The sequence below is a fragment of the Myxocyprinus asiaticus genome, chromosome 41 (genome assembly GCF_019703515.2).
Source record: "Myxocyprinus asiaticus isolate MX2 ecotype Aquarium Trade chromosome 41, UBuf_Myxa_2, whole genome shotgun sequence".
Taxonomy (NCBI): Eukaryota; Metazoa; Chordata; class Actinopteri; order Cypriniformes; family Catostomidae; genus Myxocyprinus; species Myxocyprinus asiaticus.
The window spans coordinates 32240408-32384586 of record NC_059384.1 but is presented as its reverse complement, the minus strand read 5'-3'; the positions used below and the strand labels follow the sequence as shown (position 1 = coordinate 32384586).

At 38.4% G+C, this 144179-nt stretch overlaps 2 protein-coding genes across 4 annotated transcripts; both read left to right on the top strand.

Moving 5' to 3' along the window:
• Nucleotides 1-3842: 3842 nt before the first annotated feature.
• LOC127431652 (phospholipid scramblase 1-like) lies at nucleotides 3843-10683 on the top strand. Of its 2 annotated transcripts, XM_051682183.1 has the most exons (8): nucleotides 3843-3903; nucleotides 4634-4731; nucleotides 5742-5784; nucleotides 5948-6168; nucleotides 8170-8331; nucleotides 8649-8675; nucleotides 9030-9188; nucleotides 9506-10683. In XM_051682183.1, exons 2-8 carry the CDS (start codon nucleotides 4645-4647, stop codon nucleotides 9533-9535), a joined length of 729 nt encoding a protein of 242 aa, XP_051538143.1. In that variant the 5' UTR covers nucleotides 3843-3903; nucleotides 4634-4644; the 3' UTR covers nucleotides 9536-10683. The 2 variants fall into 2 exon arrangements, with proteins under 2 accessions (XP_051538143.1, XP_051538144.1); XM_051682184.1 differs by lacking the exon at nucleotides 8649-8675.
• A 26692-nt stretch (nucleotides 10684-37375) lies between these two features.
• Nucleotides 37376-130426, top strand: LOC127431646 (procollagen-lysine,2-oxoglutarate 5-dioxygenase 2-like). 2 transcript variants are annotated; one of them, XM_051682175.1, is made up of 20 exons: nucleotides 37376-37799; nucleotides 74297-74388; nucleotides 74599-74735; nucleotides 77338-77501; nucleotides 87252-87364; nucleotides 87606-87669; nucleotides 89500-89597; nucleotides 92489-92590; nucleotides 102807-102932; nucleotides 103028-103149; nucleotides 110255-110359; nucleotides 112022-112147; nucleotides 112730-112871; nucleotides 116700-116762; nucleotides 119443-119556; nucleotides 119808-119873; nucleotides 124968-125072; nucleotides 125381-125527; nucleotides 128299-128424; nucleotides 128731-130426. In XM_051682175.1, exons 1-20 carry the CDS (start codon nucleotides 37703-37705, stop codon nucleotides 128884-128886), a joined length of 2265 nt encoding a protein of 754 aa, XP_051538135.1. In that variant the 5' UTR covers nucleotides 37376-37702; the 3' UTR covers nucleotides 128887-130426. The 2 variants fall into 2 exon arrangements, with proteins under 2 accessions (XP_051538135.1, XP_051538136.1); XM_051682176.1 differs by lacking the exon at nucleotides 116700-116762.
• The last annotated feature ends 13753 nt before the right edge of the window (nucleotides 130427-144179 follow it).

The following is a 144179-nucleotide window of genomic DNA, read 5'->3' as shown; positions in this document are numbered from 1 at the left end:
TGAACTAAGCGAAGCCTGTTCGACCAGTAAGCATAAATTAGCCTTTATTCAGCCCCGCCCCTTTTCTGCGCTCCACTCTTCTGAATTTTGTCATCTAACTTCCTGTTTGTATTTAAGCTACTGAAAAGAGTCGATCAAAATGGATTACGTGTGGAGCACAGAAAGTGCTAGTCAGGGGCTGGTTGCACCAGCTATACGTACGTTCGAACTTAGCCTAGTTGTGGTGTGAATGGGGACTAAGTCACAATTTACGCTCTACTAAATATTTGAGAGTTGCACCATTAAACTTAGGTAGGGCGTAACCCTACATATAAACTAAATATTTACGGCAGACTCTGACAAGGAGTAACAGTTGGAATAAAAAAGCAGAATGATATTTAATGACATCAGTGAGCTCATGTTTTGCGTGACAGGCTTCAGTCCTTTCAACATATATGATGGTGTTGGCATTTACACTCATTTACATTTACGAGAGAGAAAAAAAAACATACTTTTAAGTGGCTCTTCAGCATGAAACCGTTCTACCGATGCAGTTTTCAGGGTGTGTCATCCGGCGTCAAGTTTCAACACATTCAAAATATATATAGGATATTAAAATGAATAAATGTCTATTTTTCCAGCCTGTTGTATTAGTATTTATCACCCCTTATTTTAGATACAGTTCCTATATATTGTTATTTACACAGGGCAAATATACTATTTATTAAATCTACTTTTATTACATATCGTATTTTAATGGGGATATAATTTATTACAGCTGACAGTTACGTGAGCAAACAAGGTTTGAACATCAACCGTAAGATAAACTGAAATTCACGGCTTTTTAATACTTCTTTGTACAAATTTGAAGGCTGTTTATTGGATAAATACGGGTAAACGTCATATTATGCGACTACGCATTACTTTACGGAGAGCTTATGTCCTACTAGTTAAGTCTTGCCTTAAGAACAGGTGGTGCAACCGAATTAAGCACTGACTTAATTACAAAATATCTAGTAGTTACTAAGCCCTTAGTGTGAGCTTTATGTCCCAACTTATGTGAGAACTTACGCACAGCTGGTGCAACCCTACCCAGGTGTGTTTTTTCTGTCACTCTAAATTTTTGTTTCTTCGACACCCACGGAGGCAAATTGGAACTGGCAGATCACATTCAGACAGCTATGACACACTGCACTTTTTCATAATACAAGCATTTAATTGTTATACTTTTAATTGTTATAATCGTTTTTCTTGATATCGTTTTACGGGTGTTTTTCTATTCACCGCCATTGTTTCCTTCCGCTGTTAGTCACAAATATATGGAGTTATATGTGTGCTACAATTATACTTTGAGCGTGCAAGATTTTATTTTGAGCGCACAGAAATTTCCTGTGCTCTCAAAATGATATTTTGAGTGCACAAAAAGCTATTTTGCACGTGTGTGAAGTCAGTTTTGTAAAGCAATGTATCTTCTCGCTCAATAAGGTCACAGCATTATAATGTGCCAGAATTTCAGCCAATCAGAGATGAGGTGGTACATTTTGATTGGCTGGCTAGACCACAGATCATACTGCTAATAAAAACAAGAAGAAGAGGAGAAGGGGATAGTTTGTTTTCAAGAAAGGAAATGTGTAACACACTATGACTACATGAAAGCAGCTCTTTTGTTGAATTAACTGTTTTTTATTTAACCTTTATGAAATATATGTTTTAGTCTGAACACTGCCAATAGGCTTACTAGCTAGCTAAATATCTGGCTAGCTCTCTTAATTTGGTCTTTATCAGGGGCGTTTCTAGGACTTGAGGAGTTTCGGGGCTTAACGGGGATCACGTCACATGAACTTCAAACAAAATGTAGCAATATTATTGCGTAGCCTACATTTAAAATTACATTCGGGGCTACAGTCAAAACATTCGGGGCTGAAGCCCCAGAAAAATGACCTGGCGACACCGATGGTCTATATTAGTATTTGGTTATCTAAGTTACCAAGTTTCACTTACGTAGCTACTCACTTGGCCTTGTTAGCTACCACGTTCATCTGAAATTATATTCATTTAATCTCTCTCATGTGTAAAACTCTTTAAGGCTAACGTAATAGTGTAGTTTTGGGGGAACTTCATTTGACTTCTATCTATCCCACATGATATTCTGAGAGAGCAGTTTATTAAAATAAATGTGACCAGATTACAGTCTATGGATCAGCAACCACTGAAAATCTTCATTTTGTTATTATTATATGAAATATTATTTTCTATAATAAACATGTTATTTTGTCCACCTACTTTAGTGTGTCCTCTCGACAGCCTTGTGTATTATAAATATTATGAACATTATAAATATTGCCTAGATTAACATTCTATTCTTGATAATAAATTAGAAAATCTGTTTATGTTTACATTTCAAAGCTGTGGGTGATCAGTATGCTGTTTTTATGAAGTTTATGCATTCTAGCACAACCCTTCTGGTAAAACTGATTAATGAGAAGAAATGGAAGAAAAGGAAAATAGGCTAATTATGTCTCCTGTAATAGCTTGGGATAAATTAAATGTACAGTATATCAAACCTCAATTGTTTTAGACTGCAAAAAGTTGTAAAAAATTAGAAAGAAATTCTTAGCATTGCATGATCTCAGGCTACTATATTTTGAAAACCTTACATTACAGTAAATTAAGCCTTACATTCCTGGTATGTCTATAATCCACAGGGTAAATATATTTTGTAATGGTAACTGCATACAGTATATAAAGTGTGTACTGAACTTGGAGCATTGTGCCTGTTGGCTCTTCTGCTAGTAGGAGGCGGGACTTGTCGGAATACAGTAGGAAAAGCAAACGAGCAGTCTAAAGTTCCGAGCGCACGCAGAGGGCAATAGAGGAGAGAGAACGAGTGAGATCTTGCACACGAAAAAAAAAAAAGAAGATTAATCTTTGCAAGAAGACATGAGCGCTGCACTTTATTAATCTTATTATCTCACACTGGACTGTTATAAAATATATTCTCTTATATTCACACTGAAACTGACTATCAACCGACAGCCTGAATGTCAATACAGCACAATACAACCTACTGTATATTTTATATATACTATTTTTATTGTATACTGTGTATTCTATATTGTGCATATTGTATATTATTTGTATATTGTGTTGTGTGTAATTATGTGTATATTAGATATGTACATTGTGTTGTGTAAATCTGATGTTTATTGTAAATTGGTATATGTCTCATCACTGTCATGACTGCTATGTTGCTCGGAACTGCACCCACCTTGAGTGCACAGAACATTTTAGTGCGCTCAAAATATAATTTTGCACGCTCTTATACAATTTTGCAAGCACATAATTTTGGCACATATATAACTCCATATTCCTGAAGGCCTCACAACACTGCACATTTTGTTTAAACTTCTTTTCTGACACACCCAATTCAGGTCTTGGAGTCTCCACTAACGAGCTGATGAGTTGAATCAGGTGAGTCTGATTGGGGAGATATCCAAAATGTGTAGTGTTGGGGGGCCTCCAGGAACAGGGTTGGGAACCACTGCGTCTGGCGTATAAGGTGAATACGGTGGAGGCGAATTTACCAATCCTACTATGATGAAGGTATCGCTTATGAATATTCCATAGGCCAGGCTGACATATTTTGTATCCGCTGCCTTATAAATATTAATTAGCTACGCCTTCGCCAGCGTCTTCTTAGGATTACAGGGCGAACGCAACGCTACGGTATTAATATTCATTAGTGTAGCCTTTCTCATAGTAGGATTTGTTAATTCGCTTCCGGGAAATCTTGATAAAAGCGTAATGACGTAAAAGCAGTCTTGGACCATGTGAGTAGCGTTTTAGCCAATGAGATGTGTCGTTTAATATGGGGCTAAGACTCTGTAGTCAGCCTGTTATACTCCTTATCATAACAAGACGCAGGTGAGTTTTTATCTTGTAAACAGATTTAGTGAGCACGCGCCTGTTAAGCGTCACGATGTTTTTACACATGTGTTGGTCTTTATCTGTTTGGTGTTAAATCGATTGTTATTATGGACCGATCAGCTTTGAGCCCACTTACTAGAAGAACTAAGCTGTTGTGTCTCTTCTGGTTCTGTTCAAATTATCCTCTTAAAACGAGAACAGATTTCTATCCAGATTTTTATTTCCAGGAGATTTATAAGATTAATACCATGAACTGCATATTTAGTGTTTACAGTTTTATTTGTATCCATAGTTCAGATATAGGACTTATATCATTCTCTGTGTATGAAGAACTGTAATAGCTCAGCACACATAAATACACAACTTTTTAATTCAGAAAGACCAGTCTTGGTTTGATATTTTTGGACCTGGGTGGTTAGACTGACTTGTCAAGCAGTGACAGCAGTCATAATAATAATAATACATGAAGGTTTTAATAAGCTCATATTAGCTAAGAGAGTGCATGTATTATTTATTTGTTACACAACAAAACTGTTTAAGTGAACTGCAAAAATAAACTTAAATGAAACAAGGATCACTTACAGCATCTAAAATACATATACAGCTTAAAATCGTACACCTATAACCTAAAAAAAGGTCAATATCCATGTTATTTGTTAAAACCCCACCTGTAGTTGATGATAAAATCTCATTGACTCACACATATCTTTCCTCTTACCCTTCACAGATAAGGTGACCATGCAACCATATGACCATATGAATATGTATATGGTTCCCAATCAAGGTATACCAGGCTGTCCGCCTGGATTAGAGTACCTGACACAGGTGAGATGACCGCATCAATTTCATGTTAAAGAAGTGAATTGTATGTACTGTATGGGTGTTTCTTCAACTTCGGGCAATTTCTTGTTCCAGGAGTTGATTTTTATTAACCCTCCTGTTGTTTTAAGAAACTGCAACCTTCTTTTGTCATTTGGGTCATTTTTGACCCATTTTAAAAACCATTCAAAATGCATAAATTCTTGATTACTGTACAATGCCACTAAAGACCCACTTTAAATAAAACTATTGTTGTGGTCCCAAAGTGTATAATGATTGGGGGAAAAAGGGTTACAAGTTGTGGCGTTATTTCCACCACACCAAACAATTTTGTCCCAAATACAGATGGTTCAAAAGTTAGTGTACTTGTTAACCAAATCAGCAAAAGTGTCAGTGAAGAGCATGCTTAAGATGAAACATGAGACAAGTAATGTTTGAAGAAAACAAAGAATAATCAAGGTAAATATCAGTTGTGAGCATAAAATTTTTATTGGGCATAATTTCTAATCAAGCTGTAATTTTGCCAAATTATGCTAAATAAAAAATAAAAGTGTGAAAAAAGTGTATTGTTTTGTGTGTATTTAGGATACATCAAATGTTAGCTATGAAATTAGCCTTGGCAAGAAAAAGGATTGGGCCATTTTACTTCAAAAACGTAAACAATATAAATTCCATCAGTGTCATTTCCACCATGGAATTCTATTAAACACAATACAGAATTTGAGATGTGATGGAGATGACACTGTGGTGGGAATTTACATGACTTAAATCTCCTGCGATGCATGTACATACACTGTTGGACATTGTTAGTAAATTAAATAAACTAGTGAGAGTGTAAACAGTTTTTAACAAGACTTTACTTTCAAGTTCACAATGCTAAAAATGCCTGAAGTTGAAGAAACACCCACATACAGTTTATCAATATACAATACCTTTGAATACTTCCATCCAAACAAATACCTTCTGATAGTTTATATATGTAAATCAGTAAAACACTTGTATTTCTACTCTCGCAGATAGATCAGCTTCTCATAAAACAGAAAGTTGAGATCATAGAAGGTATGTTACTTAGACATGGACATATATTTGTCATAATATTATGAATTAGGTCATTTAATAATAAATAAAATAATTAATAATTAAATATAAGTAATGAATAATTAAACAGTCCTGTGCCTGACCTTTTTTTTTTTTTTTTTTTTTTTTGTATGATTTTGTAAAGCCCTGGCAGGCTTTGAGAGCAACAACAAATATGAGATCCGTAACACGATGGGTCAGAATGTGTACTACGCAGTGGAGGAGAACGACTGTCTGACACGCCAGTGCTGTGGCCCACTGCGATCTTTCACCATCCGCGTCCTCGATAACTTTGGACAGGAAATCATCACAGTCAACCGTCCACTCAAATGCATGTCCTGTTTCTTCCCATGTTGTCTGCAAGAGGTGATCTGCTTGGAGTTTGTTTCTTGTTTCCTTTTTGTTGTAAAAGAGAACATTTACTTTCACTATTGTGTATCAAAGAGCCACACTTTAACAAAAAACTTTAGCCAAAAATGTACTTTTTTCCCTTATTTTTTTTTCTGATTTAACATTATATATCTCTGGGTGTAAATAAGGTGGCTTTGAAAAAACTGCTTTTGTTTTGTTCCCAGTCATGTCACCTGTAACTGAGAAATTTTTTGTGTTGATACGACAAAGCAATCAAAAGATATAGCATTACAAATATAATTTATCCAAGTGTCCAAAAGCCTCTCCAAACAAATAAAACATAATAATTGTACTTATTACACATGCAAACACAACAATGACTAAAGGTTTGCATAGCATGCAGATATGATTTTAGTAATGAGATTTCACAGAATGAGTTTCAGTCTGTGCCATTTGAGGCATCATTGAGTCTGTGTCATGTACTTGGTGCCATCTCCTGGTGGCCATATGTAACAGTCACCAATCACATGTCTCTCTGACCAAATATGGATGATTTTTGCACCGATCTGAACCCAATCCGATTGGTTTAGCGTTCCATGATGCTACGTTTCCGATGATGTCATTTAATCCAGGAAAGCTAACGTATTTTCAGCCAGATTGCAAGATACCAGATGATGTGTGCACATTGTGCTTCGTGTGGATTATCTAATGATATATGCATCCGATTACCTTGTGTGTGGCTCATTTGAAAGATAATCACCACCTCTAAGTAATGGTATGTGATTTTATTTTAGGTATGTGAATGGTATTTTATGTTCCGTTTGTTTTTCTTGAAGTTATAAGTGAAAACATGGTATATAAGCAACACCTGTTCACATGAAACAAATGTCAAAGACGTATCCTTGGCTATTACTCGCTATACTTCAATCTGTGAGTAAAACAAGGCTGCTTGTTTTCTACTTCTAGAGCTTTCCAACATTAATATGCACAGTGCAAAACTTTTGATAAATTATCAAAACCGAACACTTCTGATTTTCAAAGCACTTGTTAAGTTTTGGTCATAATGCCTGCATGCATTGGAAAATAGAGCTTCTAAGCTTTCAAATGATACCCATTTTGTACTATTACCTATTTCTGTAGTTTTTTTTTTTTTGTTTTTATTTTTTTTTTATTATTTATTTTTCCCCTTTTTCTCCCAATTTGGAATGCCCAATTCCCAATGTGCTTTTAAGTTCTCGTGGTCGTGTAGTGATTCGCCTCAGTCCGGGTGGCGGAGGATGAATCCCAGTTGCCTCCGCGTTTGAGACAGTCAACCCGCGCATCTTATCACATGACTTGTTGAGCGCGTTGCCACGGAGACATAGCGCGTTTGGAGGCTTCACGCCATCCACCACGGCAACCACGCTCAACTCACCACACGCCCCACCGAGAACGGACCACGAGGAGTTTACCCCATGTGACTCTACCCTCCCTAATTTGGTTGCTTAGGAGACCTGGCTGGAGTCACTCAGCACGCCCTGGGATTCGAGCTAGCAAACTCCAGGGGTGGTAGCCAGCGTATTTTACCACTGAGCTATCCAGGCCCCCAAGTCTGTAGTTATTAATACTTTTACAATGTATTTTTCTTGCAGGCCCATTTGAGCTTAAAGGGTTAAAGACCCCACGAAATGACTGGACGAGTGCAGTTTTATTTCTTGTGATGATGTATTTATTGAATCAGGATGTTGTGGCTACTCTTTTCAAATAGCCTTGGTCCTTTCTGCAGAAACAGAAAGACTGTACATTGGATACATTATGCATATATGTTCTTAAAGTTAATTTTGTTAACTTTTATGAATTCACTAGCAAATACTGTAAATGGCTTCAAAGCTTACAGGATTTTGATTTCATGAGGTCTTTAAACCAAAAGTAACCGCATTTGTTTTCTCTTGATGTTTAATGTTCAAACAAAACCTCATGTTTATTAGGATGTTTCTGAACCACATTTTTCCTTCTCATCCTCTCCTCCTGCTTCAGTTGGAGGTCCAAGCTCCTCCAGGGAACACAGTGGGATATATTCTACAGCAGTGGCACCCTTTCTTCCCCAAGTTTACCATTCAGAATGAACACAGACAGCCAGTTCTCAAGCTCCATGGCCCTTTCTGTGGCTGGAGCTGCCTGCCAGATGTGGATTTTGAGGTATCTTTTCCAAACACCCTGTGATCAAACTTTTATAAAAGTATTATGACATTAAAGGAATGGTTCATCCAAAAATAAAAAATTCTGTCATCAGTTACTCACCTCATATTGTTCCAAGCCTGAATAACTTGCTAATTAAATGGAACACAAAAGGAGATGTTGAACATAATGTTCACACAGCTCTTTCCCATGGATTAATTTTATGCTGCCTTTTATGAGTTTTTGGGGGCTTCAATGTTTTAGTCACCATTCACTTGCATTATATAGAACTACAGAGGTGAGATATTCTTTTAAAAATCTTAATTTGTGTTCTGCAGAAGAAAGACATCTCGAATGGCAGGAGGGTGAGTAAATCATGAGAGAATTTCATTTTTGGGTGAACTATCCCTTTAAATTAGAAAAATACAATACAAGAGCATTTTCACTAGTGCTGTTAGACTTTTGGACTCCACAGTAAATGTTCAAAAATATTTATATTACAGTATGTTACATTGCCGCTGCTCTCTGTTTAGGCTTTGTCTATGAATGTCCTCTAGAGGGAAGTGTTATTCAGAGTATGCAATATGCCAAGTACATGTGCATACATATGGGTTATTATTTTAGTATTGGGAGATTTCAGTGATATAGCAATGATTTTAAACATGACATTTTTAAACATGTTTCAAATGTCTTTTATTGGTTTGTATGTCTGTTGAAAGATTTTAACAATGGATGAAGTCCGTATCGGGAAGATCAGCAAGCAGTGGACCGGACTTCTCCGGGAGGCATTCACTGATGCAGACAACTTTGGAATTGAGTTCCCAATGGATCTTGATGTGAGAATGAAGGCTGTGATGATCGGAGCCTGCTTTCTTATTGTGAGTATAAGAATACAACTAATTAAAACATCATTCTTAAAGGGATAGTTTACCCAAAAAGGAACATTTGGTCATCATTTTCTCACCATCTTGCTGTTCCAAGCCCATATAACTTTCTTTTCATATTAAGCAATTAAGCGGAAAGTTAGCTTTAGTCACAATTCACTTTTAATGCATGGAAAAAAGCAATGAAAGTGAATGGTGACTGAGACTAAACATCTGCCTAACGTCCCCTTTTGTGTTCCACAGAAGAAAGAAAGTCATATAGGTTTGGAGCAACCCTTTAAGTCTTAGTAATTATTTATTTCCCCCAACAGGATTTCATGTTTTTTGAAACAAATAACTAACTGCTATGCAGAAGCATGTGAGGGTGGTAGACGTCCAGCTCTGTGAAAACGGTTGAAAAAAGAAGACTCGACATTTACCTTTGCACAACATACATCTGTGAATGCAAAATGAATGCTTGTGAATATAAGAAGAAGAAGAATGAGCTTTTATAGACTTTGTGAAGTCGCTTCAGGTGTGTGATATAACTGGTTGTACTAACTAAAGTGTATTGTTTTATTTTTTATATACACAACAGATTATTGTGAATATTTCCTGCCATAGATAGCTTTTTAAAGAAATAGTTCACCCACAAAGGAAAATTCTGGCATCATGTACTCACCCACATGTAATTTCAAAACCGTATACCTTTTTTTTATTTCATGAAACACAAAAGGACATGTTTAAAATATGTCCTGGCTGCTCTTTTCCATACTTTGAAAGTGAATTGGGGACTGGGGGCTGTGGAGTTCCAAAAAATGAGCAAAAATGGTTAATTGAAATAATTTACTATTATTAAACAAAATTGAACTAAACATATAGTTCAAATTTTGTGTCCTGAACCAACAAAATCTATACTGGTATTAACATAAAATTAGTTTTACTGTGTACAAACTCTTAGTTTTACTCTACACTTTTCGTTTATTGACTAATAACCCCAAAATATATGTTTGCATGCAAACATGTATGGCAGACTGTTGCAAGTGGACAAAAACATCATTTTGTCATGGAAATGAGTAGCAATTTCTTATTTATTGTATGATTTACTTTTTTTTTTTTTTTTGTCAACATAAGCTATAATATAATTTGTGGAATTTTTAAGGTCATTTTTAGTAGTACTCAGTGTTTCCACTAGATGGCAATGCTGATCTTTAAGCATACATAAATACTTTGTTTTATGTTTGTTTTCTCGTCATTCAGTTATTGTGTATTTTCAAATGAAATTAATTATTATTAATGTTTGATATGTCTCAGGTATGCTAACCATCAATGCTTTGTGAACACCCATTACTGTATAGTTCACGTCGTACTGTAATACAGAATGTATTCTAAGAGAGGTACTGTTCTAGTGTGTGTAAACAAATGTAAAACTACTTATTTTGGCACATTACTAATGTCGGAGTTACAATGGTTCATCCAGTGGTAAACACACATTTATAAATTACACTGTCTTATCTAAGAATTTTGTGGTCAGTGAACTTATTTCTGTCACTTTTAGTTATACTTCAACACATTTCATTATATTTGTCTTGAAGGAAACATTGTCTTTGAATGTTTAGTCAGACAAACACTCTTTGTGTCGAAATGAAGATTTTAGGCATCAGCGTAATGAAAACACACGAGGCAGTAAACTCTGATCTGAATTGCAGTAAATGGAGAATTGTTTCGTAGAAGACGCAACTCTCATGGGCAATGATATTCTGTCTGATCATTCAGTTTCATCTGTCCGGCAGATGTGCTATTATTAATACTTTGACTATCTTTAGTATTAAATTAGCCTTAAGCCAGATACACACACACTCAGTGAGCGAAGTGTGAGCAACGCGTTGCATTTGGGCTTTCACATTGGCCAAGTCTCTTTTCTAGGTATCTACTGCAATGGCGAGCATTCACTTGCACTTGTTTATCAGTGTACTTGGTCATAATTAGTTAATATATCAAAACCTCTTTCAAGACAAGTCAGTCCACGCTGCGGTCATCTTTGGAACACTCTTGGGCAGGCTGGGCAGCTATTTTCTTTGTAAACAAGCAACATAAACATAAACAAGCACACAGCTCCTATCTACTTGATTGGGAAAAGACTGAAATTTCCAAAAAGGTTGGTCCATATGCAGACCTATATATTGTATAATAGGTTCGGTTTAAATACTGTTTATTTGCTTTTGCGTCTTTTCTATAATCTCCTGATTATTTTAGTTTTCTGCTACACCCAGAGCCACTGAGTTCAGCATAAGCTGCATGGCAAAAATAGGCTCAATGCTGAAACTATCTGCTCACTGCTACATCTGGGACACTTCACCTTGTGACTCACACTTGCAATGTGAAGGGTGTAATCTGTTAATATGGGCGCTGAAACGAAAACGCGCTGCTCATGTGCCACTCACAGAGGATATGTGAAACCAGCGTTACTGTCTCTTAGTTGTTGGAAACTAAAAGGAATGAGGACTCTAAAGAGGCAAGCAAGTCAAGCGTCATAATAGAGCACAACACTCTGGTTCCGGAACTAACAAAAAAACATATTTTTTTTTTCCCCCTTAGAGGAAGTAATTATTAACGATCATTTATAAACCTTCAAAGAAAGACCTACCTAATTAACGGAATATGCTTCTGTTGAAGCCATCAGTCTATGTTATTTCAACTTCATTAAATAAAAAAATAAATTCAATAAAAAAATGGTGAATAACTAAACTACCCATGATCCAGCAGAGAACTTTCCATCAATCAGCAAACAAAGGGTGGCAAAAGAGCTCTGCAGCGACTGCCTGCTCACATCTTGCACTGTGAATGATGCAATCAAGTCTCCCTGCACTCTTAACACTACTTATACATGTTTATACAATATATCAAAGTATTTTGCAATATGCTTTAAATATAATGATTCTACACTTATAATCAACAACTTTAAATCAATAGTTTAAAATAGTTCAATAGTAAAAAAAAAAAAAAAAAAAAGTTTTCCCGTTGTTTTTAATTCAATTGCATTATTCGCAATGCTTCGTAGGATTGTAGTTTGTTCCCTCATTAAAGACAGTACAGTAAGTACACAATCTTGTAATGTAACGGATAAAGTCTCTGCTTAAGGGAAAGGAGGAGGCGGGAACCGTCTGAGCAGTCAACGTAAACTTTTAATGGTATAAAGAAACTGAATCATAACATAAAACAAACAGACACGCGCGCACACACAGCAGCCGCGTGCGTCTCTCTCTCTCTCTACCTCTGGCATCAACGGCTCTTCCTTTATCCCTCTCCCGCTGATTCGGTGACTCTGCGCCGGCCTTGCACCCTCACGGCCCGGCCATGCCCTCCTCCTCGTCACATCACACTCCTCAACCACCTGATTCATGCTGGGGAAACCTCTGGCTTGACATACTCCCTTCCTGGAGGGGAGGTGTTGCCCTTCCGGCCGTCCTTCTACCAGCAGGTCTTCCCCGACTCCTTGGACCCTGAGAGAGACGAGGGGAGGGAGAGGGGAGAGGGAAAGAGCGAGGGGGAGAGACAGAGAGGGGAGAGAGAGAGAAAGCTGGCTTGCCGGTTGCGAACACGCCGTCCAATGGTCCTCAGCCGCTCTGCCCCCTGGTAGATGGCAGCGGCTCCTCCGCCCCCTGGCGGACTGCAGCGGTTCCTCTGCGTCCCAGCAGATGCAGCGGTTCCTCTGCATCCCAGCAGATGCAGCAGGTCCTCTGTCCCCTGGCGGCCGGCAAGGGTTCCTCCACTTCATGGCAGACGGCAGCAACGCCTCCACCCTCTGGCGGATGGCAGCGGCTCCTCCGTCTCCTGGCGGATGGCAGCAGCGAGTTCTTCCAGACAATGTGCTCTTCCTCCTTCCCGGGTTTCGGCACTAATGTAATGGGCAAAGTCTCTGTTTAAGGGAAAGTAGGGGGCGGGAATCGGCTGAGCAGTCTCCTCCTCTTCACATGTCCTTTTGTCTTTTTGTCTGATTTTCAAATATTAATTTAAATAAAAGTATATAATGTTGTGATCAATATCAGAGCTGGTTGGTTTGGTTCATGGCTTTTACATCCCTTTATGAAAGATTTTATGAAATCCCTATATAAGAAAGAAATGGGAGACTATTTTTTTTTCAGAATCAAGATTCAAGAAGCTCTGTTGTGCTCTATTGGGCTTAGTATTGTTCATACTTAATGTTAAGCATCTGAATAAGCCCCTTACATTCGAAACTACTTTACTAAGCAATCAGACATTTTATCTGGAAGATGATAAAATAGTTTTATTAAAGGGTTAGTTCACCCAAAAATGAAAATTCTCTTATCATTTACTCACCCTCATGCCATCCCATATGTGTATGACTTTCTTCTGCTAAACACAAACAAAGAATCTTGCCATTGCAGTCTCTAAGTACGATCATGATTTTAAGCTTGATTACACTTCCTAGTGCTTGACGTATGTGCAGAGCGCTAGATGGTGCTAGGAAGTGTAATCAAGCTTGAAATCATGATCACCAAGTAGACTGCTGATGTCAAGATTTATTGTGGAAAAGGAGTTATATTTTGGTGTATTTTCACCTAAAACCAATTGTATCACTTCAGAAGACATGGATTAAACCACTGGAGTCTTATTGATTAATTTTTGTGCTTTTTCGAGCTTTTAAATTTTGGTCACCATTCATGAAAGCCATACATTTAATTTGATGCACAGGACATTGCGAGTTTATAGTATCAGGATGCTGATACTGATTTGCTCTTGGATGCCCTGTGAATTATTCAGTCTATTTGGTTGCAAGGTTTGCAAAGAACAAATAATTCTTGAGGCTTCTAAATTGTATTTTAATAATTCAGGTGACATTACAGAACAGTTTGCATTACTTTACAAAAAACCACTATGACTAACAGAAAATCTGAGGAGAGATTGATGCACACTGTGTACTGTTTTAAGAGCCAGCCTTTCTTTCCGTAAAGGGGCATTTAATTACTGGCTAAAGCATATGCAAAAAAAAAACGTCATGACCGGTATGTAATCATGTGCAATGACCCAGATTTCATGGTTTGAACTTTTCTCTTTTTGTAATTATGAGTGTAATCACTATGCTTCTGAAATTACAAAAATTGTCCCTTTTAGACCTGCATTGAACCTAAATGGTATATTCATTTGAAAGTACAATTGAAAACATTAGATTTTTCTGAAGAACATCTCACCACAATGATAGGGTGTTCTGGATGGTTACCAGAGCACTGCTATGATTACTAGTAGGGTTGGGTGATGTGGCTACAAAAATGAAAGCTCAAAATTTTTCAGCTTATTGATGATATTCTATATATGTCTCGATAATTATGTATTTGTTCTGAAATGCCATTAAAAGTGTTTAAAGTCAGAGGAATCATAATTTCAACCAATCAGCCATTGTAACCAAGTATACTCAAAATGTTTAATGCATGAAATAAAAATCTAAAAATAATGAAGGCATGTTTTCCACAGTTGTTCTCACTAAATTAACACAAGGAAGAACAATTTTTAATAATTTTAATTAGATGCACCAATAAAAATAAAAAAAATACGGTAATAAAAAACAATATTTTTTTTTTACTAAAATATGTTTTTGTGAATGAACAGGATGTGCAAAAACTACAAGTTCACTCACTTTTTGTAGCCAAGAAGAATTGTATTATGATACAATATAATACTGAATTATTATTATTATTATTATAAGGATTACATTTGTTTTGTACAACAGTAATATATTTTTGTCGTATTTATTTCACCTGGAGCTTTTATTTTGGCGGAAATCTGAAAGTACTTATTTATTTCACCAAGAGCTTTTAGTTTGGCAAAACACGGAAAGTGCATTGTGTATTTGACAGTTTGCAGTGTTGCTCACTACGAATTTGGTGAAACGATGTCACCTTTTCTGTGAAACCGTGTTCCATTTTTAGATTTGTACAATAACTTGTAGCGGTTAAAAATATTTGGAATTGTGTAAATGTGTGAACTTGCAGCGCTTTGCTTTCACAATATGCAAACTGCTCTAAGACCGCTTAAAAGAGCATATCATGATCCTCATACTCGCATAAACAGCCCGTTACCTGTTCACACAGACCATGTATTCAATAATTCAAATCACAGCCTTTTGTGGCTTAATAATCACAAATGAAATACTGAGATTTTGATGTTATTTAATAACTGTGCAACCCTGAAGAAATTAGTCAAATGATGCGCTCTCTAGGAAACATTGTGGTCAAATAATAAGCACACTACAGTCATCACGATATATTTAACATTTTGCTTAATTTTATATCGTCAACAAATAAACGTGATAGTAGTGTGCATATTCAATAGGGGAAGTGACCCAATTAAGCCCACGTACCATATAAGCCCACTGTTTTATTTTGAAATATAAAAAAGACAAAGCAAGAGAAAAAAAAAATATTGCAGGGGAAATGCACACATTTGTTGGTATCATTTTACTTTTTATTTGTAGCCAGTCAAATGTTTAGTTCTTGAGTTATTTGGTAACATGTGCTAGCACTGTTTGGCAGCCATTTTGGAAGTTGTCACTGCAAACCAGGTAGAATAATAAACAATTTAAAATTAAGAGATTAATAAATCAAACGATACTTGATATTATTGATTTTCTTTGTATTTAACAGCAATACTTTGTATTTGAAAAGATGGATTTCAGTAAAATGAAATGCAGTAAAAGAAAACAAATCACTAAAAACTGCTGATAAACACATTAAATGAAAATGTTGAAGAAGCTTCTTGAGTTCAAACAAGATTTAGTGCTCTGTCTGTAAATATAATCCAGAAATATAACTTTGTTTTCATGTGGGCTTATAAGGAACAGTGCCTTTGAAAAACCTGTTTCCTCAAAGCTTAAAAGCAGAATAATGGGGGCCTGGGTAGCTCAACAGTATTGACACTGACTACCACCCCTGGAGTCATGAGTTCAAATCCAGAGCATGCTGAGTGACTCCAGCCAGGTCTCCTAAGCAACCAAATTGGCCCAGTTGCTAGGGAGGGTAGAGTCACATGGGGTAACCTCCTCGTGGTCGCTATAATGTTGTTCACTCTCAGTGGGGAACGTGGTGAGTTGTGCATGGATGCTATGTCTCTGCAGTAACACACTTAACATACATGCTGTATGTTGTAAAATATAGTGTTTTTTATTCATTAAAAAAAAAAAAAATGTGTTTACCTTGACTCTACTTTCAATGATTTAAGTTTATTTTCCACTGACCCCTATTGTTCCTAATAAGTCCACTGAACAAATAACCCATTTAACCTCATATTAAACTGAATTAACTGTCATTTTTAAAAGCATAGTGGGCTTATTAAGAACACATGTTGGCTTAAATGGTACACATGTTCCTTATAAGCCCACTCCGGACTTTTCACGTTTGCAATGAAATAAAGTAACATAATTTTGTCAGTTTATCACAAAACATAACATGAGTGTTTAGATGAGAGATACTCTTTGATTTAATACTCATTTTATTGGAAGGCTGTTAACATTTATATAAGAAAACATGTAAACTTAGATTTGGGTGGGAATAATTGGGTCATTTCCCATATATCGCCCAGCCCTAGTTGCTAGGGTGTTCTGGGTGGTTGGTAGGGTGTTGCTATGTGGTTGCTAGGTGAAAGTTACTGGCCCAAGTCAAAAGAGCCCACCTCCAATTCCCTATGATATTCTGGTCCCTATATAGTTTCTATAGCTCAAATGGTAGAGCATGGTGCTAGCTACACCAAGGTCAGGGTTTGAACAGGAAGTCAACCTGTTGATACCGAATGTTCCTATACCCTGACATCAACCCCATTTGCCTACTGACAAGTGCTATCTCCCCTCAGAAATTCTTGCATCAACTCAAACATGTTTACCTTCTCCTGTGGTGCTAATAGTGCATTGTGCTGGCATGGTCACATTTACTTTTGAATGATGAAATTCAGTAAGCGAACTACAGTCATCTGAGTGGGAATCTGTGTGATCATGAATTTTGCGCAATGGACATCCGGTAGTTTCCTGATAAGAGAATGGTGTAAACAAACTATTAACAGAACTGGTCAAACTGAGAGCAGGGATGGGTTGAAGCTGCTAAATGTTTATTAAAGCTGTGATCAGTGTGAGTAGAAGGCTGGGACCGAACATCTGGCTTGTGTCTCCATTTTTGTTTAATGACAGGGAATGATTTTCTTTTTTTTTTTTTAAGTGTCAGAGCTTACATATACATTTACTCTCACCTAAGACAATTCAGTTCAAGTAATAGTTCAACCAAAAATTAAAATTCTTTCATAATTTACTTACTCTCATGTCATTCCAAACCTGTATGATTTTCATTCTTCCATGGAACACAATAAAGAGATGTTTAGCAGAATCTTCAAGAGAGTAATGAAATTATCTTAAAACTAGCACATCCATGGGGGTCAGCGAGTATTGATGCTGACTACCACCCCTGGAGTCACGAGTTCGAATCCAGGTTGTGCTGAGTGACTCCAGCCAGGTCTCCTAAGCAATTAAGCAAATTGGCCCAGTTGCTAGGGAGGGTAGAGTCACATGGGGTAACCTCCTTATGGTCGCTATAATGTGTGGTTCTCGCTCTTGGTGGGGCGCGTGGTAATAAAGTGAAAAACAAAATATGATCAACTGGAATGAGTGGAACATCCATATGTTTTATGTTGGTTTGTAATCATAAACTTTTTTATATTAAATTTGAATTAAATTAAAATAAAAATACATTTGTATTTATTTAATCCAAAAATCCAGTTCATATGTCACCATTAATATTTCAGAGACGATAACAGTGTAACATTCTGCCAATTTTTGACATCAGTTGTACATTCGGGGCAATCTCCTAGTTACAGTAAGTATGTGCTTTATAGTATTAATAATTAATACTATTTAATAAGAGGCATGCTGTCTTTGTATTTCTTAACAAATCTGTTGATAATCCTTTGTCCCCAGTAAAGCAGAAGTAAATGTCCTCCCTTGCCTTGAATAGAGACAACAGAAAGCCTGGAGAAGAAATTAACTACTATCTTGACTGAAGTGAAAAGAAAAGTGAAAAGTTAGTGAAAAAGTGTGAAAAGCTTATTACCTTATTATATAAGTGATGCGAATTGATCCAGGACTCGCCAGTGGTTTCAGAATTTTAAAACAGGTGGCTTGCCCTGTTCACAGTAAGTAAAGTAAATGCCGAAACATACTTCACGCAAGTTGCCGCTTGGCCAACGCATGGTCCCGTTGTACATACATTACGCTCTTGCGTTGCTCTGGCGGTTACAATCCTCAGACCACAAGAGGGCAATAGATTTTTTAGCCATGACCATGAAACCAGTACTGTGTCAGAAACCAGGAAAATGTTGCCTTCGGAGGCTGTATATACAGAGGCAGGATGAAAATATGGTGCTTTTCAAATTGTTCGGAGACCAGTTTCCTTTAGAGTTCCATTCATTCAAAACAGCTGTCAGTTAAGCTATTAACTGGTTAGGCAGCAAGCCAGCTGCCTACGTTTTTGGATGCAGCTCGGATGTGGTAGATGAGTCGATAGTTGAGGAGTGGGGAGAGACACGGAGGAAAAATCAAGTTCTGGGACAATAAGTCGGATATATTTTTCAGAAAGATTCAACTCAAATTGCTGCCAGAGTCCGCCATTACAGTTGTTGATTAAAAGAAGAAAATCCGCTCTAGCGCCCCTTGCGGCAAAGCTGAGAATACAGCGTGTACTTGCGTTGTGTTATGAATTGAGCGCTGACACATTTCACAACGCAACGACGCATGAAATTGAGTTTTTTATTCTGCAGAACATAAAGGGATGTTCAAAGAATGTTGCGATCACTGATTTCTAAGCAAGAGCAGTTAATAGCAACTTGCGTTAAAGCTTAAATTAAATAAGCACCCAAAAGTGTCAAATGTAGTCCATAGGACTCATGCCTATGTCTTCTGCCAGGATACGTTCACTTTGTGTGATGAACAAAACAAAATTAAAGTTATCCACAAAATTCACTGATCAACTCATGGACACAGAGCTCAATTAAAATAATGCAACATGTCAACATCAAACCTCATTGGTTCTCAGGCATCTCATGACCAAACGTCTTGACTTCCAATGAGGTTTGATGTTATTAACTGATTGCTGTACTTTTAAGTTTTAAAGTGAGTCACTGTCATCTGCTATTTTATGTAAATCAGTGATCGTGACATTCTTCAAAACATCTCCTTTTAGTGTTTTGTAGAAAAAGTGTCAAATGGGTTCGGAAAGACATGAGGTGGAGTAAATAATGGCGTGAGTTTTGGGCGAGACTGTATGATTGTTTAATGGCAGACTGGGGGAGTATTTGGGCAAGCCGTTTCAAAACAATGTTTATTTTTTCAATTTCATTTGGTAGCACAGAAATTACACATACAAACATTTCAGTTTTAAGAATGCCTGACAGAACAGTGTTGCATCTCTAACTCTGACGCTTCCTTTTCTTGTTCTTTTCTTCTCAGATGCATCCAAAATTCAAGTGGATAACGACTTTGCCCCTACAGTCTAAATTCTTGGCACAGCTGGACAGACAAACTGATAATCTAATAAATGTTTCAATAACAAAGGAGGTGCTGCTGGACAGAATATATCATGCATAATGGCGCGTGTTGCCAAGGTGTGTGCTAATTTCTTTAGTATTGATTCTAATCTTTAACTAAAATCTAAGAGCTATAATCTAATATTGACTCATAAATTGCAAACATCAAGCAGGCCGAGGAGTATCAGGTAGTATCATTTTAGGAGTATCATTTTAGTACTGACCTTTATGTTGCACATATTTCAGTAAAACTTGGTAAAGGGTCATTTTTTATTGTTGTTTCTTGGCCTTAGAACTGCAACCCTGGACAAGCTGAGAGGGAGATGGCACAGACTACCTTGGGGCAATCCACAAGGAGCCGGAGGACATTAAAGTGATGACTGATAGTGTGGACTATTTAGCAAACTGTCGACCATTTCCTTTGGATGTGTACTGACTGATTTATACCCAACTCAAACTACCCTTGGAGTTTCAATTTCAGATTTTTCCAGAAGGTACTGATGAACTCAAATGAGTAGGACGTTCATTGTTCACTTATTTGTTGACTGCTACTCATTAAATCTGTGTTGAAGATGTGGATCTCCTCTGTAAAAATGTATTTTACCTGAGTGATGATACACTACCTGGCCAAAAAAAAAAAAAAAAAAGAATTCACCGTTTGGATTTAAATAACACTTAAGAGCCTGTGATTGGATCATTATTGCAGTGATCAATATGTTTCAGTTGGCAACAATTCTTTAAACCATAACTGATGCAGTGTGTAGCATCTCATTTCTTCAAACAAAACATGTCGGAAGGCATATCTTGTGGTCATGAAAAGATCTTACTGTGTTTCAGAAGGGGCAAATTATTGGCCTGCATCAAGCAAAGAAAACAACTAAGGAGATTGCTGAAATCACTGGAATTGGGTTAAGAACTGTCCAACGCATTATTAAAACCTGGGAGGATAGTGGTGAACCATCAGCTTTGTGGAAGAAATGTGGTCGAAAAAAAATCTTGAATGATCGTGATTGGAGATCACTCAAACACTTGAAGTCACATCATAAAAAATCGACAGTAGAACTTACGGCTATGTTTAATAGTGAAAGTAAGAGCATTTCCACATGCACAATGTGACGAGAACTTACAGGATTGGGACAAAACAGCTGCGTGGCCACAAGAAACCCACTTGTTAGTGAGGCAGTTAGTGAACTGAAAAAACAACTTCAGTTTGCCGGGGAGCATAAAGATTGGACTGTGAAGCAATGGAAAAATGTGGTCTGATGAGTCCAGATTTACCCTATTCAGAAGCGATGGGCGCATCAGGGTAAGAAGGGAAGCGCAAGAAGCGATGCACCCATCATGCATAGTGCCCAATGTACAAGCAACTGGAGGCAGTGTTATGATCTGGGTTTGCTTCAGTTGGTCAGGTCTAGGCTCAGCAACGTTACGCGGCAATAGAATGAAGTCAGCTGACTACTTGAATGTACTGAATGACCAGGTTATCCTATCAATGGATTTTTTCCTCCCTGACGGCACGGGCATATTCCAGGATGACAATGCCAAGATTCATTGGGCTCAAATTGTGAAAGAGTGGTTCAGGGAGCATGAGGAATCATTTTCACACATGAATTGGTCACCACAGAGTCCTGACCTTAACCCCTTTGAAAGTCTTTGGGATGTGCTGGAGAAGACTTTAAGGAGTGGTTCAACTCTCCCGTCATCAGTACAAGATCTCAGCCAAAAATTAATGCAACTTTGGATGGAAATAAATGTTATGACATTGCATAAGGTTGTTGAAACAATGCCACGACGAATGCACGCTGTAATCAACGCTAAAGGCAGTCCAACTAAATATTAGAGTATGCGTCTTTTTTTTTTTTTTTTTTGTCCAGGCAGTGTATTTCCATGTTGCTTTTAGTTCTTTGATACCGCACATGGGAATTGTTGTTTTGTACTATTATTTGTACTGTACTTAAAGTGTTGTTTTTGAGTTGGTACAAAATTGAAAATGTGCAGCGATTAAGTGCAATGCTAGAGATGTTGAACAGATTGATAGCAACTGTCCCTTTAGTCAACATTCACTTTCATTGGATCTTTTTTTTATTTTATTTTATTTTTGTACAATGAAAATGAATAGGAACTCAGTCTGTCAGTCCCTAACAATCTGCTCAACATCATCTATTATGTTCCACATAAAAAAAGTTGTATGGGTTTGGAACGACATGAGGGTGAGTAAATGACAACAGAATTTCCAATATCGGGTGAACTCACTGTATAACATCGAGTTATTAATATGTTATTACAATATTTTTTCTTTTACTTTTCTCAAACTAGTTTTAGGGATATTCCAGTGTTTGTTGAATGTTAATGCGAGTGATGGCTGATTAGTCCATGATGTGAAAAATAATCTTTCTGTTTGAATCCTTGTTAACTGTGATTGTGAAAAATCTCTCTGTGTATCAACATTTTAAGCATCTGGGTTTTTTTTTTTTTTTTATTATTTCTTTAAAACTACCTTAGGTGTATTGGAGTTACATTACAACGTATTGGATTGGATGTTACAGTTTGAGGAGGCACAAAATTGTGAATATTCAGTTAATAGTTGGCCTGCCTTTATTTCTAAAGTATTGCATTTGTGCAAAACAGCAATTTTGAGTGCAAGTCAGGAAAGACAATATTGTATTTTAGCTCTGGACAGTGCAGAAAATTAAGAAATAATAAAGGTTAGGTGCAATTTCCTTCCAATAACCAGGCTAAATGATGGCTTTGTGTGAAAGATGATTTACATTGTGCTGGTTTGCTTACAAACCAAACAATGATGTCATTGGCTACATATACAAGCTGTGAGGACTCCTGGAAACAACAAATGGAATTTCCTGTATGTGTGAAGACCACACATGTAAACAGAGGTCCTGCAAACATCTGTGCAAACAACGCTGGGAGATACAGTCTACAGTGGGATGGGACATTGAGAAATGGCTCAGGAGACAGTGCAGCTGACAGTGCAGCTAACCATGCAACACATGACTTGACCTTCCATTTCCTGTGTAACGAATTAACCCAGAATTTGCCACAATTTCAGACTCATCTCTCACTGTGAATTCAGCTACAGGCCAGTGAAATGTGAAATTGAAAGTGAAATGTCCACAGTCGTGCCAAAAGTGAGTTGTATTTTTAGTTGTAAATGCATAGATTCAAAAGGAATGCATATTTTATTAAATAAACCAAACCCTAAACCTAACCATCAGTGGAGTAAATATGTAATTTTAGAGCAAATATGCAACCTCCGAATCGTCCTCTCCATCATTTATGCGAATGCGGCTACTTCCTGGTTTCCATGGGATGAGAACGCGCGTCCCAGAAGCTGCTCACGCAACATGCAGCTTTAGTAGCTCTAGAGAGAAATGTGTTCACTTTTTAATTGATGCAAAAATGTCTAAAGATAGATGCTGCTTATCAAAAATTTGTTTGAGTGGGGTTGATTTCAGGGTATATAAACTTTGGAAGTAACATGTCTGTCATGTGTAGTTTGTTCATTCATGTTTTTCATGTCTTTTATTTTGAAAAGTTTAGTTCCTGTTTCATGTCATGTGTTCCCTAGTCATGTGATGTCCTGTTTTCCCTCCATGTTCATGTGTCTTGTTTTTATTGGTTTATTGTTTAATTATCTTGTTTAGAGTTCTGTTTGTTCATTGGTCATCCTTGTCATGTGTTCTCCCATGTCTAGTATTTAAGCCCTCGTGTTTTCCATTGTCCCTTGTCAGGTATTGTGATTGTAACTTTGTGTATGTTTGGTACGTTGTCATGCCATGTCAAGTTTATGTCAAGTCGTTTATGTTTATTATGTTCCAGATTCACGTTTTGGATTTTACGTATGTAAATAAATTGCAATTAGGTTCATCTTTATCACGTCTTCATCATCTTCGTCATTGCCAGTGCCAGCCATCGTTACAATGTCGATTTCCCAAGTGATCATTTTTATGAATTTCTTTATTGATTTCTTGACTCATTTTTTGACTAGTTTACCAAGGAATTTTTACAAAACAAACAAACAAAAATTCAAAATAAACTTTTTTATTTCTGGAATGATAACTAGACCTCACTACATTAAACCCTCTGATGCATGAATACATAAATGTTTTCGTTTTAAGGTCTTCAGCGTATGAAATAAAAGAAAACACTCCATAGTGCCAATTCTTTACAGAGTCGCGATGAACGCAGTTGTAAGCCTTACTTTGTGTTAATGTTTGCTTTAAGATGGCCCTTCTCTGGCTTTGCAGCATGAACATATGCATATACTATATTATTTATCCATGGTAGACCTATGTGTATTGTCTATGGTAGTCATGTATTTAAAGGGATAGTTCACCCAAAAATGAATTTACTCACCCTCATGCCACCCAGATGTGTATGACTTTCTTTCTTCTGCTGAACACAAACAAACATTTTTTTGAAAAATATCTCAGCAATGCAAGGGAATGGTGACTAAAATTTTGAAGCTCCAAAAATCACATAAAGTCTTCATAAAAGTAATCCTCAAGACTCCAGTGGTTTAAACCATGTCTTAGAATAGATTATTAGATTAGATTAGTTAAGATTAGATTCAACTTTATTGTCATTGTGCAAAGTACAGGTTAGCATCTAACCAAAAGTGCAAAGTAGTAAAAATATTTAATAGTAGAGTGCAAGTGCAATAGAACAAAAACATTTTACAAAATTTTCACTATAAATATTGACATCTGTAATCTCCTTGGCGATTATGATTTCAAGCTCGATTACACTTCCTAGCACCATCTAGCGCTCTGCGCATGCATCAAGCACTAGGTAGTGCAATCAAGCTTGAAATCATGATCGCGCCTAGAGACTGCAATGGTGGTATGTACGGTAATAATATATTTTTATATTATTATATTGCAAGGCTATAGATTAAGTCTTAAATCTATCCAAAATTTAATGCAAGGATGCAGGCAGTGATCAGTGACGTGTCTTTTGCTGTTAGGCAATATAGAAATAGGGCAATTCAAATAGCAATTGGGTGAACAAGAGAACACAAATAAACCACACAGGCATACATTTATGCAACCTTGTTCTCAGGAAATATTTTATATTATGAGGTTGGAGACATGTTTTAAGTATCAATTGCAATATTAGATAGGCAAAAAAAATGGTTCAATATTTTGTTGTTTCACGATTTGTAATTCATAATTATATTCATAATTGATTCATAATTATTTTTACTTTAATTTTCCTGGATTGTGTTGAATAGCTTTTTTGTAATATTTGTTTAACTTACCACCTACCCTCAGAAATAGTCACAGGAGTAAAAAGTGTAACAACTAGCCCCGGTGTCACCAATAAAATGCAGGGTCACTTATTGTGGGCAACACCAATGACTGGCAACACCAATGACTGGCAACACCAATGACTGTCTTTTGACAGTGCCTCACCCATCAAAGTTTAAGGAGAGGGTAGATGACAAGAAGTGATGGCCCATGATTAGTTATGTTGATATCATTAAAGGAATAGTTCATCTAAAAATGAAAATTATCTCATCATTTACTCACCCTCATGCCATCCCACATGTGTATGACTTTCTTTCTTCTGCTGAACACAAATGAAGATTTTTAGAAGAATATTTCGGCTCTGTAGGTCCATACAACATAAAGGCAGCATAAAAGTAATCCATTAAACTCCAGTGGTTAAATCTATATCTTCAGAAGTGATATGATAGGTGTGGGTGAGAAACAGGTCAATATTTAAGTCATTTTTTACTATAAATTCTCCTCCCTGCTCAGGAGATGGCGATATGCACAAAGAATGTGAATCACCAAAAACAAAAGAAGAAGAATGTGAAAGTGAAGATATTGGCTGCATCTGAAACCAAAGGTTCCTTGTTGCCTCGCTGACCTATCAGTCAATGACTTAACAGACAGCGTTTGCGTACGAAGGTACCTCTGGAAACTGGTTTCTAACAGGCTTCCTAGGCAGTGCTACGTCACAGTTCAACTGAACCACAAAGGTCTAATAATCTAGAACAAAATCAGGAGAGTTTTGGCGATAAACAGGCGTATATTTAATAACTACAGGTACAATAATACTTTCTCGCTAGAAATGGAATCAGAAGTTTGAAAAAGTAAAAAAACAAACAACAACAAAAAACATACATTTACACACAAACTGGCTATCAACTGCCTCTTTGGTCGCGATTTTCTTTCTTCAGCTCAACCATTGTGGATCCGCACGCACAGGATTGTGGGATTTGATAGGCAGCGAAGGATACATCTATGCTGTCTTCAAAAATCGATTAGATAAAGGTATCTTAGTAGACAAGATGTGACACGAACATTTGATTTCGACATGCCTTGGTCTCTTCCTACCTCCATATATAGCCTCTGGTTTTGGATGCAGTCCTTATCATATTGCTTCTGAAGACATGGATTAAAACACTGGAGTATTATGGGTTACTTTTACTCTGCCTTTATGTGCTTTTTGGATCTTCAAAATTTAGGTACCCATTCACTTGCATTGTATGGACCTACAGAGTTGAGATATTCTTCTAAAAATCTTTGTTTGTGTTCAGCAGAAGAGAGTCATACACATCTATGTAAATGATGAGAGAATTTTTTTGGGTGAACTATCCCTTTAAGTACTTCGTTATGTCGTTATGACAGCCAAAAACTGCAGAAGTTGAGCCTGAACAAATTTTGACTCCAACTTATACTTAAAATGCTTGTTGTTTTCGGTTTGGAATGCTCGTATTGGTAGTTTTAACATTCCTTTTTTTGGAGACCGGAAATAGAGAACAGTTGGTTAGGAAAGCTGTGGATAGAATACCATGATGAAACTTTCCTCTTGGGTTTCATCCACAATCTCCCATGCTCCCATGAGATTTTCCCAAATGTCCAGAGAGCTGACCATTAAAATCTTGCCTATAATGCACATTCCATGTGAGGTTGGCTCTTACTCGTCTTCTTTTTTTTCTTGAAATTGGTGATGGTCAGGGTGTATCCGAGAATCTTATTTCAGGCAGGCCTCTCTAATGATCATGTTTGGTATTACTCTAATGAGAGACTGCTCATGAAACTCATCCTGTATAATTAAGCTGAGAATGAAGAAATCTACCAAGAGGACAACTGAAGTGGCCACTGGAGACCCATCTTTGAGCCACCTAAAATCTCATTGCGTTATAGCTATCTCACTGGCTAAGCTTATGTGGCAATGTCTTGTACTGCAAGTCTCTTAAACAAATACCCAAATTCACCCAAAAACTCTGTCAATACTTACTCACCCACAGGTTTTTCCAAATATGTATGACTTTCTTCCATGATGAAACATAAAGAGAAAAGTCTTCTGAAACCATACAATAGCTTTGTGTGAAGAAAATGTAAGTTGTTCTTTCCAGAAAATCTTTTTCCCCAGCCATCAAATCTCATTCACATTTGTGTAGCCTATGTAAAGTACAGATATTCTGCATGAAGATGCGTCACAATTTAATCTAATAGAGATACATTTCAGTCTGTTCTTTGTTTACTGTAATTTTTGTCGATCTGTCTCACTGAAACGTCTGTGATCAACTCTGTTATTCGCCTTTTTTCAGTGTTGCAAATGGCACCTTTGCGGATGCATGGATTGCATGCTTTATTACCCATATGAATATGATCTTGATAGATGTTTAGTGGAATGTGTTAAATGTGTTTCTCCTAGTTGTCAAGTGCTCTTTGTGATTTTGTCTTAAGTGTAGGATTCTGCAATTCCCTGTCCTCCAAACCCATAATCTCACTTAAAACAAGGCACAGATGTGGGAATGAGTTGGTCAAGTCGAAAGCGGATAGTTTATCATAGAGCCACTGGACCTCCTTAGATGCCAGCTTGTGATTAAAGCAAAGTGGCACGATCAAAGACAGGCATTTAAAATGTTTAAAAAGAAAGCTATTATTGGAAGTAATTTACTGAAAAGACATCATCAGGTCTATGAGACCATGGCATCTTTGATGAGTGACTCATTATTGTGAGCGAGAAACCATTTATCAGGCCTGCCTGTACCACAAGATGACAAATATGGTATGTATTCTGGGTTTATTCCCTGTACTTTTGGAAAAAATAGGTGAGCTACCGATTTAGATAGTCTTACTTTGTGATTCAAGACAAAATGTCCCAAGGCCTGTTAAAATGTTTAGTCTGGATTCATTTTTGGTTCTACCACTGCCCTGCTCTTTCCTCAGCATCAAAATTCACTGTATTTAACATTTTAGATGAATGGAAATAAAAGGAGAGTTGGAAATTATAGATGACTGGCTTTATTGCCTGAAGACATCCCAGTCTGTGTCCATACAGCTATGCGATTTCTTACAGAGAAATCATATTTATGCAGGGGCATTGCTATGGGTGGGCAAGGGTGGGCACTGTCCACCTAAAAGGGTCGTCTTCCCACCAACAGAAAATTAGTTAAATTAAAGTTATAGCTTGTTTCAATTTTTATGTTTTTCCCTAATTTAGTATTGGCTATTTAAGTGTCACAAGTAGGACTGTCACGACAATTACATTATTGACTTATCGTACGATATATGGACATAACCTCGATTATTTTTGCTGATCTTGATATTGCCCACTGTGTTTACATGTGTGTTTGTTTACATAATAATTAATGTCACCAGCATTTTAGCCAGTCGCTCTGCTTCTGTCCTCTCGTCTTCTCTCTGTGTCGGAGGCGGGGCTCAGGCAGCTCCTCCACACACACAGAGTGGACAGCGACAGGTGAAGATTATGTGTTACTCGAGGCTAATAGGTGTTTTTCCTGATGACTGAATAATTCCAGACAGAAAGTTTGGAAGAATAAGTCCAAATGGACTTGGTTTCAAAGCCGCATTCCACAGCTCCGGTGTGGGAACTTTTTGGCTTTAAGCCGAATGAGAGAGGAGAGCCCATTAATGTGAACAAGCCAGTATGTCAGCTTTGTTTAAAAACAGTGGCAAAGAAAAGTGGCAATACAACTAACCTAAAAGCTCATCTAAAACATAACCATCCCATCCAGGTTTCTGAGCTGGGAACAAAAAACGCAGTTGGAGATGGAGAGGGGCCTTCCTGACTTTAATTTTTTTGACATTCCAATTCCAATGTCGAGTATTCTTAAGAATTAAAAGTTCATTGCTCTTTGAAAGGGTGTACTTGCATTATTATGCTATTATATTATCATTATATCAGTGGCATAAAATGGTCTTAAAATGACAATAATATCATTTATCAGAATTATTTCTGGGACAATATATCGTCCAACAAATTTAGTTATAGTGATAGACCTAGTCACAAGCGTAAAAGAGGCGTGTCAGGAACCATACGACTCCGCATTGCGTTTCATGCAGGCAGTCTGCTCTGATTGAATAAATAAAAAAAATAAAAATAAAAAAAACTGGTGGCAGTGTGGTATCTATTACAGAGGAATTGGTAAGCATGAGATTTGATTTGGTTACTGTGAAATATAATGAGTGGCGATTTCTGTGCTGGAATTTTAAGTTTGCTTTGTTGCGGCAATCGCCAGAGTCAGATTTTGTTTCAGAGTGGCAATGTTCTCTTTTTCATGACCTCTGACCGTCTCACTGAGCCGCATGATGGACCGCACTCTGAGCAGCTCCTGAAAATGCTTCTGAAGCGCTCGTCCACGTGCCATCTGTGGAGGTTCGCGCCAAACTCGTGCAAAAAGCTAGGATTTTGATAGTGAATGCAAAACGCTCCGGTTTTACTTTAATTTAACGTTGGCGTAACGGCAAATGTTCTTGGTCGTTGCGAGTTCATACACGCAGTGTAAATGGAACACAGTAACAAAGTGGAGGAGACGACCTCTTACTTTATTTCTGTGGAGATGATAGAACGATAAAACATATTTCCAAATAAACACAGAGGTGCGGATTCACTAACAAAGAATTGCGGCCACTAAAAGTGCCAGTTTTTTGCATGCGCTAACTGCGCTCTTTCAGCGCCCGATTCACGATCATGTCTAGAAGGGATCCCTCTTTCGCCAAGTTCTGGCATGTGCGCATTCTGTTATGATGCTTTTGTCTGTGATTTTTACTACTCCTTCAGTGTTACTCTAATGGCTTAGTGTGATAAGATGTTGTAAGTGTGCTTTTTCTATGTGAATGACCTGGGTTCTAATCCTCCTTTTGACCCAGCTTTCCCCATCCTGTTTCCTGTCTCCAGAAATAAGATGAATGTAAATGTTGATTTCCTCACAGTGATAGGTTGGTGTAGGGTGTCTGTGGGACTCTAAATAAACACTGCAGTGATGCCCTGTTAGTATTTAATTAGGGGTGCAAATAGTATCTGTCTAACACTATTTACACATTATTATTAATAAGAAATCCTACTGTCTTCTTGAAATCTCATGTAGCATCCCATTTTTCTAGGATACAGTAATATTTTGACAGAAGTTAATGTTATTAAGGCACATATTACTTTAAGTCATAGATTCTGTTATTATGACTTAATTATTTGACATAATAGTAATAGTTATTTATGAACTAAAAGGTGTTTGTGTTAAAAAAAATAATAATAATAAAAATAAAAATAGCTAAAGTCGAATCGAGAAAAAAAAAAAAAAATGTGTCCCCACTTTAGATACTGTATACTTTCATTGAGGTGCGGATGCAATATTTGTTTATTAAAATATAAAGTTGCATTAGAACCTGGGACTTCTTATACAAGGGGCAAATTATTTACCACTAAACCACCCAGTCAGACTCTTAATAATTGAGCTGACTGTTGTACTTCTCCATTGACCAAATAATCTCATGACTGAAAGTAGCAGATGTAGAGGTAAAGTTATCAAATTTACTATGTGAAATATTTATTTTAGAGCTTGAATTGATCATCAAAACTGAATGTTCATCACAAAAATTATATTTTACGCATGCCCCTCGTTGCTGTGTGACTTCAAATTAACGCTGTGTAAGAATCTTGCGAGATTTACGAGAGATGGATCCCTTCTAGACACGACACCGCTTCACTAAAGGATTATGCAGATCAGGCAACGGCGCAAAGGTGCCCACAAAATCGCTACTGAATGCAATTTGCACCCGCAATTCTGATCTTGCGGTCTGATTCCGAGGATGCCGCAAACCACCGTATTTGACCCACCCTGCTCGGACAACAGCATCACTTTGATCCAGACACCTCAAACATCATTTGATATATACTGCTGAAATGATCGGTTGAAAATTTTCACAAACATCTCTTTTGTATAAAATTATTTGTACCGACTACTTTCATTTGGAGGTAATTTTGCAATGTAAAATGCACAGGGCAAATTGCATGGAGATTTGTGAAAGAAGTGCAATCTTTAATGAGCCTAATTTACATAGAAAGGAGGCGTATTTGCGAGGAAAGGAATTACTTCATTTAAATATTGAAGACGCAGCACAATTTCAGCGCCGATTGCACTGGCTAAACGTGACTGATGGTTAGTAAGACGCAGGAATTTTCACTGAAATACATTTGCAAAAGTTGCGCAACTAGTGAATCTGCCCCAGAATCTCAAAGGTCTTCCTTCATGAGAAATAAGGGCACATGGTTTTAATCAGAGAGCCTTAAAATAATGTTTAAAAGTGGAGAATTTAGGATTTATTATATTATATTATATTATATTATATTATATTATATTATATTATATTATATTATATTATATATTCTGGGTTTCAAAAACAACAGTGTACAGTAAATGTAAAATGGACCAAGACTAAAATTGACCAAAAAGAGCCATATTTTAGGTATTTTCAGAGATACAAAACTCATGAGTGGTGAAAAAGGTGAGAAAGTTGTAGCAGGTGTTTCAGATATATTATTTCTGTTGATTTGTATGTTGTATTTAAAGCTTTTTGTTGTATTTAAAGCTTTTCTTTAAGTGTTTAAGCTTAAAGTAACCATTTCCAGTGATTTTAATAAGGAAAATGTAGAAATTTTCATCAAACAATATGGGCAAATTAGTTTCAGAAAAGGTTTAGCTGAAAAGTGAGTAGTCTGCATCCGATATTTAAAATATTATTTTTCATGTCATTGTACTCTTGTGCAGTATTTTAAGTTTTAAATTTAAAGCCTTAAAGGAAATCATATTATGCATTTTTTGTGGTATGATTCCAAGTTAAATATGAATAAATTACTTTTTAAGGTGTGTAAAGGACACATACACCTTAAGAAGTATGACCATTTGTATAACAATAAATCATAATAATCTTGAAAACCCTAAAACAATTAACCATCATAATCGCAAGACTCAGCCAGATTCCATAATCATGAAAGCCCTAATTGTGACTGTTGTGTTTTGTAAATTACAATTTTATTTAAATTGTATTTTTTTTTTTAATCAAATTTAATTTTGTTTCCCACCCAACAAATCCAAATGCCCACCCCGGGTTGGCATCCAAGTAACTCCTCTGTATTTATGAAGGTTTCAGTCAGAATTTAGGCCCATCATAGTATAGAGACTGTACTGTTCAGAGTTACAAATGACTTTTATAATCTGATCATGGCTTCATCTCTATACAAGTACTAGGACGGAATGGATGGATGGATAATTATGACTGCATTTGTGGACAGGTTTTATCCTGGTTTAGATCCTTCCTGTAAACTGCTATAACTTTGTTTGTGTAAATGAAAAACTGTCAAAACGACTCATGTGAAGTATGGAGTCCCACAAGGCCCTGTCATAGGACCTCTGTCATTCTTCTATGTGTTCCCTGGTAATTAACTTAATTATATTATAATGATGCTCAGCTTTACACTGCTATCTGAAATATTTGATTCTGATTTGTCAGTTGTGACATCTGCAGTAAGACATTTTTATATGATGACTGCTAAATTATTTATTTGACCGTTGTTCATGCCAATTTCCTACACTGTGTTAGTCCATGTCTCTTAAAGCACTCTGCAGTCTCTTTATTCTCACATTAAAATTATTTAAAAACAAATCAATATTTCATGTCCATTAATGTATTTATTTCTTTATTTGGTAGCCGTGTAGTAAGCGAGATAATGTGCAGTCTGTCATTATTACAAAATTAAAGGCCTTATCACCCTGTCTGTACATTCTCCCCAACTTATATATCTTTCCAGTGTATCTTCCCTCATCTACCTAAACATCATATGACGTTTCTTCCTTGCCACTGTCTTTCTTGGCTTGCTCATTGGAAGGATTTGTAAGGTACTCTATTCTGTGAAGCTGCTTTAAATCATTTAAAAAATTGACTTTTTCATTTTTCATTTTTCAAAGGAGCATAGCGGTATTTTTTTCTGATTCACTGACAGTATGTTCTTCTGCTTCAAGTAATCAAGATATGTAAACCAACTCTGCTTCTTCACTCTGAAGTCTTTGATCTCTTTATAATGCTGTAAAACACTCTCATATATTTCATTGCCCACAGACAATGCATGCAATTTGCACATGCATGCTTACATCTATACTGTCTCTCAGCTGACTAACCAAGAACAGATGTACCAGATGAATGCAAGGCTAATGGTTTTCTCACTGTATAATACACAAGTGATTTCAGCTGTCAATGGTTTAGTGGTAACCTCCGAAATTTCCATCCCCCACAACACAACAAACAAAGCTGACTGTCTAACAAAGTTGTGACATGTAATTGGATGTATTGAGAAGACATTTCTACCATTATTTATCATTTAGATCATTATTTATCTTTAAGAGTTCAAAATGTGACTGAAACATTTTCCATCTTTGACAAAGTCTGTGATGATACTTATTTAATAGCCCACTGAGAACTGTGAACCTTTGTTGAACCTGTGTTTTGAGGGTTAGTATTGCTCATAACTATATGCATGAGTGAGACTTTGAATCTTGTAAAAAAGAATGAATGGGAATAAATTGGCCACAGTGACATCAGTCAGTGGCTATTAAGACTTTTGGATTTAAACCAGATTACCTCATTATAAAGCTGAGTGAAACAACACCATATGCCACAATACAATGCATATAGTATGGTTAAGGTCCAACTATACAGGTTTATGAGTTTATGTATGGCACAGAGGATTACTCTTTTCAATGTATTGCAAGGTTTTGTGCTAAATTATTGTGGTGTATTAAATTTAGCTCAGTTTATGTGCCTGAAGGGTGAAGAATGAAATTAAGTACAACAATAATTAAGTGGTTACTGCATGTGTACATGCCAGTGCAAATTAGCTAATTAGTATATCTATAGAGTAACCATAACCATAAACTACAACTTTAGGCATTTTATAAGTAAAAAAAAAAAAAAAAAAAAAAAAATTATATATATATATATATATATATATATATATATATATATATATACACACACATACACACACACACACACACACACACACACAGTTGCAATCAAAATTATTCAACAACCCTGACCAGCAATATATTCTGGTGATGTGAATTAAAACACATCAACTAAAACCTCAGTAAACAGTCAAAGTAAGTTTTTAATAAATATTTGAGTGATTTTGAGAACAAAGAGTTCAGTTTACCCAAATTTTAAAATAAAAAATAACTAATTCTCTCCACAAATGTTATGTCAAAAATATTCAACCCCCAAAGTCAATCATTTGTGGAGCATCCTTTATCCTTAATAACAGCAAATAAATGATTCAGGTAAGTGTTCTCAGGCTTCAGACACCTCTCTATTAGAATTTTTACACATTTCTCATGAGCAAATTCTTTGGTTTATGTGCTGCCACTACTTCCTTGAAATCCCAACAAAGGTTTGCAATGGGATTTTAATGATGGACTGAAAGGGCCATTTAAGGACATTCCACAACCTATCCCTGAACCGGATTTTGGACAACTTGGATGTATCCTTGGTGTTATTGTTTTGCTGGAAAGTCCAGTGATCACCGAGCTTCAATTTACACGCTGAAGGCATCACATTTTTCATGCCAAAATGGCCTGATACCTGAAAGAATCCATGGTGTCAGTCATATAGTCATGATAGCCGTTTCCTGCAGCCGCAAAACACCCACATAACAGGACTGACCCACCTCCATGCTTGACTGTGGGGATGGTGTCATTCTTGTCATCACCTTGTCATCTGACTCCAGACGTACTGCTGACCCATGGGTCTAAAACTCATTTTCAGTTTAGTGTCATATGTCTATAAAACCTTCTTTCAGGACTCCACAGGTCTTTCCTATTACTTCTTGAATATTCAAGTCAACATTTCCCATGGTGAAGTTTTGCTTTCTTCCACACCCCAAGAAGGTTGCTGTTGTACCATATTTAAAAAAATGTATGAATGGTGCTGCCAACTTTGTGTATTGGAAATTGAAATGCTTTGGAAATGTTCTTTTAGCCATGACCTTTCTTGTGTAATGAAATAATCTCCTGTATTATCTTTTGAGACAGCTTATTTTTAATTGCATTTTTTGCATAGAAATACATTTTTACTTACAATGCTAAACTTACATTTTAAAACTTAAATAAGTGCCATTGCAGATTGATGACTTAATTTTGTTTTAAAACAATTACTTGTGTAGCCTTACATATTTAAGAAACAGCTACATGCAATAGGGGTTGAATAATTATGACATGGCTGTATTTAAAATAAAATATTGCTATTTAGAAATATTAGGTTATATATTCACACTATGACTTTGAATGTGTCACTCAACTGATATAGATGTAAAGTTTCAAAATTCTGGGTCATCAGAAAAGCTTACCTTTGTAAACTCTTACTGTCTTTTTGAATAATTTTGATTGCAACTGTATAAAAAAAAAAAAATATATATATATATATATATATATATATATATATATATATATATATATATATATATATATATATTTATACAGTGGCAAGAAAAAGTATGTGAACCCTTTGGAATTAGCTGGTTTTCTGCATTAATTGCTCATAAAATGTGATCTCATCTTCATTAAAGTCACAAGTATAGACAAACACAATGTGCTTGAACTAACAATACACAAACAATTATAACATTTGTCTTTATTGAACACATCCCATTAAACATTCACAGTGCTGTGGAAAAAGTATGTGAATTCCTAGGCTACATCCCACCCTTGAAGTACGGTGGAAGGAGTATCTTTTCTGCTTCTGTGAAGATGAGATCACATTTTATGACCAATTAATTAAAACCAGCTAAATCCAAAGGGTTCACATACTTTTTCTTGCCACTGTATATGTGTGTGTGTATGTGTGTGTGTGTGTGTGTGTGTGTGTGTGTGTGTTTTGTATATAATATATACTGTAATGACCCTACTACTGACAAAACCCAACCAAAACCCTTGACATTGTTATAAGTGAAATAAGACATAAAATCTCTTTATTGATTATCTGTCCAGCGGACATGTTGATTCAGTGTTCTGTCAATGTAGATTTTCAGGGTTTTAATATCTTTGTGGTTTTTTTTTTTTTTGTTTTTTTGTTTTTTGTTTTTTTGTGCTTGTTTGTTGCAATAATCCTCTTTTTTATTATTTATTTTTTATTTGGAACATTAGAAACAAAATTAGTATTCATATACTTTCTTTTTTTTTTCCTTAATGTAAAGCTGAGCAGTTATTTCTGACTGTTCATGAGTCTACTATATGGAAAAAATTAAACAGGCATGGTGTCCATGGCAGGACACCATGAAGGAAGCCGCTGCTTTCCCACAAAAACATTATTGCGTGCCTGAAGTTTGCCAAAGACCACCTTAACACTCCACAGCAGCACTACATATGGTGTAAAAATGGCACCGCATACCAACATGAAAACATCATCCCAACGGTGAAGTATGGTGGAGGGAGCATCATGATTTGGGGCTGTTTTGCTGCTTTGGGGCCTGGACCGCTCACCATCATTGAGGGAAAAATTAATTCCCAAGTTTAACAACATATCCTACAGGATAATATCAGGGTAGCTGTGCGCCAGCTGAAGCTCAGTAGAAGCTGGGTGATGTCACAGGACAATGACCATAAATTTTGATGTAAGCCCACTACAGAATGGCTTAAAAAAAAAAAAAAAAAAATAAAAAAACTCCTTTTGGAGTGGCCCAGTCAGAGCCCAGACATTAACCCAATAGAGATGTTGTGAAATGACCTCAAGAGAGCCGTTCACACCAGACATCCTAAGAATATGTCTGAGCTGAAGCAGTTCTGTAAGGAAGAATGATTCAAAATTCTTTCTGAGTGTTGTGCAGGTCTAATCCACCAGCTACCAGAAATGCTTGGTTGAGGTGATTGCTGCCAAAGGAGGATTGACCAGTTATTAAATCCAAGGGTTCACTTACTTTTTCCACAGCACCGTGAATGTTTAATGAGATGTGTTCAATAATCACATGAAAGATTATAATTGTTTGTGTGTTGTTAGCTTAGGCACATTGTGTTTGTATATACATTGTGTTTGACATGTTGGTTCAGTGTCCTGTCAATGCAAATTTTTAGGGTTTTACTATCTTTGTGTTGATTTTTTTGTGTTGAGTCTTTTGTTTGGTGCATTATTCCTCAGTTTGTTAATTTGGAACATTAGAAACAAAATTATATTCATATTCTTTTCTTTTTTTTCTTTTTTTCTTAATGTCAAGCTGAGCAGTTATTTCTGACTGTGGGTGTAAATGAGGGCGGTACAGGGTGCATTATTTGAGCTCATATACATTTGGAGAAAAGGCAGCGGAGGGGTGCGCTCAAACACAGCTGCACTTGTTAAATCACACACACACACACACAAACACACACACTTCTGTCACCCTGTCTGGGGTAGATCGAGGGCACCATCAGAAGTCAGCTTGTTCTTGTGGGAATACCGACCACGTCACAACTGATATATACGAGACCTTACCTAATTGATGCACGAGTTTCTACGAGTGTGTGTGTTTTGTTTGTTTGTTTGTTTTTTATAACTGACCCCAGGTCTGCTCGGACTCACCGCGCGCTGACCAGTAGAGCCACAATAACTTCGAAAACTTGGTTCACGCGGTCTCAAAGGACTTCAGCTGAAGCTGCGATGGAGCGCCCGCAGTGCTGTTATGTTCTCTCTCTGATGCTGATGTTCATTGTTCATTATTCCCTGAGCATGGAGAGAAAAAAGGATATTCTAGCAGGTAAGAATCGTTACACTGGAAATGTGCGATGTGCTGTCTGGCGTTTGAACGTGACGCAAGTAGAACACTTAATCGAAACTCTAGACTGTAAACGCGCGATTATAATGAGAGCATCACAGTACATTTTTCTCACACGATAGATGTGAGTCAGTAGATGGAAAGTCTATACAGTCTTCCAAAATGATTATGATTTGAGAGCTGTGAACTTGTGTGATGGTAAAACTATATAATAACTTTCATTAACAGTATTGAAAAGCATTATATAGCAAATGTTTCCCGGATCTTGTGCATTCAAATATCTATAGCCTATTTATGAAATTAGTGAACGTTCATGATGTTTCTATTTGAATGAACATCAATTATGTTAATGAAAGTCATTCATTAAATCAAGTGTTTCCATATGGTGAATTCGCATACCTTGCACCTTGCTTTTTGCTGGGACGTGAGGGTTGGCAGGTAGACCTTTTTTTCCCACACAGAGGTGTTATGTGGGAATGTTTGTCTTTGGAATACAGTGGAGTCCAAAAGTCTGAGAGCACAATATTAGGGATGCTTTCCCCATTTAAGCCTGGAAACAGTTTTAGGATCAAGTTGTAGAATTGAAACATAAAATGATACTAAATGTTTAAGTTTCTGCACTAGTCTCTAGGTCACTAAAACCCAAACAGACACTGGATATGGCAATATATGCAGAACACATATATGAAATATACTGTATGTTCATATATGGTTTTCAGTGATATAAAAGGTCAGATATGTATGCATATATGCAACACATGTTCACAAATTTGTGACTTTGATGTTTTGATGTACAAAAGGTCCTATGTAAAGAAGATGCTCTTTGGAATATTCTCAAACATGATCATCAGTTCTGCACATACCCCGATCACCCACTACATTAAAACCACCTGACTAATATTGTTTAGGTCCCACTCATGCTGCCAAAACAGCGCCAACCCGCATCTCAGAATAGCATTCTGAATATGATATTCTTCTCACCACAATTGTACAGAGCGGTTATCTGAGTTACCGTAGACTTTGTCAGTTCGAACCAGTTTGGCCATTCTCCGTTGACCTCTCTAATCAACAAGGCATTTCCGTCTTGATGTTTTTTGTTTTTGGCACCATTCTGAGTAAATTCTAGAGACTGTTGTGTGTGAAAATCCCAGGAGATCAGCAGTTACAGAAATACTCAAACCAGCCCATCTGGCACCAACAATCATACCACGGTCCAAATCACTGAGATCAAAATTTTTCCCCATTCTGATGGTTGATGTGAACATTAACTGAAGCTCCTGACCCGTATCTGCATGATTTTATGCACTGCGCTGCTGCCACACGATTGGCTGATTAGATAATTGCATAGATGATTGTGGATGTCAGATGGGCTGGTTTGAGTATTTCTGTAACTGCTGATCTCCTGGGATTTTCACACACAACAGTCTCTAGAATTTACTCTGATTGGTGCCAAAAACAAAAAACATCCAGTGAGAGGCAGTTCTGCAGATGTAAATGCCTTGTTGATGAGAGAGGTCATCGGAGAATGGCCAGACTGGTTCGAACTGACAAAGTCTACAGTAACTCAAATAACGCTCTGTACAATTGTGGTGAGAAGAATTGCATATCAGAATGCTATTCTGAGATGTGGGTTGGAGCTGTTTTGGTGGCATGAGGGGGACCTACACAATATTAGGCAGGTGGTTTTAATGTTGTGGCTGATCGGTGTATGTGTGAAGTTCATGCCACACATTGAGTGCAAACTGTCATTAAAGCAAAAGGGAGGCATATCAAATACCAAAATATTCTGAATTTTGCAATTCAACTTTTCATTCAAAGTTTTATGCTGACTATATAAAGTTATCTGTAATGATATATATATATATATATATATATATATATATATATATATATATATATATAAATGCATAATAGAAATATTTTCACGAATGGTCTTAGACATTTGGACCCCACTGTAAAACACTATGTAACTTCATGGCTCACTGTTCTCTAATGCAGTGTTTCCCAACCTTTTTTCTGTCACGGCACACTTTTTACAATTAAACAAATCCCATGGCACACCTCTCTCCCACTGTCCCACATAACCAATGTTGATAGTTTTCCTTTTCAAGAACTTCCATGTTTTCTGTCCATTTTAGTTGCATGTTTACTCGTAATGTTTGAAATTCGGCTACGCAAAAAATGAAGTCACGTAGGTACGGTGTATAATGAGATCACAGCTGGCAAGAGTGCTAATTGGGTAATGAATAAAACAACAAATTTGCATCTTTTCTTATTTTTAGATTTGTTCTTGCAAATTAATTCTTGCAATGCCACAGCAAATAAGTTTTTATTTATCTATTTATTTACATGGCTCCAGACTAACATTTAAGAGTGGTAACTGTAGTTAAATTCTACAAATGGTCGCACCAGCACTTGAGTTGGTCGCACCGGTCCAACTGAAAGAAAATTAGTTTTCTTTCACGGTTTCTTTCTTTTTATCTTGATGATTAAAATACAGTCATCTGAAGACAAACAAAGCCTTTTTCTACAATCAGAGGGCATTAGAAAAGATTTTACACAGAAGGAAAGTTCCATTGTATCCATATTTTTAACTGTGGCATTTGCAATATCCAGAAACACATCCAGAAATTAAATTGTATTCTCTCACTACTATATTGATATAAGTTCATGGTAAATATTGTTTTATTTTTTTAATATCTGTGATGTGTGGATTGAAACCTTACAGTTTCTGTCTTTTCATTGTGCAGATTTCTCCTTTATTCCTTTTCAGTGCTGTTTAGAATGTTGGGGCCATTTAATACAATTTTAAACTGGTTTAATCAACGACACATTATGGGCTTTCATAGAGGTTTTAAACAAATAATCAATGCCGAATTCGTGACCCAGCCCGTGCTTCTCGCAACTCTGTTTATGATGATCTGCGTGGCTGAGCGCTCGAGACCGGTTCACGTGTAAATGCACGTCTCTGCGCTGATCTGTCCACTGAGCAGCGCTGACTGATCCGGGTAAAGCTGTTTCCTTTCGTGTTTGGAACATTTGCCGTTTGATATTTCTCATATGGAACAAAAAACGACAGAGCACAATCAGAGAATCAGCCAACTTTGTAGTCGCACCAATGCGACCTCTTGTAGTTTAATCGTACTGTTAGGAAAAATGGTGGAAAAATTAGTCTCAGTCCGAAGCCCTGATTTATTTTGTGGAATCTGATAATTTTCCACGGCACACCTGACAATCTTTCACAGCACACTAGTGTACCGCGGCACAGTGGTTGGGAAACACTGCTCTAGTGCAATTACTACGGGGATATAAAATGGGAAAGTATACACTTAATCCATACAGTAATGGGTTAAGATTTCATTGAAACAAAGTCTTTTTTTTTAATTACTTTCTGAGTTCCATTTAGTCATGCCGTAATTACATTGTGATGGTAAACATTTAAATTTGTTCAAATGTTTTGCAAACAGTTGCCTGTGCCTATTTTTAGTTACTGTACAGCAATATACAGTTACTCTGTTGAGTGCTCAACAAGCCTAGTCAGAGGGAAAAAATATGACCCTCGCAGTTTTCATTTTCAAGCAACTTGACTGCGACAATCTTTATTCTTGACAGTTGTAGAGCTTCATTTACATTGTATATACAAGGCAACTAAAAGGCATTTATCAACCCAGTTCTGGGACAGAGTGATGGGTGCTTGTGGATGCAATTTATTACTTGGAAAAATGGAAAGCATTTTATAAACAATCCTGTGTATTATGGATCATCTCGGAAAATATTTAAGCAATCTTAATTGTGTCTGTAGATAAAAGCCAAGCAGATTCTGTGAGAATATAGAATTAAAGAGCACCTATTATGGTTTTTATACGTGCCTAATTTTGTTTTAAAGGTCTCACACAATAGATTTACATGCATCCAAGGTCAAAAAAACACTTTAATTTGCTCATAAAGCATTATCTTTTTTCCCAGTGTCAAAAACGACTTGTTCAATGATCCGTTCTAAAGGATTCATTCTAAACTCCTCCTTTCAGAGAGCCTACTCTGCTCTGATTGGTCAGATGTTCCAGTCTGTTGTGTCTGGTCTACCGCTTAGTGTAGTGTTTGAGGGCGGGTCAAAGCTGTTCATGAGCAGCCAATGAAGACCAGTGGCGGGTTTTTTGCTACCAGATTACGTAGGTTAGTACGGGAAGTAAGTCTGGAATTACTAACGTCTTGTTTCATGTGTTCAGAATCGGTTCTTTCTTTTGGGAGTCAATAACTCCATTTGTCGTGCACTTTGATTTTTGAAACCTTGCAGATTTTTTACATCCACAAACAGCTATATAACACACTACATGAAAGGTAATATTTGAAAAACCATAATAGGTGCTCTTTAAATTTGGTTTCAATTGCAGAAAAAAAAAAAAATGCTCCGACAAAACTTTTTAAGTATCACTAAATAGAATTCTCATTTAAAAAGGATCTTCTTAGAAAGGTCACTGGTTAAAACCTGCCAAACCCAAAACCTCTAAGTGCAGCCATATGTCACATTTAAGTATTCTTCTACTGCTGCTTCACACAATTGTAAGGCAAAGGTGCACATTTCGTGTGAATACTGTATGTATATCTCCCGAGGCAGTAACTTTTATAACATCTGGAGTTCAGTATAAACACAGCTAAAGTGGTGTTTTTTAAGGAGTCAATCTACTGTTTCACACTTAAAGCCTTTGTAAAGAGTTTCAGTTATGTGAAGCAATGAGCCTTGTCACCTTCCAGAAGTGATCTTTCCTTATACCTTGTCATTGTAAAAAAAAGAGTAGCCAGGGATGTTCTTCTTTTCACTACTCTTGCTTTATGTGCCACCATCAATACTTTCTTGATTTGAACTATTCCTCTATTCATAAATGCTCCTGATCTTTTGGTATTTCACTGCTCTGTCATCGTTTACTCAACTTTGTCATTTGAAACCCATATGACTTTCTTTCTTCCGCGGAAAGAAATATTTTTTAAGAATGTTTACTAGGGATGTGCTGAACGACTAATTTCACTGACGTTTAAACGGAAATTTTTAAGCCGAGTAATCGACTAGTCTAAAAAGAAACCAACCTTCAGAAAACAATCAAAAAAAAGTTTTTATGCGACCCATTTAAAATACTTAATCTATTCCAAATCCGAAGCTAAATTCCACTGAAAAGGGACATTTATCTGCGACGTGCTCGCTTTGCATTATGATCATTGTACTTTAAATATAGAATATAACACACATTCACTGAATCAACGTTTGCAAATATTTAACAGGCATACTTATTGAAAACAATTGAATGAATAGTGCAGGATCAATGGAGCAACCCAGCCTGTTCTAAACGGAATTCACCACGTAAAAGTTACTTAACATATTAAAACAGTCAGGACATTGTTGAAAATAATTAACAGGTAGACTATGCCAAATCTACGAGAGAGAAAAAAAAATGTGCTGAAAAGTTGCACGTATTTCACGATGTGCAGTCGTGCATCAGCCATTGATCTAATATGGCAGCTGTTCTTTAAAGAACATTAAATAAGTTACGATGTAAAAAAAAAAAAGTAGCTATAGGATAGAAAAAATAGGCCTGTGATGTAGCCTACAATAAACCTAATGTACTCTAAACATGACGTGCAATCAGAATAAAAGATAGTTTAACCTGTTAAGCAGTCGGCACCTTGTTGAAAATAGCCTTCTTAATCAGCAGAATAAAAAATTGGCATACCTAGCCTAAAACATATAATTTTTAGTAATTTTCTAGGCTAATTACTTAAAAGCATAAATTTTTTGACACGTCATAATTAACACGTCGACATTGTCTGGTGAAAGACGGGACTTGACTCACCTGAAGTGGCTAACCTGCGCTTGAAAAAGCCTGCACAGCAGAAAAATAACGTACAAGCATGCACAGATTTAAAGAAGACTCAAATGTGAAAACATCCATAGGGACTTTCAAACGTTTGGAAAGCCGATTCCCGCACCACCACCTAAGTGATTTCATAACTACTTTGCTGAGTTTGCCTGTCTAGCGAGAGGACATTTTCCTGCTCATGCCACGAGTGAGAGAAGTGAGAAGCACGTCCATCTTGAGGTGAAATTAAACTTTTTTCTGCTCCAGATATCCTCTTTTTTTTAAATAATTAAAAAAAAGTATTATTAATTCTATTTAAAATATGTAACATTAATACGACAGTAATTTAAGCGCAGCCTCTGCAAGTTCAACGGAGAAATAATAACCGACTAGTAATTCCAGTGTCGACTAGCAGTATCAGAACCGTTTAGTCGACTAGTCTCGCACATCCTTAATGTTTACCCTGCTCCTTCCCATACAATGAAATCATTCAGTGACCAAGGGCTGTCAACTTCAATAAAGGCCAACAAAGCACTATAAAAGTAGTCCATAAGATTTGTGGGACGCTTGAGCATTTTGACGTCAAACCAGGTGGTCCCCCTCAAACCTTGGAGCTGGGTGGTGTCCCCCTTAAGCATTTTGCAGCTTCAATATGGAACACGATGCCTTAAATACGGGATGTTTCTCTGTCCTACCGCTTAAATACAGGACAATTGGCGTCCCATATGGAATGTCTTAATTTTAGCCAAAATAAGGAGTGTCACGGCTAATACAGGACAGCTGGTAACCCTCGTTTTGGTAGCAGGTGACCTGGCATAAGACCTATTTTATAAATACAGACTTTGCATTATTCATTGTGGACAAAAGGCACACATCCTGGGTGCTTACACCATATAACAGAGCATTTGCTGCCTGTTAAATTCAACACAAAATGCCATTTGCAACCCATTTACTTCTATAATGTATAGTTTAGAGCGAAATAGGATAGTAAATGAGACTTGATTTTAACTAATGGAAATTGATTGGATCATAAAAAGTGGATGTTTCATACTAGAATGGAGCTAGTGGTTGGATGGGGATATAATTTGCTACGCCAGCCAGAAAGGAAGGTTGGTTCAGAGGCATAACAGGTTATTACATTTTGATTAAAGACTACAAAGACAAATTTTGTTATAATAATAATGTGCACCAATTAATCATGCACAATAAGTCCAGGCTGCGTTTCCCAAAAGCATTGTAAGCCTACAGTAAGTAGATCGTAGAAACCACTGGCACCAGTGGTCTCTATGATCAACTTAAGCTTGCGATGCTTTTGAGAAACGCAGCCCAGGGCAGTCTAATGGGAAATAAATAGGGTCAAGTTTTGACTTTAAACCACCGACACATACCGATCTAAAAAAATCTGGCTGATAATTTCCAAATTTAAGGAGTGCAGCAGCTTAGAATAGCTCTAAATGGATTTCACAATCGCCAAATGTAGATTTTAGGTTTTGTGTACCTTTGCACACAGTAATTAAGCTACCGTCATTAACAGTTACTGGCAACTGATGATGCAGGCAACGGTTGCTGCTACCTTAACACAAGGGACAAAATATAAAGAAAAAAGAAAGTGAGACAGAAAGGGAAAGAGCAGCACAGGAAACTTCTGGCAGTTGTGGCATGACATCACCACAGTCTGTAAACCCGTCCTCCAGCCTGTGTATCCCAGAGACTGTAGTGTTTTAAGACTGAATGTTCCAGACCGTGACTCTTGATGTCATCTTTACTGGAATGCCTGTGGGGGAACAATCACCTCCTGAGAATTCTCAATATCCACCCACGCTAGACCTCTAGTCCCGTTCATGATGAAATATATAGGCTGGATTCATACATTATAAAACATAACATACACTGGCGGCCAAAAGTTTGGAATAATATACAGATTTTGCTCTTATGGAAAGAAATTGGTACTTTTATTCACCAAAGTAGCATTCAACTGAGCACAATGTATGATCAGAACATTAATAACATGAAAAATGACTATTACAATTTGAAAAAAAATTCAGAACTTCTTAAACTACTTCAAAGAGTTCTCATTAAAAAATCCTCCACATGCAGCAGTGACACCTTTGCAGTTCCTTGGCATTCTAGCTGTCAAATTTGTCCAGATACTCAGGTGACATTTCACCCCACGCTTCCTGTAGCACTTGCCATAGATGTGGCTGTCTTGTCGGGCACTTCTCACGCACCTTACAGTCTAACTGATGCTCAATGGGGTTAAGATCCATTACACTCTTTTCCTGAGTGATCTGTTGTCCAATGTCTGTGTTTCTTTGCCCACTCTTTTCTATTTTATTTCTGTTTCAAAAGTGTCTTTTTCTTTGCAATTCTTCCCTTATGGGAATATATATATATGCAGGCCTTATGGCCTGCACCCCTGAGTCTTCTCTTTACTGTTATACATGAAACTGGTGTTGAGTGGGTAGAATTCAATGAAGCTGTCAGCTGAGGACATGTGAGGCGTCTATTTCTCAAACTAGAGACACTGATGTACTTATCCTCTTGGTTAGTTGTACATCTGGTCTTCCACTTCTCTTTCTGTCCTTGTTAGAGCCAGTTGTCCTTTGTCTTTGAAGAATGTAGTGTACAATTTTGTATGAAATCTTCAGTTTTTTGGCAGTTTCAAGCATTGTAAAGCCTTCCTTCCTGAAAACAATGATTGACTGATGAGTTTCAAGAGAAAGTTGTTGTCTAATATTGACCTTAAGACATGCCAGTCTATTGCATACTGTGGCAACTCAAAAACAAACACAAAGACAATGTTAAGCTTCATTGCTGAAACAAATAGCTTTCAGCTGTGTTTGATATAATGGCAAGTGATTTTCTAGTACCAAATTATCAATTTAGCATGATTACTAATGGATAAGGTGTTGGAGTGATGGCTGCTGGAAATGGGGCCTGTCTAGATTTGATCAAAAATGACTTTTTTCAAATAGTGATGGTGCTGTTTTTTACATCAGTAATGTCGTGACTATACTTTGTGATCAGTTGAATGCCACTTTGGTGAATTAAAGTACCAATTTCCATCAGAAACAGCTAAATCTGTACATTATTCCAAACTTTTGGCTGCCAGTGTATATGCTTGTCTATACTGCTCACTGTTGGACTTGGCAGGTCTAGCCTGCAATTGGTCTCGTCCAACATGGTGTCACTCAACCACACACTTGATTAAAGATGTCTGGTTTGTATAGAGAGTTTTGCTGGATCATGGCTGTGTTTGTTAAACCATTGAATGATTGTCTGTGGTGCAATAAGCAGTTGGTCATTTGCAATTTGGCTGAGCCGAAAGAATCATAAACAGAAATAAAACTGTATCGTTAAGTCCCAACTCTGTACCTCAACCCTTCTAGCCTGGTCTTTGGTTACTTTCTTGTTGACTGCTAAGATTTTTCAGGCAGCTGTTCAGATATGGCAGAATTGATCACTTCTGCACCTGTTGATTTTATTTGATGTCGACTATGAGCACTGAGGACAACTTCAGCATGTTTGTCCCCGCAGACAGCATATGAAGAGCATAATAAACAAATCAGCTTTCGGTAGCATCTGCTTGAATGACTATAACAGTAAAATACATCATTAAAATGTATTATACCTTTAAAACTAAACCATAAGTCATTTTTTTTTCTTCAAAATAAATGTCAAGAGTTTTATTCTTTGTCGTTGCATGTCCATTTGTTTACTTAAAGCTGTATTACACTACATGACATTAACATAAATTTTAGACCTGATTTTCTGGTTTTGGGCCGAGTTGGTGATTGTTGGAGCTAGTTGGTGCTAGTCGGCTCCAGTCTGCAGTGTCTGAGCAAGTATGAGTTGACAGATTTCACAGAAAATTGTGTAGTGTATGATGGATACCAACTCTGATTTCTTACCTGCTCAAAATTATCAAAAATGTTTGATATTTTTAAACTGACTACTGTATTAACAACTACAGAGGAAATCTTGTAGTGTATAATGGCCACGACTCCATGATGCAGCAAATGGAAATCAAGCACGCGGGGCAACGAAGCTCAATAAATGGACATGGCGAACAGGCATTTCAAGTAGAGCTTAAGTTTTAACGTCACTCATCTCCAGCGCACGTTGCAGCTTAGAGAGGCCATATTGGCAGCGTCTTCCCACCCAAGACCGCACCCAAATGCGCTTGGCCCGTGTCTTTTGCACCTCAGAACACAGAGTAGCAGCAACACTAACAGCAACGCTCCCATATATCCATGTAACGCATTTTGCAAACAACCTCTAAGACATGGGTTCTAGTCCTGTGGGAACCAGGAAGTAATCGCTTTCACATAAACAATTGTGAGCTTGATACAAAGGCTGCATTTTCATTCTAAAATTTATTTTGTAGTTTATTGACGGTTAGGTTTAGGGTTGGGGTTTGGGTTAGGGGTTAGAGTTAATTAAAAATGCATTCCTGTTCACTGTATTGTATCATTTACAACTAAAAATACCATTGGCACAACCCTGTGGACATTTCACCTGGAAAATGGAGCTTACACATGCCCATACGTTCAAGCTTCAACTGAAGGTGCAGTGGTTCGAATTTCGGGAGGCAAAGACTGATTTCAGCAGCAAAACTTTTGACCTACTGTGACCGAATTAAAAGTGTGATCAGTCTGAATGTCCATGTTCTTAGTACTTCCCATACTCCCTTATAGGGACATGTTGTCAGGTATAATTAGAGTTGTGAGGTCTTAAAACTCGAGGTAATGAGGCTTTCCAGAACCGAACAGTAGCCGTCCACTTTTTGGCTTTTCTAATTGCTCCAGCCAATACAGCATTCCAGCTCCACAGCATTGCTTGACTCAACTCAGCATAGGAAGTGACTACAGTAATTGCCATCATTAGGCCCCAGCAGGCCTGACGTCATCCAAATGACCTCTATTTTTACTCTGTTCATCATGCTTGTGATTGTTTTTCCAGTTAGGGAAAAATAAATAAGAGTTACTGGTATATTCAAGTCCTATCCCAACTCTTGTGGGCAAGCCCATGTTAAATCAGATGTTGATGATGTCATTCAGTGTTCCATTCTGCAAATATTTACAGTTGAATCGAAGAGGTGCAATTGAAGGCGCTGCCCCATCTGCCAGTATACTACAAGCTTCTCGGGTTATAGTCACAGGCGCATGTTTAAACAATCAAGGAAATTTCCAGGCCCCGAGAGAGATAAAGTGGACAGCTGAAATAATGCCTGTCTAACAATTGCCTCACCAGCTTTTCTCCTGTTTTGTTCTGTACCCAACCTTCGAATTAGGTTTCTGATCCCTAAGTGAAAGCACATTTGGCAGCCACCTGGCTACGGAGATTTAGAAAGTGTTACGGAATATCTGCATGTCTGTGTTTATAGACAAGTAAAATATCATAATTGTCATGTCCAAAGCAGCTACTTGTGATTACATTAAAATTCTGATGTTGGCTGGTTGTTTTTCTCACATGAAACGTGAGTTTGACCTCAATCGATATCTGTGTGTGGCAATTGATTCTGGTAATTTTGGTGGGGATTGTTTTTTTTTTTTTTTTCATTTTGGAGCATAACAGTCCCAATTCATATTCACTTTAATAATATGGGCAAGAAGGCCTTTTGTGTTTCCACGGAAGAAAGAAAGTTTGGGACAACAGCATTTTATTCATTTTGGAGTTTCACAGCCCCAATCCCCATTCACTTTTACTGTATGGAACAAAGTGGACAGGATATTCTTCAAAAATTCACCCTTTGCATTCCATGGAAAAAAGAAAGTCGAATGGGTTTGGAAAAATGGGGTTTAATGAATAATAACTGTTTTTTTTTTTTTTTGTGAAACTATTCTTTTAACATACTAATGTTAAGCAAGCTGAAAACTCCCTACACCAAATCGGATGTGCTGGTCTGCTGGAGAAACACAGTGACATACTTACTGTTTGAATGCATGGGTTCTGTGCATAGAGTCTGGCTGTTGAGGGCTCAGAACATTTTATAAGGTCATTTATGTGACTCAGTAGAGTTTCTGTTTCCAAAAACTTCTTACAGTGAGATCACCAGACGTGGTAGGAACAGCCTTACCAGCTATCTGTACCAACACACTCACATGGAGAAATCAAACAGATTCAAAGTTGGCTAAATCAGGGTTTCTCAGCCTCTGTCAATCATTGTCTGCTGGGTTGCAAGGTCTTTTCTGTCTTGAGTACAAATTACCAATTAGAAGGATAGAACTGTACATTTGCAATGTTTTGGGCAACAGTCGAATCGTTTTAATATCTCCAGGTTTGCGTAAACGACCGTAAGTCAGAGGCTGCATTTCTCTGATGTTAATTATTAGCTGTCCAATCACAATAAACCATAAATGCTACGAATCGTTCTTTTTGGACAAGGTCTCTTTTCGTAGCGTTGCATGCGGTAGCAGTGCTACTCAACACACGGCACGTGGTCCACATTCATCATAAAAAATTAATCAATAGCCTATTAAATGTGCATGAATTCAGTTGAGGTGTTCCTTTATCAGAGGGCTTAGGTAGCTCTCTGAAGGGTTGAAGCACAGCACAGTTGGAGAGGGAAATAAACTGCAAAAGGATGTAACGAATGAAATAAACAACAAAGAATATCTGAGCACAGCTGATGTTTAATGAGAGCGGCGGACCGTCAGCGGGCGTGTTCATAGAAACAGTATGTTCGCACATGCACGGTCTGTCAATCAAGAATGCACACTCTCAATCTCACCTGAGAGTCATCATCTGCGCGAATCTGGCAAACACGTTTGAATAGCTTAACAGAGATATTTGCTTGTCATGAAAACAGTCATAACAGGAAAAAATAACAGTTTGTCCTGCAATAACGGTGTTGAGATGCCTTCACGCAAATGCTTATTAGTGATATGCGTTACTTCAGCGCACTAAAGAGGGTGAACAAATCTTTATGACTTCTCCCTGAAGCAGTTTTGGAATTTATAATGGATATATCTCTCTTGATTTGGAATGTAGTATCTTAGGTGAGTGTGATGTTGAACACTCATGGAGTTATAAGCTAACAATGTCTTTGACAGTGACAATAGAACTGATCATATATGTTTTCTTTATTGCAATGAATGTGGGAGAAAGTGGCTCTTTGAAAAATTAAAACCAAACCATGAGAGAATTGAACTGTTACATCCCTAATTTAGGCTTATTATAGGCTTATATGATATAATATTATATTATAAATTAAAAAATTCTTAATATAAAAAAAGTGCACTATATATATATATATATATATATATATATATATATATATATAAAATGTTCTTCATAGTGTGTTTAATGTTTGAAAATGTTTATGAAATTACTTGGGCTACAAATACTGAGTTATAGGTATTAGGCCGCTATATTATAAGCATATAAACATAGCTAGATTAATTAAGTACCTATTAATTTATAAATTAACAAAACCTACCACCAAACCATAAACCTTAATCCTAAACAATAGTGTCATTCAAGAAAATTAGAGATAAAAAACTCAATTCCTGAAGTAACCATGTCATTTTGTGGTGCTTCAGATCATGTTTTGACTTGCATGCTCTTTAGGACTCATACCCCAGTCCTTTGCATCGTAAGTGCAACACTACATCAGTTGAGCTACCACACAATTTGAATGTGCTCGAACAAGCTTGTAAATATGGTTGGATATAAAATGCAAACATAAAATATTTTGCCTTACAAGTCATGCGCTCAAGTAAAATTGGTTAGATGTCATGAGATAGCATTGTGTGAGGAACAGGGCAAAAAAGTAAGTGCTTATGAACTGATAACTCATGATTTGTGTGAAATGGCTAAAAGTCTAACGGAGACAAATACGTGTTCACTGTGCAAAACTATTCTTTTGTGAATTGTATCTTGAATATTATATTTTTGAACTGATTTCTTTCTTTGTGGTGGTATAAAAGGCAGTCCAGTTGTTGTTGTTGTTGTTTGTTTTTTCTTCTTTTCTTTCTTTTATTTTTGTCGTAAAAATTCTGTAAAATTAAAAAAAAAAAAAAAAAAAAAAAAAAAAAAAAATATATATATATATATATAACCATTAAAATCTGTGAATGACCAGAGAGCATTTCACTTTCATTCAAGTATGAAAACTCTTCTTGGGCACTGAGGAAAATGTGCTTGCTTTGAATTTATTTTGCCCAAAATTTCCCATTGGTGAATTATCATCATTTGGTTGAATGTCTCTTGGTGTGAATAGGCCTTAACAGAAAAGAGCACAGTCCATTTTATAATATATTCACCTGACGTATGTTGTCCCAGCAGAGATGTGACCAAAAAAAAGTGTGAGAAGGCCATGTTATTGTAGGCTGAGAGCTTTATTAAACATTATCAGTCTCCGGGGCCCCAACAGTTGCTTGGAAGATAAGCTGAGAGGACCACAGAGAAAACAGGGTGTGTTCTCCTGTTTCCCTGGAATATAGTTGAAAAAAAAAAAGAGACTCAGTTTAAGGGGCTGTCTTTTGTTATTTCTTGGAAATAGAGACCCGGTTTCTCCTACTGAGAGTTGAGTGTTCTTCGTGGTAGAAGTTTGGTTCGGAGTGTATCGTGGTGCTTGTCCAGTGCAGTGTGAAAGTTTACACAGATGGCCCTGGACTGTGTACGCAGGAACAGTTTAAAGCACTACTAGGTGAAAAGAAACAGCTTGCCTGTCTTAGGCAGCATTCCTTTGGACCTCACCACTCGCCACCATTCACTCAGATCTGTCAAACACTGTCTACTCAGGTCGGCCCAGACTGTGTACTACATTCAAAATAGCCATCTTCTTAAAGTTCACACCACTTTTTCCGCAATATATTGCTTCAGCTCCATCCATGATGTGTTCCTACATCAAGGATGGAAAACTTAATTCTTTGGAGTTTTGGACAGTGACCTCTCTGTCTAGTGAATGTCTGCTTGCAGTACATTTAGCACTGTCTGTGGACTCCATAAACACACATTATTTCCCTATAGGGGGATACTCCCATACTACTGACTGTTTTTGTCATTTTTATGGATTTGCATGCACAAGAAACATGGAAAAGACATCTAGCTCAACACAAGAGTGTATTATTTTTGTAATCACAGCTGCTTAAAGTGATTACACATTATGTGATGGCTTGGTATGAGAAGACATTTTATAACCACTAATTTCTTCCTGTGAAGATGTCTTTCTCCATATGGCAGACATGTCAAGATTAAAGACACACTACACAAAGCCGCATCACTCATTAAAGACACTGTACAATGTGGATTTTCTGAAGGAAATAAGAAAAACAGCATTTCCATCATCTCAAAGTTGAAATCACATTTAGTAGTAGTCAAATGTAATTAGTGGTGTTTGCGAAGGCAATCATCACTATTACTAGTTCATAAAAAAAATAAAAAAAATACAAAATGCAAGTGTGATCTTAAAGAGCTATTTCTACCTGATCTGACCCTTAAAATTTTCTTTGTTGGTAAGCTTATATAATCAGTTTGATTCTGTGATGTTAAAAATATATTTTTTAGATAATGCCACTTGAAGCACATTTTTTAGGTTAACATTTTTTATTTTTTCAGTGTAATCAAATCGTGTGTCTGTTTTAAGCAATTAAACTTACGGCATACTTTACTGGCATACAGTAAATTGAAGAACCATATACACTTACATTGAAGGAGAGACCCGGAACATATCTAGGCACTAGAATTGCATAGAGAATTGAGGGTGAGCTCTTCTGATCTAAATCTGTTAGCAACCACTAACCAACCACGCAGGGATGCATTTCCTGTAGAACTATGTAACTCACTGCGTAACCACATTAGTGCGATGCATCATTGGAGAAATTAACTAGCTAGTCAAGCCTGTTTCCCGAAACCGTAGTAACTATGTCACACATCCATTATTTGAACCACGTTGGTTCAACAACATAGAGCTGTTTTTAATTACATTACGCAGGGGGTGCAGTAATAATTTCTGCTCAGATTGAATAAATGTCAAATTAATAGCTCATTTACACATACTCCAGAAAGCTGTTTAATTTGCAAAAGCTGCTGAAGACACGAAAGCTGCATGCACTATGTAAAAGCGACAGATAAATTGCACTGCAATAGTGGGGTTTCCATTTACCTCAGACTTTGGGGTTCCCCCGAAGCACTTGAGCACATTCGCACAAGCAAACTCTTCAAAAATCTATAAAAACTTCACTTGTGCGTTAACATGGACACAAGCCATGTTCTCTGATAGAAGCCATGTGAGTAATGATGGGACTTGCAGCCATAGTTGGCTAACAATGCTTTTGGGACTCACCCCAGAACATGATAGAAACCATTAAGCAACACCCAGAAAACCAGTTAGAACACCCTAGCATCATGGCAGCGAGTTTTGTAAGGAAAAGCACCGCTCACATTTTTGTCAGAAAATGTAAAAGTCAAGCTAAATATACTTTGATAACATTAGGTATAGGGGGCTTAGAAGTGGTACTGAACAGAATATTTTAGTCCACTTTATCATAAATCCCAACATAATTGCATGACAACTCTTAATAATTTGTACAAAATGGCAAAATCCTGAAATAATGTATGACTATGACTTGGCTTTTACGAAAAGGTATGACTCATTCCCATAGAGACCAACCAATCAACAAACATAATTTCAAATCAATATAATACAGGTATCACATTTCAGTTAGCCTCATACCTAGCACTTTATTTAATGAAAGGAAATGTCAGTGAACAAATTTGATTACTCATTCCATATTTATTTATGGAATATTAATGTGATATGTCAATAACCTGTAATATACTTCCCTTGTGTCATTCCATAACCCTGATGTTTTCTTTCTTTCGTGGTACACAAAAGTTATTTTCCTAATAAAATCATGATTTAGGTTTAGTGTTTCACAAAAGGGTTAGATTCTACGGTTAAGTTGACAGTAGGTTTGGGTTAAGGGTTAAATTTACGGAAATGTTTTTTTAAATATGTTTTTTTTTTTTGTGCAAATCTTGTATTTCAGCGTTATAGAATGTCTAGGTCACATCTTCACAGACTTAGCTTTTATTTGGTGTGTTTTATTTGTATTGCCGTGACAACTTGGTGTCTAATGCCATTTACACCTTGTTTTAAGATGTGTCTTGGGTGATCCGATCACATGTGGTCAGGCGAAACACATCGCTTTTACACCTGATCGCTTAAATGTGTCTCCTGTGACCACTTGTGTTCGGATTTGGAGGAGAGCGTCTCTGATCTCATGACAGCATACATCAAGCACTTTGTTAGTGTGCATGATAATAAACCAAAAGAAAAAAAAACCGCAAATTACACTGCCATGCTCTTTCTCCCTGATGCAGGGAGAAACAGCATGAACAAATGCAACATTTCAAGCAGAATTATCCATTGTTTTAGTGGAATACCTGTATTAACTGAGCATCAGATGTGTGTGCTTGTCATCTGTGTCCCTGCATGTGGATATCAGACACACTGAAAAAGATCCGTGAAGTTCTCTTGTATACGTATTCGTTTTTTTCTGATTGGATGGTTATTTCCTATTAAATCCACTATCCGCTCATAATCTGCAAAGTTTAAACTCTTGTTTTAGCCCAGCGGTTGATTGACAAGTGAGGGGTGGTGCTTCACTGCTGTCCTGGATGCATTCAGGATGGATAGCATTTTACACATATAGTGGGATGTGGTAACATGCGTTTTTGACTACCTCTGTATGAGTTTTTTGTGTTTTGATCACAAAATGTTTTTCACCCCATTTACACCTGTTTTTAATGCTGATCACTTGTGATTGGATCACCAAAAATGCACCTTAATACCAGGTTTAAACCGGGTCTCTCAGTTAAGAGAACTGGACTTGTGATCTACCCTTCAATCTCATCAGCATGGCACAAAAGAAGAGTACTCTTAGCAGGCTGCCGTAAACATTTGTTTTTGCTGTTGTCTTCAGGGATTAGGACAAGGTTAGGTCACTTGTGGGTCAAAGCAATTGGTTTATTTGCTTGCTTTAGAGACACACTACAGAGAAAGAATGTAGCCCCCCCCCCCATCCATTATGTAAATGTTTTAAGATACCATGCTGGGAAATACCCTGTAAATTATGCAAATCGGACCCTTTTCTAGTGTGACTTCCCTTGTGTGCAGCTCAAGTGGAATACAGACAGATTGATATTGTGTATGTGAATTAATTTTTACTTTACTACAAACAAAATTAGGAATAGATAGAGTAAAACATGAGAAAGCCACACAAAATCAATTTCAAGACAAGGAGAATCCATCGAAAAATGCATGATGACTGCAGAAACCACAGTCCCAGTCATGTAATGCATTCTAGATTGGCAGAGCATGGTGTGTACATCACTGAAATAAATTGGCCTTTTCTAAAATTAGTGACATTTTCATGTCGATTCCCAAATAAGATGTAGCTCTGTATATCTTGGTTAAACAGGACAGCAACAAACAATCATTGATTTATCTGTGAAACGAGTTTATCCCTTCTGTTTTGCTTTAACATGACCCTTGTTTAATGCTGACCATCATGACAGAATGAAAATTTCATCAAAAGTATCAGTATTGACATATTGTTATTTATTTCCCCTGCTGTTACCTGAAACCTCGACCCGACTCAACAGAAAGGTCTTTTTCAGATGCTGAGGCTCAGTGAGACCTTGACCCATGGATATGGCATAATCAGAACAACTGCTGTCTAGCTGAGGTTTACATTCTGTTAGCTATTACATTACAGTCTTTGCATCCAGATATACAGATAAAATATTACATTGAGCAGGAAGTAAGTAATGCATATGTGTGAAATCAGGGGATCATTTCAGTTCAAATTCAAAAGCAATGAAGCCTGCATGTTATGGTCTCTATGGCAGCTTGGCTTTTCTCAATAAATTCATATCCATTAACAAACTGAGTAATGTGTTCTTCAGAATGATTTGTCTCTTTTCATATGCCTTGAGCTTGTACATTTTTTTTCCACATTTTGAGCACTCATTGTGAAATTCTGTGGAATTGATCGGAATATGGTAAGGAGTATTAGTCAACATAAAAAGGCATTCACAACCCATTTTACTTTGGCAATATGTTATATTGCCATGTAAAACAGGATAAGTAAAACAAAATGTAGGGCACGATTTGACTTGATCCATTGGGAATTGATTGGATCATGAAAAGTGGTCTCGATATGACTGGTAGTTGGTTTTCAGGCGTTAAAAATTAAGAGGGCTTGACATCAGCCGAAAAGAAAATTTGATTCCAAGGTGGATCAAGGGGATGTGTTGAGCTTGTGAATGGCGGGAGTTTGAATTCTGCAGAGCTTTTTAAGAAATTTTGTGGGAGCAGATTGCATGCAGGCTTAATCATATGACAAAGTCAAGTATGTATGGCCAAATTTGGAATGGCATACTAGTCTTACTGTTTCTGCCAAAGACAGACATGGCAGACATAGCAGAAGTAGTAAGGAGTAGTATGGGTATTATGCCATTCCGAGCTCAGCCTATCTTAACCTACATAGAAGGTTATGGGAACAGAGGGGGTTATAACTCTTAAAAGTGCACTCAGTAATTTTTTTTTTTTTAATATGTCATCTTGGACTTACACTGTCAACTGGCAGCATGAATACAGCATCATTCAAACACAACAGTTTTCATTTACCGATGCCATTGCAAAATTGCACTGTTCACCAGGGAGTTGCACCCATTGTTGGGCCCCAGGCACAGAACTATTTCAGGGCCCCATAAACAATTTAGGTTTGTGGTGGGGGTAATCTATAAACATTTTGGTAACACTTAAGGTTCCATTTGTTATCAACATTAGTTAACATGAACTAACAATAAACACAGGGCTGGGGGGCCTGGGTAGCTCAGTGGTAAAAGACGCTGGCTACCACCCCTGGAGTTCACTAGCTCGAAACCCAGGGCGTGCTGAGTGACTCCAGCCAGGTCTCCTAAGCAACCAAATTTGCCCGGTTGCTAGGGAGGGTAGAGTCACATGGGGTAACCTCCTTATGGTCACTATAATGTGGTTCGTTCTCGTTGGGGCACGTGGTGAGTTGAGTGCAGATGCCACGGTGGATGGCGTGAAGCCTCCACGCGCACTATGTCTCCGTGGCAACACACTCAACAAGCCACGTGATAAGATGCGTGGGTTGATGGTCTCAGACCTGGAGGCAACTGGGATTCATCCTCCGCCACCCGGATTGAGGCGAATCACTACGCGACCACGAGGACTTAAAAGCGCACTGGGAATTGGGCATTCCAAATTGGGTGAAAAAAATAAATAAATAAACACAGGGCTGTGCACAGATATTTCGAGGGCTAGTGGCTCAAACTGAGAAAAAGGGCTATATTTTCATCATGATTCACCTGCTTGCTTGCTGGTGCTTTGAATCCAGCTTTGCAAAGAGACACTTCCTTCATTTTTGTGAAGCATTGGTACTGTAAACTGTGTGCAATAATTTTAGCATATTCAATTTGCATAGAATAATATGATGCCTGATATGCAGAGCACGAGCAATAGGTAGCTGGCTGCAGTTCACTTAACGGCCACAGGTGTCATTAATAACAAGGGATTCTGAATCTCATATACTGCACCTTTAATATTAACCAAGATTAATAAATGCTGTAGAAGTATTGTTTATTCAGGGACATGCACAGGGGGGTGGCTACAGTGGCCCAAGCCACTGCACCTATGCCCTCTTGGGCTGAGGTGCCCCTCTGGAGAAAGTAATTTAGTTTGCATATAGTAATTTTGCAGATGCTGTTTACCGCCAGCATCAAATATATACGATGAATAGAACAACACTGTGTGATTTTATTTTTATTTTTGTTGGTTTATGTAAACATATGCAAGACGGCCGTCTTCAGCTGTTGCGTCTCGTCTCTGTTTAGCAGGCAGCAGTTCAGGAGCGACTGTCGGAGGGGGAGAGGGGTCCTAAGTGGGTCCAATGCTTGCCACTTGAGCAGGTCCGAATGCAGGTCCGAATGCGTAAAAAATGTGCATTAATTAGTACTGACATTGCTTGAGCGCACCCAAATGTGTTAAAAATGTGCATTAGTTCATAAGGTGAATGATCAAATTGCCAACTTAAGTCTCTAAAAATTAATGCTTTTCTTTAATTCTTTTGTTATTTAAACTCAAATGAAGACTTTCCAATTATTACAATTGCTGCACTGCTAAATCATAAAGTTATAAAATGAATGATAAAGATTAAGTGAGCCCTTGAAATGTTGCTGAACTGAATATATCAAGCAAGCTGTCTGCTTCAATTTGCTGTATATTAAAGAATATATACAGTACAAATAAAGCCTATTTCAGTCCTATATATATGTGTGTATATATAACAGTGAAGATAGAGATCATAACACTGAAGTAACCATGAGAATTAACTGCTTACTCTGAGTTTTGGTGTTGTGCTGGGAGCCGGCCGTTTGCTGGATTCCATCTCTAAGATAACATTACCTAGTGTTGCAGACTGTTTGTTGTCGCTGTTGAATAGCGGAAGAGGAGAACCGAGGCAAGGCTCTCGGGAGTGCGCATAAACGTCATATCCTTTGGATTTTCCCGGCAAAAGCGACCCGCTCCCTTCGCATGAAAATCAGTCTACAGGCTTTAATAGGCAACCTAGGAAGTATGGGAAGGGCTCATTTTTTTAAGTTGCGTTACAAGCCGTTCACACATTGGCAAAAAAAGGCGAATATTACATGAAAATGTTTACATATTGCACCTTTAATTTCAGCATATTGTCAAATCACAATTTTTATATGTTAACATTAGTTAATGCACTTTGATCTAACAATGAACAATTGTATTTTTATTAACTAGCATTAACAAAGATTACTAAATGCTGTACACATATTTTGTTCATTGTTTATGATTGATAATGCATTAACTAATGTTAACGAATGAAACCTTAAGTTTTACTACATTTTCTTATTTTGTATACTGTAATGTGTAAGACTTTACTATTGCAGTTGTAAACATTAGTTAATAACATTAGTTAAAATCATTAGCTAACAATGGACAATACTTTTACAGCACTTATTGTTGGTTAATGTTAATTTCGACATTTACTACATTTTCTCAAATTAAAAGTTGTATATGTTGACATTATGAACTAACATGAACAAACACTGAACAATTGTATTTTTATAAATTAACATTAACCAAGATTTATAAATGCTATAAAAATATTGTTCATTTTTTAGTTCATGATACCTAATACATTTACATTGTTTGGGAGTAAGGGAATACATGTAATGGGATTACATATTTAAAATACTAAATATTAGTAAAACTTTAAATCATTGTTAATCAGAATATAGTTACATTCAAAAAGTATTTTTATTACTGAAGAGATTACTTGTTATTGTCATTTGTTTCATTTAATATCATTATGAATGTGTTACATTCATAAGTTCATACTATTGTGAGGGAAAAGGTGGATATGACGTCATTGAGGAACTTTCCCTTGGGAGCTTTTAATAGAGGAGCTGCATAATGTTTCTATAGCTTAACAAAAAACTGTTCGAAACGCTTTGACAGATAAATGCAATACATACATGATTACATGCCTTGTCAATGTTTTTTTATGTGGTTTTTACAAGAAATGCTAACCAGTGTAGCCTTTAACATCGTATAGAAAGCTGCAAATAATATATTTTCTGCCTTATTATATGAACAGAATCCACATACGAACAGAGAAGGATGTTGTTGTGTACACTATGTGGGGTTTTAAAGTTTGGAGCAGCAAAAATAGTCTACCTTGTGTAAAGAGTCATGTGAATATTTAGCTTTATGCTAAGCTAAAATGCTATTTCTTGACTTTACATAGATTTGTCACCAGACGTGAATATATTTTATAATGAATTCTATAAAGAAAATTCACGTCACTCTTTTTTCTCTAGTAAGACCTTTGATATTAGAGCAAAGATATTCTGCAAAAATATTATTCTTAATATTCTTAAAATATTGTTTTTGTGTAAAAAATATCTAAAAATCCTTAAAACATGATACATTTACTTGAGTAGCAAAACTGCATAAGATATTTAGGCTTTTTTTTTTATAGAGAATTTATTTTTTATTTTTTAAACAGGTACATTTTCTTATTTTATTTACTTGTTTATAGTCAAAACAAGTGAAAAAATCTACCAGTGCTGAAGAAGTAATCCAAAGTATTTAGATTGCGTTACTGATCTTGAGTAATCTTATGGAATACGTTACAAATTACATTTTACAGAATGTTTTCTGTAATCTGTAGTGGAATACTTCTTAAAAATAACCTTCCCAACTCTTTCCCTTTACTAATGTTAACAGATACAACCTTATTGTAAAGCATTAATCTGTATTATTATACTTGCAGTTTACATGACCTAATATTTATTAATTGAGACACAAGTTTATTTGTACTTCCAGAAAAAAAAAAAAAAAAAAAAAAAAACTTGAAATGGTGAAGTAATACCCAAAATACACACTTTCCCTTATACATTAATGTAAATTTTAACCTAACGTTAACATCATCTACAAAGCTATAGCTATTGTTTTCAGTGCTTTCTCTTAAACAAACTAGTCACATTTGCAGTGGTTCTATGGATTTTGAAAGTTTTAAAGCAGCTTTAAAATAATTGTGCCTCATAAACTCCCAATAAGTAAGCCAAAGGCAACAATGGCAAGGACAAACTCCCTGTAAGATTGATTGGTAGGATGAGGAATAAACCTTGGGAGGATCCAGGACAACTTTGCATGTTTGTCCCATAAGTGTTGCTGTCCAACTTCAAAAGATTGCCCGTAACTACTTACTTTGAAAGCTTCAGACCTGATATACTTTAGATTTATACTAAGAGATAATCTAAACTGATATAATCTTAATCAAAACTGACCCCATTTACATTCTTAACATACATTCCTGGTCTAATAAAGCACAAGCTTCATTGAATACTATAGTGGCATTGTTTTAGCAAACTCACCTTCATGTCTGGCTCCATGTTGGTATAGTACACCCACTTTTCAAGATCCAATCAATTCCTGATCAAAAAAATCAAGTTTCACCTTACCATTTTTTCTGTCTCTCATTGAATATCTTATTTCACTTGGAAGTACATCACATTATGGAAGTAAAATGTGTTACGAATGATGTTGCATGTTGACTTTAAGCTTGAAAATCCCTGGGTTTAATAATTTGCAAACCTCTATAAATCAAACTGTAGTTAGGATTTTGTCAAGTATATGTTTGTTCACACTATATTTCTATGTCTGGCTTAGCACATATGGAGGTCTAGCTTTCTCTGCTGAACTGGCACAGTTGAGCCATTTCATGAGCTGAGAAATCCGGTTGTTCTTGCCATAACTCCTAGTTTCAGAGCTGAGAGTGAAATCATGTGTTCCTTCCCGAAATGAACAAGGAAAAGATGTTGACCTATTGTGACTTCCCGTCACTCCAACTTGATTTTTGCCGGTAGGATGTTGTAACTAGGGTTGCAAAGGAGCGGAAAATTTCTGGTAAATTTCCGGAAACTTTCCAGAAACTTTCCATGGGAAGTTAAGCTGGGGAATTTAGGACATTTTGGAAAAAACTTTGGGCACTTGGCAATATGCTGCTGCATCTTTGTGGCATTCTTAACATAGGTCTTTGCACAGTATTTGCAAATGTACACAGCCTTTCCTTCTACATTGGCTGAGGTGAAATGTATCCACACATCAGATGGCGCACGCGGCATTGTTCTGTAGAATAAGATTAGAAAAAAGCTTGTAAAAATCACCAATGCAATGCCATGCACAGATATATAAATAGTTAGCTAAACAATTGAAATATTCTGGAATGGTAAAAATATTTAACGATTGATGCTGGACAAATGAATAGAAATAGGCTAGATGAATAGATGAACACTCCTCAATCAGCATGCTAAATCAAACTATAATGTACGTTCTTGTATGATAACAGAAAACTGGCTAGCAGAAGGCAGAAGAAACAGCATCACAGTTGAGCTAGCTAGCACCATGATAGCATTTGTGAACATGAATGTAAGCGAAAAACTCTGTGAATTGTCTGGTAATCAATTAAAAAATATAGATCCCCTTTCATAGAATACATAAGCAGATGCAATACACGTTTACAAGACTAGTTACCCATTATTTGGAGTTGGTTTTATAAGCTTACGTTGCGTTAGTGCTTCTGCTTTCTAAATGCTTATCTGTAACATTTTGAAAGACTAAGGCAATGATGTATTTGCAAAATAATAAAACCCACAGAAAGTCAAATTTACTGTGGTAAAACATTAATATATTACCTAAAAATGTGACCTGATCCATCATTTTGGGTCATTTTGACCCCAAAATGCATTTTGAATGAACGAGAAAAGTCTCAGCTATCAATAACAGATTAAGAAAAAATATATAATTCACATATACAAATTAATGCACAAATATAATATTATATTTAACATTTTGTCAATATACTCCTCTCGAATTTATTGTTCTAGTCAAATAAATGTCGCACGTTAGATGAAAAGCCGACTCCCCGTGGTTGAAACACAGATTTGGCATGCAGATTAAACATTTTAGTAATGTATACTGTATCTTTTAAAATCTCTGATATTTTCCATTTTGTGCTACTTGTAATAATGTACATACAATGATACACCCGCGGGCCGCGAGTCTCATTTTGTTGGAGCAGGTCACAAAAGTATCTTGTTTGGCTCAATTTGATTTCATAAACTTTTTAAAATTACATCCATTCATTAAACTGCAAAAAATATTTTTCTCAAGATATATTAACTTGATTTCATTACAAAGTATATTTACACAATATAATATAATGTTGTGTTTTCAGGGTAATTTATCAAAATTCAACAAGGTTTTTGCTTAAAACAAGCAAAAAGATCTTCCAATGGGGTAAGAAAAATAAACCCTGTTTAAGTTTGCTTTAATTTAATTTTTCTTACCACATTGGCAGATTTCTTTTGCTTGTTTTATGCTTAAACCTCACTGAATTTTGATAAATTACCCTGAAAACACAACTTGTGTCAGGTTGCTTCTCTCAAGTAAATATTTCTTGATGTATGAATTTCTAGAAATATTTACTGGAAAACAATACAAAAATACTAAGCAAGAATTTTTTTTTTTTTTTTTTGCACTATTACAAAAATAATAGTGAACATGTCTTTTTTTAGTCTTAATTTAGCAGATTTGTCTAATTTCAAATGTATTTATATCCATCAGAAAAATGCCTTATCACTTCCTGGGCCATCATCTGGTCAGACTCAGATTGCAGAGTCTTTTGCCAAAGGTGTAAAATTTGCCCCAACATTAAAATAAGCAAAAGAGCTAAATGAGGCTGTGGCATACTTTATTGCAAAAGACATGATGCCATTTCAAACAGTGGAAAAGCCTGGTTTCCTCAATCTTATGAAAAAGGCAGCCCCGCTGTTCAGTGTTCCATCCAGATCATACTTTTCCACCAAAAAAATTCCAAAAATGTATGAAGAAGTGCGATCTTCTGTTGCAAAGAAGCTCTCTGATGGTATATGGTTTGCAACTATCACTGACCTGTGGACCAGTTGCAGTGGTCTAGGGGAACCGTACATAAGTTTCACAGTTTACCACAAGTTTACCTCTGATTGGCAACTAAACTCCCACTGCCTGGAAACACTGTATTTTCCAGAAGACCACACTGCAAGTCACATAATTGAAATGGTGGAAAATGTTCTGTAGGCATGGCACATCAACAAAGAAAATGTGTCTGCCATTACGACTGATAATGCCACAAACATGAAGAAGGCCTGAATTTCCCTGTGTCTGGTTTGGATGTTTTGGCCATAACATCAACTTGGCCATTTCTAAGGCTCTCAACATCCAAAGGGTACAAACTGCCTGCAGGCGTGTGGTTGAGGCATTTTCACGCAGCTGGAAAAATGAATGAATGAACGTTACATTTATATAGCGCTTTTCTGACACTACACTCAAAGTGCTTTACACAGTGAACAGGGGACGCTCCTCAACCACCACCAGTGTGCAGCATCCACCTGGATGGTGCGACGGCAGCCATAGTGCACCAGTAAGCTCACCACACACCAGCTATTGGTGGAGAGGAGAGGAGAGAATAGAGTTATAGAGCCAATTAGTGGATGGGGATTATTAGGAGGCCATGATTGAGATGGGCCAATGGGGGGAATTTAGCCAGGACACCGGGGTTACACCCCTACACTTTATGAGGAGTGCTCTAGGATTTTTAATGACCACAGAGAGTCAGGACCTCAGTTTAATGTCTCATCCAAAGGACAGTGCCTTTTTACAGTATAGTGTCCCCGTCACTATACTGGGGCATTAGGACCCACACAGACCGCAGGGTGAGCACCCCCTGCTTGCCTCCCAGAAGAGAGAGTTCAAGAAAGCACAAAAAGATCAGAATATTCCTGAACATTCATGATGTAGTCACTCGATGGGGTTCAACCTACTCAGCCGGTTTCTAGAGCAACAACAAGCTATCTGTGCTGTTTTTGCTCTTGACAGATATTCTTGGCACCTTATGCTTAAAAGTACAGACATAAGTGTCCTTGAAGATACTTGTAAAATTCTTGGGCCTCTTCATGACTTCACTGATGCCCTGGTCTCAGAGAAGAGAGTGACTTTGTCCTCCCTAAATCCTGTCATTCACCAAATCTTTTATGAAGTGCTCACTGATGCAGATGAAGACTCCAGTGTCATCAAAGAGTGAAGCATGCCATAAGAGAAGATCTGACACAGAGGTATTTAGAGGAGATGAAGAAAGTGTTGAATATTACATGTTCCCTATCTGTCACTCACTCGATGTTGTGTCGATGTAGTGACACTAGGGGTCACTCTTGGGAGCCCGAAACACCTCTGGTCTTTGATAAAAGGCCAATGAAAATTGGCGAGTGGTATTTGCATGCCACTCCCCCGGACATACGGGTATAAAAGGAGCTGGTATGCAACCACTCATTCAGATTTTCTCTTCGGAGCCGAACGGTCATGCTCATTGAGCTGAATTCTCACGACTGTTCATTCACCTCTGCTGGATCTGATGGCGCATTTCAGCGGCTTCTCCCTCCTCTGCACTGGTGCACTGCAGAGAACATCCCTGGGCGCTTCGGCAGAAAAAAGAGAGTATATTTTCCTGAAGAGTATATTTCTCTAAAAGAGCGGCACACACGGAACGTCTTTTTAAAGACACGTCTTTTTAAAGATGCCTTTCTGATTGTGTGTTATTCCTGGTTGCGGTCGTTACCTCTCAACTTCAGACGGTCACGATCCCTGTCTTTCGTGTCTGGGCGCGACCCACATGGAGGCAGCGTTCGTGGATGGTTCATGTTCTCACTGCGAGAACATGACCATGGCAACGTTGCGGTCGCTGCTTGCTTTTGTAAGAAAGCAAGCCACCCCAGCGACTCCCTGCCTCAGTCCTTCTACCTATGGGTTTGAGGCCAGCGCGGCTAGCACTGGGGGCGATTTGGGGACTCCAATGGGATCACCTCCGCCGGGTATCCCCCCGCGGACCTCCCATTTCCCAGCACGCTCGTCTGCCCCAATCGGGCTTCCGGATGAGTCTGCCGGCTCGTCTCATGGCGAGTTCGACCTCTTGTTCGGAGCCCGCAAAGCTGATGAGCTCTCGAGCGCAGCATCGGAGAGCGGGCTTGTCCAGTCAGACGCAGAAGCCCCTTCGGGGTCGATTGCCCAGTCACAGGCTGATGCAGAGATGACGGTCATGCTTTTCTGGGTGGCCGCGGCTATACGGCGATTCTCCCAGTGGATAAGGCGCTCGTGGTGCACCTTTGCCCGCAGAACGCCGCAACCTGGCGCGGACGCCCAAAGCTCCCATCAAAGCCCTGTAGGTTCACGTTGTCCCTGACAGCCAAAGCCTACAGTGCTGCTGGACAAGCCGCCTCTGCCCTGCACGCCATGGCTCTCCTGCAGGTCCACCAAGCCAAGGCGCTAAAAGAACTGCACGAGGGTAGTTCCACCACAGATCTGATCCAGGAACTGCACTCGGCGACCGACCTCGCTCTCCGAGCGACGAAGGTCACGGCGGTCTCTCGGGCGGACGATGTTCACATTAGTGGTCCAGGAGCGCCACCTTTGGCTTGAACGGAGGCTGTCCGGCATATCCTGCCCCGGCGCGGCTCAAGATCCCACACCCCGTCTTCTTGTCACCAAGGGCGTCCCCCCTGCGGTGACTGCACCGGCTCCGCCACAGCCCGCCCCTTTGGCCTGGCCCTGGCGTGGAGCCCACCACAGGAAGCAGATGCCACCCGTCTCACGGCCGGCCGCCAAGAACCCACGAAGTTCTTCAAAGCGCCCCTGAGACGGGAGACCCAGGGTCGACGAAACCCACTGCATTGGAGCTGGTAAGAAGACCACTCCATCCCCCGGTGGAGGGCCGTGTGGAGAATCTTTTGTTGTCTTTTTATTTGATTTCGCCGCATGCCCAAGTGGCTGCGGTACCCAGTTCAGCAAAAGAGTGGTTTCCTCCTTCCCTGGGTCACATACGCACTGTGCACAGTCATCATCACAACCACCGTCCACCAGTTTTCCCTTGCAGGATTGGTGCTCCAGCGGCGGTCTCCCCGCCCTTACGCGCCCAGCTGCGGCACACATCCGCCCCCGATGTGACAGTCATGGTGTGGCACCTCGAGCCCCACCTGCTGGTACATCCGACGACGTTGTCCCTTTGGTCCCCCTTGCGCGGAACTTGGATGCGTGGCTTGTGCTTTCCAATCCGTCGCGATGGCTGGTCCGGACTGTCCGACTCGGCTACGCGATTCAGTTTGCCAGGCGTCCGCCCAGGTTCAGCGGTATCCACTTCACCTTGGTGAAGGACGAAAACGCTGCTACCTTGCGCACGGAGATCGCCACCCTCCTACGGAAGGGTGCGATAGAACCTGTCCCTCCGGCCGAGATGAAGAAGGGGTTTTACAACCCCTACATCGTACTGAAAAAAAGGCAGTGGGTTGTGGCCAATCTTGGACCTCCGAGTACTGAACTGGGCTTTACACAGATTCCCATTCAAGATGCTGAAGCAAAAACTCATTCTGGAGAGCGTCCGGCATCAAGATTGGTTCGCGGCGGTAGACCTGAAGGACGCGTACTTTCACGTCTCGATTCTACCTCGACACAGACCCTTCCTGTGGTTTGCAGTCGAGGCTCAGGCATATCAGTACAAGGTCCTCCCTTTTGGCCTGTCCTTGTCCCCTCGCGTCTTCACGAAGGTCGCAGAGGCAGCTCTTGCCCCGTTAAGGGAAGTGGGCATTCACATTCTCAACTATCTCGATGACTGGCTAATCCTAGCTCACTCTCGGGACATGTTGTGTGCACACAGGGACTCTCGCACCTCAGCCGATTAGGGCTTCGTGTCAACTGGGAAAAGATCAAGCTCCTCCCGGTTCAGAGCATCTCTTTTCTTGGTTTTGAGTTGGACTCTTTGGTCTTTTTGACAGCGCGCCTCACGAACGAGCGCGCACAGTCGGTGCTGGCCTGTTTGAAGGCATTCAAACAGAAAACAGCAGTTCCACTGAAACTTTCAGAGGCTCCTGGGGCATATGGCATCCTCAGCGGTGGCCACCCCGCTTGGGTTGATGCATATGAGACTGCTTCAGCACTGGCTTCAGACTCGAGTCCCGAGATGGGCATGGCGCCGCAGGACACATTGTGTGGTCATCACACCGGCCTGTCACCGTCTCTTCAGTCCTTGGACCGACCTCTCATTTCTACGGGCAGGTGTTCCCCTAGAGCAGGTCTCCAGGCATGTCGTTGTCACGACAGACGCCTCCAAAATGGGCTGGGGCGCTGTTTGCAATGGGCACACAGCCGCCGGCATATGGACAGGCCTGCGGCTACGTTGGCACATCAACTGCCTCGAGTTGTTGGCAATTCTGCTCACCCTGCAGAAGTTCCGGCCGTTGATCTAGGGCAAGCACGTGTTAGTTCGGACAGACAACACGGCAACGGTAGCATACGTCAACCACCAAGGTGGTCTGCGCTCTCGTTGTATGTCACAACTCGCCCGCTGTCTCCTCCTCTGGAGTCGGCAGCACTTCAAGTCACTGCGAGCCACTCACATCCCGGGCGACCTCAATACTACAGTGGACGCGCTGTCATGGCAGGTTACCCTCAGGGGAGATTGTAGACTCCATCCTCAGGTGGTCCAGCTGATTTGAAGTCGATTCGGACAGGCACAGGTAGACCTGTTCACCTCCCAAGAATCCTCCCGCTTCCTGCTCTGGTTCGCCCTGACCGAGGCACCTCTCGGCATAGACACGATGGCACACAGCTGGCCTCCTGGCCTATGCAAATATGCATTTCCCCCAGTGAGCCTACTTGCACAGACTCTGTGCAAGGTCAGGGAGGACGAGGAGCAGGTCGTCCTGGTAGCACCCTACTGGCCCACCCAGACGTGGTTCTCGGACCTCACGCGACAGCGCCCCCCCTGGCGAATTCCCCTGAGGAAGGACCTTCTTTCTCAGGGACGGGGCACCATCTGGCATCCACGACCATACCTCTGGAATCTCCATGTCTAGCCCCTGGACGGGACGTAGAAGACCTATGTGATCACTCAGGCTAGGGCCCCCTCTACGAGGCGCCTGTATGCTTTTAAGTGGCATCTGTTCGCTAAGTGGTGTTCTTCCCGACGGGAAGACCCCCAGAGATGCTCAGTCGGATCGGTGCTTTCCTTCCTGCAGGAGAGGTTTGAAGGGTGGCTGTCCCCTTCCACCTTGAAGGTGTATGTTGCTGCTATAACAGCACATCATGACACAGTGGACGGTAAGTCCTTAGGGAAGCACGACCTGATCATCAGGTTTCTGAGAGGCGCCAGGAGGCTGAACCCCTCCAGACCGCGCCTTGTTCCCTCATGGGACCTCTCTATAGTACTTCAGGGTCTACAGAGAGCCCCCTTTGAGCCTTTGCAGTCAGCTGAGCTTAAGGCTCTCTCCTTGAAGACTGCCCTCCTGACTGCGCTCACTTCCATCAAGAGGGTAGGTGACCTGCAAGCATTCTCTGTCAGCGAAATGTGCCTGGAATTCTGTCCGGGCTACTCTCATGTGATCTTGAGATCCCGACCGGGCTATGTGCCCAAGGTTTCCACGACCCCTTTAAGGGACCAGGTGGTGAATCTGTGAGCACTGCCCCAGGAGGAGGCAGACCCAGCCCTGTTGTTGCTGTGTCCGGTGCGTGCTTTATGCATCTATTTGGATCGCACACAGAGCTTTAGGATCTCTGAGCAGCTCTTTGTCTGCTTTGATGCACAGCGGAAAGGAAACGCTGTCTCCAAGCAGAGGATCGCCCACTGGCTCATTGACGCCATAGCTATGGCATATCACGCCCAGGATGTGCCGCCCCCGGTAGGGCAACGAGCCCATTCTACCAGGGGTGTAGCGGCCTCCTGGTCCCTGGCCAGGGGTGCCTCTCTAACAGACATTTGCAGAGCAGCGGGCTGGGCAACACCCAACACTTTTGCAAGGTTCTACAACCTCTGGGTGGTTCCGGTTTCGTCCCAGGTAGTGGCACACAATACAAGCGGATAAGCCCGGGATAGCTGGCCGGGTGTATCGCTTGCACATAGTGCCTTTCAAGTCCTCTGAGCTGAAGACGTGCGCCATTAATTCCCAGTAGTGTTCACAAACTATGTTCCCTGTTTGACTTCCTCGAGCCCTGTGGCAGTTGAGTTTTCGGAGAGACTCACTGCCAGCCCAGTACACATGCTAACTAAGAGCCCTGTTCTGGGGTAGGTGCACTGCATGTGGCGGTTCCCTGTATGGTAACCCCATGCGATGTATATCTTCCGCTAATTAGTTTCCCTGTTGGCAAACTTCGTCTTCCTTGGGCAGAGCCCGCTCTGCCACAGTCTCCATGTTTGTAGTAACTCCTCCCCCGTTGGGTAGACCTGGCAGCCCAGTTGGATAATCCCCCTTGTTTTTTATGGAGTGGAAAAAAGAAGGGTAAAAGAGGCCACGACCGGGTTAGCCTGTCTCTATCTTTTGGGTAGTCGACTTGTCCCCAAAGGGCCGTTCGACACTCATAACTATGTTGGGGGAGGTTACGTGTCGGCCTGGTGCGCTGGCTACGAGGCACACAGATGTCTGCCCGTCACACACCTCCAGTTCACGTAACACAGTTCAGCCAGTTGCGGCGTTTTGTATAGGGACCCCTAGTGTCACTACATCGACACAGCGTCGAGTGAGTGACAGATAGGGAATGTCCTGGTTACTTGCGTAACCTCTGTTCCCTAATGGAGGGAACGAGATGTTGTGTCCCACCTGCCACAACGCTGAACTACCTGCTGAAATGGCCAGACCTTGTCTCTGCTCCTCAGCATAAAACCTGAATGAGTGGTTGCATACCAGCTGCTTTTATACCCATATGTCCGGGGGAGTGGCATGCAAATACCACTCGCCAATTTTCATTGGCCTTTTATCAAAGACCAGAGGTGTTTGGGGCTCCCAAGAGTGACCCCAAGTGTCACTACATCGACACAACGTCTCGTTCCCTCCATCAGGGAACGGAGGTTACGCAAGTAACCAGGACGTTTTTGGTCATTCATTTTTAAATCCAATTTTTAAATCCAAGATTTAAGGTTTAATCATACAATCTACCCCAATGATAGAAGGAAAGCCTCAACATCAGCTGACTGTGATGCAGAAGAAGGGAGAAGTACTGCAAGCACTTCCACTGAGAAGCCAGAAAGAGTCTATCTGGGTTGTTAAAGTACATCACCTCAACAAAGGCATAACAGGGACAGGGCACTTCCACCACCACCATGGAAAAGTCTCGTGTAGAAAAATAAAGTTGGAGCTCCAAGTGTACACATCCTCGCCCACCATCCCTGCTGATGATAATCCACTTGCTTGGTGGAACTCACATGCCACAGAAATGCCACTTCTGTCTAACATAACCCAAAACTATTTGTGCATCCTAGCCACAAGTGTACCATTTGAGTGAATTTTCAGCTCAAGTGGCCACATTTTGTCCCAACAAAGCTCCCACTTCAGCACAGATAACATAAATATGCTTGCTTTTTTGCATCACAACCTACCCTGACTTGACATAGAGTATGAATCTGATTTGACATATATTTAACATTTTTCAATTATATAATATGTTTTTGATTTATAGCAAACATATTATTTTACTTGTTTTATGATTATCTTATGCTTATGTTTATGTTTATTTCATGTGATTAAGAAAGTGTTCTAAAGAAATAAAAAATAATCTTAAAGAACTTGTTATAACTAAAAAAAATTCTGTGTTTATCAGACATGTGCCAAATCTAAAATTAAAGGTTTATAAGGTAAGCACCATAATACCGTGATGCTGTAATACCCAGGTATTTTTTGTGATGGTTTTCATACCGTGAAAATTTCATACCATTACATCCCTAGTAGTGACCTTCAGACTGTTCTGACTCAGGTTGCTATGACATTTATCTACCTTCAAACTTAAATCTTTAAGTTAACTAACTTTCATACAAGGTTTTGTTAAGCTAACATTAACCTCCTGAGACCACCGCATGAGTGCTGTGTGCCTTTTCCGTTTCCCTTTTTGATTTGTAACTAGTAGCACTTCATAAACAAGCAAAAAATAAATAAATAAATAAAATAAAAATAATAATTCTAGAGCAATTAGTTTTCTTAAAAATTAATGTCCACATATGTGGACAGTGAGACTACATTGTGAAATGTTAAATAACACTAAGCTATAGAAAGTATGATTTTTTTCATAAAATTGTTTATGTTTTCAGGAGTGTTGGTTATTTATGTTTTTAAAACATTACAGACATTACAGCTGATTTTCTGTAAAGCGCAATAAATAATTATTATTCAGAGTAATGTTAAATCATGTTAAAACAAAATGTAGCATGATACAATTCTGAATCTGTGTACTGATTACCATTGTCCCATGTCTGCCAAACATGTTGAGTGGTCCAAACATCATCTGCAGCCTGAAACTGAACTTTTGGTCAGATTTTAGGATTGAATGCACTTTGCTGCAGAGAAAGCTATAGGATGCTCCCTTGCTCCCTATTTATTGAATGACTTAACCTCCAGTATGCTGTTTGTCTTCACTGGTCTCAGAACAGTTCAGAATACACCTTAATTTCATCCTAAGTCCATAATAAGCCTCTGAAAGCAACATTTTTCAGCTTTTGGATGAACCCATTTATTCTCAGTGTGAAAATGCATTGTAAATACTTGTATATAGGAATGCATTAACTAATGTTAATGAATATAATTGTATTACACAGAGATAACAAAATAAAATAAAACAAAATGTAGATTAAAATGAAGCTAAATGACCCAAAGATGTGTTAGAGTTGAAAGTTATTCAAAATAACTAACATGTTTTTTCTGCTTCTGAGAAAATGTGGTGCCAGTGTCCACATATATAGATATCATGTTTATCAGGGCACTGACACGTGAGAAATCAACAGATTTTTTAAAGCGGCATATCCAACGACTCTAGAGACTCTACTCTTTACAACCAAACAGGGTTCAATGAAAAAACTTAGAGATTTCTTTCCAGAGGCAATTTTGTTGCCGCTGCATCCGTAGGAGTGCTTCAAGGAAATTGACGTCATGCTGTTGTGTCACGTGACTCGGTGCGGCAGAAGTTAACCCTTTAAATGACAGCCTAGAGTCTTGTGAACAGTATTCAGTCAGTTTTTATGCATTTAAAATATGTGTTGCATATAGCGAAGTTAAAATACAACATCCACACAGTTGGACACGGGGTCTTGACAAACTTTACCTATCTAGTTATTTTTTCAATTCTGTAGTGGTGCAAAAATGACACATTTCACATTTAAATCAATTAGTCATAATATATATATATATATATATATATATATTATTATTATATATAAATCAAAGGACTGAAGCGTGTTTGTAAAGGTCACACTGTAAATTGTCCATATGTGTCAATCTGTGCAGTTGTAAAACCTACAATACTCCTACAGTGGTACATATGACGAACACACATACTGTTTTTTTGTCCCAAGTTTTCTTAAGATTTCTCTGGGGCTGTTCACCATACCCCAGAGATGACGGACGATTGAAGTTCCCCAGCCTTTCAAACCCAAATGTGGAATTTATTTTCAGACTTTGCTCTACTAAAGGGTCAGTCCCTGCCCTATGGCACGTCCAGCGGAAATGTAGCAGGTTCTTGAGAAGACCCTTCTCTGCTAGCTAACTATCAGCACTACCTCTACCACAACCATATATAACACTATTACTTATTATACATGGTGTTTTGCCAAAAACATTTTGGTTCATTTTAACGTTACTTTACATTTATCCTCAATAGAAATCTTGGGAGTGTTGACATGGGTTTGAGGTTTGGTTGTAGTTTGGTTTGGAGTAACTAGATACCCCCTACTTCCTACTGTAGGCAAAGAGCAACATATTTATTTTGCTAAAGAGGCTATTTTGCTAAAGAGGCTCTTTAGCAACCGGCAGGTTTTTTGGAAAGTTTTATGATTGTAAGGAATATAGCCTTCAATTTCAATAATGTTTATAAACCACACCATGCCACAGTGTGAAAACTGTCATGTTATTTTACTCTACAAATATGTTATGTTTGACTTTTTCTCTCTTACTCTCATATTTACTCTCATTAACTTTATTTTCTTCTTTCGGCAGAAAAACTACTTGTACTTACTGTTGCCACACAAGAAACAGATGGCTTCCTTCGCTTCATGCAGTCAGCAAACTACTTCAACTATACTGTGAAGGTAATACATTATTTTTCATGTTAAACAATCACACAACACCGGGTCATGCATTCCCTCAACCCACCATGCTAGTATGTACAGGACCATTGGTTCTCACTTTATTTAACTCCATCATAACTGTGGATACTAGTATCTGTGACAGTAGTGATTTGCGCAAGACAAATGCCCATATGTCCTAAGAACATGAGAACAAGTCTTTTTCTTTTTTAGGTGCTGGGGATGGGTGAGGAGTGGAAGGGAGGTGATGTGGGTCGGTCCATCGGTGGAGGCCAGAAGGTTCGACTACTGAAAGAGGCCATGAAGGGACTGGCTGACCAAGAAGACCTGGTGGTCCTTTCTGTAGACAGGTACGTTTGGCATAATGTGGATGAGGAACTAAGGTTCCTTTATTACCAGGAGAAAAGCTAAATTGTTCAACTGGGTCATTTGGTTAAAGGAATAGCTCTGCAAAAAATTTAAATATATAATTGTCTTTCTTTTGTGAAACACAAAAAAAGTTTAGTTGAATGTCTGAGCTGCTCATTTCTATACTATGGAAGTGGATGGTGGAAGGATACTGTCAAAAAGTCCAAATCCACTGTCAAAAGTACTGTCCAGATGGCATGACCTAGCCCAAATGGTACCGGCAAAATTTAAGCCCAAACCTGAAATCGTGTACTCTCCTTATAATTTATCTTCTAAGCAAGTGAATTTGTTGCAATAGGCTGTATTTTATTTAAGCATCGTAGGCAACATTCGTAGCAGTATAGTAACAGTAAACATACAGCGATTTAACAAGGCATGGCGGCTCCACAGCACACCAAAGCAGAAGGGAAAAAACATTGGCTTATCGTTTATCAAGCGCTGAAACTTTGCTGGGTGAAGAACAATCTGGAATAATTTGTAACAGCATAACAGTCACATGAAGTCCTCTTTGCAACCTGAATTTCTTCAGAGCAATCTTTGTGACACCTGCACTAAAAAAGCTTAACTTTTTTTAACAAATCAAACTTGAGATGGTGTCTAAAATATGTGGCAGTCCTTTATGAGATGCTGAAAAAACAGTGAGACACAATGGTCAAAAGCGTCCATCCAGTGCATTTTTACATAGAAAAACAATTGAAAAGCAGCGCAAACACACGCAAAAACACGTTCGGTGTGAAAATGCCCTACTTTTTTTTTCTGTTCTGTTTCAGTCGTCTGTCATTAATCACAAACCCAACCCGAACGTGAAGTTATAATTAAAAAACTAACCCAAACATGGCCCGAAACCTGATGGTTTATTTGGCCCCATCGGGTCAGGTAACAGACCTCTAAATGTGATATGAAAAGTAGTTCATATCACATGTGTGCTACATTTCAAGTCATTTCAAGTGTGAGAAACAGAATTAAATTTAAGTCATTAGTAAATGTTTTCCACTTAGCCATACCTGTGAAATCTCATTATCGCTTGTGTAAAATAAAAAAAAGGTGACTGCTGAGTAGGGTTGTCAACTGTCAACTGTTAGCTGGGACGTCCCTTTTTTGTCCTTTACGGAAAAAACTACAAATAAGATATGAGAGCTACATCAGAGGGGAAGACTATCAGTGGTAAAAACATTTTACAAAATAACCCTTGATACTTGAACCCAGGGTTAAAAACAAACCTGAGTTAAACCTGAGCTAAGTTGAAATTTCAAGTTTGAAAAAGTGACAACAGTTGTACTATAAGTAAAAATACCGGTCGACAAGATTGTTTATCAGATAATAAATTATTATAATATTCATGTTGTGGGGACCAGCTGTCCCTTGAATGTACTTAATTTGCCACCGAACACTTTTCCAAAGGATTACTTTTAGCAATTACCTATAATTTAATGTAAATTATTCTCAGCAAAAGATCTATGTTAACTGGCTAAAGGTATGCAGTAGCTTTTCAATCATCTATAACTAATGCGCCTTAAGTGTAAATGGATATCCATTTTTAAATCCTGCAACCTTATACCAACCTAAAGGAAAACAGCAAGATTTTACGTGAAGGCAAATCGGTTGGGCATTTGTTCAACAATTATGAAAGCCTACCTTAGGCTCTTAGCGAAATGGTGGCTTTGATTTATGTTAATCAGCCATAATAAATAGCCTGGGCATGCAGGTCTGGGTGTGTTCTGTAGAAATTAGCAATTATTATGATCACAGAGCAAAATAAGGCCCAGTGTTTGAAGTGAACTTTGCACTAACCTGCTGTGCGCAGTGATTTTGTTTATCAAGGGGTCTTTTATATAAAACGCCCTACCTCAAATCAAATCAAGTCCTTATTACAGGCCTTTCTGAAGTTTTAAGATATTTATACGTGCCCATATCTGGAATTAAAGTTATTTCTAGGCCTCCAAAACAGTTTAAGGGTTCAGAGGATTTTAGAATAACAACAACATTAAGGGCTTTACGTCAGTGAATAGCTAGCCTTGTGTACAACCAAAATGATTTGTCAAATGCTGCTAACAAATCAAAGCTCAGGGTTCCTCTTTTCCTCTGAAATGTCTTCCATAGTAATATTTCCTTTTGAGGTACAGTTGAGAACATTTTGCCATATTATGGCTGTGTCACATATTCCATAGATGAATTTTGAAAGTCATGATGAGAAAAGGGAAACGATTTGTGTGCACAGGTGTTGCCCAGATGAGAGGAAACCTTGGTTCCTTACCCACAGTTAACTTCCTTTGATGACATTTATAGTTACTCCCGTTACCAGGCAGATTAATAGTGTCTGAAATGCAAGACCTACATGCATGCAAAATGACTCTCACTCCATTCCAGCATGTCAATGAAAATAGACACAGCTTATTAAATAAACCATTGGTGTATTAGCAAATGTTGTTTGTACAACTGTTTTATAACTTCTTACATGTGAACATGTGGCTAATTTCTGATCATTTGATGAATTGGTATGTACTGTGAACAGGATAACATAATTTATTTATTTATTTCCCTCAGTTATGACCTCATTTTTGCTGGTGGACCTGAGGAGATTCTAAGAAAGTTCCACCAGATGAACCATAAGGTGGTGTTCGCTGCAGATGGCATTATCTGGCCAGATACGCGACTGGAAGAGAAGTACCCCTCCGTCCGCAATGGGAAACGTTTCCTTAACTCTGGAGGTGTGTAAAAAGTGTTAACTCTGAGGGGAATTATTGGAAATTGGACCATTCTGTTTTTTTTGTAAAGTTGGACCCAAAGGCATTGCACTTTTCAGATTCAATTTGATTACCACAGCACTAGCACTACATATAGTTTACAAAGCAACACTGAGATACCAAGACTTAGGACTGAAACATACACAAGTATGTGAACAGAAATCGTTCTAGCTACACAAGCTTGGTTTCATGTGTCATTGCAATTCATAATGCAATGCAAGAACTCATTGCATTCTCAGTGTTTCCACAAGGGGCGCAAGAGCGTCCATTAGCATAAACAGCCTTCTTCTATGGTCAGTTTTCAACTTCTGTCATGGCAGAGCAAAAGTTTTAAGAGAATCTTGGTGAGTTATCGTAACGGTTGCCAGCTGGTAGATAGCTGTGCAGTGTGTAAACCTCAAGCGTCATAAAAGTACAGCTCCTATCTACTTGAATGTGGAAAGACTGAAATTTCCAAAACAGCTGGTCAGGATTACATTAAAAAAAAACATATATTTAAAATCAGTATCATAGTAGCATAAATTGTGCTGCTTTACCTCAGTTTATGCTAAAAAACACTTTTTTCAGACTGGATAAGCTAATGCGCATGCATTAGAGTTGATTGACAGGCAGTGTCTTTATCTAAAAGGTGATTGGCTCTTTTACCTGTAAGGCGAGCATTCCAATTACTCACATTCATTTTAATACCAGTGGTCCGTCTCTTTTAAACTGTCTCTGTATATAAACAACACAGGAAAATTCCAGCATATTTTTTTATTTATTCTTTCCTTTATTTAGTTATTTCATGTTTGATTGTATGCAGACGTATACATTGTAGTGTATAGCAGGTTCGGTTTAAATATTGTTTATTTGTTTTTGTGTCTTTTCTAAAATCTCCTGATTATTTTAGTTTTCTACTGCACCCAGAGTCGCTGAGTTCAGTGTGAGTCACGTGGCAAAAATAGGCTCAACGGCGAAACTATCCGCTCACTGTCACATCTGGTTCGCTTCTAGGACACATCACCTCGCGACTAACGCATGCAGTGAGAATGGTGTAATCTGTTAACATGGGCACTGAAACAATAACACGCTGTTCATGCCCCGCTCATGCCCCGCTCACGCCCTGCTCATGGAGGATATGTGAAACCGGCGTAAGGGGCTCTTCACACCATATGCATTTTATGTCTGATCGCGCTCATTTTCAATTGTTTTCATGTCTTGTGCTAGACAGTTTTTGCACCAGGTCTCTGTATTTTTACAATGTCTCGTGGAGAAGCACCATGTTTTTAGATGCTTTCAGAGTTTCGCTAAAAATAATCCATAATTTTGACAAAATGGGAAGATTAAAGTACTAAAATCATGGATGACAAGCGTGAGTTCAGAGAAACAGAAAAGTTATATTCATTAATTTGGTCAGTAAATTCGATATTCGATTTGAAAAGTAAAAAGTTTAAATCAATGCATCTGTAACAAACGTCACTCTTATTGTTCAATACAATTTTAGCATCAATCTAATTTACTCCTATTTTAAAGCACTTTTTAGTTGATTTATTTTTTTATTTTATTTTATTAATTTTTTTCAAAATTTCCTGCTGGAAAAAAAAAAAACAAATATTATAGGCCTATTATAACACAATATCTGATAGAAGCTTTATGTTAACAAAATATTCTGGATTGGCCCGCATGCCCTGAGATTTTTTCCATCTGGCCAACTTGTCTATGAAGTTGAGTAGCCCTGGTTTACAACATGCCATGTTATGTGTACACATGTTCTCAGGTTGTCATCATGCATTTGGGAGGTCAGGCTTTATATGAAGGTAAAATAGTGCCTAAATGATTTGCAAGTGCAGTGTAAGATTTGTAAAAGCGTAAATTAAGTTACAAGTGCGATAGAAAATGTTTAATGTGCAGAGTAAGATTTGTGAAAGTGTAAATCAAATTGCAAGCATAAAAATAAATTGAATGCACACAGAAGGTTTTGTAAAGGCGTAAATCAAGTTTGAAGCATAAGAACAAAATATTAGTAAGACTTTAATGCTTTCTTAAGTGTAATTCATGTGTTGTGAATTTACAGTTTCATATTAACACAAAGTAAATTTGGTGTGTATTATTTTGCCACTGTTTTGGGGCCTAAACGTGGCCAAAAACATTGCAAACCTACAATCAGCGATATGCAAGCAAAGAAAGGGTGTCATGAACAGCAAAACGGATTGACCATGTAGAATCAGTCGGTATGTGTAAAATAAACTACTGCAAACGTGATTGTAGGATTGCAATGTTTTTGGATGTGTTTAGGTGTGAAAACAGTGCCAAAAATGCAAGCGTGAAAAAAAGGATCAAAAGAATACAGACCACATTTACTTTGTGTTGATGTGAAAGTACAGATTCACTACACATGAATTACACTTATGCAAAGCATTAAAGTATTGCTAATATTTTTTTTCTTACACTTGCAATTTGATTTACACCTTTACAAAATGATCTGTGCGCATGCAAATCAAATTTCGCTTGCAATTGTTTTACGCTTTCACAAATCTCACTCTGTGCATGCAAATCATTTAGGCACTATTTTACCTTCATAGCTTTAAGCTATAACTCAGGCAGCATATCACTTGAAGACTTTCTGCACACAAGGTCATGGCTGGCAGCAATCTGAGTCATATCGTCGTAACAGTTTGCCCCGGACGATGCTGTATGGGTTTGTTTGTTCTGGGAGGATTTCGAACAATGCAAGCAGAGGGATTATAGAGAGCAAAGAAAAACACTGCAATTTCATTATCGCTAGAATACGATGTGTTTTCTATGTAAACCACTTGGCAGTGGCCAGTCACCTTGTGGAATTTCCTGCAGGCCACCAAGAATAGTGTGCTATTCATGCACGGGTCTGTGTGAATGGTGCATTCATCTGAGAGAGTGTATAAGTGTGTCCGTCAGTGTCAGAAATGTACTTTTTATGGGGCTGTAGTATGTGCCCTCTGGAATACAATTTCAGGGCAGTTTTTACCTTTTATGGAAGAATTTTTCTTAACCATATAAAAACCCACAGTGTGCCATATATTTAAATCTTCAAATATTTCAATCAAATCTACTATATGAAATACATTCTCAGATCAGATCAATTATGGTGGGAATATTTTCTTTGTGATCTCATAAGAAATCGAAAACAGCAGGCTGACTTTTGTTTAGCCAAAATCAGTCTGTACATACTGAAATTCGAAACACTACTGCTTTTGGGAAAATGTGAGCATGCGTGATCTCTATTTTGCAGATGTAAAGTCCATGGTGCTAAAAGTGAGTTGTGAAGCAAGTTGTTTTCATCTGTGCAGGGTATAATACAGTTAAGAGGAATGCATATTTTATAAACTTAATTACCCAACCCAAACCCCAAACCTAAATCTAACCATCAGTGGAGTAAAAATGTAATGTTAGAGGGAAAAATTCAACCTCCGAATCGCGCGTCACTGATTGTGCAAATGCATTTATTGGGATCCAAACCCAGGTCTCCCACGACACAATGGCCTTCCAGTCGTGCCACAAGGGAATGTAAACATACTTGAGCCAAGACAAAAATGTCTGATGGAAGATGCCACTTGTCAGTGTGTTGGAATAATGTGGCCGATCCTAGGGTACTGGAACTCTTGTAAACAACTTGCCAACTTCCCGTGTGATTATGTTGGAGTATTCGTAGGTATTCTATCGTAAAGTGTAGTTCTAGCACATGCACTTACAATATGTGCTTACGTTACGTTAGCATAGACACAGAAATGTACTGTACAATATTGATGTATTGACAGCATCTAAAACATATAAACAACTTTAGATATGTACAAATGTTTCCGAGTCCTTATTGAATTTATGAATATGGAATTCATGGAATTAATCGGTTGATATTATTGTATATTGAAATTTTCAGAAGCCACTTGACTGCTTGCACCATATTCTGGCATGTATATGTTTGAATGAGATATGATGCTCTCACTGCGTGCATCAGGATTAAATTAACAACAGGAATTCTCTTGTATGCCTTCAGAGGGAATTTTGAATGCAGCACAGTCTAAACAAATACCTATGAATAATAATGAGATCAGCCTGATTCTTTACCCCCACATTTTAAATATCTAGAGAATTTTTTTTTTATTTTACTCTGGCATTTTTTGCCCCTAGCTTCCTGACCCTGGTGTTCATCTATCTTGCCCAGTCTCTCCATTGAACAGTTACATCAACTCCTCTGTACTCATAAACCCAGTGTTTGTTGCTCTTCTAAACGCTGTAGTCCTGATCCCGGCTATTTTAAACTGGTGAATTACTGCTTTGACTACGGTGGTCACTTCGTCTTATGTAGTGTCCTGTCAGGGCGTCGAGTGTGTGATATTAACAGGACAAGTTTGTTTGTGTTGGACTTCCTGTTCGATACCATGTTCATCCCAAATTGATGGTTGGTTTTATCCCATAGACTGCCCATGAGATTGCGGTAGCTACTGTTTTGTTTTGGTTGGACCAGAAATCTGAGAATTCCCGTCGCTTCGGCAAGTATGATTGAAACGACAAAGACTATGTGACACAGCTCATCTCATTTGGATCATCCCTTACATTGCCCAAATGCAGGGTTGTCAAAGGTAGCAATGTTTTGTTCGGTGGGAAACAACGATTTTGGTTCAAAGATTAAAACCACATGTCATAATCCCTTACATCTGGCTTCAGCTACAGGTTTCGAACCTGGGCATTATGTCAAGTTTTACTTTATGTTTTACTTTATTGCACTATAATAAAACAAGATTTAAGTTACCACATCTGAGCTGACTTATTTTAGGCTTCGACAATCTGCTAATTTAGCAAATGAATTGACATGTAAATCATACTTGCCTGAAAACTTAAATTGGATATTGATTTTTGGCTTTCCCTGAATTTATAAATAATTGACGTAAAATATCTTAAGGTCTACATATCTACAAAATTATTTGAGACATGATGGTTCTTCTCAAGACCTTTGTAATTTCAATTTAAGCCGCTAAAAGCTGCAATGGGCTTTGTATGAAATGCATGGTTTTTGGATTAAGGTATGCATGTAGCCTATATGTCAAAGCCTGTGAGGTTAAAAAGTTTAATAGTCAAGGGTGGGAGCATAAGCACAGTTCATGATTCCAGCCAAATAATGGTATCTAAAACTGCTCAAAGACCCATGTGAGAGCCAAACCCTACAATTGTCAGCTGTGGTCAGTGAGCTTTAGGAAAACGATGAGAAATCTGGACACAAATCTGGTATGCTATGGATACACGAAGAGCCAACACATAACTGAGGCCCTACCAGTCACTATATTGTAAACATTTACAAAGTCAGCCACATCTCCACATCTCTACAGGGGCAAGTGGGGCTAAGCCCCACCAGAGTTGGCACTGTTGTGTAATAATCAGTTTGGCATCATCATAAATTTATTTTAAGAAATAATATATTTTCCACAACTTAAACATGTTTTATGTCCATTATACAAGGAAAAAGTGTATATGCTTTTGAGAAATTATATTATTATTAAGGTATATTGCGTAAAAGCCATTTAATCGTTCTCATTTGCTATGCGTGGGGCTAGCCCTTCATACTCAGTGTTAATCAACGGAGATCTGGAGAACATCATGCGCATGTGCAACGAGCATTCAACGGTGGCCTGAGGAGCTAGTTTGCCTTTGCCCCTGAGCCAATCAAACGCTTCCGTCATATTTATGTCAGCTGTTGACATGAGCATTGGAAGTTACCACTCTTGGCTGCAGACCTGCGTAATGAACTTAATTGGTAAGTTTTAAAAGCTGTTTTTTTTCTAATGTGCTGTTGGTTGGATTAATTAAGCACTGTTCATCATTTCATTGAATTGTATGCCATTGCGTTGAGGTGTTGTGTTGTTAATGCATTGGTTTGTATTCGATATTAATGACTGCTAAATATTGGGAGTCTGTTTTGATTAGTTTTGTTATGCTGTTCATTTGAGTTAGTTAGATAATATGCACACCCTTTGACGAGTTGCCTATTTGTGGTTTACTTTCACGGTCACTTGAGCTTTTTGATGTGGATGTGCAAGTCTTAGTGTTGTTTTGTGCTGAGATTAAATTATTGGGGATGTTTGTGTGGCATCATGTTCAGAGGTTGCCCCCCCCCCCCAAATCTTTATTTGTCACTCTCTGTAACATTTTTGTCATGGTCTATTTTTATCAGTCATACTTATTTTCATTTTATAAGTGCTAGGGCATTGAGGGACGTAGCATCCATTATAATGGCACATACATGACAAGTAGAAAGGCTTTTATGATAGATTTTTTGACTCCCCTTGTTTGAGTGCGGTGAAACCAATGAGTTCTAGTGTGAAACTTCTACCTGTCAATCAAACGCTGCACTAGAACGAGGTTCCCTATCTGTCCCTCACTCGACGTTGTGTCGATGTAGTGACACTAGGGGTCACTCTTGGGAGCCCCAAACACCTCTGCTTTTTGAAAAAAGACCAATGGGAATTGGCGAGTGGAATTTGCATGCCACTCCCCCGGACATACGGGTATAAAATGAGCTGGTATGCAACCACTCATTCAGATTTTCTCTTCAGAGCCGAGTGGTTCTATTCATTGAGCTGAATTCACCCGCCGAGTTCATTCACCTCATCTGCTGGATTTTATGGTGCATTTCAGCTGCTTCTCCTCCTCTGCACCTGTGAAGTGCAGAGATCGCCCCTGGGCGCTTCAGCAGAACATCAAAAAGAGTATATTTTCAAACTCTAAAAGAGCGGCACACACGGAACGTCTTTTTAAAGATGCCTTTCCATTTGTGTGTGATTCCTGGTTGCGGTCATTATCTCTCCACTTCTGATGGCCACGATCGCTGTCTGACGTGTCTGGGTGCTGCCCACACAGAGACTTCGTTCGTGGATGGGTCTTGTCCTCATTACGAGAACATGACAACGTTGTGGTCGTGGCTTGCCTTCGTAAGAAAGCAAGCCACCCCAGCGGCTCCCCGCCTCGGTTCTTCTACCTACGGGTATGAGGCCGCGTCGGTTAGCACTGGGGGCGATTTGGGGACTCCAATGGGACCACCTGCTCCGGGTAACCCCCCATGGACCTCTCATTCCTCAGATTGACCCGGTCAGGCTCTCGGATGAGACCACCGGCTTGTCTCAGGGCGAGTTCGACCTCTTATTCGGGGCCCAGGAAGACGATGAGTTATCGAGCGCAGCATCGGAGAGTGGGCTCGTCCACTCTGACGCAGAGGCTTCGGCTGGGCTTCCCCCTTCGGGCGTGGTCGCTCAGTCTCAGGCCGACGTGGAGATGACGGACATGCTTTCCCAGTCGCTTTCTTCCCGGAAGTGCATGAGGAACTGACAAGATCGTGGGGGGCACCTTTTACTACCCAGTCCCATCTTTCAGATGGTGGGGCAGCCAAGGGGTATTCGGTGATCTCCCAGATGGATAAGGTGCTCGCGGTGCAATTGTGCCCGCAGAGCGCCACCACTTGGCACGGGCGCTCCCATCCAGGGCCTGTAGGTTTTCCTACGTCTCTGACGGCTAAGGCCTACGGTGCCGATGGACAAGCCACCTCCGCCCTGCACACCATGGCTCTCATGCAGGTACACCAAGCCAAGGCACTAAAATAGCTGCACTAGCACCGGCGTGGAGCCCACCGCAGGAAGCAGACACCACCCGTCTCACAGCCGGCCGCCAAGAACCCTAGAAAGGCTTCGAAGCGCCCCTGAGACAGGCGACCCAAGGGGCAAGGAGACCCGCTTCTACGGAGCTGGTAGACAGACCATTCCATCCCCTGGTGGAGGGCCAGGAGGAGAATCTTTTGTTTCATTTTTCGCCGCATGCCCAAGAGGCTGCGGTACCCAAAACTTCAACAAAAGAGTGGTTTCCTTGTTCTCTGTGTCACATGTCAGATGTGCACGGCCGTCATCACGACTGCCATCCACCGTCCCATTTTGGCAGGTTTGGCTCTCCAGCGGCGGACCCCCCGCCCCTGCGCACCAACTGTGGCACAAACATGCCCACAGCGGGTTGGTTTCCGATGGACTGTGGGGACGATGTTCCTCCTCCCCCCTCCTCGACCAATCTTATGGTGGGCGTCAGGAGCCAGGTAAGTGCTTCGATGTCTCTGGACTCAGCATGGCCACGGGGTTCGATCCCCCTTGACACGGCACCTCTGGCTCCGCCCCTCTGCGAGGCCCCACCCGCCGGTACGTCCGACGTGATTATCCCCTTGGTCCCCCTCGCCCGGAGTTTGGACACGTGGCTTGTGCTTTCCAACCCGTCGCGATGGCTGACCTGGACCGTCCAACTAGGCTACACGATTCAGTTCGCTAGGCGCCCACCCAGGTTCAGCGGCATCCACTTCACCTCGGTGAAGGGCGAGAACACCGCTACCTTGCATGCGGAGATAGCTACCCTTCAACAGAAGGGTGCGATAGAGCCTGTCCCTCCAGCTGAGATGAAGAAAGGGTTTTACAGCCCCTACTTCATTGTATCAAAGGAAGGTGGTGGGTTGCGGCCAATCTTGGACCTGCGAGTACTGAACCGGGCCTTGCACAGACTCCCGTTCAAGATGCTGACACAAAAACGCATTTTAGCGAGCGTCTGGCATCGAGATTGGTTTGCGGCGGTAGACCTGAAAATACCCCCCCCCCCCCCCCCCCATTTTTCTCTGGGTGGGGTGTGGTCTCTGCGGTATGTTCTCCTTGGGAGTGACCCCCCCCCCCCTCCCCCTCCCCCCCCCGACATAAACATTTATGGCACCCAGTCGGTTAACAAATTCCACTCTTTTTGGGGAGAAAAAAGAGGAAAAGAGGCCACGGCTGGGCTAGCATGTCCCTATTTTTTGAGCAGTCGACTTGTTCCCGATGGACCGTTCCATGCTCATAAGAGTGTTGGGGGAGGTTACATGACGGCCTGGTGCGCTGGCTACGAGGCACACAGTGGTCTGCCCGTCTCGCACCGCCAGTCCACGTAACACAGTTCAGCTAGTTGTGGTGTTTTGTATAGGGACCCCTAGTGTCACTACATCGACACAGCGTTGAGTGAGTGACAGATAGGGAAGGTCCTGGTTACTTTCGTAACCTCCGTTCCCTGATGGAGGGAATGAGACGTTGTGTCCCTCTTGCCACAACGCTGAACTACCTGCTGAAATGGCCGGGATCAATGATTGATGTATGCAGTCATGAAATCAGATACCCTCAACTCAAAATCTAAACACAAAAGGGATGCACAATACCTGGTGCAAATGATGATGGTGCCAGTTAATACGCATCTAATATGCATATTAATACCAGGGAATTAACAGGACACATGCACAGCAGGAATGTGAGGGACAAAGAGTGAAGTCAAAACTGATGCAGTAGGTTAAAATGTTTTTCTTGTTTCTCTTTTATCTGTCAAAATGACAGACAGAATTTGGAATTATTCGTCAATGTTTCAAAGATCGGTCAAATAATTGATTAAGTGATTGTTTGTGCCCCACACTAAATAATGACCCTGAGACACCACTGTATGAGGTTTTACTTTCTGTCGGACTTCCCACTATTTTGAGGGTTTAAAGGAACCGCACCAGAACCGGGAAGAAGATTTTGGCTTCTTAGAGTAGACTTAATTGTAATTGGAATCATCTAGGCATCCCATAACGTTAACCCTTCATCCACTTTTTTTTTTTTTTACATCCTATACTTTCTTTTACAACATACACTCTGTAAAAATCCATTGTGATGTCTTCAACAGGCTTTATTGGCAATGCTCCATACATACACACGATTGTGAACCAGTGGGACCTTCATGACAATGATGACGATCAGCTATTCTACACAAAGATCTACTTGGATCCACTTCAGAGGGTCAGTGTACAATTTTGAAGATGTAAGGCGAGAGCCATTCTGTGAGAACATAAAAACGTGCTTGTAACTTGAACACATGTTCTAATAAAACGCTTGAAAACGCATCCATACCACTCAAAAGCAAACAAACTGCTTAAAAATACTCTTCCAAAGAGTTTACACAAGACAAAGGTCACATGGCCACTTTTTCATATGCTTTTGCCTGTTCTCTTGTTTTTTTTATTTATTTATTTTATTTTAGGAAAGGCTTAATATGACCTTGGACCACAAATGTGAGATTTTCCAAAATTTGAATGGAGCAGTAGGTAAGTGAATGCAACATTGTTTCAAAACTTGCTGATGTGTCAACTTGCCCTGTCAACTCTGCAGCTCAAAATTAAAAATGATATATATATATATATATATATACACACTACCGGTCAAAAGTTTTGAAACACTTACTCATTCTTTATTATTATTATTATTATTTTTTTAATTTTTTTTTTTTTTTTTTTTTTTCATTTTAGAATAATAAAGTCATCAAAACTATGGAATAACATAAATGGAACTATGGGAATTATGTTGTGACTAAACAAAATCCAAAATAAATCAAAACTGTTAAATTTTAGCATCTTCAGTGTAGTCACCCTTTGCCTAGAATTTGCAGACATGTACTCTTGACATTTTCTCAACCAACTTCTTGAGGTATCACCCTGGGATGCTTTTTAAACAGTATTGAAGGAGTTCCCATGTTGGGCACTTACAGTATTGGCTGCTTTTCTTTATTATTTGGTCCAAGTCATCAATTTCAAAAACTTTTTTTTATTTATTTTTTTTTATTTTTTTATTACATTTTAGTTTTATAATGAAATTAATTAATATGGTGGCACAATTATATTTTTGTCTACAAAACTAATTTCAAACATTTAAGCATACACCTTCAGATCAAAATATTTTTAAAATCATGAGAAACATTTTAGTCAAATGTTTCAAAAGTTTTGACCAGTAGTGTACATACATAAACATAAATGATGATAAAAGTCTGAGGTACAAATAATGCTGAAACTCTGACATTTACCTTTATTTATTCACAACAGTAGTCAAAATCTTGATTTTCAAGAGTCCAAAAATACACTATTATTAAGAATAAGATACACATATGGCGTGTGTTCCTTTTTTAGTTTCAACATTATTTGTACTTAAGACCTTTTGCTTTTGTTGGACAAGAAAATCTAGTTTCATACCATGTGACCCCTATTTGGTTTTATCCATTGAAAATGGGTAAAATTGAACCATTTACTGATGGAGCCACATTGGGAGCCCCATATATTTGGGATTTAACCGTATAGGGCCTTAAAATGAAGATCTAATAAGGAAAGTTTATTCTCAGTCAGAATATAAAACAATATTAAGATATCATTAAGAAAAATAATGGCACTGCCACCTTAATAAAGTTATTTTTGACCTGTAGTTTTGATCCAAAATCATATGTGAAAATTATATTTTTGGCCCTCCTGTATAATGGATTATTTAGTAAATACCGATCCATTGCATTTAATAGTTTGGCTTTTATCTTCATTTATGTTTATCTTTCTTTTTGAAAAGTATTAACAAAATCACAAGTTTCAGCCGGGGAACTTTCTGAAATGCTTTTAATTTGACATGGAATAACCCCAGTATTTTTTGTAAACACAATTAAAATTTCTGTTTTGAAATCAGTAAAGAGTTGTTAGTGTTCTGATTGACATATTGCACCATAACAATTTAGGTCTTCGGACCTATTTAGATAATTAATGATACAACAAATTGTGCAGCTTGTTAATGAGGAGGTGTGCTATTACTTTTCTGAATAATTAGAATTAAGATTTTTGCCTGGCGGAAGATAAAATAGTGTAAAAATCCTGTAGTCTTGCATGACGGAGTCACCCGAGCCATATCTAGACACGAGAATATCATAGGGACTTGAGGTTTTGACTTGGACTAATAAGAGACCTAGCAACCACCTAACAATGCCCTGGAATCCACACACAAGAATCCAACTCACTAAAAATCACTCTGAACACCTTAGCAACCACATAGGAAGGTACATTAGCAAACACCTTTCCCATTTTCCATTGAAAATGTAAATATCTATTATTATTTTTTTTGGCATTTAGATGAAGTTCTTCTGAAGTTTGGGACAGAGCGGGTGCGAGTGAGGAACACAGTCTTCAACAGTCTTCCGACAGTAATCCACGGAAATGTGAACACTAAGGTTACAATCTTCTTTCCTCTTCTTACATCAATGAACAATGCAATGAGTTTGCCAAATGAAACAAAATAGCATTTCCATTTCCAATGCGCTGACTTCCAAACATTCTTCAGGCACAGACAAGCACGCAAAATTATCTATCCAGCAGATATTAGGGTCAAGGAACTCGTCAGAACCTCCTAGGGGATTTCAGTGTGAAGTCAGTGATTAATACTAGAAGGTCTTCTGGCCAAATTATCAGTCATTGCAACACTCTCACTGCCCAGAAATCGAGTTTGAAATTTTAGCAGGATGTCTGGGTGATAGTGTAATCTCTCAACCCACAGACTAAGCTGAGCTGTAAAAGATTAAATAAACACTGTACTATGCTGAGTCATGTTCTCCTAATCCTTAACCATCTGCACAGCTTCTAATGAATGATCATCCATCTAAAGCGACAGGACAAGATCCATAGAGGGGCGACGGGACAACAAGCAATTCTTCTGTCCACACTGAAAGCACAAATGCTGAGCGGTGCAACAAAATCAAATGTAGTGTCCATGTGAACTGTTTAGGGCAAAAATGTAACCAAAATGGAAGAGGATTTTGTTGCTTGTCAATTTGTCATGCCATGCCTGGTTAAGACACTGTTTTATGATTTATAATTCAGACAAGCTGCCCTGTATTATTCCCAGAAGATGTGCGACCAAGCTCAGGAGGATCTCCAGGCTATTTAACATGCCTTGGGGGATGCAGATGTTTTATCTGCTCGTAAATAAACATTCACACTAGGACCAATAAATGTAACAAGGCTTAAAACTACCCACATTGTTTTAGTGAATAAGAAAGACTGCATCTGGAGACCATCTGTAATGCATTTGAGGCTGGATTGAATTGAAGATCGCCTCCTTGGTTTTACATTCTGACTTCTTGTAATCAAAATCAGCATGACAAGCGTGTGCGCGGCTGTCCTGCCAGAATCTCCATCCAACAGTCTGTGAACGAATTAAGTGGGAATACCGGCTTCACTTCCAAGGAACAAAAGCTCAAAGCTGGTTGTCTCTCAACCAAGCTCAGCCAGTGGATAGACTGTTTGATAGACTGTAGCTCACTGATATATATTTTTTCAATTTCACTATTACATGTAATTACATTGCAATCCAAAGCTATAAAGAGGCACTTCCATTTACCATTATTTTAATTTTTCTCTTATCTCTACTTTTCCACAATTGCACTTGTGCTCCTTCTGCTCTAACTCTAGTTTGCCCTTGAAATTCGGTATTGTGACGCTGCTAATATTGTTGGGTCTTTTATGATACTGTATATGCCGAAATATGTTTTTTTTTTTTTTTTTCTCATTTGAAAATTGCTTTGGATCTGCTATATTATTAAATGTAAATATAACCATCAACTAAATTCCATCAACAAAAGTCATTTTTATGGGTTAGATTGAGAAATGCAACCTGACCTTTTTTTTTTTTTTTTTTTTTTTTTGCACATTTACATTGCAAAACAGGTAACATTCAAACATCATAATTCATACTCTACATCTCCCATTGATATCATTGTAAGATAATTAATGCCTGTCAGCATCTAATAAATCTTTCATTAATAATAATAATAATAATAATAATAATGCCCTTGACATACCAAAGACTTTCTCTTAATAACTATAGCCCTATTATTTCAAAGAGTGGAATTGTGAAGGGAAAAGTTATGAGTAAATATAAGTTTCCAAAAAGCAGTACTTGTTTGTACAAATTAGACAACTTCAAAGGAATTACAGAGAGATTATGATCACATTTAAAGACAAATTCAAAACCACCAATAGTTATATTTATATCATAGTAAAAATATGGTACCAGACTTGACTATGACTAAGCACTCTTTCAGCCACTTGATCCTGAATGTACCAAGAAGAGATTAAAAATCAGTGGCTTTAAAATGGATCCTTAAGGTAACAATTTCAGGTTACTGTTTTTTTCAATGTAGATTTCTGTATAGCTACTGGGAGAAAGAAAATGTTAGTTAACAGAGGTGTAATTTACAGGTGGGATATGTCCCTACCACTTTTTCCTTTTACAATTTTGTCCTCAACACTTTTTGAAATAGCTTTCGTAAGTTAAGTGTCTAATGCAGAAGAAACATCTCCAGTTCTTAAGCAAGAGTTTCCATTTCATTTGTGTATGTTATAAGTGGCGATCCGGCGCTAAAATATGTTGTTTTTAATGTTATGATTTGTGCTTGTTGCGGCTGTTATTAGTGACGTTGAGTGACAGTGGGCGGCAATGTTCACTCACATCCAGACGCTCACTCTTCTTGCTCCGCTGTTGCGCAGCTTCCGCTCTGTTCCCAACACTTTTTAAAACAAAGTGACACCCATGTTAGTTAACATAAATACTATTTAATCGTGTATCCCTTAGGCTGCACAAAGGGTTGGGCTTTGGAAAGCATGGAAACCTTTATCGCACAAATCAGCCTCCACCAAATATAAATAATTAAGGTTTACTGTTTCAGCAAACTTTGAGGCAAACTGTTTATGGAAACAATTAAAATTGTCTCAAACTCCCTATCTAAGATGAACCCAGATGTTTCCCCTATGTCTAAACACTGTTCTGCTGCAAACACAAGAAAAAACAACATAATTTGTTCTGCTTCGACCAAAATTGGATTTAATTATCAAAGACTGGGCTGAAACAGGTGTGGACATTCCCCAACCTTACTGTAGCATAAATCAGCTTGACCACCTAGAATAAATGGGTTATTCTTAACATTAAATTCTGTGGCAGAAATGGCATTTTAAACATGGCATTGTCTTTCAAAGACTAATTTCATAACAAGCATTTTACTAAATGTAAAATAAATAAACGTTACCTTATCTAGCCAAAATCACTAAATTATTTCTTTTTTTCCAGATATACTTGAATTACTTGGCCAACTACATTCCCAATGTGTGGAACTATGAGCGCGGCTGTCCCATCTGTGACCAAGACATGGTGGATTTGTCTCAGCTTAAAGTGAGTCATCCAATGAAAGCCACAGTGGCTTTTTAAATTCCTTTTCCTCTCAGAACCAGAAAGTTATATCCCAAAACTCACCATTAAATCAATGAAACTTTTCCAGTTCTATTAATACATGACTGTATAAGTTTTGACTTTGAGATAATCCAAGAGAAGTGAATCTTGGGAGTTATGTGTATTGAATCCAACAATAGCAAGCTTCTTGCCCTGTGTCCCTCAGACACCCATTTAAACAGTAGAAATGCCCATGAGGAGCCACTTGAGGAAGAGGAAGTTGTGCACGACTATGGTGCAGGAAATGGTTTTTGGTTTTTAGACAGCTTCACTTACTGGGGTGTGCTGTCAACCAGGCCTGTCTTTAGTGGGCGCTTCAATATGGGTTTGATCCACAAGGTAACTTACAGTGGTTGCCAAAATTGGACACGCACTCTCAAATCTCCCTTCTCTCGTTTAGAGCGTGAGTGTGCCACTCAAAACATGTCATGTGTACTCACAAATCAATTATAATGGAAAATAACTCTGCCTCTGTTTATTCATACAAATATTCTGCCTCTGTAGTCATGGTATAGCGAGGGAGAATACCGGAGTTTGTAGAGCGGAACATTTTCACTCGATGATCATGCGCTACACGGACGGGTTTAGCGGTTGCGCACCCTCTCTATGTTTACATCAGAATCTCCAGCAGGACGCATTTACATATGCCCTCCAGAGAAAATACTGCGACTGGGCCCCCCAGAGTTTGGGGCCCCCCTGCTGCCGTGGGCCCCTGGGCTTAAGGCCAGGTAAGCTTGTGCATTAATTCTGCCCTGGATGTGTGTTCTTTCAAGGACTCGTAACTCAATCTTGTGTGCAGTTATTGGCGACTCGACTTGGACTCGACTTGGACATAGTATTGGTGACTTGGACTTGGACTCGGACTCGACTCGAGATCTAGTGACTTGACTACAACACTGTTAGCCAGGCAGATTAACATTTTCAAGCATTAAGTGTTGTAGAGAATTTCTCTTCACTTTGACTCATTTGGCAAGATTTAAGGCCTGATTTTGATTCACAATTCGTTTGAGGCCTATTCACATCAAGAGCAAACATTTGATGTGTTTGCTATGTTTGCTAAAAACGAACTTCAGCAAACGGACTTGAATTGACAAGAACTGAAAAAAATTGAATTGAATGTGCATTCCTATGGACCTGTTCACACCAGGTATAGAAGTCTGTAAAATAGAGTAGAATCTGCCTGACCAATAAAAAGCTTTAAAACAAAAGAAATCTTTAAACCCATTTTTTTTTTTTTTAACAAAAAGCCACCCATTGAAATCTGTACTATCGGATGGGTTGTATCTTGCATTAATGCATTTGAATGACCAGAGTGCATTTTGGTGTGAATAGACCTTTCATCTGTGATTCGTATTCTGTTCACTTCAGTTCAATTCAATTCAACTCAAATTAATCTGAATAGCACTTTTAACAAAAAGCAGCTTCCAAAGCAGCTTTAAAAAAGAATTGTGCCTTCAAATATCTAATGAGCAAGCCAAAGGCAACAGTGGCAGGTGAAAAAAACTCCTTAAGATTAATTTATTTTGGTTATTAATTTAGTTTTTGGTATGAAAAGGTCTAAGGCACTTTTACTCTTCCTGTGTCTGTCGATACAATTAGCTTTGCATGGGAAGTTCATCTGTTGAACCTTATTGAATCTCACGACTGGTCAAATGAAACCAAATGCTTATTTCTCAAGCCTCTGGGAAAGGGTGATGATACGAGCAGCTCCAGCCCAGTTCCTAAAATCTGTTGTTTGTCAGGGCGAGGCTGAAGCCGGGTCATACATCTCTCATCTGCTTGGCTGATTTGGGCTGGTTGTTGAAGAGCGGACAAGGAACCATATTCTCACACTGCTTACACTGAGGTTTAAAGGGCTCTGTTAAAGGTAACTGTCCCAGTCTGGACTCCGCAGAATCCCCTGTGTCTCCTGTTTAGTCCCTGCTCCTTTGCTGGTAACAATTTACAGTTCTGTGGCTCAATCCAAGAACACTCCCTTCAGGAACCCAGAGCCAAGGTCAGAACTGGGAAATTACATGGTGCCACTGAGATCCTGTTTCATCTAGTGAGCTGTGTAGACTGGTCAAAAACCACAAAAGTAGTGCTGACCGATCCATGCAACCTTAGGCTCAGTGTCATGGGAAAGAAGTGACTGCTTTCTCTAAGACCTCCTGCAGAGCTCATTGCTGCGTGGAAACTATAGAGCTAGACCATCATGATCACATTAGTATTTGTAGGTATCGTACGTAAAGTTTGGTTCTTTCACACATACACTTTTGTACGTTTGCATGGACACTTTAACGTGCAATGTTAGCATATTGATTGAAACCTTTACGAATCCTTTGGATTTTGGGAACATTCATCAAAGTTTCTATTTAATTCACTGATAACTCTACAGTCACTGAGCACTTTATTAGGAACACCTGTACATCTACATATTCATGTGATTATCTAATCAGCTAATCATGTGGCAGCAGGGCAATGCATAAAATCATGCAGATACGGGTCAGGAGCTTCAGTTAATGTTCACATCAACCATCAGAATGGGGATAAAAATGTGATCACAGTGATTTTGACCATGGCATGATTGTTGGTGCCAGACGGGCTGGTTTAAGTATTTCTGTAACTGTTGATCTCCTGGGATTTTCATGCACAACAGTCTCTAGAGTTCCCTTACGACTCTGTATACTTGACATTGCATGCTAACGCATATGGGGAGTATCCTTCCATACGACCTATTTGAATCCTCTCTACAATAATGGCAATATGCTAATATTGGCTATGGTGTTTGAGGCCCCTTTTTTACGAGCAAGGCTGCGATCCAGAGACGTTCAAAGAGCTCCGCACTGCTACGGACGTAGCGCTGCAAGCCACAAATGTCACTGCACAGGCCATTGGCAAGTCAATGAGGAACCTGGTGTTTTTGGATCGTAACATCTGGCTGACCCTCATGGAAATGCGTGACGTGGGAAAAGCTGCTCTATTTGATGCTCTGGTGTCTCCAGCCAGCCTTTTCGGAGGCTCTGTGAATAGAATTGCTGAGTGCTACGTCACGACTATGAGGCATTTTATGCCAAAACAGAGCAGTAATTCATCACAACCGGCTCGCTCCCGCTCTGTCTTGGTCCAGTGCCCAGCTAAAAACCCCCCACCAGCTGCCTCAGCACCGCCAAATGTCGCCTCCGAGCTGCTGGTAATGCCACGTAAGCCGTGGCCCAAATGAAAGCAACCACCTCAGCATAAGCCTTGCACAGACGGGAAACTCCCCCACGCAGCAAAGCATTCCTGACACACAATATTGTTCCCCTCTTCCCCACTGCTGTTTATCGGGAAAGGAATATTGTTGTTAAAAATGTTGTTCAATATTTTGTTTTCAGTGTCTCACATTAATCACATGCAATCAAGTTTGCACAGTATGCACAACCGCTTCCCAATGGTGAGCGGTGTGACAAGATCTCGTGCCATGAGATCTCGCGATATTAAAATGTGACGATATTTCTCGTTGAGGTGAAAAGCTGTCTCACGATATCAGCATGACAGAGTGTGAGGGTGAAATTAGCATAAAAGATGCCCCCGCCACTTTTAAATCGTTTGTGTGGCAGCATTTTAGCTACCCGGTGGGAACAATAAATGGCGACAGAGTGACAGACAAGACACGAACAAAGGCTGTGTCTTGTTTGGAAGGCTGCATCCTCCGGAGGTCGCATTTGTCAGCCGCATACGTCATCGAGGCTGTCTCGTTTCATTTTTTTTTAGAGACAGCCTCGATGACGTATGCGGCTGACAAACGTGACCTCCGGAAGACGCAGCCTTCCAAACGAGACACAGCCAATATGTAAGCACTGTAAGAAAATAGTACCGTACACCGCAGCTAACACAAGCACTATGCAAAGACACCTACAGATCCACCGCAGCTCTCAAATAAAATCAACCAGGTCTGAAGAGACTCATGTGAAATCAAACAGGAGAGAAGCCAGTCAGTTGAGTTTGTGGCAAAACCTTTTACAATGCTTGCATATTTTTCTGTCTTTTACTGCATATGATAATTCATACTCAGAAAGTAGAACTGAAGTGACATTCATTACAAGATGATTAGTTAAAACATTTCAAAATGCACCTGCATTGTTTTGCATTTTGTGACGTTCAGTCGAATAAAAGACTATTTTTCCAGTCATATACACTACTGGTCAGAAGTTTTGAAACACTTGCCTGAAATGTTTCTCATGATCTTAAAAATCTTTTGATCTGAAGGCATATGCTTAAATGTTTGAAATTAGTTTTGTAGACAAAAATATAATTGTGCCAACATATTAATTTATTTCATTACAAAACTAAAATTTATTAAAAAAAAAGTTTTTGAAATTGATGACTTGGACCAAATAATAAAGAAAAGCATCCAATAAGTGCCCAACATAGATGGGAACTCCTTCAATACTGTTTAAAAAGCATCCCAGGGTGATACCTCAAGAAGTTGGTTGAGAAAATGTCAAGAGTACATGTCTGCAAATTCTAGGCAAAGGGTGACTACTTTGAAGATGCTAAAATATAACACAGTTTTGATTTATTTTGGATTTTGTTTAGTCACAACATAATTCCCATAGTTCCATTTATGTTATTCCATAGTTTTGATGACTTTACTATTATTCTAAAATGTGGAAAAATAAATAAATAAATAAATAAATAAATAATAAAGAATGAGTAAGTGTTTCAAAATGTTTGACCGGTAGTGTATATAGTGTTAAAATATCGTCTCGTCTGGTTCTCGTGAACCCAGTATCGTGTATTGTCTCGTCTCGTGAGCTAAGTGTATCATCACACCCCTAGTGAGCGGTGCATTATATCATGTATGAACATACAAAGATTGCAAAAAGAGTACAGCGCTCGCACGAGACGCTCACGCTTTTTCAATAAGAGCTTTCCCACTTCAAAGCCCACATATTTTGCAGAACCACTTCTCAATGGTGAGCGGCGCATTATATCTTGTAATGAATTACAAAGACTGAAAAAAGATTACAGCGCTCATTGCACATGCATGAGACGCTCACACTTTTTCAATAAAGAGCTTTCCCACTTCAAAGCCTCACATTATGCGCGACCGCTTCCCAATGGTGAGCGGCGCATTATATCATGTTATTAACATACCACACGGCGTGACAGAGCTGGTGTTTACAACAATCGAGCCCAATCTGTGGTCTGAGCACACGATATGCTGGTGTTGCATGCACAAACTGCGACACACACAGCGGGATTGACAGCCATTAATTCCTCTTTCTAGAGAAGGACAGTGGGCTTCGGCCCATTCTAGTTCTGAGACGCTTGAATCACGCGCTTCCGACGTGCCCATTCAAAATGTTAACTCAGAAACAGATCTTATTGCACATCCATCCTCAGAACTGATTTGCTTCAATAGATCTGAAGGACGCATACTTCATGTACCAATTGCACCGCGTTACAGGCGGCTTTTTAGATTCGTGTTTGAGGGAACTGTGTATCAGTTTAAAGTCTTTCATTTCAGTCTATCTCTGGCTCCCTGCACGATCACGAAATGTATCGATGTGGTGCCTGCCCCATTGAAAATGAACGGTGTGTGTGTTTTGAATTACCTCAGTGATTGGTTATTACTAGCCAATCAGAGGCACTACTGAGCGAACACAGAGACTTGCTGCTTTGCCATATGGAAAATCTGGTCTAATGTCAACTGGCAAAAAGCACACTTTTCCTAAGCCAGTAAACCTCCTTTTTAGGAGTTCATGCATGCGCACCTCATGAACGAGCGCGTACAGACCATTCTTCGGTGTTTGTTTCAGTTCAAACTGAAAAAAAAACATTACATTACTGAAGTTATTTCATTTTCATGTGCATTGCGGTAACTCGCCACTATCTGGCTGCTCTAGCACGTGGACAGCGGCAGCCTTCTACCAACAGGGTGTTATGCTGGGTCAAGTTTTCAGAAAGAATGTGCTGACCACAAATGTATCCAACACAGGTTGGGGCGTGGTGTGTAATGGACGCCCGACTTTCGACACCTGGAAACAGATGCGAAACGGCCGTGACATGCCAACCGCCTAGAGCTGCTGGCTGTCTTTCTAGCTTTGAGAGCTTTTCATTACGATACTGTGAATCACCACATTCTGATTCATTCGGACAACACAACAGTAGTGGCATATATATGTTGCCATTACATGCTGGCCCATGTATGGCCGGCGAAACGCAAGTATGCACTTCCCCAGGTGCGCCTCCTTCATTCTGTTATCAGCAAGAATGAGTGGACATGGAAACAGTTCTGTTAATTGTGCCGAAATATCCCAGTCAGCCATGGTTTCATGGTTTCGCCATGGGAAATACGGCTGAGGAGGGATCTCCTCTCTCAGGCGCAAGGCACAATCTGGCATTCCCAGCCCAAGCTGTGGAACCTTCATGTGTGGCCCCTGAACGGAGTGTGCTAAATGTGCCAGAACTGACGGATTCAGTCATGAACACCATTTTGCAGGCCAGAGCGCCATCCATGAGACACCTCTATGTGTTAAAATGGAATGTGTTCACTGATTGTTGTTTTTCACATGGCAAAGACCCAGTAAAATGCCCCATACTTGAAATTCTCATATTTATTCAAGAGCGATTAGATGCAGGACTCACTCCGCCAATGCTTAAAGTTTATGTGGTGACTATATCTACATATCACGTACCTGAAGCCAGCACCACTATAGGCAAGCATGATTTAATCATGAAGTTCCTTAGAGGAGCAAGATGATTAAATCCACCTCGGCCGGCTACAGTCCCGACTTGGGACCTATCTTTGGTTCTAAAAGCACTCGCAGGGCCCCCCTTCGAGCCTTTGGACTCTGTTAATTTGTGCATACTCTTCATTAAGACCGCAATACTGCTGGCTCTGGCCTAAGTAAAACTGGTCGGTGACTTGCACTATCAATTGACAATTCATGTCTGGAGTTTGGCCCCGGTCTTTCAAAAGCCACTGTCAAACCCAGAAAAGGCTATGTGCCTAAGGTTCTAACCATGCCCTTCAGAGCACAGGTGGTTCACCTTCAAGCTTTCTTCAATTTAATTTGGATAAGGAACAATCCTTGCATTTGTTATGCCCTGTGCAGGTGCTACACTCATACATTGAGCACACCCTCCAGTTCAGACTGTCTGATCAGCTCTTTGTGTGCTATGGAGGATGCACAAAAGGAATGTCTGTCTCCAAGCAAAGACTTTCTCACTGGATCGTTGATGATATTGCCCTGGCTTACGAGTCGCAGGGTAAGATCTGCCCAATTGGTGTTAAAGCACACTCAACTAGAAGCATGGCCTCCTCATGGGCATGGACGAACAGTGTGTCTTTACAAGACAGCTGGATGGATGGTCTTCTCAAAACACATTTGCAAGGTTTTACAACATAGACGTAACGTCTCACTCTTCACAAGTCCTCTCTGTTTAGAGTGCTTGCTATTTCATTTGCCAAACATATACTTATGCCCCTCCCCATAAGTACGGGCTCCCCATCATTTTACACAACCGCCTGCATTCTGGTCATGTATGTTGTGTAGGCCAGCGTGATGGGATTATGTTTCCCATATGCATTAGCACGTAATGTCAAGTGTACTGAGGTGTAAGGGAACGTCTCAGTTACGTATGAAACCTTGGTTCCCTGAGACGAAGGGAATGAGACATTGCGAACACTGGCCGCACTGCAAGACTCTGAGTTCTTCTGAGGTGTGAGCGATGTGCTCATTGTCCCTCAGTCAGAAATTTCTGAGGAATGGTGTTTACTCAACTGCTTTTATAGCGGACAGCTTCGCGCCTAAAAAGGCAGGGCTCAAACACCATAGCCAATATTAGAATATTGGCGTTATTGTAGAGAGGTTTCAACTAGGTCGTGTGGAAGGACACTCCCCATATGCATTAGCACGAATTGTCTCGTTCCCTTCGTCTCAAGGAACCAAGGTTACGAACATACAAACTGTACCTTTTAGGGTATATAACAGCTCACAAACAGAAGGGAAGGAGAACACAGGGAAGCAGGTTTTTCCAGGCTCAGGTAGGACTTTTAATCGTCCACTTCAATGCTTTACAACTTCACACACTCGTCAGCTTCACAGGTACGTAGTAACTTAAACACCTCAGCTTCACAAACATAACAGATTAAATGTAACAGCTTCAGGAGCACCATGGAATTCCTTGTGCCAGACTCTCTCTCTCTCTCTGCTGGTGGCATGGCTGCTTATATGCCACTCTCCCCATGCTCACTGGAATTAGAGACAGGTGTTACACATAATCTAGCTCAGGTGCAAGCACCCTTACCACTTTCTCTCTCTCCGGACAGACGGATAAGTTCAATATAAACACAGAGATTTGTTATTTTAGTCCTTTTTATATTCATACTGTTGGCTATTTATGTATTTTGTTTCATTCAGTTTTTTTTCTTTTCTTTTTTTTTTTTTTTTAAGGGTATATAAATAAAATGTAATTTATGACATATTCTAGATAGGCCTATAGACTTTTTTTGTTACAAAGGTACAAATATGGACCTTTAATATTGAAAACAAAAAAGTGTACCTTTCAACCTCGTCTGGGTACATAATTGTATCCTAAGGACTTATAGTGGAACTTTATAGGCACAGTTATTTATTTTGTTCCTCTGGGTCAAAAATTTACCTGTGCAGTACCTTTTTTCTGACAGTGTACATAACCGAGACATTTCTCAGAATTGTGCCAAAAACAGAAATCATACAGTGAGTGGCAGTTCTGTGGATGTAAATGCCTTGTTGATGAGAGAGGTCAACAGAGAATGGCCAGACTGGTTTGAGCTGAAAGAAAGGCTACGGTAACTCGGATAACCCCTCTGTACAGTTGTAGTGAGCAGAATAGCATCTCAGAATGCACAACATGTCAAACCGGGCGGATCGGCTACAACAGCAGAATACCATATCTGGCACTTTATTAGGACCGTAGTGTTCCTAATACAGTGTTCAGTGAGTGTAAGTCTCACAATGGGATTGTGAGTATTGAACTTGTTCACCTGCATTCAAGGTTACAGTAATTTTGATCAGTAGTTTTGATCAGTCATCAGAGGATTCTTAAAGATTTGATAATCTCTAAAGCTGTACAAAAGTAAAAGTGCTTACATTTTAGATGCTCTGAATATGTTGATATGGTACGTTGAAGTGTCTATCCAAACATATAAAAATTTATGTGAAAACGTTACGTACAAATATTACTGAGATCATCCTAGACAATATAACGGTATATACCATGCAAGTTGAAGATTTTGCAATACTGTTTATATCATGGTAGATATAGCCATGTATACGCATGTCTTAGTAGGCATGGCCGCTCATTTACACGTGAGAGCAATGATGAAACATGGAGGAACAGCGGAAGTTGGAATGTTTATATTTGGCGAACAATGTCACAACTTACATTAACATGAAATTCACTTGATATGGGATCACATGTGTGCGTATCAGCATTGGGCAAAATTCAGAATTTCAGAATTGGCTCACTTTCAATGCATGAATTGAGATTTGAATTGAAATAGCCATGCCCCACAGGAAGTTGAATTGCAATTTAAATTGGAAGGATAGGAAAGTGGAATTGTATTTCAAACAAATTCAACACAGTCACACAACACAATTTCATTAGTCTAACACAACATTATTACTTTATTATTAACATGTTATTACTAAATACATTATTATTTTTGGCTAATTATGCCTATTTTTTCCCCAAGGGATATATATATATATATATATATATATATATATATATATATATATATATTTTATTTTATTTTATTTTTTTATTTTTTTTTTTACTTTCAGCAAGTTTTTACTTTTGAAATAGTATTTCAACATTAAAAAATTCACTTCCATTTTAAATGCCTCACTGATTTGTGCTTTTTTTAAAGAAAAGGAGGGGCATGTCCAAATACATTTTTTGTGGGAATCAGTATTATGCCACAAATTCTGTCGAAGGAGCTTAACTTGTATTGAACCTGGAATATTCCTTTAAGGGTACCACCCCAGTGATCCTTGTACCTTGTACAGTCCTTGTACCTCAAACGTTCCCTTTTTTTGAGAGTGAACCGCTCACCCCTAGAGAAAACATTGTGAATCACCCAGTTACATGATGAAATACTATGCATTAATGCTTGACCAGAGTTTTCTCTTTATCTAAACAGGAATATCCACGAGTAACTGTTGGTGTATATATCGAGCAGCCGACCCCATTCCTGCCTGAGTTCCTTGAGCGGCTTCGGACTCTAGATTATCCCAAAGATAAACTGGCCATCTTTGTTCACAACAGTGTGAGTGTCTGGCTGAGAAAGCAATGAGAAACATTTGACCTTTTGGATTTCAGAGGCTGTTCATGAACATTCTTGTTCTGTGTATTATTCTCCAGGAGGTTTACCATGAGAAGCACATCCAGAAGTTCTGGGAAGAGAACAAGGATGTATTCCGCAGTTTTAAGGTTGTTGGCCCAGAAGAGAACTTGAGTCAAGGAGAAGCACGTAACATGGGCATGTAAGCATCCTCATAGTTTGAGAGTAACTCTCAAAAATATGCAAATAATGAAGTAAATTACAATGCAAAATTGACTTTAAGTTGTGATCAAAGATAAATGCAAACATTGTCAGCACACTATTCAGCCTATAAACAAATAAAAAAACATGAGAACAACACCCGACTCACCACAAGGCCGTAAATCTGCCCGTCCTATCACACTGTCCCAATAAAATACAGAAGACGCTCTTAAGAACCCTTCCATTTGTGCTCAGTTTAGCACTGTCAAAAACACTACTGTCTCCAAGACTCCCAGTCCAGAATATGTTCTTACATGTCTGCTTCCATACAATGGCCCCAAAACGTGTTTTGAATCTTAAAGGGATAGTTCACCAAAAAAAATTAAAATCCAAGATGAGTATGACTTTCTTTCTTTAGCAGAAGACAAACCAAGATTTTTAGAAGAATTTCTCAGCTCTGTAAGTCCATACAATGCATGTGAATGGTGATCAGAATTGTGAAGGTCCAAAAATCAACCTTTTTTACTATAAATTCTCCTCCCTGCTGAGTAGGTGGCGATATGCACAAAGAATGTGAATCGCCAAAAACATGAGAAGAATGTGAAAGTGAAGATTTATAGTAAAAAAGAACTTAAAGGAATGTTCCGGGTTCAATACAAGTTAAGGTCAGTCAACAGCATTTGTGGCATAATGTTGATTACCACAAAAAAAAAAAAAAAAAATGTTAGACTCGTCCCTCCTTGTCTTTTAAAAAAAGCAAAAATCTGGGTATCAGTGAGGCACTTACAATGGAAGTGAATGTGGCCAATTTTTGGAGGGTTTAAAGGAAGAAATCCTTTTTCTTCTGTTAAAATTAATGTATTATTTGAGCTGTAAAGTTGTTTAAATCATCATTTTTACTGTCGTTTTAGGGTTTTAGGGTCATGGTAATGAAGTTGTAAAATTGTCAATAACATTACACACAAAAGGTTAGTATGCAATTTTATTTCACTAAAATCATTTTTACATGCATATCCTTTATATCTTGTGGCTATACTTTTGAAACAGTGAGTATTTTAATGTTCAAAAACCGGCCCCCATTCATTTCAAGTCAAAATAAATTTTTGTGGTAATCAATATTATGCCACATATGCTGTTGACTGAGCTTAAGTTGTACTGAACCTGGAACATTCCTTTAAATATCTGTTTCTCATCCACACGTATCACATCTGAAGATATAGATTTAACCATTGGGATCTTGTGGATTACTTTTATGATGCCTTTATGTGCTTTTTGGACTTTCAAAGTTCTGGCCACCATTCACTTGCATTGTGAGGACCTGCAGAGTGGAGATATTCTTCTAAAAATCCTAATTTGTGTTCTGCAGAAGAAAGAAAGTCATGCACATCTGGGATGGCATGAGGGTGAGTAAATGATGAGAGAATTTGCATTTATGGGTGAACTAACCCTTTAAGTCACACTTGCAAGACCTAATGCAAGACCTTTTTTCACAGCTAACTTTACTTTTATTATTATTTGTATTTAGTTATTTTTGTTCAAATAAAAATGTATATACTTTTTTAATATTTGTGCAAGGGACATGAGCAATACTTTAAATTGTGTGGCTTGTTGAGGAGAGGTGTACAGTTGTGCAAACAATATTCCATAGATTTACACTTAAATGAAAAGTTCACCTAAAATTTGGATGGAAACAGACTTGGGGTGGACTATTGGGCCAGCCACATATCAACCACCCTGGACACTCAGCACCACTCATATTTTCTTCATAAAATATAATGGTCTAGTTTTTAGTGGATGTGTGAAGTCGGTAACCTTCAAATGCTATTTGGGGGCATTCTATATAATGTGCAGGGCTGTAAGTATAAACCATTTGATTCTCCTAACTCTGCTGGTGCTTGTCTGTGTTTGGAGTGGATCGCTGTTGTCATGGTGATATCATCTAAGTTGTTTATCTTAATTACAAGGCCTAAAAAATGTGGGTTTACATAAGTAGACAAATCAGACAGTTAAAAATGTTTACTTCAAACACCTATTAAAGTGTTTCACAGTTAGGCATTCTAAGAATATTTAGATACTGTGCAAATGTGTTTAGCATGATTTTCAGAGTTTGCTCTTTCATAGCTCATATATTGGAGTTTTTAGTTATGTTTTAGATGTTTCTACTAAAATTATTTTTGGAGAAATAACAATAGAAACAAATGAGTCAATTGTTGATGTTTAGTAAACATATAGAGCTACAAAAATGAATGTGGAGAGCATCACTGAGATAATTAGGTCTTGGAAGAATTTTATTAGAAATGTTTGAGTTCATATTGATCACAGACTTTGGTATCTTGGCAATTCTGAGCATATGTGAAATTACAAGGGACTTTTTTTCTGAGGACAAAAATCTGCGAAGCGGGATACCTGAGCTTGCTATTCAGTCTGATCTCATAAAAATTACAGGAATGTACTGTATTTACTGTATATACTGGGCTCCAGACTAATAAAATGAATTAGGAGCCATTGGCTCATAACTGAAACATTAAGGAGCCAAATGGCTGTTTTTAGTAGCCAAATTACAGATTTTCCCGATTTAGATTGCTGTTCAGAAACAAGATACAAAGCCAAAGAAAAGGAAGTCAGCTGATAACCCATTATTCAAAGGTTTAATAAAAAGTATATATAGTTGAGAAGATAAGTTTGCATTCTCTTTTGTCTCATAAATGTTCACACCCTTTTCATAATTAGTATATGAAATAAAATATATTTTTTTAAATTTTATTTAATACTGCTCTTCAGAATCTACATTACAGATATTTACATAAAGTATAGTATGCATATAGTCAAGTCATTTTTATTTGTATAGTGCCTTTCACAACACACATCATTACAAAGCAGCTTTACAGAAAATCATGCATTAACAGAAAATGAAAACTGTAATATCTATAAAGTCTTAGAGTCATCATTGTGAAGTTTGATAAAATATGATTGTGAATTGTGTTTAAAAGTAATTAAATAATAATTGTATTTAGAAACCCAGTGAGCAGGCTGAAGGCGACTGTGGCAAATAACACAAAACTCCAAAAGATGTTGGTTAATGGAGAAAAATAACCTTGGGAGAAACCAGGCTCACTGTGAGGGCCAGTTCCCCTCTGGCTAACATCATGAATATAATGCCAATATTACTTAATTATGTATAGTGCAAGTCATGGTTTAAAATTATTAAACTATGTGTTAAGGTTCAGTGTTTAAACAAAGATTTTGTATGAACTGTAAGATTAGTGACTATGATGTCTTTGAATTTCATCCTGGATTAACTGCAGAATTCATATCGATGCATTGTCCTTTGTTAGTTGGCTGATGAAGGTTTTTTTTTTTTTTGGCAATTAATTGATAGTCTATGTATTCCATTTTAAGAGTGTAGTCCATCATTAGACCAAGGTGATGCAGGCAGAGATCAGTGAGGTGCATTGCAGTTCAACCTGCTGGTAATTTCAGTGAGGTCTATCCTGAGTCCAAGTTTCAGGCCATGGCATATGATTTATCCCAAGTCTTATGGTTAGAGTTGGCATCAGTTCATCCTCTGAAGTCCATCGTAATAGACTGAAGTGATGTCTGGCTGGCACTGGCTGAATTTAGTCGTCATCATTCAGAGACACGTAGCAGTAGAGTCCAACAAGAAGCAGGAATGGAGCTGGATCCAGCTGGTTCTGGTGACCTCAGGATAGGAGTCCTTTGGTAGAGACAGGGATACAAACAGAATAATATTAGCATAGATACCATTCAGTTTATTGCAGTTATAGATCATGATCAGTGATTCTGGTTTCTGGTTCCGGCAGACCTAACTAAAGCAGCCTAATTGTGAGTTGAAGGATAAATTAGGGTTTATGCCTGGCTAAATAGACGAGTCTTTAGTCTAGACTTAAATTGAGTGAGTGTGTCTGCATCTCGAACAATGTAAGGGAGACTATTCTATAGTTTAGGAGCCAAATATGAAAAGGATCTACCTCCTTTTGTGGATTTTGATATTCTAGGAACTATTAAAAGGACAGAATTTGTAATGAACGTGTTGGAATATAGCGTGGTAGAAGGTCACTTAAGTACTGCGGAGCTAGACCATTCAAAGCTTTGTACGAAGTTAACAGAATGTTAAAATTAATACAAAATTTAACAGGCAGCCAATGTAACAACGATAAAATGGGGCTAATGTGATCATATTTCTTGGTTCTAGTCAGCACTCTGGCTGCTGCATTTTGAACCAATTGAAGTTTATTTATTGATCTTGCTGGACATCCTCCCAGTAATGCATTACAATAATCTAGTCTTGATGTCATGAACACATGAATTATTTTTTTGGCATCAGCAACAGAGAGCATGTCATAATTTAGCAATATTTCTTAGGTGGAAGAATGCTGTTCTACAAACATTGGTAGTTCGAATTTCAAAGGACAGATTTGTATCAAATATAACACCTAAGTTCTTCACTGTTGAAGACGATGTAACAGTACATTCATCCATTGAGAGTCAAATTATATTTTAGCAGTTTGTTTTTAGAGGTTTTTGGTCCAATAATTAGAACCTATGTTTTGTCAGAATTGAGCAGAAGGACATTTCTGGCCATCCAATCTTTGATTTCATTGATACACTCTGCTAATTTGGAGAATTGTGAAATTTCACAGGTTTTGAATAAATATAAAGTTGGGTATCGTCGGCATAACAGTGGAAACTTATTCCACGATTCCTGATAATATCTCCCAGGGGAAGCATATACAAGGAGAAAAGCAGAGGCCCTAAATCTGATCCCTGTGGCACTCCATACTTAACTTTTGTTTGGTTTGACAGTTCCTCATTTACATAGACAAAGTGGTAGCGGTCTGCTAAATAGGACATAAACCATGCTAATGCAAGTCCACAAATGCCAACATAATTCTCTAGCCTATTCAAGAGAATGTCATGATCAATAGTGTCGAAGGCAGCACTAAGATCTAAAAGCACTAGAAGTGAAATGCAGCCACGATCAGATGATAAAAGCAAGTCATTTGTAACTCTGATATGTGCAGTCACTGTACTGTGATGGGGCCTAAATCCTGATTAAAATTGTTCATATATACTATTTCTCTGTAGAAATTAACATAGTTGGGAGGACACTACCTTTTCTAGTATTTTCGTCATAACGGGAGATTTGAAATTGGTCTATAATTAGCCAGTTCTCCAGGATCAAGTTGTGGCTTCTTAATAAACGGTTTGATAACTGCCATTTTAAAGTTTCTTGGGACATGTCCTAAGGATAGCGAGGAGTTAATAATATTAAGAAGAGGTTCTGAAATTACAGGGAATACCTCTTTTAAGAGCTTAGTTGGTATTGGATCTAACATACATGTTGTGGCTTTTGATGTTTTGATAAGTTTTGTTAGCTCATATATAGTGGTGTGTTGTCTTCTTGAGCATCAGTGAATGTTTGCATCTTGTGTAATAGTTGTGTACAATCCCTCAATTGTCCTAAGTGTCAAAAGCTTGATTATATATATAGAATTTAAATAGTTTTCAAATATTGCCTGTAACTTTACTGTTACTGGATGGCCCAGACACAGAGACTACAAGAGTGCAAATTGAATAAAATCCCAGATGCCATTTATTGTGCTACTCACAAAAAAGTGGTACACAATTCAGGACTTTTAATAATAAAGAAGCCCGAAATACACATGTGACTCTTATTGTGAAATGTCTGCACTCCCAGTTGTGAGATCACTGATGGCTGATTCGCTGAGAAAGTGAATCTGATTCAAACTATTAACCTGAGATCCTGAGTTAAAACCCTCAGTTCTTTTCGGGTGATTCATGAAAAAGATTCGGTTCAAAGAGTCATCTGTTCACAACTCTCTCATGCTGGGTTTGTTGTTGCATGCGGTGCAGCGAGCTCATCAGAAACAGAATGGGTGAAAATCGGCGCGAGACACACTGGTGGTGTGCGTTCTAAAAATATATTCAATTACTCAATATGATATCTGATGAAACTGCATATGAACGCACACAACCTGACTGTCGCCAGTGGCAACTAGATTTTAATTTACTGTCGCAATCAATTATTTTTGGTCGCATTTGCAACCATTTTAGTCACAGTCTGGAGCCATGATATACTGTATATTATAAAAAAAAATAATATTCAGATAATTAAAATGCAATACATTATTGTGGCAGAGGAGTTAAGCATTGATAAGACAATACAAAAAGTGGCCGTAGAATCCAGTGTATTGTTTATTTAAATATTATTGAACATTAGCTAGTCGTTGGCCTAAAGTTCACAGCAATCTATTTAGCAATTTTTGCAATTGAATTTGTCAATCAGTCTGAGATTTATTATATGGGTCTAAGGACCCATCAATGTACACATGCGTCAGATGGATGTTTTTGGAGCGTGTCACTTTGGTTGTGTTGTATCATAAACATACCATTTTTAGGTCACTGTGTCAGTTAAACATAGTTTAATACTTAGAAAAACATGTCTTGAGATCCCTAAGGTCGGGTTTGAGCTCCATCAAGCTGTGTTGTGTTGTCTGCTGAAGGGTTGGTTTGTTCTCTGTCTGTATAAGCTGTGCATTGCCTATACAGCTGGAGTTTCACTTACTGCCCCATGGAGAAAACAGGTGATGCTTAAAGCTTGAATTGCTCAGGAATCTTTCTTATTTCGGTCCGGAGACATGATTAATTGTGTCAATTTTTTTAACACGTTATTTTTTTATATATTAATCGCACTGAATTAACATGTTAAATCGACAGCCCAAATTAAAATGTATCGCCTTACAAGTCATGCGCTATAGTAAAAGTGTTTTGATGTCATAAGATAGCATTGTGTGAGGAACAGGATTAAATGGAAATGTTTATGAACTGATGATCTGCAATTTACTGAAATTTCACCAGGAAACTGTTAAAAAACAACCTACAACAAGCCACATAAAAATAATTTTGAAAATATTCAGGTATAGTCATGTGATTCTATTTTCCATGTAGCAGCCATTTGCTCTCAGTTTAAACTAACTGCTGTCTAAGAGAAACAGTTGAAATGTTTAAATATATCATTTGTTATTTTCTTTATTATGACATCCCACCAAATAATTTTCCTACAGGGATTTGTGTCGGAAGGATCTTTCATGTGAATATTACTTCAGCATTGATGCAGATGTAATGCTCACTAATCGACAGACCCTGAAACTCCTCATCGAGCAAAACAGGTAATTTCATTACCAATTTCAAGTAATAATTCCATTACTTTGGAATCTTCCACAGTGACTGTTTTGTCTGAGGGGACAGACTTGTATCCCTCAAGTGCTAAAACCACAGGAACATTACAGCTGCCTGAATGCAAATCCCTCACAGTATAAAAATAAACACGGATGGCTTCCTGTTTTCCCATGGTGCCTGAAAACAGAGCAGTGCTGTTGCATGAACTCTTATAAGTCACTTGAGTTTAAACAATAAACAAGCTTGAACTACCATGTGAAAATGCTAAGCACTCTTTTGCATGACTATGGTGGAAGCCTTCCACGGATATTTAAAGAAGTCTTTTAGTCTTTTCGGAAATTTTCTCTACTGACCTCTGGGTTGTGGTGTGAAATCGTAACTCGTAACAGTAGAAATGCCAAATTTTACTTTCTTGCTTGCACATTGTTGACCAACACTATAATTTTCCACTAATGTATTTTGAATGACATGTTTAACTCGGTAAGTGATATTCTGTATGCTTCAGGTCACAACAGAGGTGAAGTGCTGGAGAACACGGCTTCTTTTTCCATGTTAACGCACAAGTAGTGTTTTTGGCTGCATTTCTAAATGGGATATATATTAGCCTCCGAAGGGCACTTAAAAGGGAGAACAGTCTTAATATGCTCAATATGCTGTAAAATAGCTTCAAACTGCATTTCCAATAAAAAAAATGGCTTATAAATCAGTTCCAAATGACTGTTATTTTGGACCCCCACATTTTTCAGCCCTCCACTGCTCTCACAGTGGATGTTAAAGACTTTGTAGGGAATAGGACATAGAGGAAGATCACTTCTAGAGTGCGTATGTGCTCAGACATGTCAGGAGAGTCTTAATGTCTGATGAAGAGGGAAGCTCCACTTTTGCAGCACAATGAATCTGTCTCATAACAAGGTGCACGCTGATTTCGTGTCTTCAGCAGCTTTTTCGTATTAAACGGCATTCTGGTGTACGTGTAAATGTAATATTATAATTACATTTTTCCAAGAAGTTATTACTTCACCACCTGCATAACATCATTAACGACAGCTCTATGTTGTTGAACCAATGTGGTTCGAATGATGGATGTGTGACATAGTTACTATGGTTTCGGGAAACAGTCATGACCACCTAGTTCATTTCTCCAATGATGCATCGTACTATGGTGGTTAAGCAGTGAATTACGTTGTTGTACGGGAAACACACCTCTGATTGGGAGATCAGCCGAAACCAACTAAGACAAAACAGCTTAGGCTGCTTTTAAGTGAAAATGAAAAGATACATTAGGTACCCTTTGGGCTTCCTTATATTGACAAACTGTCAGAATCATCAGGAAAATTCTCTGAGGAACTTAGATAGCTGAAGGCTTAAGTGCTTCATAGAACACATAAGTTCCTCCAAGTATGCTAAGGACTGTCAATGGTTTCTCAAGTTGCTGCAGTACACAATAGAATATTTGAGGCACCTTTAATTTTTGCAGTATACAGTAGCCTACTTTTAAGGTTTCATGTGCTGTCAAGATCAGCAACATAATTTATTTACTTTGAACACTTACAGGCTATTTTGGTACATTTATTGGATTGACAGTTTGACGAGCTAAATGCTATCTGCTTTTCATGTTATTGAACTTTTCCTCTATCATTTCTTCTCCTCAGAAAAATTATTGCCCCTTTGGTCACCCGTCATGGAAAACTGTGGTCCAACTTTTGGGGAGCCCTGAGTTTGGATGGTTATTACGCAAGATCTGAGGACTACATCGACATTGTGCAGGGGAAGCGAGTGTGAGTATTTGAGATTCAGGAACCCAGTCACAGTATCCAGGAATGCTTGAGTTCTTACATTTTCTTTTCAATTTAATCTAAATCAGTACCATAATAATGTAGTATTTGAATTAGGTAAGAAAATCATGTGCAGTTGATAGGCATGAATGTGCATGTGTAAAAAAATAAGTAAAAAAACATTGCTGTTGGTGGAATGGATGAATGTTCCTGTGCTTCAGTTGGTAAATAATGATGCTTGCAGTGCTGAGGTCATTAATTAGATTTCCAGGGAACTCATATACTGGTAAAATGTATAACTAGAATGCACTGTAATTTGCTTTGGATAAAAACTGTCCGCCAAATGAAGAATAATGTAAATTATTTGAGAAAACCATGCTTCAGACCAAAGAGGCAAAGCAGATAATATCTGACAGCATTTCTCTGCAAGATTTCTCATTATTACACATTTTACAAAGTGGATCCCTTCTTTGGTCCCTTCTTTGGTCACAGCTGACATCATGAGTATAAACTGTTCTTTCTAGCAAACTTAAAGAATTGTATATGTACTTATCTAATCTTATTTTTTTTCCCCTGTGTAAATAGTGGTGTGTGGAACATCCCCTTCATTGCCCACATCTACCTGATCAAGGGCCATGCTCTGAGAAATGAACTGAGAGAGAGGAATGTCTTTGTCTTGGAGAAGCTGGACCCTGACATGGCCATGTGCAGGAATGCCAGAGAGCTGGTATGACTGCTGGAACAAAAAGCTGCTACATCTACTGCAAATATTTGATCTAGATCAGCAAGAAATAATTAGGATTTTTATGTACACCACCAGTCAAAAGTTTGGACACACCTACTTTACCCATTCTTTATCATTACTGTTTCACATTTTTGAGTATTAGTAAAGTTATCAAAACTATGAAAAAACACAAACGGAAGTTGGATAATTATGTAGTGACCATAACATGTTAAACAAATTACAGCTATCTTATAATTTTTTAGCTTCTTCAAAGTAGCCACCCTTTGTCTAGGTTACAGGTCTGCACTAGGGGTGTAACAGTTCGAATTTCTCACGGTTTGTATCACGGTTTTAGTGTCACGGTTTCGGTTTGGTTCAGTATTTGCTTTGTTCAGAAAAAAAAAAATATCGCTGCCAAATCCAAAGAATAATCTATTTGGTAAACACTTCAACAGGTTTGCCCTTAATAAAAATCATGGTTTTACAACAGTAACCATAGTTTAACCATGTTATTTGACCACAAAATCAACATGGTTACTGTCATGTTTACAATATATAGTATAATCATTGTTACTATATGGAAACTAAAGTATTATTGTCGTAAAACCATGGTTAATTGTATCAAAACCATGATTTTTGCTCAGAAAACCATGGTGACAGCAGTCATGGTTACTACAATATTACTATAGTAAAACCATGGTTTATTTTCATCAGGGTCCTTAACTAAAAAAAAAAAAAAACATTTTCTCTAATTACTAAATCAGCATTTTAACTTAATACCTGCACTATTATGCTACATGCATCAACATAAAGCCTTCAAACTCATCTCAACATATATTCAATATACGGAAGCTGTACATCACTATAAAAGGAATAACCTTGCTATTAAGAATGCATATGAGAAGGGATGTTGTGATAATGCGGCTCGAGTATTTTAATCAAACGTGGAAATCCCACATGAACACCCCAAACGCTTAAGTTATTGTTTCATGTCTGTCCGAATTAGCACTGAGTGCCTGCTTAAAAATGGAAGGGAGTGTGTGCAGTTTTGTCTCACCTCTTTCCCTGGGTGATGTCAACATAAATGATTAATCTTGTATCAGTGTATTACTATAACGGCATTTTAATGCCATTAATCAAAGCGCATTATTGACATTCGCAATAGATAACAGCAGCACGGGGAAACAGGAAGATCTCGTGTGCACGTTTTAAACCCTTGTGTGCATTATTGAAAAAAAATTAAAAAAGTTTACAGCACTCGCGCCGAGCGATGTTTGTAAACAGTGCCTGTTTTGTAAAAGTTTTTTGACCATTGCTGTTATAATTAACTGCAAAAAAACATGTTCCCAGAAAGGAAAAATGCAGAGGGCTTCTCTATCAGCAGCTCGTTTTCTCCACTTGCCATTTTCAACTACACACAATGCATGCAGAACTGTGATGTCATCAAGTTGACCCACGTTAAACACAGGCAGAGTATGTCCATCTACAGAGCCATAGAGGTGCATTAGTGGAGGTTATAACTGTGCCTGTCTGTTTGAAGCTTTGTTTTCTTCACCAAACCTTGTGCTCCAGATACGTCATTAAATTTGAGGTGAATCGCTGTGCCGATGCTTACCGAACCGTGTGTGGCGAACCGTACAGAGAACATTACACCCCTAGTCTGCACACTGTGGTCAATCGTTGACGCGTTGAAGGAGGGACCGGGGGACCCCCCCTCCACCCCCCCGTCAAACGTTGATACTGCATACATCCCTGTAAATAGGTAGCTGTGCCCCAGTATACTGAATACTTGTTGGCTGCTTTTCATTCACAATCTGGTCTAACTCATCCATTTAAAACAGAACAGAACACAAAACAGAATAGAACAAAACAGGACAAAAAAGAAAACAATATAAAACAGAACAGAACACAAAACAAACCAAAACAGCAAACCAAAACATAACATAAAACAAACCAAAACAGAAAAAAAAAAAAAAAAAAACAGAAAAGAACAGAACAAAAAAGAAATGAAAAAAGAGGCCTGTTGCAGGAAGCTAGTTGAACAAACTCAGATTTTCAGAGTAAGTTTCAGGTTGAGAAAACCAGATAGAGCCAAACCGGTTTAGATTGGGTTCAGCGATCTCAAGAAGCTCGGTACAAACATTCTCCGTCAACTCAGAGTTTGATCCCAAGTTTGTGGCTAACCCTGAAGCTCATGCACATGAATGAGTGACGTTTGCCACGAACAGCCAATGCGGGAAGCTTGGAGAGAGTTGGCATAATTTACTTCCCCACTGAAGATCAAGAGATCATTATGAAAATATGAAGAATTTTAACATTTACACAGCATAAAGAAACACCCCTGCTGCCGTGAAAGAAAACAAAACTGAAAATAATGTGTAACTGATATAGGTTCACAATAAGACAGGCTTAATCATTTTAAAAGCATAATATATATATATATATATATATATATTATCTAAAATATAAAAGCTTTTATATTAAAGTAAAAGACAAATATAATTGAATATTCTTAGCATTTCGCACTGCATACAGGTACGGTGTGTAAAGAAATGAAAAGAAACTCAACACATTTTAATCTGCTGCTCAAAAGATCAAATGTTTCCCGAACTCTCAAATAATCCATTTTATAATATCTTATTAGTAGGCATAATATATTAAATATATATAAATCAAAATGTATTTAATATATACATTTCCCTTTGAAGTGCACTTTAATTTGGAGCGAGAGATGGGGGAGTGACTTGCATCAGAGATGTCACTTTATTCACAGCTGATTGTTCAGCATCAGTTTGCGATCTGTAACCCAGAATAAAACCTGCTACGGAGCAGGTTAGCTGTGTGGCATAAGTTGCTATGGCGATGAAAACCGGTAAAAACTGACCCACATCCTTGAGCCCGAAAGACAAGAGTTTGCTCAAACTAAACTCAAACTTACCTGGGTAACCACTAAAACCAGCTTCGTGCAACAGGTCACAGAAAAGAAAAGCATAGCAAAACAAAACAAAGAGCAGAGCAAAGCATTGCAGAGCAGAGATGAGACGAGACGGGAAAAGCAATTGAACTGAAAATAACATCTACATTTTAGAAATTAATTTATTCATAGGTTCAATTTATATTTATATGAACTGTAATCATTTAAACATTAAAGCCCTTAGATCATAATATTTTAAGATAAGAAACAAATTTCAGTCAAATTGGTCTAAACTTTTGACTGGTAGTGTAAGTGTAAAGGTATGCAATTTTCTCCTCTCCTCATTTGAAAACACACATGTACTGTTTTTGTTAACATGAAAGCCATTTGTCTGTGACATGCAATGTTATTTTATTAGTGCCTGATTTCCTTATGCTTTTAAACATCTGCTGCTGCTCTGTGATCAAGATGTATCTGGCAAGTATTCAAAGTATATCAATGTGCTATATGACCTCTCTGTCTGTCTATGTCCTCTGAGTTGCATTCACAGATTTCTCTGCTCCAGTAATGTCCTATCATCATCTTCCTCTACCCCTTTTACATCCACCACGAGACCTTGAACCAATAGGAATGGGAATGTCTGGCTGGCTGCTATGTATTCTCATTTTAACAACCAATGGCCAACTATGCCTTTTTTATTACTAAAATGCTTCATGTCTGTTGCTTAGGACAACCTGAAGCTATGCATAAGCTCTTTTCTGCCTAGATAATCTGCCAACTTAAAAACTCAATAAGGGATTTTTGCTTCTCAAGCATCTCACAAGCACTATCCTGGGTGTTCATATCTTCCCTCTCTTTCTGTTTTACTCTGTTTTGTCTCATTATATAATTTACATGGTGCTTTTCCTTCGTTTTAGACAGTACAAAGAGAAAGAGAATCTCCCTCCCCGGAATCATTCCATATGCTCAGACCTCCAAAGGTTTAATCTTATTTTGATTATTCTGTTATGTTTATCATTTAAAATTCTAATATATGTCTTAAAGCAAGGTGTCCCTTCTACAAATGGTTAGCAAGTGATAATCCAACCATACTAAATTACTAAATGTAGCAATACATTTACATTTTGGAAGGATGTGGTCCACTTATATGTAATATTTGCATGCTTAAAGTTCATGCAATATGTGTTTGATAATCTATACTTAAAAAATGCTTTTGAAATAAATTACTATACATGTCAAAAAAACATTACATCCCCGTTTAAAGTTCACTGTGGTCATATAAATTCATACATTTAAGTGCATTTTCTTATAGGCTTTTGAACAAAGTTAAAAGTTGTGTTCATCTCGGAATGCATCTTTCCAAGATAGATGTGTTTAAGAAATTAGCCCAACCCTTTGTGAAGGTGATGCCATTGTTTAAGCTACATCAGCTTTTTGATGGAGTTTACTTGGAGAGAAAGCACCAGATATTATATGCAGAACCAGAAAGTCCTACTTGTGGTGGAAAGGCTTATGAATGCAGAAATTAAGATATTCTGCATTAAAGTGTTCCCTCCATTAGCATCTATATCCAAGAGAAATCCCCTCCAAAGCACACCAGTAACATGAAGCTTACATTCACCAGCTCCTTGACTTATCTCAGTCTAGGTACTTAAAATGTAACTCATACCATTGACTTCAATTCAGATTGATATTTGAAATTGTTTGTAGAAGACCTCTTTTTTCCCAGTCTTTGGTACGTGTTTTGTAAAAGCCTAGACTTAGATTAAGTCTGGATCTTCACCAACTCTGATGTTAGAAATCTTGTCCTTGCTTCTAGAGTAGTAAACAGGAATGTTGGTTACTATAGTTGCTCTGTTCCCAGCACTTGCCTGTATTCCCGTTCCCTCCCCTCTCACAGCCATTCCCAATATCTGCCCTCCATTATAAAGCACAACAGTGTCTGACCGTTTTTTCAACTGCCTTGGTTCTGAAAATTTTGTCCATTGGGAATTCATAAAATCTTTCATAAAAGAGTTCTAAGCCATGAACCAAACCTACAAGCTCTGAGGTGAATCACAACACTACAAACCAACTTGGTCATGGACTTACATTTTCGCAAAACATGTTATACGTGTCTCCAGGTACAAATCCCTGCAGTTTCCAAGTGAAATGAACACAAGAGGTGCTACAACAACTGTGTGTTTTAGTCACTTTCAACCAAATCATGACTTCGGTGGCTGATTACGTCTTTTATAAAGACTTCTTTTTCTCAGACCCTGCTATATGTTATCGACACACACTTTTACTCTAACGCATCTTTTGACAAATTATATATTTTAACGTTTGTATTACAGACCCACCTACATATATACACTTATTCTAATATGACTAGCTTGCACGATAGTGCACCTCATAGAACGTTGGACTTTGGACTCAGAGGACCGTGTTTCAAAACCAGACAAGAACTCAAGCTGACACGTGACACAACAGAGTTATAGAAGTGACACGAATTGACGTGGTTGCTTTAGAAAATATTTAATTTCACTTCTGAATTTTAAAAAACTATCGGTTAAGGTTAGGTGTTGGTTAACGTTAAGGATGTCTGTTTTGTTAAACTCTCTCTTTTCGGACACTATTGGTTAAGTTTAGGGTAACGTTTTAGATTAGGGAGGTACGTTTTATTTAAACCACTTCATTCATCTAAAATTCACCTTAAAAACTTTGCCAGATTGCAACCTCATTTTGCTCGGTTTTGGCGCCCCCTGCTGGACATTTCACTTGAAAAGTGCAGCCAAATGTTTTATGAAGCACATAATTTCAGTTTTGCAAAAACATTGCAATGCTGACGTAAATTTCATGAGACCAGGCTGCTACAAAGTTTGATTTGAAGCAAAAACGTACATAAAAATCAGACAAAAAGACAAGAAGACGGTTTACTTAATGTCTTTCATTAGGGCATGAACTACAATCCCATTAAGCAAATTTGCTGCAGAGGTAATCAAATGAAAAACTATGGAAAAATTAAAAACTATTGATTTAAAGTTGTTGACTATCAGTATAGAAACAATGTATTTTAATTGTATTTAAAATATACAAGTAGTTTGAGATAGTAGGGAGACAGACTCAGTTGCATTATTCATAGTTTTATGGGAGTGGGCGGTCGCTGCAGAGGTATTTTAGCGTGCTTTTGTATGCCGTGATTCTCTGACTGGTGGATCTTTCTCTTCAAGATCATGGATAGTGTCGTTCTTCACCGGGAATTCCACTATTAAAAATAATGTTTAAACAATGAAGTTGAGATAATGTGAACTGATGGCTTTAACAGTAGCATATACCATTGATTAACATCCTCGGAGCTCACGGTAGGTCTGTCTTGGAAGGTTTATAAGTTATTGTTAAAAATCAGTTTGCCTATGGAGAAAATGAATGGGATTTTTACGTGCAGAACCCGACTGTTGCACTCTATTAAAAGTCACACAATTTTCTACAATAAATCACAAATTATTTGTTAATTGGCGATTTATTCTAATCATTGACTTTGGATTATGCCAGGTGGTTTATTTTTGTTCTTGTTTTACATTGTTTTACATTGTATAACATTAATGTTGTTAAAGTTGGATATTTTCCTTTATAAATAGAATTTGTTGGATCTAATGTTATTTTCTTTGTCCACCACAGGGAGTTTTCATGTACATAACAAATCGTCATGAATTTGGAAGGCTAATATCGACTGCCAACTATAACACGTCTCATTATAACAATGACCTTTGGCAAATATTTGAAAATCCTCTGGTGAGTAACTAGATAACCAAATGTTTTCTGTCAAGTGTTTGAAACAAAAACAACAGAGCATAAGAATCCAGACGTTTTCATTTACTGGTACATTTGTCATAAATACTTAAGTGGAATGCTGAAAGGATAAACATAAGTCTGTGCTGACCTCCATCTGTACTGGACTTAATGAATGCAGAGGGGCTTAGCACTGTTTGGTATGCAAGTCAGTGAACAAATACAGTTAAGAACTAATCCTTTCATTTCCATAGGACTGGAAAGAGAAATACATCCACCCAAACTACACACGGATTTTCACAGAAAACCTCTTAGAGCAGGTATAAACAAACATTTACATTTTTCATTTATTCATTTAGAAGACAGTGTTTGGTGTATGGATAAGAATATCATTCCATCATTTAGTTATAGTGTCACTGAAATTTCGGGAAAGGGATTTGTGTTGTTACCACACTCTTTGTGTTGTTGTTTTTTTATAATTTTTTTGTATGCGATATGAGCTAAAGAAGCACAATTCATAACACCTTTGTTGAAATATGTTATTTGCTCATAATCTTGACCAACCATTTTAGAAACATCTCTACTTGTATCCCACTTGTATCCAATATAGAGACAGAAAATAGCTGCCCAAAAGTTCTATGAACATGTCTGCAGTGTAACCTGATTTGCCTTAAAGTGACTTTGATGCTACTCACTTTCCAAACCCATAATAATTGCCCATGCAGAAAGGCATGCTAGAAGTTACACATTGAAGTAGTTTCTTCTAAGATGACAAGAACCTGGACAAGGACTAATTTACAATGCAAAAAGACATTCTAGAAGTTAGACATTGCAGTAGTTAATTCTAGAGATGGCAAGAACCTGGATGAGTACTAATTGCCCATGCAGGAATGCAGGCTAAAAGTTATACACTGCAGCAGTCCATTCTTAAGATCACAATAACCTGGACAAAGACTAATTGCTCATGTGTGAAGGCAGGCTATAGATTAGACTTCGCAGCAGTCTGGTGTTTTTTTAATCCTTCCTGAAGTACCACTAACATTTTGGATGTCATCCTTATTTTACACACTTAATTCAGATCGTGGAGAGTTCTACTAATTAGTTAATCGGAATAATCGGGGGTGTTGGATAGAGACATCCAAAATGTGAAGTGTTAGTGGTACTCCAGGAAAGAATTGAGAAACACTGTAGTAGTTTCTTCTAGAGATGACAAGAACCTGGACAAGCACTAATTGGCAATGCAGAAAGACAAGCTAGAAGTAAGATGTTGCAGTAGTCCATTCTAGAGATGATATGAACTTTGACAAGGACTAATTGCCCATGCAGGAAGGCAGGCTAGAAGTTACACATTGTAGTAGTTTATTTTAGAGATGACAAGAACCTGTACAAGGACTAATTTACAATGCAAAAAGACATTCTAGAAGTTAGACATTGCAGTAGTTAATTCTAGAGATGGCAAGAACCTGGATGAGTACTAATTGCCCATGCAGGAATGCAGGCTAAAAGTTATACACTGCAGCAGTCCATTCTTAAGATCACAATAACCTGGACAAAGACTAATTGCCCATGCGTGAAGGCAGGCTATAAATTAGACTTTGCAGTAGTCCAGTGTTTCTCAATCCTTCCTGGAGTACCACTAACATTTTGGATCTCTTCCTTATTTGACAGGCTTAATTCAGATCATGGAGCATTCTACTAATTAGCTAATCAGAAGAATCAGGTGTGTTAGAGACATTCAAAATGTGAAGTGTTAGTGATACTCCAGGAAAAAATTGAGAAACAGTGTATTAGTCCATTCTTGAGATGACAAGAACCTGGACAAGGAGTTGTGCAACATGCTCAGAATGGAAGGTTTTGATGTTCTTGGTGCAGTTAATGTGCTCATGGTTGTGACGTTACAATGACGTCTTTCAGAATGACCTGTATTTGTAGATTATTTTCATAGATAAATAAGATGGCACCGCAGATGGCTGTTTCGGTGTAGAGCTCTCTAGCGTTTTTGTTACTTTTGTTTGTTTGTCATGTTTTTTGTTACTCTTTCCCAATCAGTTTCACCAGGGATGAACTGCTGAATATTCGGCAGAGCATACCTGATAAATGTTTGATAATTCTGATGTTTTATTATACATCTTAGTTGGAGGCACAGCTGTGTTCTACAAGTGCTTCAAGAGACACAGGTGAGGGAAGCATGCCGGCACGCATGTGAAGCTTCGTCAACGCGGCATTAGGTCTTCGCTGCCGAGTATTCATGTGGTGAATGTCCGCTCCCTCGCCAACAAATCAGATGAACTGCTTCTGCTCACTCAAACAAATAAGGACTTTTCTAACTCCGCTGCTCTGTGTTTCACGGAAACCTGGCTGAATGAAGCCATCCCTGACAGCGCATTACATCTGCCAGGCTTCCAGTTGTTCAGAGCGGATCACGTTGCGAAATCATTGGGGGAATCGAGAGGCGGTGGAACATGCTTTTACATCAATGAAGGTTGGTGTGCAGATGTAACAGTGTTGAAGAAGATGTGCTGTCTTAATTTAGAAGCGCTCTTCATCATGTAAGCCTTTCTACTCGTCGCGGGAGTTTTCCTAGTTTATTCTGGTGAGTGTGTACATCCCACCACAAGCATGTGTGAATGCAGCATTGCAACAGCTGGCTAATCACATCACAGATCACACCCGGAATCTCTTATCATTATTCTGGTAGATTTTAATAAAGCTAACCTCACCCATGAACTGCCAAAATACAAACAACACATCACATGTCCCACCAGAGACAGAAATACTGTATACTGGACCACTGCTACACCACTGTAAAGGATGCATTTCACACTGTCTGTTGAGCAGCTTTGGGACTCTCTGATCACTGTCTGGTTCATCTTCTCCCGACCTACAAGCAGAAACTAAAATCAGCTAAGCCTGTAGTAAGGACTGTAAAGTGATGGACCAATGAAGCAGAGCTGGAACAAGCCTGCTTTGACTGCACTGATTGGAGTGTTTTTGAAGCTGCAGCCACAGACCTGGACGAGCTCACAGATACTGTGACATCATATATAAGTTTCTGTGAGAATATGTGCATCCCTACAAGGACATGTTTATCATTCAATAATGATAAACCATGGTTTACAGGAAAACACAGAGCTTCATCATGCCAAAGAGGATGCTTACAGAAGTGAGGATAACATATTGTTCAACCAGGCCAGAATCACTAAAAGAAGCTACTCTGAAAAGCTGAAAAAAAATGTTTTCAGCCAACAATCCTGCATCTGTGTGGAAAGGCCTGAAAAGCATCACCAGGTACAAGATACCACCCCTTCGCTCTGTAGATAATCAACAATTGGCTGATGACCTGAATGTGTTTTACTGCAGGTTTGGAAGGCCCAGTCTCACACTCTGATCACTCTGATCTTCACTTCACATACACACCAACACCTCTTGGAACCCCCCTCCTCCCCCTTCCTGCTACTCAACCTGCACTTATGGTCTGTGAGGAGGATGTGTGCCAGATATTCAAGAAACAGAAGACTGAAAACTTCAGGCCCAGATGGTTTTTCACCTGCCTGTCTGAAAGTCTACGCTGACCAACTGGCACCCATCTTCACACAGATCTTCAATAGATCACTGCAGCAGTGTGAAGTTCCCTGCTGCTTCAGACGCTCCACCATCATTCCAGTCCCCCGAAAAAAATGTTGAGATAACCTGTTGTCTGAACACCTGTTGCTCTCACGTCTGTGGTCATGAAGTCGTTTGAGAGACTGGTTTTGGCCTACCTTAAGGACATCACTGGACCCCTGCTAGACCCCCTTCAATTTTCTTACCAATCAAACAGGTCTGTGAATGATGTTGTCAACATGGGACTGCATTATATCCTGCAACACCTTGACAGACCTGAGACTTATGCAAGGATCCTATTTGTGGACTTCAGTTCAGCCTTCAGTACCATCATGCCTGATCTTCTCTCAACCAAACTGGCCCAGCTTTCTTTGCCCACCCCAATCTGTCAATGACTCATCAGCTGTCTGACAGATAGGCAGCAGCTACTGAGACTGGGGAAACTCACATCTGGGACCCTCGCTATTAGCACTGGTGCTCCTCAGGGATGTGTACTTTCTCCACTGATCTTCTCCCTGTACATAAATGATTGCACTGCAAAGGACACCTCTGTCATGCTCATGAAGTTTGCAGACGACACCATGGTCATTGGTCTCATCTGCGACGGTGACAAGTCTGCAACAGACAGGAGGTTGATCAGCTGGCTGTCTGGTGCGGTCACAGCAACCTTGAGCTGATCATGCTCAAAACAGTGGAGATGATAGTGGACTTCAGGAGAAATACCCCCGCACTCCTCCCCTCACCATCCTGAACAGCACTGTGGCAGCAGTGGAGTCATTCATGTTCCTGGGCTCTACCATCTATCAGGACCTGAAATGGGACACCCACATAGACTCCATTGTGAAGAAGGCTCAGCAGTGGTTGTACTTTCTTCACCAGCTGAGGAAGTTCAACCTGCCCCATGAGCTGCTGACTCAGTTCTACTCGGCCATCATTGAGACTGTCCTGTGTACATCTATAACTGTCTGGTTTGGTTCAGCCACCAAATCAGATAGAAGGAAACTACAACGGACCGTCAGGACTGCTGAGAGGATTACTTGAGGATTACCCCATGCCCACCCTCCAAGACCTGTATGTCTCCAGAGTGTGGAAATGTGCAGGCAGAATCACTGTGTATCCCACACACCCTGCCAACTCCCTTTTTGAACTGTTGCACTCTGGTCAATGCTACAGAGCACTGAGTGCCAGGACATCCAGGCACAAGAACAGTTTTTACCCTCAGGCCATTTTCCACATGAACAATTAAACTGCCTTTAGGACTCCCCCATAGTGCAATAATGTAAATAAATATGTCACGTACATATGTAAACTCACATATTTAATTCAATAACTGTACATACCCCTACCTTGCACATACATTACCACTTGCACATGTACATACGCCATTCTATGTTATATGTCCTATTATTTATGTCTATTTATAATCTTACCTTGTTTTATATTCTGTGTCTCACTGTAATGTTCTGTGTGCATTTGTTTCTCCTATCACCAAAATACAAAAAATGTGTTGTGTATGCAATAAAGCTCATTCTGATTCTGATAAATGGACTATTTGGACTGGAGATGGTGCTTTGCTTTGTGAACATAAGAGTATGTCTGCATATTACATTGAACTCTTTTATTTCAATAGAGCAAGGATAAATCGGCCTTTGACAAAATACCATTTGTCTTCGCATGACAATCCCACTGTAAAGTTTGATGTAGGTTTTCCGAGAGTAAGCATTTGTTATGCAAGAACAACTGTGCCTCTGCAGTGTGCTGTGGGCGAGCATTGAAAGGATGATACTAAGCACCTGTTTATGTTTCTGCAGCCATGCACAGATGTTTTCTGGTTCCCTGTGTTCTCGGAAAAAGCCTGTGATGAGTTGGTGGAGGAGATGGAAAACTATGGGACATGGTCTGGTGGAAGACACGAGGTCAGTCAAACCCACTGGCTTTAAAACAGTCTCACACTTTTACACATTGCACAGGATTGCCCAAAAGTAAGACTTACAATAAAAAGGATTATATTTATTATTCTTAAAAGAATATTCAGTAATGCACATATTTAATTCCTATTTCATGGAACATTAAAGACATGAAGGTGTTTAAAAACAGTCTTGGCTTTGCTTAGTGGAAATCACTTTTCCTTTTGGTAGACATTACACAGCAGAACAATTACTAACTGAGCACATTCAAGGTTTGTCATGAACTCATGCCCATTTATTTTGTTTTCTACCCTCAGGACAGGCGTATCACTGGAGGGTATGAGAGTGTCCCAACAGATGACATTCATATGAAACAGATCGATTATGATAAGGAATGGCTTCACTTTATCAGAGAATTCATCTCCCCTGTCACTCTCAAGGTCTTCTCCGGCTATTACACCAAAGTGAGTCAGTCTGTCTGGGTCTGGGATGAGCTATAATCGGGTGTTAAATCAGAAATGTGTTAAGGAATGTCTGCCCCATCTTTTTTCCCTATACCTCTCTCTTGTTTTCTATGGCACATTGTCCTATGCTGTTTGCTAGATGAGCACTGTTAAGGTGAACTAGGTTAAGGTGTCTAGATAATATCCAGGTAATTTTTCACCTCGAACTGCTTCAGATTTAACACCATTAACACCAAAGTACCATGAAGATTGTTTTGCATTTTCATGAAAATGAAGCACATTTTTCCCTGAAATTCTCATTCATGGTTCTGGATGTTTTATTTTTTACTTAGTTTGTAATTAGGGGCCAGCCCATATTGTTTTAGATAGCAAAAAAATGTTCTTCCCCAAAGGGAGTCTATGGCAGTCCTATAAGCCATGCATAGGAAAATGATGAAATTTGGCACACTGATTGGAATAGGCATCAATAGCCACCTGACCAACTTTATGTTTTTTTGCCAAACCCTCTAGCATCACACACTTCTCTTCTGGTTTTAATTTTTTAATACTCATGTGGTCAAGAAACAAATAAATCATAATACTCTCCTCTTGGTGACTGGAACTTACCCCTTACATTAAAACTTTTGAACCTTTTTTTTCTTTCTTTTCTTTTCTTTTTTTTTTTTTTGGAATAAAACAATACCGATTTTGTCATGATTGGCCATATTGCCTGTCTGCCATTTTGTATTTTAGCATAATTTTGGTATCTTTTTTGGTAACTTTGATGGTTGGAATGAAACTTGGTAGGCATCATTTGCACCATGTCCTGAAGGTACCTGAGCAGTTTTATGATATTCTCGCCTTGTGATCAAAATAAATTTAAATTTAATATACATGTGTAACAGTATAAGGACAGGCAAGGAGGAGGCGGGAACCGGCTGAACTGTCAACATAAAGGTTTATGATATAAATTAACTTAAAACAACATAAAACATAATGAACAGAGACAAACATGCAGACGTCAGCTTGCTCCTCCCCCAGCGGATCGCAGCAAGTCCTCCGGCCCTTGTAGAAGGAACCACTCCTCCCCTTCTTTGGCGGCCGGCAGAGACCCCTCCGTCCCTAGGCAGACAGCCGCGGCTGCTCCCCTGGTGGATGGCAGCAGCGAGGACGCTGCAACAGCGCATCCCTCCTCCCTCCTGGATTTCGGCACCACTGTAACAGTTCAAGGCTGAGCAAGGTGGAGGTGGGAACCACTGTAAAAGTTAAAGGACGGGCAAGGAGGAGGTGGGAACCGGCTGAACAGTAAACATAAGGTTTAATGAGATATCTAAAAAACAACATAAAACATAAGGACACAGACACACATGCGGCCACGTGCGTCTCTCTCTCCCGAACTGGTGTCTTCGGCTCCCCTTTATCTCGCCCTCCCACTGATCAGCTGATTCAGTGCTGGCCGTGCACCCTCATGGCCCGGCTATGCCCTCCTCCTCATCACAACATGTTTATGCATTTCATTACTTCAGTAACTTTTGAATGATTGGGCTTAAAGTCATTCCTGTGGTCATGCAGTGTCCAATAATATTACTTATTTTTATTAAAAAACAGTTTTTCTGCTTCTTCTCATACGAAATTCTCCCAGTCTTAACCAAAACTGGCTAAAACAAATTGCAAAACAAAAAGCTGTTGTCCTAGTGGATACTTTTCTCGATAACACCACATTTGTTTTGACTGTGCCAACACCAAATAGGAAATGTGGCTGTATCTTCGCAACGGTTGGTTGTATTGAATCGGAACTTGGTAAAGCTCATTAGCATCATACCCTGAGTGAACCTGACTAGGTTAAGGACAGCACCACCCAGTTGTGTATTACACCAATACAAAGTAAACCACTGCATCACCGTGCTTGGTTGTGCTAACTCTTAGTTTGGTTTATTCCTTTGGCAACTGTCCAACTTGTATGAAGGTAAATCTGTTGCAAAACTCGAGAGCTTGTAGATTTGAATTTGAGAACTTGTACAATAAATATTTGTACTTGTAACATGAAATTTACACTCACAGCCCCGATGTGAAAACTTGTAAAATAAAAATCTGAAGTTGAATGCTGCAAGACAAATAGTGTCAAATGTGTAAAAGGATGTTCATATAAATACAGTGACAGACAAAATCTTGTATTACACCTTTTCCTCAAACGCACCCAATTAGATTGTCTGCCATTTAGAATTATTTTAGTCAGACTCATGAAACTTTGCCCCTGCTTCTTAGCTGTAAACAGGGCATACTCATACTCATATTCTACATCTATTTTATTTATTTATTTATTTATTTATTTTTTCAGCCACAGGGACATTATATGTACATTACACATCAGCATGATTTCACAAGCCTTATTCTAACAGCCTGCTAGTAGAGCTTTGTTAGCTCTTTGGTTGACTTGACTCATGGAATTTGTTCCATGTTCTTTTGGAATGCTCTTTGTCCACTGTTCACTGTTAGGTCTCTGGTTGATTTGACTCATGAAATATGAACTTCAATTAGCACCGTGAGTCTGAGGTCTTTTGCGGTCATCCATTAAAAGAGCCAGTAAATAAAAATAAAGAAATAATAAAAAAAAAAAAAAAAATAATAATAATAATTAAAGGTCCTCCTCCATTATGGACAAATGTTCATCTGTTTTCTTTATGGAATATTTACCCAGATGAAGTATTCCATATAGCAGTCCAAACACCAGTCTGTTAAAGCGCTGTTCATACCATGTTGGGTTTTGATTGTGTATCCCATCTTTTTTGCAGGGCTATGCGATTATGAACTTTGTGGTGAAGTACACCCCAGACCGACAAGCCTATTTACGACCACATCACGATTCCTCAACATTTACCATTAATATTGCCCTCAACAACAAGGGCATGGACTTCCAGGCAAGCTTGTGTTATATTAGCCTATTTCCAAAAATGGTTTTCAAATACAGTGGAGGTTAAAAAGTGTGAAAATCTGAGATTTTATTTTATTATTTTATTTTATTTAATTTGTATTTTATTTTGTTTTATTTTATTCTATTACTTAAACCTGGAAATAAACAGAAGGATTTCACACCAAATACTGTAACATTCTAGAATCTAGAAAACATTTTGTTTAATCTTTTACAAATTTTGTGCATTTTTTATTTGAAAAAGCTTCACGTGTGGTTTTAAGTCATACCTTATGACATTTCCCCTCTATTTCAGGGTGGAGGGTGTCGATTCCACAGATATAACTGTTCCATAGAGTCTCCTAGAAAAGGCTGGAGCTTCATGCATCCAGGTAGACTCACCCACCTTCATGAAGGACTACCTACCACCAGCGGCACACGCTACATAGCAGTGTCCTTCATAGATCCATAGATGCTCCCGACAGTTCTAGGAATTCTAGACGAGGAATTCACTGGCCTTCATATGTTTGTGTAGTCTAATCTGTTTGGTTGTCTGTTTGTTTTTGCTGATTTATTCTTGGTTCATGTGTTGTGTGACTGTTTGTGTTTGCTCTAAACATTTACTACTGTCGAGAAAGAAGAAGAAATGCTGTTCAACACAAGTTTAATAAAGGTTTCTAAGTTGGTGCGCACGCACACACACACACACACACACACACAAACTTTCATACATATAAACCTTGTTTCAGTTTCAATATTACATTACAAGAGATATTTGACTGTAATTTTTCTACTGCAATATTGGTAACATCAGGTGAGGTCAGTAACTCTTTATTTTAACAGGTTTGGTTCAGGGTGTTTAGCGTTAGGGTCTAAGTAAGTATAATTTTACTTGGTTACTTTCATTTTAGATTGGTAAGGAGGACCTCATTGTGTGCTCAGGTGAGCTTAATGTACTGTACAAGAGGGCTGCAACTAACGATTATTTTGATAATTGATAAATCTAACAATTATTAGAACGATTATTCGACTAATCGGCGATTATTGCAACGGTTAATCATTAGCTCTTAACAGATTATTCATCTTGTTCCCCAACTTAAAAGGTTGTATTAAACGTGCTTACTAACAATAAAGAGGACTAAATAATTTTTTTAAAATACCTCTAAATGACATTCACTGAATTAAAGGGAAAAAAATACTTTTAATTCAGTAAATAAATTCACAAAAATAATCCTATTGTTATCAAGTGTTTTTGTCTTGTTTTCCATTTAAAATTGTCTAAAAATCCTTAAAAAAGATACATTTACTTGAAAAGTAACATATAAGATATTTAGACTTGCTTTAAGAGAATGTCTCTTAAATATAAGTGTATTTTGTATATAAGTGTATTTTTTCACTTGGTTATACTTCTGCGAGTAATATACTTATATTCAAGATCTATTCTCTAAAAACAAGTCTAAATATTTTATATGCTGCTTCTCAGGTGAAATATATCTTTTTTAAAGGATTTTTAGATATTTTCAATATTATATTCAACATTCTTAGATAATTTTTTTTTTCTGCAGTATAGCTGCTAAAGTAAATGTACGCTGTTTTAAAGGAGTTTTAGATATTTATTTTGCAAACAAGCCAAAACAAAAACAAATCAAAAACTTATTTTGTTTCAGTGTATAATGGGGAGAAGACTACCCTCTCTCACCTTTCTGTTCACTTCAATCCATCTTTAACTCACAAAAAAACAAACTCTCTCTTAGAAATAAAGCTGTGTGTTGCCAGTTTTCTTCACGATAAGAAACGCACAGTGACATATATTATGATTCAATAAGTCGCGAGCCATCACGTTATAATCTAGCTGCGGCAAGCACGCGCTTGAGGGATGAGCGTCCCCGTGACAGAGTGTGCATCAGCCGGATGCAGTTTCAATCTCTCCCCCTTAGATCGGGACATTTGCACAACTCATAGAAGAGGCGCTGACCGCACAGAGAAATGAGAGTTTGTAGTTATTTACATGATCTGCTTACTTATTTTTTGAACTTTAATAAAGCTATAACACATTAAATACAACAGAATTTAAGATGTAACGCAGGTGTGTTTCCTTTTAAAAAAAAAAAAAAACTTTGGCTCTGCTTATTCCACAATGAGAGTGCTTCTGTATTTACTTATTTGGTATTTTTGCATTATAATTCCCTCATAATTTGCGATCTACATCACCTGAATCTGTTTGGAAAGTTTAGAGTGCATCTGGACTGTGATCTGTTTAATTCTTCCTCTCCTCAGTAAGGAGTGAACTGCAGTGCTGCTCTCATGTGTCATCATTTGAGTTTAATGTGATCTCATATCATGAGATCAATCGACAATGAAAATTTTTGTCAACATTTTTTTATTGTCGATAACTTCGACTATTAGTTTCAGCCCTACTGTACAATTATCTGGATTTGATCAAAATGAAGAGGCAATACAATAACATGTAGTAACTGACCATGTGTTTACTGACCAAATGGTTATTACCAAGGGGTTACACAACTCTTCCAGCAGCTATGGATTATGGATATACTGTCAAAATGTTTGACCTTGACAACAGGATTTAAAATTAATTGTGGTTGCAGTTTTTTTTTGGTAAATAAATTTTTGCTGAAGGAAGGTGTTTTACTGTAAAAGTAAAATATGCCTTATTTTCTGAAATGAAAATGTCTCAGAGATATTAAATGTTTTAATATCTCTGAAAGTTGTTCCTTATAAATGTCTCAGCCAGGTCAATCTCTTAACTTATTTTGAAATTTTTGAAGTAATAAAATGTGTTTTTAAAAAGAAAGAGCTTTTTTATCTTCCATTGACAAAAATGCTTTGTGTTGAAAGTTGTTAAGGACAAAATTATACATTTAGGATTAAAAATAGCCCGTGATTCAGTAGACATTTCCCAGCACAGGTTGTGGTGGTTAAACTGACGTGAGATGTAAAAAATTCCATACTACCATTATGAAATCATTAAGCACATTTAGCTGAGCAGTCATGCGAAGCACATCATTTAATGCACTTTCTTCAGATGATAGATCAAGATTAGGAACAGTCCATAATTTAAGCACTGACTGAGTCTGTTACAGTGCAGCTCTGGAAAATGACAGACACAATGAAACATTCCATTTTACACCATTTCAGCCAAGCATGTTATTATGCACCTTGAAACATGCATATTCCACACATCAACATGTCCATCATATGTCACTCATATGCCTTTGTCAAACCATACATGACGGCATTCTGCAGAATAAATTTGTTCAGGTGAGTTCTCATGTAAATTAGAGAGATTGCAAATTGAAGAAATCGCTGTTACATGCTCAGTGACACATACTTGAACTTGTGTTTAAGTAAGATGGGTGCGGTGTTGGTATTTTAGTGCAATTTAAGGAGAATGCAAGGGAGTTGAAAGTATTTCCTGCTTACATGCAGCTGGATCATTTAAAATGGAATGAGGAATGATCTTATGCTCTTTAAATCATATTTGCTTTCATCAGTCTAAAGACTGCAGGCATGCAACTTAAGATCAATTGAAAATGTTGAAGTCACATGCTTCCAGTCTAGGCAGCTTCGTAAATTATGATGGGAGTTATCTAGTTGTCAAGATGCGTTCACACTAGTGGCGATTGCTTTAAAATGGAATGCAAAGCACAGCTTCCCCTACAGTTTAATCAGAAATGCAGCAACAACGTTGAATAGATTTAGAATGTTTCTATATTATTTCAATATTTGATTGAATAAAACTTTAAAAATAACTTTTGCGCTGTTTGTTCAAATAACATAATCAACTTGGTGGAAGGTGGTAACGATTCTTGGGGCCCTACAGCAAATTCTAAACTGTATTTTTTAATAGGAAAGGGGCCCAGAGCAATATACAGTCAGGGTGCCCAGAATACCTTGCTACGGCCCTGGAAGTCAGTAGACACATGTCCTATAGAACAGTATTAAAGTCGTGCTTCAATGGGAGAATATGGCAGATAGCTGTACCGTTACATTTGTGTATAGATCAATGTTGATTGGACAAGAGGCTTCAGTGCTTCTCTGGAAGTCTAAAGAAGCTTTGTGAGCACTATTTGCATTGGTAAATCAATTGTTTATTGATTATCGGGCTTTCAGTCAATGTATATGTCAATATTTGAATCTGTATGATAGGTCAAGCACTCAAATGGGCGTAACTGCAACAAATGGACAATAACTGAAACTGTGATGTACATGACAAACAGCGTTTGAAATGTAAAACCTTCCCGCAGTCGAATGCAGAGAGTGTTCGGCTTGTCAGAGAATCAGATAAAGGCTTAGTTATTTGCTATCTGTGGCAGCACACTTATTGTAGCTGTAATTTGCCTAGTTGCCATTTTTTAATTGTAACACAAACAGTCCTGAGCTAATTATTTTCATTCAGTAATTTTCCTGTTTGAGACACCAAAAAAATATCAACATCACTGATTGTCCTGTGTTTCCCCACTCTTAAAAAAGGGTCATGAGCACTTTCGACTGGAGATGCTACAAATTTTAGCAGAGTTTAACATTATGCAAATGAGCAGTGATGCAATGCAGCTCATATGATCTTCTTAGTGATACAGTTTGATACTCTAGTTTAGTAGGAACACCTACTAGCAAACAATAATACAGCGAATTGGCGACCTCCAACAGTTGAATTGCTGTCAGTGTGAATGTACGTAAACATTGCAAGCAAGCAGCATATCTAGGGTTGGGAACCGAGAATCAGTTCTAAGGCCACATCCACACTAATCCATTTTTGTTTGAAATCATATCGATTTTGCTACATTTAGCCTCTCATCCATACTGTAAAGGCATTTTCATCCATTGAAAATGCTCTGCATAAATGCATACTTTGAAAAAATATGACGTTAGGAAACTGAAAAGGGAGGTTTAAAACTTAAACTGATTAATGTGGATGTGGCCTTATTTGGAACCAGTTCTATTCCTTATTCTGTAGCAGAACCAAATGATTTTCTTGACTTTTGGTTCTGTTAAAGGTTCTTAGACATGCATTTTTCAGCAGATGCAGAAGTAACCCCATACTAACCAACACACTCTTACAGAGAAATAGTAGATTCGCTATATCGTATGAAATCGTACGAGTTAGGTCGGCCAGTCAGCCAGTCAGGCGACTCTCCTTCGCCTGCTTCAAAAACAATACAATTACTTTCTTCCATCATACAAAACATACTCTTTATGCTTCAAATCATCCTTACAGACTCTACTCTATGGTTAGGTTTAGAAATGGGGTTTGGGTTAGAGCATACAATTAATAAGCATGTACACAACGTCTGACACGCGGAAGTTTTCTTACTTCCGCATTACATTTACATTTATTTATTTAGCAGACGCTTTTATCCAAAGCGACTAACAAATGAGGAATACAAAAGAAGCAATTCATCCTAAAGAGGCAGTAAGAGAAATGCTGTAATACAAAGCTGCAAATTGCTTAGAGATGCACAAGTAGGGTGGAAGGGGGGAAACAGTGGTGAACAAGAATTAATTTTGAATTTTTATTTATTTTTTTACTAGAGAAGAAAGAAGAGGATTAGTGGGGTTGAGTTAAGTGCTCACGGAAGAGATGCATGTCTTTAGATGTTTTTTGAAGGTTAAAAAACATCTCCCTTTTTTGAAGGCTAGAGAATCAGCTGCTCAGGTGGGGTTTGGAAGGTCATTCTACCAAAGAGGAATGGATGATGTGAAGGTCCGGGAAAGTGATTTTGTGCCTCTGTGAGAGGATACCTTGAGGAGCCATTTACTCCCGCTGATCTTAAGCCTCTGGAGGGTACATAGACTTGAAGTAGCGAGTGTAGATAAAAGAGTGCGTAGCTGGTGATTGTTCTGTAGGCAAGCATCAATGCCTTGAATTTGATGCAATCAACCACTGGCAGCCAGTGCAGTTCAGTGAAGAGAGGTGTGACGTGTGCTCTCTTGGGCTCGTTAAAGACCTCTTGTGCTGCTGCGTTCTGGATCAGTTGCAGAGGTTTGACTGTGCATGCAGGAAGTCCTGCCAGAAGAGTATTACAGTAGTCCAGTCTAGATATAACAAGATCCTGGACAAAGAGTTGTGTAGCATGCTCAGATAGGAAGGGTCTTATCTTCCTAATATTATACAGTGCAAATATATATGATTGTGCTGTTCTTGTAATGTGGTCTGTGAAGTTCAACTGATCATCAAACATAACCCAGAGATTTCTGGCTGTCCTGGTTGGTGTTATTTTTGATGAGTCTAGTTGAATGGAAAAATTATGATGAACTGCTGGCTAGCTGGAAAAATAAGAAGTTCAGACTTTGCTGGGTGAAGATGGAGGTGGTGTTCTTTCATCCAGCACGAAATGTCTGCGAGGCAGGCTGAGATTCGTGCAGCAACCGTAGGATCATCAGGCTGAAATGAGAGGTAGAGTTGTGTGTCATAGGCATTGCAATGATGGGAAAAGTGACATAATGACAGATCCCAGCATTACATATCCAGGTATTTGCACGTCTAGAATTCGTACAAATACATACAAACAAGCTTGTATGATTTCATACTATTTTGCCAACTCATACAACTTCTTTTGAGATTGTGTTAGTACTAACGTTCTCTTACAGTGTTTCCTGCAGTGCTATATAGCGTCTGTGCTTCCTCTCTATTGAATCTATAGTTCAAAACACAGTGCACACAGTGTAGTAAAATTCCTGAACGAATTACTCTAATGAGCCGGTAATTTGAGTCTATAGCACAAAACACACAGCGCGACCAGTGCAGTGCATTAACTAAACGAATTACTCTTATGAGCTGGCTCTTTTTAGTGAATTATAAAACACTTACACATCAGTTGAAACGGTTACTAAATTAATCTAATTACTTCCGTGATATCCAACTCGAAATGAACAAAGAACTGTTACTGTGTTATGCAATGTTGTCCTTAAGTCTATTGAGACTTAAATCAGGGAGGGGTGCATTTCCCAAAAGCATTGTTAGCCAACTATGGTCGCAAGATCCATTGTTACCAACATAGTAAATGATTTAGTGTTTCCCAAAACCATAGTTCCAACAAGACTCGCAAACAGCATCGCAGAGTTGTTTGGTTGGAACTACAGCTCTTTACCTATGGTTAGAAGCATAGTTCCTTATTAGTTTGCTGTATGGACATCATTTGACTTTGCTGAGGCTTTTGTATCTTTTTTTCCATATACTGTTTATCTTTCATTCTGTCAAGACTTCTGTCACAAGGCATTCTGAAATGTGAGTGCAGCCTTTTCATCTGTCTCATTACAATGTGCATGCCGCTTTCGTGTCTTTTCTCGCATTAAATGGATTTCTGGTGTACGTGTAAATAAGCTATTATTATTTAATATTTGCAGAAGTTATTACTCCACCCCTTGAATAACGTCATAACACCAGCTCAACCAACGTAGTTCGAACAATGGATGTGCGACACAGTCTTGACTAGCTAGTTAATTTCTACATCAATGCATCGTACTATGGTGGTTAAGCAGTTACATCAATATATGGGAAAAAAACACCCCCGTGCAGTTACTGTTTGTTCATATGACAATGTGTAGTTAAAAATAGTACTACACATTAAGAGTTTTGACAATTTTAACCAGTGGACTTTAAAAATAAGTAAATATATCACATTGTTTGTTTGCTGAGAATTTTTATTTCATATAAATCTAGGACCAATTTTTGGGTTGAATTTATGACTCTTAAAAATCTTTGAAAAGCCATTAAAAAGTCTGTGCAAGAATTGCATTTAATTTATCTCTGATTTGTTATATCTGCTCTGTTGAAATCTGAAAAGATATCATCATTCAGCAACAGACAGCTGAGTGCAGTTATTGCAATAAAACTTGCATTTCTTATTTCCAAATATTTCAACCTCAAAAGTAAGAATTGTTAATGAAACCATTAAGGAATCGAAATCTTTAAGAGGAATCAAAATCGAATCCGGAATCGTTAAGTTCCTTACAATGCCCATACCTAAGCATGACACAAACAAAATTGGATAGCTCCCATTATACTCAATTAAACTAGATGGCTTTATTGATTATAATGGGAACAGTCTAGTTTTGTCATTATAACCCAAGTTGCCAATTTGCTGTACTGTTGGTTGCTTGTTAGTGTTACTACTCAACTACAGTATCTGACATGAGGTGGAGCATGTGAGCTCCACTGCCTACACTCTCATTGGTAGTCACTGCATTGTGCTGCTCATTAAAAAATAAATAAATTCTGCTCAACATTCGATTGCCAATGTCACTGTTGCTCATGTTGCCTCAAAAACAACACATACTATCATTAAAAAATAAATAAAACACTTCCAATCACTGTCAATGTGAACATATCGTCAGTGTAGACTTGTTGTAATGAACTAGTGAAAGGTTTTAAGTTCTAATAACGATGGATGATGGCAGAAATGCCCTCTGAGCCCAAGGTGTGAGATTTTTCCCCTTCCTTCATCTTTTGTCTCCTGGTTGGGGTTTGCTGGGAAGAGATCCCTGACTTGTTCAATGTTTCCATCTGGCTCTGTGGGTTTAAGAAGCTGCTGAGAAATGCAGGGATGAAGAGCGATGTAGGTCAGAGACAGGAGTGTAGCGGCTGCCTACAGAAAGACCCCTTTGTGGCCACTCTCCCCCTCTACCCTCTGCTCTGAAAGATGACATTGATGCAGGGCAGCGGCACAGGAAACCAGCAAGGTTCAAACTAATAAGATTGCCAAGGAATACTTATCAAACAGAGCTGAGAGGGAAAGCTTTAGTCAAGAAGATCACAGAATGAAAGGTCAAAATGGACAGGAAGTGTGAAGTTAGATCAGGCCACTTGGATTTATTAGATTTATTCTTTTTTTATACTCTGTGAATTCCATGATAATGTATTATATATAACATGTTAGTAAAGATTTAAGGTTTGCCACCAAGACCCTACAAGTAGACAAGTAGATGTTCCTACATCATTGTGAGTGCAAAAAGCATTCCTCTTAATTGACAGCTGCACAATAGTAGTCGTGTTTTCTCAAAAACATTAAAAACATTTTTGCAAGCAACATATGCATTGCAATTACTTCAATTACAATAAATTATATATATATATAAAAATCTGAATATACTGTATAGTTATAAATTCTGAATATATTGTTATATGACTGAATATATACTTGTAAACCAGAATTTATGGTAATAAGTCCAAATATATATATATATATGTCTGTTGTGTATTCTATATATACTTTTTTCTTTTCAATATTTATCTATTTTTTATTCAATTTTAATTATTTTTTAAAAGTCTTGTTGCTGTTTTGTATGGTTGTGTACTGGAAGCTCCTGTCACCAAGACAAATTCCTTGTATGTGTAAGCATACTTGGCAATAAAGCTCATTCTGATTCTGATTCTGAAGTCCAAATATATAGTTGTAAATCTGAATAAATAGCTATTTATATATATAATCAGAAATCTGAATATATAATTAGAATTATAAATATACAGTACTGTGCAAAAGTTTTAGGCACTTGTGAAAAATGTTGCATAGTGAGGATGTCTTCAAAAATAATGACATAAATAGTTTTCATTTATCACTTAATGTCATTCAAAGTCCAGTAAACATAAAAAAAAAAAGCTAAATCAATATTCGGTGTGACCACCTTTGCCTTTAAAACAGCACCAATTCTCCTAGGTACACCTGGACACAGTTTTTCTTGGTTGTTGGCAGATAGGATGTTCCAAGCTTCTTGGAGAATTCACCACAGTTCTCTTATCTATCTAGGCTGTCTCAATTGCTTCTGTCTCTTTATGTAATCTCAGACTGACATGCTGTTCAGTGGGGAGCTTTGTGGGGGCCATGACATCTGTTGCAGGGCTCCCTGTTCTTCTAATCTAATCTTTCCTATTTGCAAAAATAATGTTTGGGAGTCTAACATTTATATTTCCTATTGACACACTAAAGCTGAAGATATAAATAACCATCTTAAGAGAAATGCTTTTGTGAAACATCTTATGTGCCTTTTACACAGTACTGTATATCAAATCCGAATATATAGTTATGCTTCTTAGTTTATAATTGTTAATATAAATATATAGTTTTAAATATGAATATATAATTTTATATTCATTTATAACTTTAAAGTTGTAAATCCAAATGTATTGTTAAAAATCCTGAATGTATATCTAGAAAACCAAATATATAATTGTAAATCTGAATATGAAGTTATTAATCCTGAATATAGTACATTGTTATAATTCTAATGAACCCTTTGGAATTAGCTGATTTTCTGCATTAATTGGTCAAAAAATGTGATCAATCATTAGTTTAGACAAAAGACAATGTGCTTAAGCTAACAACACACAAACAATTATAATATTTCATGTCTTTATTGAACACATCCCATTAAACATTCACAGCTCTGTGGAAAAAGTAAGTGAACCCCAAGGCTAATGACGTCAACAAATGCTAATTACAGTCAGGAGTTGTCAAACCTGGCATCCAATTAATGAAATGAGATTGGGGGTGTGGTTAGAGCTACTTTGACTTATAAAAAGCACTAAAACATTCTGAGTTTGATATTCACAAGAAATATCGACCATGCCACACAAAAAAAGAGATCTCAAAAGACCTACGATCAAGAATTGTTGCTTTGCATAAAGCTGGAAAGGCTTTCAAAGTTACCTTGAAGAGTTTAGATATTCATCTGTCCACAGTTACACAAATTGTCTATAAATGGAGATGATTTAGTACTGTAATTAAAAAATTAATTAATTTTTTTTTTTTTTTTTTTTTAATTATTAAAATTATTGGATACTCTCCTTAGAAGTGGCTGTCCAGCCAAGATGACTCAAAGGGGACACAGCAGAATGCTCATTGAGGTAAAAAAGGACCCTAGAGTGACAGCTAAAGACTTCAAGGAATCATTGGAACTGGTCAACATCTCTGTTCATGGTTCAGCTATATGGAAAACATTAAATAGGTATGGTGTCCATGGCAGGACCCCACAAAGGAAGCCGCTGCTTTCCAACAAAAACATTGTGCCTGAAGTTTGCCAAAGACCATCTTGACACTCCACAACGCTACTGGGAAAATGTTTTGTGGACTGAAGAAACTAAAGTTGAATTGTTTGGGAAGAACATGCAGCACTAACCATGGTGTAAAAAGGGCACCGCATACCAACATGAAAACATCATCACAATGTTGAAGTACGGTGGAGGGAGCATCATGATTTGGGGCTGCTTTGCTGCTTCGGGGCCTGGATCGCTTGCCATCATAGAGGGAAAAATGAATTCCCAAGTTTATCAACATATCCTACAAGATAATGTCAGTGTGGCTGTGTGCCAGCTGAAGCTCAGTAGAAGTTGTGTGATACAGCAAGACAATGACCATAAACATCAAAGTGATCCAATACAGAATGGCTTCAAATAAATAAAAATAAAATAAAATCCACCTTTTGGAGTGGCCCAGTTAGAGCCCAGACCTTAACCTAATAGAGATGCTGTTGAATTACCTCAAGAGAGCCATACACACCAGACATCCTAATAATATGGCTGAGCTGAAGCAGTTCTGTAAGGAAGAATGGTCCAAAATTCCTTCTGAACGTTGTGCAGGTCTAATCCGCAGCTACCGGAAACACTTTGTTGAGATTATTGCTGCCAAAGGAGGATCGAAAAGTTATTAAATCCAAGGGTTCACTTACTTTTTCCACAGCACTGTGAATGATTAATGGGATGTATTTAATAAAGACATGAAAGATTATAATTGTTTGTGTGTTGTTAGCTTAAGCACATTGTGTTTTGTCTATACTTGTGACTTTGATGAAGATGATATCACATTTTATGACAAACAATTAATGCAGAAAAGTATACATTTGTGCTCAAAAGTTTGCATACCCTTGGAGAATTGGTAATATATGTACAATTTTTAAAGAAAACATAAGTGAGCAGGCAAAACACATTTCTTTTATTTCTTATGGGATTCATATTCAACTGTTGGTTATAACAGAATGGCAATCATAAAACAAAACATGGCAGCAAAGAAAAAAATGAAATGACCCCTGTTCAAAAGTCTGCATATCCTTAGTTCTTAATACTGTGTCTTGCCCCCTTTAGCATCAATGACAGCGTGCAGTCTTTTGTAATAGTTGTCGATGAGGCCCCAAATTCTTGCAGGTGGTATAGCTGCCTATTCGTCTAGGCAAAATGCCTCCAGGTCATGCAGAGTCTTTGGTCATATTGCATGAACCACACGTTTGAGATCTCCCCAGAGTGGCTCGATGATATTAAGGTCAGGAGACTGTGATGGCCACTCCAGAACCTTCACCTTTTTCTGCTGTAACCACTGGAGGGTCAACTTGGCCTTGTGCTTAGGGTCATTGTCATGCTGGAAAGTCCAAGAGTGTCCCATGTGCAGCTTTCGTGCAGAAGAATGCAAATTATCTGCCAGCATTTTCTGATAACATGCTGCATTCATCTTGCCATCAATTTTCACAAGATTCCCCGTGCCTTTAGAGCTCACACCCCCCCCCCCTCCCAAAACATCAGTGAGCCACCAACTTGATTCACAGTGGGGATGGTATTTTTTTCACTATAGGCATTGTTGACCCCTCTCCAAACACAGCGCTTATGGTTGTGGCCATAAAACTCTATTTTAGTCTCGTCACTCCAAATTACAGTGTGCCAGAAGCTGTGAGGCGTGTCAAGTGTTGTCAGACATATTGTAACCGGGCTTTTTTGTGGCATTGGCGCAGTAAAGGCTTCTTTCTGGCAACTTGACCATGCAGCTCATTTTTGTTCAAGTATTGTCGTATTGTGCTCCTTGAAACAACCACACTGTCTTTTTCCAGAACAGCCTGTATTTCTCCTGAGGTTACCTGTGGGTTTTTCTTTGTATCCTGAACAGTTCTTCTGGCAGTTGTGGCTGAAATCTTTCTTGGTCTACCTGACCTTGGCTTGGTATCAAGAGATCCCAGAATTTTCCACTTCTTAATAAGTGATTGAAAAGTACTAACTGGCATTTTCAAGGCTTTTGATATCTTTTTATATCCTTTTCCATCTTTATAAAGTTCCATTACCTTGGGGGCCTGGGTAGCTCAGTGGTAAAGATGCTGGCTACCACCCCTGGAGTTCGCTAGTTCGCTAGTTCGAATCACAGGGTGCGCTAAGTGACTCCAGCCAGGTCTCCTAAGCAACCAAATTGGCCCAGTTGCTAGGGAGGGTAGAGTCACATAGGGTAACCTCCTCGTGGTCGCTATAATGTGGTTCATTCTTGGTGGGGTGCATGGTGAGTTGAGCGCAGATGCCGCGGTGCATGGCGTGAAGCCTCCGTGGCAACATGCTCAACAAGCCACGTGATAAGATGCGCGTGTTGATGGTCTCAGACGTGGATGCAACTGGGATTCATCCTCCACCACCCAGATTGAGGCGAATCACTACGCAACCACAAGGACTTAAAAGCGCACTGGGAATTGGGCATTCCAAATTGGGTGAAAAAAAAGTTCCACTTTGACAGTTCTTTTCTGCTCCCCATGGCTCAGTATCTAGCCTGCTCAGTGCATCCACGTGAGTGCTAACAAACTCAATGACTATTTATACACAGACACTAATTGCAATTTAAAAAGCCACAGGTGTGGGAAAGTAAACTTTAATTGCCATTTAAACCTGTGTGTGTCACCTTGTGTGTCTGTAACAAGGCCAAACATTCAAGGGTATGTCAACTTTTGATCAGGTCCATTTGGGTGATTTCTGTTATCATTATGATTTAAAAAGGAGCCAAACAACTATGTGATAATAAATGGCTTCATATGATCACTATCCTTAAATAAAATGCATGATCAGTCATATTTTCAAAATCAATGCCAAAATTTCACAATTTCTGCCAGGGTATGCAAATTTATGAGCACAACTGTAGTTATATATAAATCTGAATATACTGTATTGAGATGAATGTGAATGCTAAAGTATAGCTTTCTGGTATTATATACCTCTTTGGTTCAGACAAACAGGTAGTCCAAGCCCATATTCATGCCATTGATTAGGTCAGAATTTGACATGTGTGACCGCTCCAGCAAACAGAATATTTGTCAAGCACAAAAGAGTTACTGTGTGTAAACTCTTCAGAATGTCAACTTTCTTACAGTTGTACAGTTCTTACAACTTGGCTTACAGTTGTATCTGCACATTAAACAGCTTTAAGGAACAGTCCACTGTCCAGTATACATAAAAAATTTCCACATCCATGCTGTCCACGTAATGTCAAAGACAAAGGAAATCATGGTCTGTGAAGAAATAGAAGTTTTGTTGTTGCTGCTGTTGTTGTTATTTTTCTAGTTGTTGTTGAATATTTAAAAGAAATGATGTGTCCCTCAAACTATAGTGCCCACTGACAGGTAGTGATTAAACAGTGCATGCCTGACTATATAAGGAACTGGGCCACCCATCTATTTAGATCCAAGAAGAAATGCAGACATACACACAGTTCCTTTCTATTTCTTTAATTACACACACACACACACACACACACACACACACACACACACACACACACACACACACACACAGGGTGGAGGTAAATCTGGGTTATCACTGAGGGCTGCCACCCTGTTTACTGTGGCATCAGGGTGGAGTCTCTTGTTTAGTAGCTGGCAGGATAAAAGCTGAAGCCCATAAACCAGTGCCAACCACCCACCATACTCCTGCCAAACACACCCGACTAACTGAGCAATGTTTGCCCACTGGCTGGAGTTTAGGTATTGAAAATATTTGCAATTTATAGCACAGACATTCAAACAGCTATTAAGAAGGAAACACATCTCCATTCCCTCCTGAAAAGACCAATATTGCTGGTCATTAGCATATCTTGTGCTTTGGATGCCAGTGTCTCCACCAGGCTTCTTAACTATCTTAACTAGCAAGACTTCCTTAGTCATTTTCACAAGAAAGACCATGCTGGTTGACCAGCCAGACTTGCACCAAACCAGCATTAACAAACTTGAAGCTGCATGAATTTACATTCTAGTTAAAACTGCATTTATACCAGTATATCATTTTAAATACTATCACAGAAATCTAAACTTCCGTTGTCATGCCCTGTTTTCACTACTCAAAATAATTCCCTGACCATGATTGGGGTTGTTTAGTCTTAGTTTGGTAAAAAAAAAAAAAAAAAAAAAAAAAAAGAATTATCATTTAGATGTTCCTAGTTTTGAAAGACGGTCTTTGACGGAAATACGTGATTGTTGAATGACATCAGGTCTGAGAATGGAACAATGTAAACATTTCAGACCTTTTGAGAAAACTCACTGCAGCTGCAAAAATGCTCTGCATTGACACACCACTCTAATATCTGGGACTGGTAAGTTTGATTAGAAGGATTACAGTGTTTACAATACAGAGACATTTCAGTATAGCTAGCTCAGCAGGGAATAGATGAATAGGTGAGTTTTTTGACGAGCGAAAAAGTATTCATGGAGAAAATGATGAGAAAGGGAAAGACAGGAGAAGAGACAAATCTTAGGCAGGTGCTATCTTCTGAAAATGATAGTTTAGTGAGGAATAATGTACAGTCAGCCAGTCATTATCAGGTCTTTTATCACCCTGAAGGGGTTTACTTTGCGATAATAACCGGGCTGACTGTACTTTATTCTGCTTATTACACAGATACTTACCAATTAAATAAATACATGGACATGGAATGTTGATTTGTGTTGAAATGATGCTGTTATGTGAGATGAAAGAGACTGTGGAGTCTCCACGAACACTGAATTCAACTTCTGGTTTGTGTC

Bases quoted from the DNA above. Each gene is read 5' to 3' on its own strand.
- LOC127431646 (XM_051682175.1), top strand. From the start codon at position 37,703: ATGGAGCGCCCGCAGTGCTGTTATGTTCTCTCTCTGATGCTGATGTTC. The intron at 74,736-77,337 runs GTACGTTTGGCA...TATTTCCCTCAG, and splicing joins GTGGTCCTTTCTGTAGACAG to TTATGACCTCATTTTTGCTG. The intron at 112,148-112,729 runs GTGAGTATTTGA...CTGTGTAAATAG, and splicing joins ATTGTGCAGGGGAAGCGAGT to TGGTGTGTGGAACATCCCCT.
- LOC127431652 (XM_051682183.1), top strand. From the start codon at position 4,645: ATGCAACCATATGACCATATGAATATGTATATGGTTCCCAATCAAGGT. The intron at 5,785-5,947 runs GTATGTTACTTA...GATTTTGTAAAG, and splicing joins GAAAGTTGAGATCATAGAAG to CCCTGGCAGGCTTTGAGAGC. The intron at 8,676-9,029 runs GTGAGTAAATCA...GTCTGTTGAAAG, and splicing joins ACATCTCGAATGGCAGGAGG to ATTTTAACAATGGATGAAGT.